Source organism: Rousettus aegyptiacus, unplaced genomic scaffold (genome assembly GCF_014176215.1).
Source record: "Rousettus aegyptiacus isolate mRouAeg1 unplaced genomic scaffold, mRouAeg1.p scaffold_m13_p_7, whole genome shotgun sequence".
Taxonomy (NCBI): Eukaryota; Metazoa; Chordata; class Mammalia; order Chiroptera; family Pteropodidae; genus Rousettus; species Rousettus aegyptiacus.
In genome coordinates this window covers 97,082,772-97,226,950 of record NW_023416310.1, presented here as the reverse complement: position 1 = coordinate 97,226,950, position 144,179 = coordinate 97,082,772, and the positions used below count along the sequence as shown (strand labels likewise).

The 144,179-nt window shown below is 41.9% G+C and overlaps 2 protein-coding genes and 2 pseudogenes across 2 annotated transcripts; 2 read left to right on the top strand and 2 right to left on the bottom strand.

Annotated features, from left to right (window-relative positions):
* Positions 1-18,526: 18,526 nt before the first annotated feature.
* On the top strand, positions 18,527-72,350 carry CYSTM1 (cysteine rich transmembrane module containing 1). The gene is made up of 3 exons (XM_016166338.2): positions 18,527-18,679; positions 35,599-35,820; positions 71,877-72,350. The coding sequence occupies exons 2-3, from the start codon at positions 35,619-35,621 to the stop codon at positions 71,981-71,983; spliced, it is 309 nt and encodes a 102-aa protein (XP_016021824.1). The 5' UTR covers positions 18,527-18,679; positions 35,599-35,618; the 3' UTR covers positions 71,984-72,350.
* Positions 72,351-73,692: 1,342 nt separating this feature from the next.
* Positions 73,693-123,956, bottom strand: PFDN1 (prefoldin subunit 1). Its single transcript, XM_016166337.2, has 4 exons — positions 123,848-123,956; positions 121,203-121,369; positions 101,262-101,346; positions 73,693-74,092 (listed from the first exon to the last, which is right to left on the bottom strand). The coding sequence occupies exons 1-4, from the start codon at positions 123,878-123,880 to the stop codon at positions 74,009-74,011; spliced, it is 369 nt and encodes a 122-aa protein (XP_016021823.1). The 5' UTR covers positions 123,881-123,956; the 3' UTR covers positions 73,693-74,008.
* Positions 123,957-126,172: 2,216 nt separating this feature from the next.
* LOC118605620 lies at positions 126,173-126,290 on the top strand (annotated as a pseudogene).
* Positions 126,291-143,297: 17,007 nt separating this feature from the next.
* LOC118606126 lies at positions 143,298-143,416 on the bottom strand (annotated as a pseudogene).
* Positions 143,417-144,179: the final 763 nt, after the last annotated feature.

Here is a 144,179-nt window from a genome sequence, read left to right as displayed (position 1 = left end):
CCCCAGGTGCCTAAGCTGGGGAGGCAGGGGTACAGCAGAGAAGGGGTGGATGCCATGCTGACCTTGGCCCTTGGTCAAGTTCATTCTGCCTCCACAAGATTGTCTTCCTGGTCTTGAGGACAGTGGCCTAAGGATAGTCAGTGAGGCCTCCAGATGTCAGGGCAGGGAGGTAACAGCTGGCCTGCTCAAAGTTCTCATGTTTCTGATGCTTAAATTCCCCAGATGCCTGGGCTGACTCTGCTCCCCACCTTGGCCTAGGTAGTGACTTTCCAGACCCCGGCACCTTGCAGGCAGGCAGTCATAAGACTGAGGATGTGTCCATAAAGCTAGAGGTGCCCCCTGAGCCCACAGCCAAACGAACATGGAAGCAGAGAACCTGCCACTGTCCCATGTGCCCAGAAGTTTCCCCTAAACACCGCTGCGCTTGTGCCAGAGCTGTCCCTACTTTTGCATTGTGGAAAGGTGTGGCCATAGGGAGGCAAAGGGGTGGGGGTGAGGGGTGCAGAACAGCTGCAAATAGGATGCCAAGCCAGAACCCAGCGCTGCACACACCTTTGGGAAAGACAGCCTCCCTTTGTCCAGAGTAGCCAGGGTGAGGGAAGGGGCTCATTATGGGGATCATTACATTCAGTCCTTAAAGTTACCCTAAGAAGGTGCTATAATTGTCCATTTACAGAAGAGGAAACTTGGGTCAAGGTCCCTCAGCTGTCAGGTGGCCACATATTAATTCCTCTGTTACACCACCTCCACCGCCCTTATCAGATTGAGACAAGGCAGATGGGGTTCAGTGGAAGAGAAAGGAGGCCTAAAATCCAGGACGCGGAGAGAGGAGAGGCGGCCTCAGGTGTGGAAAAAACATTTTAAAACAGGAGTCACTCCCCTCCCTCCCCCACGTCTACCATAAACTGTGGACTCAAAGCCACAAGGTTGACCACCTCTCACTGGTCAGTTCCAGTTGAGCCTCTTCCACATGCAGGTCCTGTGTGTGCACCAGGCCCCAGTGGTGGCCCTGTCCCTGTCCTTGCACAGGTTACAGTGGTGAAAGGGGACAGAAGCTATACAAGACAAGTACTCTGGAGACCGCATGAGTGCTGCATGACATGGAGGGACAACCAGCCGGGCCTGAGTTGGGGAGGGGCCAAGAAGGCTTCTTGGAAGAAAGCCCTAAAGAATAGAAGGTAAATTAGTGAGTCAAAAGGGATGGCAAATGGTAGGGGCAAAACAGACCCTATGAGCAAGGCCCACGGAAACCTAAACCCTTTGAGGGATGCTGGGAAATGGGTGGGGAGGGTGAGGTGGGTAGAGGCAAGAGGAGGGAGCTGTGGGGGCCAGAAATCACAGGCCCTAAAGGCAGGGCCTGTGGGTTTCCGAGCCTAAGGAACCTGGGGCAGCCAGACACCCTCCCACCATCTCCCTGTGGACATCACTAGGAACCGGCTCAGAGCATTCCAGCCTCATCAAAGCACACAGATCGGGAGCGCCAAGGCGCCACACACCAGCTGACCTCCACCCAGAGCTTGTCTGCGAATAGAATCATGCTTTTGAGGGCAGCTCTTTTTCTAAGGGGGTAGCAAGGGGTGGGGACAGATGTCTTAAATACACTACCTAATGTCGCCAGTTGCAGCGTGAGACTAAAAGACAGAGATAGATGGCCCCATTCCTCTCTCAACACCGGAGAACCTCTGCCATATCCTCACTCCACCCCCAGGTGCCTCCTTCTCTTGGCTCTCTCCCTGGCTCAGGGAAGCAGATCTCTGGAATTGTAAAAGTTAAAGACAGAGAAGCAGTGAGAGAGAGTAAAGGAAGAGAAAGAAAGCAGGCTGCCTCAAGCTAAGGAATTCCCATTCTACCTCCCAGGCTGCCCAGGACACCTGCATTCTGGTAAGTAGGGGTGGGATAGGGGAGGAGGACTTTACCTTCCAGGACCTCTGAGCTTCCTGTATCAGACCCAAGGACCTGGTGCTGTTATCAGTAGGACTAGGCAAGGAGGAAACTTCCCCAGCTGACCTGGCTGGCCTCCTTCTAGAGGCTGGCCAAACTCTATGCAACTCTGCGTGTGGCTTCTTCTCCCATACCAGTGCCACAGCAGCCACAGCAGCAAAGGGGATCAGTGGGTGTCTGCACTGTGCTCGTGCATTTTTCATTCATTATCTTTTTAAATCCTCACAAAACTAGTGAGAGTTTAATTAACCCCATTTTACAGATGGGACAACTGAGGCTCAAAGAAGTTAAGTGATTTCCCAGAGTCACACAGTTATAATAAGTGACAGTGTCAGGACTCAAACTTGGTCTGACAGACTCCAGAGACTGCGGAGAATGGAGGAAGCTGGGCTGACATTGCTTCTCACCCACCATGCCAGCTCACCCCCAAAACCAAGGCCTACAAGGCAGTGTCTTCTACACTCTGCAGGCCAGCTGACCTCTTTCTCCTTGGGCCCAGTTCTGCCCCAGCTCTTGGCCCACACTTCCAAAGCTGGAGAGGGAGCAGGATGGGCTCAGGAAGGTTCTACTGCTTTTCCACCCTCACCCCTATCCACCCAGTGGCTGTTAATTCCATTGTCTTGAAAATGAGGGTTGCTTGGGTATTTCATGGGGAGAGGAGTGGATGGCAGGGCCAATGTACCCTGCCACATGGGAAAGGGCCTGAGCTCAGCTTGGCACACTGCCAGCATAATTGGAGAGCGCTTGTGCGCGCGCTCTCTCTCTCTCTCTCTCTCTCTCTCTCTCTCTCTCTCTCTCTCTCTCTCTCTCTCTCTCGTCAGAAGACATGCCAGTGCTCTGTAGGTGGCCTTAGCACCCACCTGTCCCAAGGGCTTCTTATCCAGCCTCCTCACTGCTCCCCAGAGCACCTCTCTCACCTCCCAGGAGCACAGGCTCTGGAGTCAAAGGAACCCAGGCGTGAACCCTGGGCCCCCGAAACAAGTTACTTAACCTCTCTGGGTCTCAGGTTCCTTATCTCTGACAGGGCAAAGCTTGGTGACAAAGGAGCTAATGAAAGAATGTATGCTAATAATAATAATGCTAATGTTTATTAAGTGCCCACTGTGTGCCAGGATGTTTCATGTGTTATCTCATTAAATCCTCAAAACCACCCTATGAGGTTAGTGCTATTACTATTGCCCCTACCTTATAAGGCAAGAAGACTGAGGCTTAGGTTAAGTAATTTGCCAAAGCTGCACCCCCCTCCCTGCCAGACTCCAGAGTCCATGTTCTCAGCTACCCCAGTGTGCTGATGGCTAGTGTGTGTGTGGGCCCTCAGAACCACTGGCTCACTTCCAAGCCAGAACTGGAAGTCTTTTAACCCCTAAGTTCTTCTCCCCCCCAGGTGTGCCTTTCTAACTTGCTGGTCTGGGGTAGGTGGTGTCTGGGCACCACATGTCTGCACACATATTGAACTGTCAAAAGCCTGAAGCCCTGCTCCTACTCCCATTACTCAATAGGGCACTAGTTCATTTGTTATGTGGACAAATATTTGTTGAACATCTACTATGTGCCAGATCCTGTACTAGGCACTAAATGTGCATTGGCGAACAAAAACGGACCCAGCCCCTGCTCTCATGGAGCATATATTCCAGTGGAAAATAATCAAATAAATATGTGTCCAATTACAAACTGCAATACATGCCAAGAAGGAAAACCACAGCGGGTTCTGGGGAAGAACAACAAGGAGGACATAATTTAGATTGGGGGGTGGGAAGACAGGGCAGGAAGGCCTTTCAGAAATGACATTTATACACGAAGGTAACCAATTAATCAGTCAATAGATTAATCCAGACGAGAGGCGGTCAGGTTCCCACTGCTGTGACTTGCGGAGTTAAGAGGTTCCCCATGGATTTTCCTCTCCTTCAAAGAAAAGTGCTGTAGTCCACGGCCATTTTGCCGTTTGCTGAGGGAAGCCCCTGAGATTCCAGATCCCGGTGACCTCAGAGTAAAGGGTGAAGGAAAATGTAATCTAACTTGGTTTTTTGGATAAAACAGGAAGGGCAGGGTAACCCCACGCCCTGATCAGTGATTGAGCGGTCGCCCGGTCGCCCGTTGCCTCCCTCGCCCTCAGAAGTGTAGTGCTCTGTCGCCACCTGGTGGGCATAATAGGCCATGCATGGGGCGGCCCGGCCTCCCCCGTTTGGGGTAGGATCCGGAATGCGGTTTCCTTCGGGCGGAGGCAGAAAAGGAGGCAGTAGGTTCGGGTAACTTCCTGGCAGTGGGGCGGGGATGTGGAGCAGGAGTGAGGGTGGATGAGGAACTGCTGCTTGAAAGTCAACTGACTGGAGACCGACAATTGCCCCATTGTGTCCGGGGCCTTGACCTTGATTTCCTGCCACTCTCATCTCCCGGCGTGGCATCGCCCGGGTCTGATTGGCCCCGCGACAGTGGGCGGGCCCCGAGGCTGGACCCGGAGCAGTGTGGGCCAAGCACCGAGACGTGCGACCGGCCCAGTGCCCCCGAGGAAACCCAGGAAAGGCTGATAGAGCAAGGGGCCGACGCCTCTGAGAAGTCATTTTCTGCTATCTTCGAAAGGCGATGCTGTGTAGTAGTTAAAGATTGGGATCTGGAGTCCGAAACTTGGCTCCAACTTAGTTATGGGATCCTTAGACAGTCTTTTGCCCTACTTTTTTTTTTTTTTTTAAGTACATATACATGGATGCACATTTCCATTATAAAAAATATGAACACAAAGCAATAAAAAAGCTAAAGCTCCCTGCCTTTGTCACACATACGCTCCCGCCTCAGTTAACTACTCTTGTTAGTTTCATGTATTTATATATGAGTCTGTGCATAAGGAAATACGTGATTTGGTGTATGTGTTCTCTGGGCCTCGGTTTCCTGATCTAAAGTGGGAATGAGAATAATAGTAGTTAAGTCTGAAGACTTACTAAGTTACCTGAGATATTTCATGTGGAGTACTTAGCTCAGCACCTGCCACACAGTGTCTGTGACTTTTGTTGTCATCGCCATCTTTTTGTCTTTGTCATAGAACCCTAGACCTAATTCTGAGGTTTGGATAGAAACCCTTTCTTCCTCCCGGCCTGCTCTTCCCCATCCCTCCTCTCCCTACTAACAGACTGGGATGAAAATCTGTGTTCCCTAATGCCTGTGTTTTTTTTTTTTAAGCTAGAAAGAGCATCTGGTGTTTCTGCATGTCCTCCCTTCCCCTTTCTTCCTTCACCCCCACTCCTCCCCTTCTCTTCTATATTTGACCTATATGGGATCCTTCACCCCACTACAGAGAGACATCCATTCTATGACAGAGGAAGAGACTTCCATGGCCCACATGATGCTGCTAGACTCACAGTGACTCTACATAAAGGCTGTCCCCAAGAAGGGGTAGTGTCTGAAAGCGGGGCAGGGAGGCTCTGTGAAAGGGTTTTATTGGAGAAAAAAACTTACTGCACATACTTGCTAATACTTATTAGATGCCAAGTGTGTTAAGGTACAATGAACAAGTCTAAGATAAGATCTTTGTCCTTGTGTAGCTTGTTTTAATGGTTCTGCACATGATACTTTCCTCTGCTTTTGTTTAGATATAATTTACACACATTAAAATTCACCCTTTTTAGTGTACAGTTCTATGAGTTTTGACAAACACTTACATTATGTAACACCATCATGAGCAAAATATAGAATACGTTCACCACCCAAAATTTTCTTCTTGCTATTTAGTGATCGATGTCCCTGTGCCTTCAGCCACTGTCAACCACTGATATGATTTCTGTTCTTACAGTTTCACCTTTCCTAAAATGAAATATTACAGTACGTGACCTGTTGAGTCTGGCTTCTTTCACTTACTGTACTGTTTTTGAGATTCATCCATAGTTAGACATACCAGTGGTTAATTTCTTTTTTCTTTCAAATTTTTATTATGAAAAATTGCAAATATAAAGTTTAAAAAAATAAGACAGTGAACACCTATAAACCCACCACCTAGATTCAATAATTGTTTGCATTTTGCCACATTTTAAAATAACGTAGATACATAGGCATATATGTGCTGAATCACTTGAAAGTACATTGGACACTGACAACTCACCTCTAAAACTTCAACATATATCATCTAAAAATGAGGACATGTTATCACACCTAAGAAAGTTGACAATAATTCCCAAATGCTGTCTATTACCCATCTATTTGCAAATGTCTCCAATTAAAAAAAAAAAAGTCTCGTATAGCTTTTTACCCATCTGCTATAGATTTATTTCTAAACTTTTAGTTTTGAAAAAATTATAGACTCACAGGAAGTTGCAAAAACAATAGTCTCATGTACCCTTTAATTAACTTCCTACAGGGGTGACATCTTATATAGAGCTTATATTCAGAGTGTCGTATGGAGCTTATACAGAGCTATATTAAAATGTCAGGACATAGACGTTGGTACATTATTGTTAATCAGGCTATAGGTCTTCAGTTTTCACCATTTTTGATTTTGCATTCACTTGTGTGTGAGGGTGTAGGTAGAGTTCTATGCATTTCATTCCCAAGGCTAAATTTGTGTGACTACAACCACAATCTAGACAGAAAACCATTGCATCACCATAGAAGAACTCTCTAGTGCTACATCTTTGTATATGCACCCTCTCTCACTTCATGCCTCCCTGTGCCTAGCAACCATTAACCTGTTCGCCAGCTCTATAGTTTTGTCATTTTGTCATTATACAAATGAAATCATATAGTACATAACCATTTGAGGTTGAATTTTTTCACTAAGCACAAAGCCCTTGAGGTCCTTCCAGGTTGTTGCATGTATTTTCAGTAATTCATCCCTTTTTACTGCTGAGTAGTATTCTTATGTGGATATACTACAGTTTAGCTATGTACCAGTTAAAAGATATTTGAATTCTTCCAGCTTGGGGCAATTATTTAAAAGGATACTGTAAACATTTGTTACAGGTTTGTGTGTGAATATAAGCTTCCTTTACTTGGGTAAATACTTAGGAGTGGGATCACTGGGTTGCATGGCAAGTGTCAGTTTATCTTTATGTGAAATGACCAAACTCATTTGCAAACTGGCTCTACTGTTTTTGCTTTCCACCAGCAGTGTATGAGAGTTACAGTTGCTCTGCATCCCTGCCAGCACTGGGTATTATCACTTTAAAATTTTTTTAGCCATTCTAATACATGTGTAACGGTACCCCACATAAATAAAACCAAGGCATAACTCTTTTTTTAAAACCCTATGGTAGCTTCCTGTCACACTCAAGATGAAATTCAGACTCATTTCTGAGGGCTCTCTCGACTGCCTTTCACTCTGCTCCAGCCACAGCGACCTCCTTGTTTCTCTAATACCCCAATACCCTGAGCTCGATACCCTGAGCTTGTTCCTCCCTCAAGGCTTTTCACTTGTGGTCCCCTACCCCCCACCGGGAACATTCCTGCCCTAGATATCCGCCTGGCTCAGTTTCTCATTCCATTAGCTTTTTGGCTAATGTCAGTTTCTCTGAGGCCTTCCTGATGGTCAGAATGAGCCCCATCCCTCCGCCCAATGTCATGATTCTCTTACTCTGTTTTATTTTTCTCCATAGCACTTATCTCTGCTTGATAAAATATATATCAATTACTGAATTGTTGATTGTCCATCTCCCTATAAAGACAGGGATTGGCTTTTTGATGACTATCTCCAGTGCTTAACATGGTGCTTGGCACACAGAAGACACTCAATAAATATTCATTGAATGACTGTGTATTGGAAACTTCTTGTGACTCTCCTCTCATCCTTCTGGTCCACCTTTCGCTCAGCCACTGCCGTGGCGACCAGCTTGGAGCAGGTGGAAGCCCCTTGGCTTAGCTGCTCCCCAGAGCTCTTGCCTCTACCCAGGATTTCAGTCTGGACTCAAGCACTGTGGCCTGAAATCTGGGGATGTTAACCGTGCTGGGGCAACCCCTGACCAGTGGGGCTGGAAGTGACAGGTATACGCCCCTTCTCTGATACCAGTGGATGGTTCTGAAGTGCACTCTACCCTGCTCCTCAGCAGGTCCCAGCCAGGTCCAGCCGCAGTTGCCCCCAGTGGTGACCGGTCCCAAAGCACACCTTTGTCCTGGTTCACTCCCTGCCTTCCACTCATGTTTCCTGGGGTCATGCCTAAAAGGGACTTGCAAGCAAGCCTTTTCTTTGCTTTCTCTACCTGCAAGAAGGTAGCAATGATAGAGAGTCCAGATTAAATTAAAACAAATGTATGAAGCTTACAGTGTAGTGGGAGAGACAAATGAATTAAATAAAAGGAAACAAAATTTAAATAACCTTGGTGAAAGGATAGACTTTTCAACAAATGGTGCTGGAATAACTGAATATTCACATGGAAAACAATGAATTTCAGTCCCTACTTCACAACATGCTTGACATGGATCAAACAACTAAATTTTTAAAAAAGAAAACTGCAAAATTTCTTAAAGAAAGCTCAGGAGAAAATGTATATGTCGTCAGGATAGGCAGAGATTTCTTAGATCACAGAAAGAACTAATCGAAAAAAGGGAGTTAAAAGGCAGCATTAAGAAGATGAAAAGTTCAGTCAGACTAAAAAAAAGTTTTGCAATACGTAATTTTGACAAATAATTTGTATCTACAACATATAAAGAAATGTTATAACTCTATAATAAGACAAACAACCAAATTAAAATATAGGCCATAGATTTTAACAAATACTTTTAAAAGAAGATATACAGACATCTATAAGCACATGAAACGTTGTTCAACATCATTAGCCATTGGAGAAATGTAAATTAAAACCACGATAACACCATACACATTACAGTGGCTAAAATTTTAAAAGACTGGTAATAAGTGTTGGCAAGGATGTGAAACAACTGGAACTCTCGTATACTGCTGGCAGGAGTGTGAAATGGAAAATCACTTTGGAAAAAAGTTTGGCAGTATCTTATAAAGTTCAGTATACCATATGCCCAGCAATCTCCATTACAAGAATTCATCTGAAGGAAATGAAAATGTATGTCCACACAAAGACTTGTACACGAATTGCCAAGGCAGCTTTACTCATAATAGCCCCAAACTGGACATGGCCCAACTGTCTGTCAGCAGGTACATAGATAAACTGTGGTAGATTCATACAATAGCTTACTACTTGTTTTAAAAAAAAAATGCTACAACATGAATAAACCTCCAAAACATGCTAAGTGAAAGAAGCCAGGAAGAAGAGTACATACTGTATGATTACATTTAAATGAAGTTCTAGAACAAGCAAAACAAAACTATGGCAACAGGAAGTAGAACAGTGATTGATTGAGGCTGGCTGTTGGGTGAGGCTAGAAAGAAAAATCAGGAAAATTGTACACGAGATGAAAATATTCTGTATCTCAAATAGAGTGGTGGATACAAAGGTATTTGTCAAAACTCATCTTACTGTATGCCCTAGAAGGATGCATTTTATTATATGTAGTTATGTCCCAATAAGGCTAATTTTAAAAGTGAACTATAGCTTGTGATAAGTTCTACACAGGGGAGAAAATATGGTATTATAAGAGACAATAATGGGGAAGGAAAACTACTTCCGATTGGTTGGCCAAGGAAGGAATCTTGAAGAGGTGAGATTTGAGCAGAGATCTGAATGTCAAGAGGAAGCCAGCCATAGAAAGATCTGAGTGTTGGGGGTGTTGCTGCAGAAACAAAGACCCAGAATCAGGAAGGAGTTCGATGATCTTTGGAACAGTCTGAAGGCCAGTGTGACTGCGTAAAGCGGGCGGGGCAGAGAATGGCAGGAGAAGGGGTGGAGAGGTGGCAGGAACCAGATCAGGCAGGACCTTATCAGCCCTGATAAAGGTTTGAAATTTGAAATGGATAAAATGCAAATCCCTCCTGCTCTAGTGGGGCAGAAATGCAAAAGCAAACAGAAACAATGCAGGGTCCTGGGTGGTGTATTTGGGTTCTGTGTAGGGATAGAGGAGGGAGTAGTCAGCCCTACCTGGGACCTTCTGGGAAGACTTTCCAGAGAAGGCAACATTTCGGCTGAGATTTGAAGCAAAGCTAGCAGAGGAGAAAGAGAATTTCAGTGGAGGGTGCTGTGTCTATAGAAGCCCAGAGGTATGTGGCCCCATGAAATATTCAGAAATCTTAGCATAATGTAAGTCTAATTGGAGTTTACCCTGTAGGAGGGGAAGCGGTAGGAGATCTGAGGCTGGAGAGAGGCTTTCTAATGACTCGATCCTGCAGAGAATGGGAAACCCCTAGAGAATTTTAGGTAAGGGAGTCTTAGAGCCAGGTTTATGTTTCAGATCAAGACCTCCAGACTGGACAGGTAGAGAGCAAGACCAGTGGTTCTGCTGTGTGACAATGGGGAAGGCCTGACAGGGGCAAGCAGGGCAGGGGAAGGGACAGACTGCTAAGAGGTGCTTGAGACTATCTCAAACTGGGGACTTCCGGGTTTCTTCTGGCTTGGAGGTCTGTCTCCCTGGGGGGTGATAGTCCAGTTAAGCAGGACACATGAGAGAAACAGGTTTTGGAAAAGATCTGCAATGTTTGAGGCCCCTGAGGACCATAAATGTTAACTTTTTCTTTTTCATTGACGCATAATTGACGTATAACATTGTATTACTTTCAGGTATACAGCATAATAATTTCATACTAGTATATATGTTTAAATAATAACCACAATAGAAAGTCTAGTTAACATTCATCATCATAAATCATTATAAAACTTTTTTCCTTGTGATGAGAACTTTTAAGATCTACTCTTTTAGCAACTTTCAAATATGCAACATAGCATTTACTATTGTCACCATGCTGGACATCACATGCGCAGGACTTACTCAGTGGAATTTTGTACCTTTTGACCTGCTCCACCCATTTTGCACATCCCCCCGCCTTCCACCTTCCATCTCTGGCAACCACACTAATCTATACTCTGTATCTATGAGTTTGGGTTTGTCTGTTTCTTTGTTTTTCTACATATAAGTGAGATTATATGGTATTTATCTTTTTCTGCCTGACTTATATTTCACTTAGCATAATGCCATAGCTGCATGTGGTCAGACTTATTATTATTATTTCCATTTCACAAATGAGGAAATCAAGGCCCAAAAAGGGCTGGCAAATTGTGTGACGAGGATATAGGGAAACCGGGGCTAGAACCCATGTGTCTAGACACTCCCAGTCACGGCCTTGCCCTGCTTCCCCTGAGTGGGAGAAGTCACTTCATCTCTCAATCTTAAATGGTCTTCCAAGGAAGGGATGGGGGTGAGTACAAGTTTTCTTTGTCCTATCCCTTTCAGAGGCATTTAAGTCCTTACTATGTGCATTTTCCAAAGAGAAGCCTCCCAGGGCCCAGGGGAGCTGAGATTCAGAACCTCATGGTGTAAACGGAGCTGTAGGGTCCCAGCCAGGAGCACTTGCCTGGTCTTCTAAGAATCTCCCAGCAGTGCCACATGCCTCAGCTTTATCCAAGCAACAGAAGGAGGTGGTGGAGGCGGCAGCAGCAGCAGCAGCAGCAAATCTGTCCCCAATGCACTACAGTACTGTTTTGCTGTGATGAAATACACATGGCATATGGCTGCAAAGTTACTATCTTGAGAGCAGATAGAAATGGGATTTTTCATGTGCCAGATTTCACTTCCCTTTCTGAAACAATTCTTGTAGTAAACAGAGGTTTTCTGATTTTGTTAAGATCCAAAGAATGGGAATTTCTTTACACTTTTTAAGTAAAATTATTGTTTTACAGTTTAAGTCTATTGATTGGTGCAAATGTTTTTTTGTTTGTTTGTTTTTTGTTTTTTGTTATTTTATAATCATGGAAGCTCTTCTGTACTCCTCTCTCTCCCTCCAAAGGCCAGGACAGGAAGAGGTGCTGCCACCACCTGGAGATCAACTCCATTCCAGTCACAGACCACCCCCAGTGATGAGACCTCCATATGTTCTGTGGCTGCCATCCCTTGGCAAACAGGGTGGGGAAGAGGAAAGGCTTGCTGAGCGTGGGAGGCCACCAGTGGAGGGGCCAGGAAGAGAGTAGAATGTGACTTTTAGGAGGAGAATTATTTTGAACCACTTCTTGCATGTTGACAGTGTAATGATCATTATTAGGACCTCAGAAGTAACACAAGAGCCCGCCCTGAAGTTAAATTTTCCCTTTCAGATAAGCATGGCCTGTCAACCCAGCATAGGATGGTTTTCTGCCAGCCTCCCCCACAGCAGGGGGGTTGGAATGCTCCAGATGCTCCCTGGCTGTTACCTTTCATTAACAGCTTTGCTTTTTTGGTAAATAAGGACACCATTTTTCTACCTTAGCCTTATAAAATGAACCTGAGATATAAATACTTTCGTGCAAGGACCACAGCTGTATTTGCAGTTTTCTACCCATATTTAGTTTCAGGATTGCTCTCTGGAACCCTACCTCCCCAGGGACCCTCCTGGTACAGTGTGACATCTAACAGAGGGACAGACTTGTGGCCTGAATTATGCCCAGATGGATTATTTTTGGCTTTTAAAGTGTTTTAAAAATTGAAATATAAATCTAAAAGCAACAAATGAGCAGGACAAACAAACAGAGATTCATGGACATGGACTATATACTAGCGGTTACTAGGTGGAGGAGGTGGGGGAGGTAAACGGGGTACAGGGGGTCAAATATAGGGTTTAGGAGGAAGGGGAAGTGGGTAAAAGGGGTCAAATATATGGTAGCTGAAGGAAACTGGACTTTGGGTAGTAATCACACAATAGAATATATAGATGTCAAATTATAATATACACCTGAAAATTACATAATTGTATTAACCAGTGTTACCTCAGTAAACTTAATTAAAAAAAAAATTGGTTTTCACATCAAAATCCTGTTTGATGGCTTCTCTCGAGAAATCAGAAAACCTGGCCACACTGAGCCGCATACCCCTGTGACGTGAGTAGCTGGAGCTGAATGATAGTGGCTCCCTGTGCAACGGAGTTTGTTTTCCAGTTTGCCATAGTCCCCACCCCTCCTTAATCCCCCATCCATACTCTAAGAGAGGGTACAAGTTAAAAGGCAGAAAAGGAGGTATGAGTTTCAATCTCCACCTCACCACTTACCTCCTGTGGCTCTTTGAGCAGATGTCTGCATCTCTCTGAAACCTGTTTTTAATCCCTAGGAAGACAAGAATAATGAGATAATGTAGGCAGAGCACTGGTAGAAAGCCTAGCCTAGAGGAAGCACTCACTGAGAATTTGCCCTGTATGTTATTGGTATATTGACTATTTCCTGTCAATGACACTGTTGAGACTCAAAGATAGTATACAGATAGACACACTTACTGGGATGTAAGCTTCATAAAAGGAAGGACTTTTGAAATCTGTTTGCTTATTCTTACATCCCCAGAGCTCTGGCACATGGTAGGCAGTTAGTAACTCTGTCCAATGAATATATGGATTTAATGTTTTCCTGGGTTTTTATTCTTCATATTTTATGTGCTATGTTATTTTTGGTCCATTTTATAGATATAAATGCAAGTGGACTTACAGACAGATTATTTCTAATTTACATGTTGATTTTTTCCCTTATTCTTTCAAAATATCAAGAAGCCAGGAAATTCTTTAGGGCTGATGGAACTTCCTTGCTGTTCTCACTTGAGTCACAGCCTGGGAGAAAAACATACTCTCCTCCAAGGCTGGGTATCTCAGATCATTTTCCGAATGCCAGGCCACTTCAGGAATTGGTGCTTCAAAAAGTCACAATTAAAAACACACCCTATGTGATGACTCTTAGAATTCAAGGTGCTGCACACACATATTTAAGGCATTAAGTGTTCTCCGAAGCACTTTCCTCAGAAGTAATACTCCCAAGAGAGGAGAATGCACTTGGGTAAAACCGATGGCACGTTGCATGCCATGATTTCAACAAGACTCACCCTCTGAGTGCTGGAGTTTGCTCCCCATTGGATGCAAGTGTCCTGGAAATACAGGAGACAGTGAGATGACTCCTAAGGGATTCAGGGTTAGCCTATTGGAATATCATATTACTTGTGTCTACAGGAAACTTCGATAGGCTCTGCTTTGGTATTGGTAGCCTGTAGGGGTCAGCTGTGTTTTATGTTTGCTCGGCATCCATCCCTCCTAATTCTAGTAAACTTAACATTCTTGGGAAAGTCATTCCTTCCATACTTTCAAATGTGGGATGTGAGAGAGGCTAACCTCACCCCTAGTTCCAAAGGAGAGCATGAAACTAGCCAAGGTGTCACATCCCCTGGCTGCAGCTACACATCCAGAGGAAAGAAAGTCACCCAAAGCCAATGTAAACACTAAAATGCCAGTCTGGAGCTTTTCTTAGTGCTCTTGGGAAAGAGAAAGTTTTTGTCAGCTAGGACTTTTCACTATAGAATATAATTCTGACACTATCAGAGGGACTGCCTGAGACTGGAGAAAAAAGAGAGCTGAGAGACAGAACAAGACTCTTAGTGACAGTGTTTGAGTGCCTGGATCCAGCTATGCCTGAACCTCAGATTTGCTTCTGGATTTTTGGTTCTGTGAGCCAATAAATTCTCTCTCCCTCTTTCTTAAACCAATTTGAATAGCATTTTAGTCACTTGCAATGGAGACATTCCTGACTAGCAAACTGGAATTTTAAAAAATGTAGCTTAGAAGAGGCAAAAAAAACCATGAGTCATTGCTCAAGTGAAAACCAAAGCTCGGACCATACCAGGAGCAAACTGGTGACTGCCATTTTGTCCTTCGCATGAACCTCAAATTCCATTAGAATCAGACAGAATCATGCCCTGACATGAAAAAATAATCTGGTTATTCTTTTCTGGGTTCTGTGCATGTGCTGGGATCATTCACATGTGTTCATTTGTCTGCTTCCATGAAGGGAAGACATCGAAATAAGCCAGAGACCAGGTCTTAGTGGACTTCTCCAGTGCTTTAAAATGCCCTCTACTTGATTTGGGGATTCTGCTAGTGTTCGTCGTTGAGCTTGTAAGCTCCAAAAAAGATGTTTAACTCATGCAGCAACTAGAAATGTTCATTGAATAGGGTTACCCGGCACCTCCTCATGCCAAGCTTCAACTTCTGCACACGCATGACTGAGTGGAGGCAGATTTGCTCTTCCTCGGGAGGGGTTGTTTCTAGTCCATGGTCAGCCCTTCTTCACCCTTTGTGGCTGTACTTTACCATAGCCCTGCTCTCCCTTCTGACCAGCCTGAATTCTGCTGTCAACGGATTCTTCACAAAATACTGCATCTCATTCTCACTTCTCACTTCGAGGAGCTTCAGTGGTTCCCTATAATTTTCATATTGATTCTACGACTCTTCTTCTTAGCTCTTAATAAAACTAATACTACTAATAAGAGCCAATAGTTTGGAGCAATTACTATGTGCCAGGCATCATGCTTGGGTTTCATATGCATGATCTCAGCTAATCCTCTAAATGACATTATAAAGTAGATATCAATGTTATACCAACTTTTTTCCAGATGAGGAAACTGATGCACAGAGGGTCTAAGTAACTTGCTCAAGATCACATCTCTAATAAGTGGTGGGGTCTGAATACAACCCTACCAGAAGATTCCACTATCTCAAAAGCTCTTCCATAATCTGCTCTGTCTCTACCTTATTTCTCACAACTTTCTAATTTCCATAGTCCAGTTAGGCTGGTCTTATGGCTATGCCCACCACTTTCTAATTAATTTATCATCTTTACTTACTGATTCATTCATTCAGCAAATATTTACTGAGTTCCTGCCCCAGGTGTACATGCCGTTCAGATGACATAACCAAGAGTGCTCTCTTCTCTCACCACTTCTCCAAATCCTACCTTTTGGGGCTCTGCTCCAGACCTTTCCCTTCATACATCCCTCCTTAGCCAATGCAGCTGGCATGGCCTCCCTTTCTGTGAATGCCAAGGGCACAGAAGGGCATGGCATAATTTAGAATTCAGTTTCACAGCGGCCTTGTGAGGTCTCATGCTATCTTACCTACCTATCAGGAGTTAGATGCCTGGAGGACCAAGTGCCTTATCCATCACAGTGCTGAGTGCACATTAAACATCAAAGAAACATTCTTTTATCCAGTTGTGAAGAAATGGGATCCGATGAAAATACAATGTTTTTTTAAATGGCTCTTTGAAAAATTGTGAATCTGGATTCTTCCTTTGACCTAGAATTCACCTCCAGTTTATGATAATCTTGTGAGGTAGGCATTATTATTCCCATTTTACAGATAAGACTGAGGCTCAAAGGAGGTGGATAGCTTGCCTGAGTTCATAAACAGAGCATGGGTCCCCAACATCATGCTGTCTCCACAATTCTCCGATAGTTCGCCTGAATTCACAAATGTTGAAAATTCATTATAGTTTCTGTGGCTAATGGACTGTCACAGAAAATACGCTTCATCAGGGCCTTCTACACAGACATTTTTCTTCATTTCCAGGAATGGAAACTCACCGCAGCTGTGAAGAAACTTGGGGAAGCTCTGGCAACTTCTACCTTTGGCCTACTGCTTGGTCCTGGAACTTAAGGTCAAATTCCAGAAAAGGAATTTGACCAGGGCTCTGGGTGCTGCCAGGAACATTACCTGAGTTTGAAGGTGGAGGTGAGGGTGAACACTGAGAATATTGTTAAGCTTTCTCATACCCAACTGATTTAGTAAAAAGGACCTTGCTGAAAACATGTCCTATCAATCTCTTCTCTCTTAACACAGCCAGCTTCCATATGTCCCAGCTGCCATATCCAGCTGCCATGAGAAGCTTTCCTCCCTTCTGAGGCAATCCCTGCCTTTCACCCGCACCCTTACCTTCTCCTGCTCAGATTAGAGCCTCAGGCATGTGCTTACCCTCAAGGGCCTCGAAAATTTCCCAGCCAAAAAGTCTTAGTGTCAGAGTATAGTTAAGAATGTAGTATCTCTACTCTTCCCTCTGTGTCAGTGTTCTGCAAAGGATGATGGTTTGGGGGTATGTGTAAATGACCTCCTCTCCTTAGAGGCTCACAGGCAATGCTGCATCCCCCTGCCAGCCTCTGAAGGACACTGCCTATTGCTTGGTCCTGAGGAGACAGAAATGTCAGCCTACACCAGATTCTCCCCATCTGCCCCTTCTTCCCCACAGTCCTCACTTCTGTAATCCCTCAGCCTCCCTTCCCTTAATGCTGTAAACACCCCTTCCTGGGTCTTGCCAAACCTATCCTTCCCTTTCAGTAACTCCGCACCCAAACCCAACCCCAGCTGTTCTCTTTTCTCTTTATCTCTTCCCCTTCTCCCTGCTCCCAGCACTTTCCCCTCAATTCTGGCCCAACTGTTCCCCTGCCTCTCCCTGACCTCCAGTTGGAGTTCCTCTCCTCAGATCTGCCAAACACTGCAGGTCTGGCTGCCCCGCCCCAATCATCTTCCTGCCCACTAATCTCTGCCTCTTGGGCCCTGGACTCTGTTTTCAATCTCTTCTCCTCTATTAGTATAACTCTGGCTGGAGCCAGGATTCATCTCTACCTTTTGCGACTGTCTTTTTTCCCCATTTATACACAAGTTTTTTTTAAAAATAAATGTATAAAAACAAAAGTCGCTTAAATAAAACTATTAAGTAAATAATAAACAAGACAAGTAGTACTCGAATATGAGACACACTACAAATAAACTTGCGACCTTCAGGTATCTTGTCAATCACGCTGGCATTGCCCATTGTCAGGCACCAAAAGGTGCTCATTAGAAGTTGATTGGTCTAAAATCCCATAGTCTGAGAAGGAAGAACAACATATATGAAACCTCCATATCAGAGCAGGGTATAGTAGAGTAAAACATAAGTGAAACTCAGCAAGAAGTGAAGGGGTGAAATAAGCAGAGGCTCTCAAACTGGGACCACTATGGGCTGTTAAATTTTTATTTTGAAGTTGATGTTCTATATCTGGAGATTGGAAAGCCACGGAAGTGTACATAAGATTATAGCAAACAAGGGAAGGGATCTAAAGGGAAAATCGATTTCTAAAAGGAAAAATAAATCTTTGCAAGTAGGACTTGCCATATGCTTTACTCTGGGAGTGTTTTAATGATTTCTCTCTCCGTTGGACTAGGAGATGGAGGAGGCCTTCAGGACAGGAGGGCTGTGGGATTCAGCCCCTCCTCTCCCCTCTCCTGAATGAATGAAGTCTTTACCTTCTCTAACAAGGGCTGCATTACTCGCTATGAGGTTTGAGGAGGGGGGGGGAGGAAAGTTGCCAGAGAACAATCCAGGTATGAGCCTCAGCCCCAGTCCTCTCAGGTATATCTGGGGAGTAAAGCACCCCCGAACCTAGTTGGGTCTAGGCCAAGAAGATACGAGGAGTAAACAGCCCACAGCGAACCCTGCGTGCCACGCACTGAGTTGGGTACCACAGGGATACAGGCCTTGCCTTCCAAGGCACGTGCACTAGCTGTGAAACGGAGACCGTTGGCAGTCTTGGAGAATTAATCCAACCTGAGGGGAGTGTCTGCTGGCGTCTCAGTACATCCACCCCAGCTCCGAGGCCAGAGCCAGAACTCCAGCGCCCTCGGTGCGTGCAGTTGGGTAGCATTCCCCACCGCTGCGGGCCCGGAGGCTGGGGGCGGAGCCCATGCTGCGACTCCGCCTCTAGCTCCGGCCCGCGCGCGTTGCCAAGGTGATCAGGTGATTCCGCGCTCCCGGCGCTTCGGCCGGCTGTGACGTCAGGCGCGCCGCGGCTCTTCACTCACTCTGAGGCAGGTGCGGCGCGTCTTGAGCGATCTCGCCTCGTCCGGTCAGCTCCCGACCTAGTTAGTCCCCAGCCAGTCGTTGGAGAGGTGAGGAGCAGCGGCCCCGGGCCGGGCCAAGCTGGGACGGCGGGGGTTGGGGGGTGCGGGCAGGGCCTTTGTCGGGTCGTGAGCTTCTACGAGCTCCCCAGAGAGAGCGCCTGGAGAGCCGGCGGGTACTGGAGCGGGATGGGCCGGCTCCGGCGGGGGCGAGTGCAGACCCCCGTGAGGGCTGGGGACCCCGGGGGAGCGGCAGCAGCTGGCTTGATGCTCACCCGGGTGTCTCCCCTCACCCCTACACCCCAGCTGTTCCTCTGGCTCGCGGTCGCTGCGCAGCCAGCGGGGGCTTGTGGGGGCGGGGGGAGGAGGAGGCGTCCGGCGCCGCGGGTCCGGCCTCTGGGCGTTAGACTGAGGGGCTCTGCGGTTTAGCGGGTCTCGCAGTTCGAGGAGTCGCGGGCTCGCAGCGGGACTCACCACACCCGGTCTCCCGGGACGTCTCTGGGAGGTTTCTACATCTCTTCGCCTTGGGCTGCGATTTCTGAGGCCCTGCCGGGGACCTATTCGGTGCTTTGAGCCGGGCCTGCGGGGGGCAGGAGGCCTCTCGGGAGCGCTGCGGATGGGATCAGGAGTCGGGGTTATTCAGAGAAGGTGCTGCGGCGGACCAGGAATCCTGACAGTTGAGACAAGTGGATTGAGATCTGAGTAGATCTGTTGGGGGAGGTGAAGTCTAAGCGGAGACCCGAGGGCTGGGGACTGTTCTCCCGGCTGCAGTGTAGGGGTAGGAGGGAAAGGAGATCTTCGGGGAAGGAGAACTCCAGGGAAGGAGAACTCCAGGGAAGGAGACCGTGCTCCTTGCGCTCTTCGGGTGAAGGAAAGATGATTTTGTGACCGTCTGCACCGAGTGCTAGGGCTGCTTTTTGGGGAAAAGTTTGGAGAATTAGGTTACGACCGGTTAGGAAAAACTCTTGAGAACCTAGCTAAGGGTTTGTGTGCTGTGAGGAGCCATTGAAACGTCGGCTAGATTGGGATAGAGGGAACATGGGGATGGCGAGACACTGAAGAGGCTGTTGTGACAGCCTGGGATAGAGGCGACAACCCCTAGAACTGGTGTGATGGGATTCTGGGAACCCTACTTATGAAATTTCTAACGAACGTGGGGATGCAGGCACCAGGTGCCCTACACCCCAGCCATTGTTAATAAATTAAAACAAATTCCTTGTGAGAGAAAGGAATCACCAACTGCGGCTCATTTACTTGTTGTCTCCTTTGGCTGGATTTAATGACTCCTGTTTTAATGACTAGCTTTGCCCCTCTCTGTTCACACGGAGGCTGGAGTGACCATAGCACTTGCCCTTAAGAGGTTTCAGCGTGTCTTGCAAACACCTCTTATCCCCAGGGTGAAACCCAAACCCCAAGTGACTGGTAGGAGATTTAATCCGGGGAAGTTATTACAGAGATAATCGGTTTCCAAAGAATATGGGCATTGAAGAAGCTGAAAGGAGTCCCATGCTCTTTGTGCATTGTAGAACAAAGAGTTCCCCTTTTCTACCCCATCCCCTCAACTGGTGGTGGGCTTCCCAGCATCAAACTGAATAAGTGTTAATTGGCCATTTTGTCTTAACTTCCTGAGAAACAGGAAGAAAATATTTTAATTACTGAAGATTTCTGGTTTTTCCCAGCTCAAATTTACTGATTCTGGGAACCACCCCCTCTAACTCCCCCAAAAGGCACCAATGTCCATTTTATATTGAACCTTAGGAACTTTTGTTTTTCTGGGAGGAGATGAAATGGCTGAACCTTACCATCAATTTGGTTTTTTTTTTTTTTTTCGACTCCAGAAAACATAATTGGACCTCCAGGGATTCTATACAGTAGAAGGCAGTTTAGGGAATTGCTGAGAACTTGGGGAGGTGGCCGTAGCTGGTTTGTGCATAAATGTAGAATCCTGCCCAGCTCCAGAACTCCGGGAGGGCAAATCCAGAGTGATGGCACCTGGGAGAGCGAAATTCCAGCCAGATCAGTTATATCATTCTCTGTAAAGGAAATCTTAAGATAGGTTCCCTGAACAGTGTGTTTACTGCATTACTACTTACCGAAAAGTTTCTCCCCCTGTGTTGTGTTCCTGTTCAGAGGTAGGGCTTGTTATGATAGTGATTTTTAAGGGATTTTACAGAAGCCCCATAATATTAAGAATTGCTGGATATTAGATTTCTTGGCCACATTTAAAAAAAAAATTGTTAACCATTCTCTAAATCTCTGGGAATATTTGAACCGGCCAATTAACCCTGCTTTCTTTGGAAAGAAACAGCCCGCCTCCCCACTTCCCCAAACACCATAAAAGTATGTTGTGAGGGCGGTTAAGTAGGCCAAGAGTTTTGGGAAATTTTCTGCTTTCATTCACCTCTGCCACCCCCATAAGTTTTCCTTGGCAATCGTAGAGAATTTAAGACTTCATTGTCAGGAAAATAAAAGTATGTTTTCCTATACACAGCTCTGATAAACACCAGGCTGTCTGCCCTGTTGAGAAACTTAGAGGGAACTGGGCCCAGGTGAGAAGGAGAACTGGGGTAAGGGCCCACCATGAGCAATCTGAGCCTGCACCTTTGTCACCCAAGGCCCTGGGCAGGGCCCTTCTTTCTTGGCACTGAAACATTCCTCAACCTTGGAATAGGATAATGGTTAGTACACCCTACCCAGAGGTAACAAGGAGAACCGAGAGGCTTATATGAAGTTCGAGCTCCTTCAAAGCAGAATCTTTAAATTCCTGGATGAATGATATATCTTGAGATGTAGTCAAATAAAAAAGAGATGGACTTTCTAAATTTTTATAAAAGCCTTCTTCAAACCCTAGGCTATTTTTGTTATTTTTTTTCCCTGGAGTATAGGGCTTGGTTACCAGTTACTCTGTAATTCTGATCTGTAGGCCTGAGGGTAAGTGCATGTTTGTATTTACATGTAAATCAGTTCAGACCCCCCACCCCCACCCCAGTGCCTAGAGTAAACCAGTACCAGTAGGAATTTAGACCCAACATCCTTTCAACCCTAAAGGAGTTTATTAAGCTCATCAGAGACAGAAGTAAGTAATAATGCTCACTAAATTAAATAAGAAGTGAAATAGTATCTTTTAAAATTCCCCTATCCTATGTCAGTCCACCAGTTCTCCTACTCAATCAAATAAAGATTCAAGTGTTTACTGGTGTTCCTAGGGACTCTACAGATCTGTAATATCCACCTCTTAGATTTCTGACATTTGTTGGTTGGGAATCTTCACTCAAGCGAAATTCTGACGGGAGAGGCTTCCTGTTTTTCTCAGACTGAGCTGAGTGCTGTGTTCCAGGACTTTGAGCTTCCCATGCTTGGCCAAGGCTACTGATTGGCTCGGCTTGGCTATAAAATGGGAGTCAGCAATTAAAAACAGTATAGAAGCGAGGGATTTGAATATGAGATGACCCTTCAGCCTCTAGCCAAAAAGGTTCAAACCACCTTGTGCACTATATACTAAGTGATCCTCAAAAGGACGTGAGCTTGAAATGACTTCTTTTTTTGTAGTTTTTAGGAGACATGTGTGGAATATCAGTACTGATTTAGGCCTCAAAACCAGAGGTAGGAAACTGGATGGGCCCTCATTTTTAAAACAAGGGAGGCAAATGGTTTGAATCCAGTCTCTATGGGCAGCAAGCCTGTGACATGACTTTGCTGAAAACAAGGCATAATATATATTTTTCTGAACGCTTTCAATGAAATGGTTTAAGGGAATATTGGTAGTCATGGTGGGAAGTTTTGATTGACCTGAATTTACTCATTGAGGAGTGATGCCTAGTTTATAGGTGCCTATCATTAGTTCTCTGATGATTCATGCTAAAGAATCCTTAGTCCCAAGAGAATCGGCCCAGAAAATACATCATAACTGAAAATTATCTGACCGTGTGGTTAGTGTTCAAAGAAAGGTAGGAGTGGGGCACGACTGAACTGCAAAGGTATTTGGGGAGAAAAATTCCTGAGAGGTGGTGCTCGACTTTTGCCATGTTAAATTTCTAATGCTGCCTGCAGTTCTTTACCAGTCAGCTTTCAGTGTCAAGACCTTGGTCAGGATGTTTGGGGAAAATATATGTGAAGAGGGGAATTTTTTTAGGAATGCACCTGTATCATGAGTCCTTATTGTTAAGCCTAATACTTATTGCTTTCCCGCTGCTGCTAGCTTCCTAGAGACACCAGACTCCCCTTCTCTTCCTCCACCCCCAGCCTTTCTTCAACAACACTGTCTCTAAGGCCATTGTGATTCTTCTGTCTTTGATTCAGTTTCTGCATCCTTCTGGCTCTGCTGACTGCTAAACAAAACCTTGGTGATCCTTGATATCTGGTGGCAGTCATAGAAACTCCAGTGAGGGGTAGTTGCATTCTGAAGCAGGAGGCTTGGAAGTGATTGCTTTACCTGTATTTCTCATACTTATGTGCCATTTGTGATTTTTGTCTTCTCTCCATGCCATCTGTACTATATTTAACACTTTTCTTTAAATTGACCCTTAAAAAAATAACATTTATTTAAAAAGGAAACTGTATTATTGCCTTAAATTGAAACTACTATCACCTACCACAAATAGAAGGCACAACTATTAAAATTAAGTTGTTTGAAGTTAGAGGTGTCACACTACCTGATATCAAACTACACTACAAAGCTGCAGTAATCAAAACTGCATGGTACTGGCATAAAAATATACATTGATCAATGGAACAGAATAGAGAGCCTAGATATAAATCCACACCTATATGCTTACTTAATATATGAGGTAAGAATATATAATAGGGTAAAGACAGTCTCTTCAATAAATGGTATTGGGAAAATTGGATGGATACATGCAAAAAAAAGAAACTGGACCTCTTTCTTATACCATATACAAGAATAGATTCAAATGGATTAAAGATTTAAATGTAAGACCCCAAACTATAAAACTTTTAGAAGAAAACATGGGCAGTAAACTCTCTGATATTGCTAACAGTAATTTCAGATATATCTCCCTAGGCAAGGGAACAAAAGAGAAAATGAACAAATGGGACTACATCAAACTAAAAAGTTTTTGTACAGCAAAGGAAACCAATAAAACAGACAACAGACTGACTGGGAGAAGATATTCATTTATGATGCATCTCATAAGAGGTTAATATCCAAAATATATAAAGAACTTATACAACTTAATAGCAACAACAACAACAACAATAAAACTCAAGCAATCCAATTAAAAAATGGGCAGAAGACCTGAACAAATAACTTCTCCAAAGAGGAAATACAGATGGCCAATAGACATATGAAAAGTTCCTCAAGGCCACTAATCATCAGAAAAATGCAAATTAAAACCACAATGAGATATCACCTGACACTTGTCAGCATGGCTATCATCAATAATCAAAGATCAGCAAGTGTTGGTGAGGATGTGGAGAAAAGGGAACCATCATACATTGTTGGAGGGATTGCAAATCGATATAGCCACTATGGAAAATAGTCTGGAGGTTTCTCAAAAAATTAAAAATGGATATACCTTTTGACCCAGCAATTGCACTTCTGGGTACTTACCCAAAGAAAACCAAACAATAATTCATAAAGATCTATGTACCTCAGTATTCATGGCAGCACAATTTGCATTAGCTAAAATATAGAAGCAACCTAAATGCCCATTAACAGATGATTCGATAAAGAAGTTGTGGTTCATATATACAATGGAATATTACTCAGCCATTAAAAAAATGAAATCCTACCATTTGCAATGACATTGATGGACCCAGAGGTTATTATGCTGAGTGAAATAAGTCACAAAGATAAATACCATACGATTTCAGTTATATGTGGTACAAAAAGGACTAATCAAAAAACAGACTCACAAATATAGAGGACAATTTGGTGACAGAGGGGAGGAGGGGTTGTGGGGCTGGGAGAATGGGGTGAAGGGTTAAATAAGTACAAATTAGTAGTTGATAGATGGTCCCAGGGATGGGGAGCTCGGCATAGGAAATGTAGTTAGCATTAATATTTCGGCTAGGTGGAAAACCAGAGGAGAGAAGGAACAATTAGGGGGATCATTTTATAAGCTATATAAATGTCTAACCAATGTACTATATACTTGAAACTAATTTAAAAAAAGAAAAAAAATAAGGTAGTTTGTCCATGCCTACTTGGGAAACCCTGCCTTCTAATAGAGAATTTTTTCGAGTAGTAGTAGGTGGTAGTGGATGATTTGGGATAGGCAGGCCTTCGGAGATGGCCCCTTAAATTCCATCTTCTGAAAGTTCGTGTGGCTCTGCAATACCAGGAAGATGACAGAGTGAAGAATCTAGGAACCAAAAAGAAAAAAGTGCAGTCAGTGTGTAACCAGTGGTATTTTGATGTGAATTTGCCAAAAAGAGGCCCAAGTGGTGGTGAGACTGTATGCTATATTAAATTCTAGATCATTGATGTTATAGTGTATTGTTCTTTCTGTGCAAGTGTGCTCTTGGAGAACTCAGGTTTTAGTTCAGGGTGGATGCATTTTTATTTTTTTTTTTTTAGCTCATCAATACCCCATGCTACTTTGAGCCCCTTGTCTTCTACATATAGCGGCTCTTTGTGGATATTACTAATGACAAATCTAAAGTTATCTAGCATTGTTTTTTTCCTAACTTTTATTGTCCATTAATGCCTATTTCTTTTAAAATCCCATGAACATGAAGAGAAGAAAGTTGAGTAGAGCAAGCTGGGTTTGGAGATGGTCTCTTAGGGTGCCACACATGGTAGGCGTGAGTGGTACTTCTGGTGTATAGTGAAAATCAGTCTTGTCCATTAAGAGCCGCCCCGCAGTGCTGACTGAGCTACTGCTCCCTCCCAAGGTCAGGAGGGCGCCCTTTAATGGTGGAGCAAAGCCGGGCTGGTTTGGTATCTGGCAGGAGCCAGGAGTGCTTAGTTAAATTGCCGGCACATTAAGCTGTAGGGGCCTCTTTCTAAGCCATCAAGATTTTAACTTTCCCACAAAGCCTAATCTGATGCTTGTGTTGGGGGTATCAGGCAGAGCCAGCCTTTGAGGAGCTGTGCTGGTGGGGGGACTTGGCCTGGGAAGTGGCCTAGTCAGGCTTGTTGGGAGGGACAGACCAGTCCCCTTTCTAGTGTGTCGTCTCAACTTGGCAGGGGGCAGAATTGTCCCTTTTCTCTCTCTCCATGCTCTATCTTATCCTTACATTTCCCCAACTCGCTTTCTGTGTTATCAGCTTTCTTTCCTTTTCCTTTCCCTTCTGTTCTCTGCTGCTTTCTCTTTCAGTCCTCCCTCTTGCTGGGCCTCATTTTCTTTCCATTGTCACTTTGAGGGATGGCTATTTGAAGTTCCAGAGTTACAATGCTGTCCTGTATGTCCTAGTGACTAAATTCAGAGGTCCCTAGCCTTTTTTTCTGAGGAGGAGTCAACTTTCACTTCCTCGCTGGCTTTCAGATAGCAGTGTTGGTGGGGTACTGACCAGAGTTCCTGAGTTGAATTGTTGGATGAGGCTGGAGATGCCTCCCCCCCCTGGGGGTGCCTCTCCCTCAACTGGGGGCCCCAGCAGTGTAGGGAGGGGGCTGCAGTTTGTTGTTTATCAGGAGCTGTCAGACAGGGCTGAGGTCCACTCTTGGCAAAGTCCTTCTAGAAGCTGAAGGCAGAAGCAGGAGAGAATCCTGCACCCAGGCCATCCTCTGGTTTCTGCAGAGACGGTCATGACTAATGAAGGCTGGAGAAGGGGTCCTTGGTGGGGCTAGCCTGGGACCCACGGGACTGTTTGCAACCATGGATCCAGCCCTGCAGCTGGCTTTTTCCAGGTGGCAACTGGAACAGACTGCTCTCAGTAGTAGTTAGGTGGTTGTTGGAACCATCTAGAAGTATAGCTTTCCTGCATAATGAGTTAAGAGATGGACTTTTTCTCCTAAATGCCATGTAGCAGACTTTACCCAAAAATGATAAGCAGGGCTTTTAACTTTCATTGTTAAATATGTATAGAAAAAAAATATATAACAAAGGTACAGTTTAATGAATAATTACATTCATTAATTTAAATGTAACCTATACAGGTCTGGAAATAGAACTTTTAAATCCAAATGGGATAGTAGTATGCACTCTATTGCAATTTGCTTTTTTCACTGTGTTGGCACTTTTCCATATCAGCACATGTAATTCTACCTCATTCTTCTTAAGGGTCTAGTAATAGTTCCATGGTTTGGAAATTCCATGGTTTATTTAATCATTCCCATATTTATGGGCCTTTGGGATGTTATTATATAAATATGTATGTATGTATATTTTATATGTATAATATATATGTTATATAGCTATTATAAAGAAATGCTGCAGTAAACATGTATGTGGTGTAACTTTTTCTTTATTCAAGTGGTAGTATATATCTGTAGGATAAATTTCTAAAAATGGAATTGCTATTTCAAAGAATAGAGTGTTTTTATTTATTTATTTGAGGTTTCACTTACAAATGTATCTTTAAGAATTTGTAAGAAAAAAAAAGGAATTTCTAAGAAAAAAGGATATTTCCTCAAAGCATGAGGGAGGAATGTGATCCCAGTGCCCAGCAACTAAGGGTAGGCTATTGTAGTCATTGATAGATATTTTCAAGTAACAAAAATTTTTCTGAGGGCTGTTGTTTAATAAATATTATAGATCTTATATTTTCTAGAGCAGCAGGCCCTGGATCCAGCCAGAGGTCCTATATACAAAGGCTTCATGCAAAAAGATTTTAGCAGATGACTTGTTGAAGAGAACTTTTCTGGATTCCCTCAAAGTCTTTATGACCAGAAAAAAGCTAAAATGTACATTATCGAGTTTAATATTGGAGGGAGGCAAGAGCGATTGGCTAGAGCCATATTTTCAGGTAATGTTGAACTACTGTGCATAATTAATGTATGACTTTTCAGACTTTACTACTTGTAATCTAATGTATCGGGACAAATAGAGAATGCTTACATTTTTGTGCTCTTTTAATGTTGGGCATAGCGGCTGAAGGTCATTAGCAAACCATGTTACTAAATAGTTTGTAGACTTTTTAGTTTTATGTGAAACTCGATTATAAAAGCAATGTGTATTTTTTATATCAAATATTCTTTGTGAGGAAAATAAGACATCCCTGAGCCTCCTCATTACTTTAGTACCGGGCCTCCAGAGGTAGATGATCCACTACTATATTTTCATGTTCCATATGCATTTTGATGCCCTCATTCAGGAAGAATCCCATTTCTGAGCTGCGTGTCGTATACTCTACAGAGAGGATATTCTAAAGCCACAAGGCAAAATGTTGATACAAACGACATGCTCTAATATTTAGTCATTTGTTGGTTTTATAGGGACAGCTCCAGGCCTGATAGAACTCTCTAGCAAACAAAAGATTATGAATGAAATAGAAGATGGCTAATATTTGGTTAATAATCTGGTTGACACTCGGATCAGTATTTGGGCACTACGGGTTGTCTCCTTCCAGTCTGTTCCCAAAAGAAAAGCGACCTAGGAAATAATAACACAGCAAACGTGTTAGAAGTGGTGAGCAAATCATAAAAACAAAGATCTGTCCATGCTACAATAACAACGAGGCTTCCTGGTGTCGTTCTGTTGTTGGGTAGCATCACTACCATATTTAAAAAGTCAGTCCTGTCTATGGCCATGCTACCCTGAACAAGCTGGCTCCCAGCTGATCTTGGAAGCTAAGCAGGGTTGCCCTGATTAATACTTGGATGGGAAACCCATAGGAAGACCAGGTGCTGTAGGCATAAAAGAAAAAAAAAAAAAGGATTGTAAACTGACAAGGTCCTTGTAATCTATGAGGTCAACCAAGGGTTGCCTCACCTGAAAATAAATAAATAAAAAATAAATCCTGCTGTTGCACGGGACTCCCATGGAAAGCTGTCCATGTCATGGGCAAGTTCTTCCTTGACGAATGCCTGCAGTTCTGGAATGCTACAGGCTTTGGGGTTCGGATTTGAAGCTGTTGCTTGTCTCTGCTTCCTCACATGTATGTGTGGCACAACTTCCTCTATTGGCAGAATCATATGGTCTGCTTGTACCTCAGTTTCAGTCAACTTGAATAACTCTTTGAGGTGGCCACCCTCTGGACCATCCAAAGTAAATTTAGTCTGTATAGCCAAATTATTCTCACCATACCCCTCACTATACCCCTGAAATTGGAGAATTTCCAGCATTTTCTGTTATTTCTGATGTAATAACAGACAAATGGAAAAGATAATTTTATTTTTATTATTAGCAATACTGAAAGAGAGGAGCAAGCCAGCTAGAGTTCTTTCTCTCATATCCCCAGTATTTGGCCTATTATGTGGTGGGTACTTGATATTGATGAATAAATAATATTTTGCCAATAGTATTGATAAATAAACATAAATAAAGTTATGTGAATTTTTTCAAAGACTATAAAGAGTAACTATAGAAAAGGAAGCTGCAGTGATCCTGAAATGACCCTACTCTTACCAAGGCTGTGAGCTCACCCTTTGCCTTCCTTGTCCCATGCTGTCTGCTTAATGAACCCATTCAATTCTTCAAATGCATTCAGCTCTTTCTTACAGATTGTTTGTTACCTCTGCCCAGAATATGAAGGTCGAGTAGCCTGAATTTCTGTTTATGTTTAACTCGCAATTGTTCATCACTTCCTCTCAGAAGCTTTCTCTGACTTCCCTGACCTGTAGTTTCTACTTTGAGCTCATAGTACCAACTGTTTTCATCTCTCTTTTTCTGTCTTTCTCACAAGCCCGAGAAGAAATTTCCTCTTGCTTAACCATTGTCTGTCTCAGTAGTGCCTGGAAACCACTAGTGCTGGGTCATGATGGGTATTTCTGGAAATAGTTATGGGATAAACAAATGACCGTGTGAATGGAATAAACTAACAAGTCAATGTTAAAATTTAACAAAAACTGTAAACCTGAGATAATAGAGCAGCACAAACCAGTAATTCTAAAGCTTTTCTTAGCCCAACAAATCATACCTAAAATTATGGGTCTGAGAATCAAGAAAAATTGAGAGGCCTTGAAAATAAAGTAACCTACTTACAAAGATCCTATTAAAAAGCTGGATAATAAGGGAATTTAAAAAACACACAGAGGTCTTTAGAGTAAAATCTACTCTGTTTTCAAAATTTAAAGACAATTTATAAATTCTCAAGAAGGATATGTGAGGATGGAAGGAAAAACATGACTTGTGGCTTTGACTATAAGATCATTTACAAGGTGGGGGAAGTCTTCACGTAACCGAGAAAATTTTGTTTTTTATCCCACGTTTGGTACTTAACCAAGTGACCTCTCAGTTTGAAGCAGGAAGAAAACATTTTAAGAACTTAGAGAGCTGAATTGTCATGTGAAAAAAGAATCACAATAATTACCGTAAAATGCAGTGAAGAGCAGATGTAAAATAGTTTATCACCAAGGAGAAGATTAGAAATAGGGAGGGAAATCGGGGTAGTGGAAGTGGATAAAAGACATTCTAGCCATTTAAAAAAAAAAAAGTGGATGGCATGAAAAGCACTAATAAATTAATTTTTTTCTGACTCTATAGGTTCTCTTACTCAAATTTTCAGAAATACAAAAGAGTATAAGTAACAATTGCCCATAATTCCAGCATCCAGGGAAAACTACTAATAAATATTTTTTTCCTTCTAGCCCAATTGTGTCAGTCTGCTGTTACTGTACAACTTAAAGTGTGAAAATCTTAATGTACAGCTCAATGAGTTTATAGTATCCATGTATATATAACTCAGCTCAAGATGTAGAACATTTCCATTATCCCAGAAGGCTCCCCTTGTGCCTCTTCCAGTCAATATACATAAACTCATTGACTGTTCTCAAACCTCATATTAATGGAATCTTACAATGTGAAGTCTGTTGAGTCTGGCTGCTTTTGCTCATCATTGTAGGATTCATCTACATTGTTGCATGTAGTAGTAATCGTTCTTTTTTTTATTGCTGGGCAGTTTTCTGTTGTATAACTATACCATAACCTGTTCTGTTGATGAACATTTGTGTAGTTTATAGTTTGAGGCTACTATAAATAAAGCTGATTTGGACATCATTATATATGTCTTTGGTGGACTTCGGCACCCACTTTACCTCAGTATATATCTAAAAGTAGAGTTTCTGAGTCATAAAGTAAACACTGCCAAAGTCATGAGTTTGTTATATACTACTAAAAGCTTGATTGTTTTAGCTTTTAAATATAGGTCCGTGATATAGTGCGAATTATTTTTGTTTCTAAGGATGAGTGAGGATCAAGATTCATTCCCCCACCCCCACAAGAATATTGTCAAATGAACTTAAAAAGAGTCTGGAGACCGTGTTAGAAATACTCAAGATTTATTCAAAGGTCAGGGTTTACAAAACTGGAAACACAAAATACCCAGACTGTTCTGAAGAAGAAAGAAAAGCTGAGTTCTTATAGTAAAAACTACATTATTGAGATCAGTCTTTCCTTCTTAACATCTGGATTGGTCCAAGATGGTAATCTTCTAGCATCTAGATAACTGTTAATCTGGATAATGGAAGTCAGGCTGCTGGAATAAAGGATGTCAGGTGATCTGGACCTTGCAGACATTCTTAGTCCTCCAGGCAGGTATCAGATGGTTGTCTGGAGGTTCTGTATACATCCAGCCATTGATGTAGGTCTAGAAAGTTAATGAGTTTAAGTTCCCAGGCTAGTTAAAACAATAGAATCATTTCCTCAGGCCTCAACCTACTTGATTTTAATAATTTAGCAGCTTGACTATAGTGACTCCATTTTATTTCTTCACTCTATTCTTCAATATCCAGCACTATTTATTGAAAAGACTAATTTTTTACTTTCTGAATTGCAGTAATACCTTTCTGTTAAATTAGGTGTGAGTAATGTATGGGTCTGTTGGACTCTGTTTTGTTACATTGATCTGTTTATCAGTATTTAAAGAAAATTGGAATCATACCAAATATGTAACTTTAAAATTTTGCTTACACTTAATATTATATAATGTTTCAAAAACAGACTGACTACAAAAGAACTATGTAGATATACTATAATTTATTCTTTCTCTTGGAATGTTTAGGTTGTGTTTTTTTCTTTTTCCTGTTTTTTATGTTGCAGGCTCTCCTCAAATGTCTGCTCATCTTTGTCCATTCATTTATGTATGAGGTAATAAAAAGTCGATTAGAAGTTCTATGTGTGTGGGGTTTACTGTGGAGTGACTGGGTGAATCATTTCTTGGAACCTTCTCAAGTATTAGTTCAACAACTTTTTTTCCATTGGGGCTGTTTAGTTTTTTCCAGGGGAAAATTCTCCACTGTGCTGCCTGCACTTTCAATGCCAGGCTACCAAGCATCTTGTAATTTAAAAAATAATGACAACTTTGAAAATGTTCTTTCCTGCATCTCTACTTTGAGGTGTGTGTTTTTTTTTTTTTTTTAATAGTGATCTTATCTCCATGGACCACCTTCTCAAAGAATAGTTTCTGCTTTTCTCATTGTGTGGTTGAATATCTGCTAATCCTTTGAGCATGTCTTGAATGGGCTCGTGGGATAGCAGTGTTCATTCAATTGCAATCTGTTAATGGATCTTGGCTGCTGCTCAGTTTGAGCTGTCTTTTGGAGCTCTGATTTGTCTTTAGTGCTACAATTTCCACTGTTTACATTTGATCCTCAGAGTAAGACTCTCCACTAAAGTAGGACTTACATTTCACTGACCAAATTTGTAAGAGAAAACATTCATGTCACAAAGTTCTGTATCATACCATAAATTTAAAACTCATTTGTGTTTTAGTTAAGTGGTTCATACTAGAATACTAGACTGCGTCATTGCTAGGTAAGCTTTATTTATTTATTTGTTTGTTTGTTCGTTTATATTTTGCTTTGCTTCTATACAAGCTTGGGAATAACAGATTCCCACTGGGAGAAGCCCTGCTTCTCAGAGGCCAGCTCTTGGATCTTTGATCTTAGCGCAGATGGTGTTTCTGTGGCTACTGCTGTTATCTTACTGGGATTTTTTCTTGTTTAGAGGAAACTGAAAATAGATCCAGATTTTTATTTCTCTAAGATAACTGTAATTGGGAACACAGGGACAATGTTGGGGGCGGGGGGCACATGGCACCTGGAGCACCTGTGTGGCTTAGGCTCTATAAATGCCTCTGTGAATAGCACATGGGGGTTTTCTCCCTAGACATTAAGTGATTCCTCAGGCAGAGGGAGAAAGTCACACACCAAAAACAAGGGGGAATCATGTGATTGAGGGAGAAGTGGGGAGGACACATATATTTGAGAGAGTTTTGAGGGTCCCAGGGAGAGAACCACACAGGATAATGAGGAACAGATGCCAACAGATGGATCAAGAAAACTCATGAAACACTGAGGTATGAAGTTATAATAGTTCTATACACTTTGTTCTTTTCTCCTTCTCACTGCTTATTGTGTTTAGAAGAACAGGGTCTTCAGAGAAATATAGGTCCAGAGTTTGCTAGAGGGAGAATAATCATTACTGCAGGGTCTCGTTGGACACTCAAGTCAAACTACAGTTTTGGTGGAATTAGCTCAGTCTGGAGGACGCCCTCCCTCAATACATACACCGAATTAAAGGAAACAGTAGCTGTGGTCTACTTTTGTGACTAAAAATTATGGAATGGCCATGAAGGGAGGGTTAATGAAACTGACTTCTGAGTTCACCAGGGCTCACTAGGTTTCCACAGTCTTCTCAGGAGGAGAGAGGAAATGCAAGTGGTCAGCAGTTACATATGCCCAGATTTGTGTGGTGGTTGTAATGTTAGTCACCATGAGCCTTTGCATTAGGGTAAGGAGAAAGGCCATTCCCAGGTCAGAGTGTGATGCCATGTTGGCACAGACCATAGAGCAGAGAAGGGAAAGAATTCTCATTCTTTTCTGGATCCTTGTCTGGCCCCTGGGAAAACAAGAGAGTCTCTTATTTTCCAGAATGTAATTGTGGGCCAGAATGTAACTGTGGTCAAAATAGGGGCCCTCAAGCCATTTGGATTCCATATTAAAAAGGTTCAATTTATAATCACCTCCCTCAAGTGACAATCCCCTAACTCCTTCTACTGAGTTTATTTAAGCCCCTCCCTACCTTTTCTAAAAATAACTGTCTTTATGTTTGTCTTTTTAACCAGTTATCCAAGAGAAGAGTTTGAACCATATTCATCTCTACACCCCACTAAGCACAGTGCCAGGCATAGTCAGCACTGCATAATATATGCTTGGTTGAATGTCACTCAGAAGAGTTCATTCGCTTACTTCACTATTGGTTCCTAGGACTGGTAGTTTAGATTAAGCTGGGTTTCACTCTGATTTATGAGCTGTTATAAAGTCACCTGACCCCCTTTCTTCTTTCGATGCTACCTTTCTGAAATGCCTACTTCACCTTAAGACTGGCTCCCTCAGGGCTGCACATTGGCCATCAGCAATTTTGTAGGCTATGACCTTGCTAGACTTTGTGTGTGCCTGTGTTGAAGAGAGAAGCAGGTTGGGAATGTGATCCCAGCACTTCAGAATCAATCCCAGTGGCCAAAGATACCATTTGTGATTGGCTTAGTTCTGGATTCCATGAATCTTGATGAAGGAGGGAAGGGTGACCTGGATTGGTTTAGGTTAGATTGGGCTCTCTCTAGAGCTGGAAAGGGATGAGCTTCTCCTGAAGAATATGAACTGCAGGAAGAATGGATGGATACCTAACTGAAAATCTGACTGCTATTACAGGGGAGATACATTTTTTGTGTGGGCAGCCAGTGAAGTCCACTATTTTTTTAATCCAGATTTTCTAGGGACGCTTACTTAATGGCTATTCTGCTCTTCATATAAGATCACTTATTAATTGTTTGATTGCATGTTATGAAAAAGAAGTGAAATTTAGTAAATAGTAACTATTTACTAAATTACCAAGTATCTAGTAATACTCAAAATTGCAAATTTTAGATATGAGATTCTTCTCTCTATTAACTTACTATTTAGGTCGGGATAGAATAGACTCAAATAGGTAAAAAGTTAAATATCAATACAAGAGATGGGTAACAGTACAAGGCAGCAAGGCGACATTTCATGTCGTTCATCCAGTATACATACTTTGCATTCCCCAGTAATGCTTTTAATCTGGAAGTCATTGTGTCAGGCACTGTGAGTTATAGAGACCATGGAAAGGAGATGCTCACCCTCGAGACTTCAAACTCAGTCAAGAGTATGGTTAACAGGCTTGGGGGCTGGGAAGCAATGGCCTCCCTCACAGAAGCAAACCATCAAGAGCAGGCACCTATAAACACAAATGGGGGTTCCTGGTAAGCCTTCCAGGGTCTTGGGAGCCCAGATGGTCAGAGGAGATGCTCAGCATCCTCTGTAGACAGCTCTGCCCTCTCTCCAGTGATAACTGAGCACACAGCTCAACCGCACAGAGCTGTGGGTCTTGGGGAGCAAACAGATCATCCCAGTGCCCTGGGCAGTGGTGGCCATTACACTCTGGTGGGTCGCTGCTGTCAGTGCTGCTTGTTAGAAGACCTCAGTGCAGCTCAACACCAATTATTGGAGGGTTGCTAGTATTGGATCAATGTCTGCTGATCTGACCCCTAATTAGTTCTTTTAGACTTTCTGCTTTCGTGGAGCTATCCAGTCATATCTGTGGACATTTCGGAGGATTGAAAACCAAAATATCCTGTTCTTCATTCAACACATTATTGAGGAGCCTGCTTTGTGCCAGGCGCTATGCTAAACTCTAGGGTAATGGTGATGATCCAGAACTGACTTGATCCCTGCTGTCACAGCCTAGAGGGGAAGGCAGACAAAGGCAGATAAACATATATTTGCCAATTGTGATGGTGAGTGGGAAACAAAATGGGCAGAGCTGAAGATTTGTAAGAGGAATGAGATACCTTTAAGGCATTTTGTAAATGATCTCATGGTTTGCAGGTTATTTTCCTAATGATTTTCACTGATTAAATGCAAATAATTTTCATCATTTGTCTCATAGGTACACTCTTCAGGTCCTCAATGAACCAAGGGAACCCTCCACCGTATCCGGGCCCCGGTCCGACAGCCCCATACCCACCTTATCCACAACCACCAATGGGGCCTGAGGCCTACCCTCCAGGACCTATGGGAGGACCCTACCCACCTCCTCAAGGGTACCCCTACCAAGGATACCCACAGTATGGCTGGCAAGGTGGACCTCCGGAGCCTCCTAAAACCACAGGTACTGTGAGCAGGGTGTGTGTATGTAGGTATGTGGGTGTGCGTGTGCACAGCCCCATGCCACCAAAGGAAATGTTTACATGTTTTCTTGGGCAGAGAAGAAACTTTTTTGTGTGCTGTGGTTGATGTTCCCAAAGCTTGGTGACTGCTTCTAACTCCTGAGTAGAACTTCTTTCTCAGGAAGCCTGACTCAGTTCTGCCTGCCTCCTTTATGTCTCTTGTCCCCTCTGGGGCCGATGACTTCCTGGCCGACATGTTTTCTGAGAGGACCTCCTAGAGCACTGGTGGGGGAAGTTCCAGTCGGGTTCTTGCTCTGGCAGCCAGATTTGTTTTCCAGGTTTAGCTCTTTGGGATTATTGTATCTCAGCTTGTTGACCCTCAAGTCATCCTCTTGCCCCTGCTATTGCGGTTGGTTTTCTTTACTAATATGTTTTTGTGATTCTGTTTAACCTGCCAGCTGGGTTTTCAGCAGGCTTATGAGTCCTCCTTGTGTGCTAGAACAGTGCTACTCAAAGTTTACTCTGCAGACTAGTGCCAGTCCATGAATGGCTATCGGGCTGTGAGGAGATAAGTACGGAAAGTGAGAGTAAACATTTAAAAACTTTTAGAGCAATTTGACATTGCCGTGACCTTCAAGCATGAGATCTTGCATTTTACAAAAAGTATCAGTCTGGGAAGGATTAGGAAGGAAACATCTTGAGAAGCACTGCACTAGACTTTCCTGACTGCTATGACTGTTTTATAACCCTTTGGGTTACAGAATGGTTGCTCTCTTACAGCACTTTCAGCTTTTTAAAATAGCGAATTCTTACCTCGTGCTCATTATGTGCCGAGTGGTCTCCTAAGAGCTTTATATATATTAACATTTAATCCTTGCAACAATCCTATGAGGTTATTCCCATTTTACAGTGAAGTAATTTGAGGAACAGACTGGAGTAATAGTTCACCCATGGTCACCAGCTGGAAGTGGCAGATCCCAGAATTGAATTCTGTTAGTTTGGCTTAAGAATCTGTACCTATAACTTACTGCTGTACTCTTGTCCTGCTCCTGTCTTTTCTGATCCACATTCATCTGAATTTAGGGCCTCAGGCTGCCTCAGAGATTTTCCTTTGGCCCCTTATCATCAAAACTAGTAACAGAATTGATGGCTCATTTTGTTCCAGGATTTGAGGATCTTTAGAAAGAGTGGATGCCATGGAAGAAAAATATGTTTAAGAGGAATTTTGCACTCAATATGGGAAAGATTATACTTTCATAGTGTAAAATGAGAGGCTGTGTTAAGATTGGATAGATTTGAATACCTTTACAAGGTTTAGTTTATCTCGAAGGAAAACTTTCACCATCAACGATTCTGTTTTGCTGGAAGTGTTTATAACCCATGCTTGGAAGAGTGCAGGAAGGATAACCAGTGTTTTCAGAGTAGTTGGCGTCCAGGTCTATGACATCAAAGGGGGGTGTCCTGAAAATCTTAGTTTCTGGATTTTTCTGCTTCTAAACAAGGTAACCAGATTGAAAAGACCACATAATATATGATTTCATTTATGTGAAATTCAAGACTAAGCCAAACTAATTGATGATTATGGAGAACAGAATAGCAGTTACTCCTAGTTGTGGAGTTGGGGGCAAGGGTGGGGTTGGTTAGTGATTGGGAAGGGCACAGGGGACCTTGTGGGGGTAATAGGAGTATTCTTTACCTTAATCTGGGCATAAATGTTCTTCAAGCTGTACACTTACTATTTTTGCACTTTACCAAATGTTATATGTTAATGAAAAGAAATATGTCAGCCCAGCATTTTGGTTATCCAATAGACTCAGCCCAGTGCCTGCCTGGTGTTATATCTTTCACCCATAGCCCTCATGGTCCATTGTGTGTGGGCCACTTCCGGGCCTATAGTGTTTATAGTATCTAACTAGCATTCAACGGATTGGAACTTTATAGAGCTTATCTAGAATAAGTGCTTCCTGGGCTTGGTGGACTTTGTCCCCTCACACAGAAAATACAGATTTGATCTTCTTTCTTTACCTTTAGTATAATTTAAGTATTACATCAGCCTTTTGAGGAAAAAATAATATTCCAATTCTTAAGATTAAAAGGCTTTATTTATCACAATTTCATAAATGCAATTGAAGCTATTTAATGTTTTTTCTTATGAGATTTCTTTCTCTGTCATCACCTTGTGAATCGTTAACTGGCCAGACCCATTCTGCACCCAGACATGACAGGTGATGCCAGATGGTCAAGTTCATCTCTCACCTAAAGTCCAGGTTCTGGGAATGGGACCCTTTGATCCTCTCACTGGACCGTTTAGGGACACATTTCATTCCTTGCTCTCTGTATTTCTTCTGGGGCTCTCAATCGGCCTCATTCTAGAGGCCTGCATGTATCACTGAGCTCTGCGGAAATTTTAGCTTTTTTTCCTGCAACTGGATGAATTTAGATTTACCTGCTACTGCAAGTGTGTAGTCATTTCTGTTAACATTTACCTCGGTGGGAATCGCTTCTTTTTTGAAGGAAGGGTCATCTTAGCTATTCTTAATTGGTGTGTGGTAATTAGTAGTAAGGAATTAATAAAGGTGTGTTGAATGGATAAGTAGGTGGCTAATCTAAGCAGAGCCTTTGGCAGTCTGTATATGGTTCAAAGTTAATTTTTCAGAAATTGTAGTTAAGAAAGACCTTTGTTTTTCCTTAGGAAACCAGCTTTTTAGAAACTGTGTAATGGGAGGCAACAAGTACTTGTGGGAATGAGCTTTCCAGAGAGCAGTATATCTCCTGGAGTGATTTTAAATTATAATAATAATAATAATAATTATTAAACTAGTATCTTAAGCATGGTGCCTGGTAATCTTCACAACAGCCCTGTAGCATAGTCCCATTTTATGGAGGTGGAGTCTGAGGCTCAGAGAAGTTGTGTTTCAGTTAGCTATTATAAAGGATATCGCCCCAAAACTCAGTGGCTTAAAACAACTATTTATTTCTCATGATTCTGTGAGTTGGCTTCATATGCTCTCTCCTGGGGTCACTTGTGTGACTTAATTCAGCTGTCAACTTGGCTGGGGCTGGAATATCCAAGGTGGCCTCACTCACATGACTAGGGTCTTGGTTTGCGTCCAGGAGGCATCTCTCTACACATACTCTCTTCTAGCCTGAGCTTCTTTACATGGCAGCCAAGAGGGTGAAAGTAGAAGCTGCCAGGCTTTTAATAGCTAGGCCCGGAACTGGCACAGCACTACTTACCCAGTATTCTGTTGTTCACTGCAGGTCACAGGCTGGCCAGGTTCAACAGGATGGGAAATAGATGTCACCTCCCCGCTCCTTTGTTTTTAGTAACAGTTTTATTGAGATATAATTCACATACCATACAATTCACCCACTTAAGGTATATAATTCAGTGGCTTTTAGTGGCTTATTCACAGAGTGGTGCCACCACTGTCTAATTCCCGAACATTTTTATCACCACAAAAAGAAACCTGGAACCCTTTATCGGTCACTCCCCATTTTCTTAACCCTCCCACACCATTATCCACTTTCTGTCTTTATGGAGCTGCCTAATCTGGACTTTTCTCATGAATGGAATCATATAATATGTGGTCTTTTATGACTGGCTTCCTTCTCTTAGTGCAGTGTTTCCAAGGTTCACCCCTGTTGTAGTCAGTGTCACTACATTCCTTCATATTGCTAAATGGTATTCAGTAATATGGATATACCACACTTTATTCATCCATTAGTTGATAGACATTTGAGTTTCTACTTTTTGGCTATTACGAATAATAAATAATAGCTATTACAAACATTTCTGTAAAATAAACTCCATCTCGCTGAGGAATGGCATGCGAATACAGGGTGAGAGGAGTTGTTGTGACCATCTTGGCAGACAGTCCACAACACTCCAATTTTTGCTCTCAACAATTGACATTTTCCCCAGGCACAAAATATTTCCATCCCTTCCAAGACCACCAGATGTCTCATTCAGTAACTTGGATGAAGTCCAGGGTGTCATCTAAGGAGTCTATACATAGGCAAAGCCTCTAACTTGCCATGATGCTCCCTTCACTCCCCACTCCTCATTCCCGTTCTGCCCTACCCTACACATTCCTGGAGAGCAAACGGAATAGCTCCTCTTTCATGAAGCTTTGTCTTACATGTCCCACACCTCTGGGAGAATTTACCTCTCCCATGCACTTCAGTTGCACCCTATTCAGACTTCTTTGAAATCACCTCCTCTCTCTAAATTCCGTTAGTTTTCATGTTCGGTCTGATTTACCTCCTTATTGTCTGAGTTCAGTCAGACTTGCTCTTGCAGTCTTAGGCTTTCACCATTTGCTTTAGTAAAGGCTCTTTAAGCTGTAACTGACAGAACCTCAGCCTTAAATATTAAGCAACCACAGAGGATCACCAGAGATCTGAGTAGTCTCCAGAATGACAGAAAGTAACCAGAACAAAAAGAAGGAATTCTGAAGGAACAGAGACCATGAAAGTAGCAAAAACTCTGCTATAAATAAAGGGCGGGGGGGGGAGAGACCTCTAACATTCTTTGATATCCAGGAAGATAAATCTTACAATCTTTGATACCCAGGAAGGTAAAGCAGGCAGGGATGCTATATAAAAAGGAATTCAGGAAACAAAAGCACTTAATCAAGAAGAATGTGAAACTGACCTCAGCCCAACGATTAGGTCCAAAAGACCCATCTGGAGAGCCAGATCCTGCTAAACCAGAATTTAAGTCTTTTTGCCACAGGCGGAAGTTTGGCATGTTTTAGTTATCTATTGCTGCATAACAAACCACCCCAAACCTTAGAGTTAGAAATTCTGTAATGTGGGCAGGGCTTGGTGGTAAAGCTTCCTCTCTATTCCCCATGGGGCTAGAACATAGATGATAAACAGTGTACTGGGTTGAGTATATATACTTCCTACCTTCATATAAACTTTTCTCTTAGCTTTATATTTATAGCATGTCCAAAGGGGTACTGTTGGGTTGGCTTACACCTGCAATACAGAGGGAGAAGCCATTTGATTTAGCAGATGCTTCAGAAGGGAGAGAGGGAAGGTAGCATGATGGCACTGTGACTGCTGGGAGGGGTCAGAAGATACCCATGCTGAGATGCTATTATCCTTACGTGTGTCACAACCAGACTTGGGTTTCTCTACTCTTACTATTGGCTTTGTTTGACTGTCTTACTTCTCTTGAATGTGTAAGTTTAACCACGTTCTGTCAGCTGCTTCGTTTTGGTGAAATCTTGTACTTCTGGTTCATTTTAACAAGAAAAAGAAATCACAAATCCGACATCTCTTTCCCCTTCCCTAGCTCGGGCACCCTCACAGTGCAGTAGCCTCAGGTAGTTGGGATCTTTCCATGTAAGAATGCAAAAGTGAAAGCTGTCAGGCCTTTCTTTAAAAAAATGAAAAACTTTTTATTTAACTTCTAATCTTGAAACAATTTCAGACTTACAACAGCACTGCAGAAATAATATGACTCTGCATACCGTCACCCTGATTTCCCCAAACCTTACGGAACCACAGTGTAATTGTCTGCCAGGTTTTTTGACTGCCCAGGCTCAGAAGTCTCAGAACATCACTTCCATCACTGTCATATTGGTCAAAGCAGCCACAGGGCGGTCTGTCTAGCTTGGATCCAAGGGGAGGGAAATAGAGTTACTCCCTGATGGGGGGAGTGGCAGAGCTACACTGCCAACCGGAACTGGAACCGGCTTTGAGGTCGGGAGAGCTTTGGAAACACTGCCACAGTGGTGACGGTTGAATTCCAGTTCAATGAAGCATTCCAAGGAACAAAACTATTTCTAGGTTCTTGTGAAAACACCATAGTAACAGAACTATTTAAAGTTAAAAATTAAACATAACAATATCTCCAGTCTCATATCAGAAAATAGGTGGTCTGTCTTTTTAAGGAATGCTCTGTAAATTGATTAGAAAGTCATCAAAAAAAGAGGTTTTTAAAATTTTGTCACCAAAGTTGAAATGACTCCCACTCAGATGCCTCAGTTAGAAGCAGAAAAGCCCACAGGTGATCATCCCTGTTGATCACCTTTCCAAGCTCAAGGAGGCAGACATCCCTAATCAGCTCAGCCCAAGTGTGGCTCCAGCCACTATGAATAGGTTTGAATTGTTAGGTAAGATGAAACTATTTACCATTCCCTGCTAGGCTAATCTCCTTTCCCCCTCTTTTTAGAGATATTCAAACTGAAATTCAGAAAAGTTTAGTGAATTTGATTCCAAACTAAATGCATCTCCTCATGATGCCTTGCTGCTTTGACCCAGCACAGCTTCCACAGCAATTCTCCAAGCCCAGAGGAGGAAAGCGCCTCCTTTTCAGCCTGCTCCCTCCGGTTTCTCCCCGCCCTGCAAACACAGAAACCGGGTAGTTACAGCAGGGCACCAGCTTCCTAGTAAAGAGGCAAAGTGGAGTATGATCAAGCAGAATTCAAACCCTCTTATTAACACCAGGACCTGGCAGGTCACTTAACCTCTCTGATCATTCAGTGTGTCAGCCTCTTCTTGTAAGCTTCACGAAGGCAATTTTTTCTCTCCATCTCTGCTTTCATGGCATCTAGACCAGTGCTGACACGTGGTATATGCTTAGTAAATATGTGTTGGATGAATAGAAACGTCACCATTTCACAAGGTGGTCGTGAATGCACGTTAGGTGTCAGTTCCCCTTTCCCTTTGAGACTCTTCCCTTACTTTTTAACTCTTTTGAGTCCAGATATTGAGGTTTTACGCATATTCTCCTGGGTTAGGACTGTGATCTGGCATCATATGGATTTAAAATAAATTCTACTTCAACAGAGTCCTCGGGATGCCCGCATGGGATTCAGACGCCCAGTTGGCCTTCATCTGGGTTTCTAAGCACGTAGATCAAGGACTAAAAGTGACCTTATTATGGTTCTTTGTAATTTGAAAGAGCAAAAGCAGAGTGCCTGTTCCAAGAGTGCCCTGCTGGGTCACTGGTCAACCAGCCAGAAGGCAGGAGCCACCTCTGCTTAGTCCACAGTCAGAGGTGGGGGTGGGGAAAGGCAGTAACAGAATGGTATTTTTCTCCTGCACACGCTTCTTGGTGTCCAACACTGCTCTCATCAGTCAGTATGAGGACAGAAGAGGAAGGAATTTAAACGGTTTGGCATTTCTGGCTAATTGGCTTGAGGTCTTGAGAGTATGGAATTACAGCTTGGCTTGTATGAGCCTTTTATATATATTTTTTTCCATCAGAAACTCTGATCAGGCATTTTCGTTGCCCTGGGAAGCCTTTCCCACATAAAGGCCAGCTCAGTACCTTCTTTCTTTGCCAGGTATCAGATGACAGAATGTCCCAGCAAGGACGCTGCCACCAAACACCACATTGGCTTAGGAATCTAGGTAGGGTTTCTCCAGTTCCCTGGGCTTCTGTTTCCCTGCCTGTGAAATTGGGATTGCAGCACTGTGGTGAAAAACAAACAGGGTAATGTGCCTATACGGGCATGTGCAGGTAGTGTGCCTTCCTCAGCATGCACGAATTTTCTGAATTTTTGCTTGTGTGTGGATGGAGGTGGTGAAGACAGGAAAGGGGAAAGTCAGGGAAGTCAGTGGCTGAGGGTCATTCCTGACCTATCCTGAGTCCCCAGAAGCCTGAGGCAGCTGGGGACAGAACCAGGCTCCTCTCAACTATGGTCATAGCCACATAACTGGTCTTCCTTCTCCTGCTCCGGTTGTTTTCTGCCCAGACCCCTTATAGCTTCCCATGTCACTCAATAAAAGCCAGAGTAACAGTTGCTGTAAAGGCAGTGACTAGCATGGTCCTCTAAGGGCCCGGGCCAGCATCTTTAGGACTTTAACCCCACTTGTCAGAATGGAGAAACTTGTGTTTTCTGACCCAGCAAGTGGGTCTGGTCACATAAACTCTGCTGTGAGAAAAGAGAGACAGATCCAGTGGCCACAAGGAAGGGATCTTAGATGGAGACGATACGGTTCCCAGACCTAGCACAGTGGATGGTAGTTGGTAGGGCTTCCAGAAAGATCTACCAAAGGGATGAATCCTCAGGGCCTGTGCAGATGAAAGCATAGAACCTGGGACAATTGGGACAGTAGGTTGCAGTCTGATCCAACCTGAACTGGGCCCCTCAAGTAGAAGATGGGCTGCTTAAAGGGTCCTCCTGAGGTGCTCTTGACAAGGGCTCCGACGTCAGCTATTTCTCTCAGCCTTCCCTGCCCCCGAGGACATAGACCGTCATGGTCTATTAGGCTTAGAACTCGCTGATTTTGCTTTGGAGAGGAAACTGCTCCTCCTCACTTTTTTCAGCTTCCATTTAGTTTGGAGGCTTTGCTACTGGCTTGGCTTTTTCTGTGATAGGTTTTGATTTACCTGAGGTTACAGAAGTTTTGTTGGGAGCAGATTCTCAGCTAACTAACCTTTGGGCATGCCAGAGTAGGAACTCTATATGTTAAGGGTTTCAACATGTCTTTTGAATAGAAAACATAAGTTTTCTATTATTAGAATAAAGACCAACATTCCAAAAGGCCTTGAGGTCCCTCACGGTTTGCCCTGCCACCAGATTCCATTTAGTTCCTAAGCCTCACCAGGCCTCTCCTCCCACACGACTTTTGCAAATGATATTTCCTCTGTATGACTTGGAAGTTTTTTCATACCTCTCTTGGCTCAGTACAAGTAACCCCTATGAATCCTTCCCATCTCACTCATGTGTTGCTGAAGTGACATTGAGTGGTACTCCCCAGTCTGGGTCAGCTTTCCTGTCCATCAGAGTACTATCTTGGTTTGTATTTTTATAGTCCTGGCTCTTGTTATAGAATTAAGGTCTCCCCTTCTATCTGAAATCTCCTTGATAGCAGAGACCTTGTCCAAGTTGACGGACCACTTGATTCCCTGGTAGCTACTTGCTGAGTGATTAAAGATGAAGAAGAGCTTAGAGATATGCAGGAGAGAGATTCTGGAATAAGCCTTTTCAAGTTGTTAAACTCTGCACTTGAATTTGTGGAAAAGACTACGACTTTTCCCTCCCTCGTGTTATTCATTTGTCTGAGGTCTGAGCAGAATATTTGTTGTATAGCAGCGGTTGGAGCACTATTAGAATACTGGCAGTCACAGGTACATGAATTATCAGAAGAACTGAGAGATGGAGCCTTGGGCCATTCTTGCCTCCACTGAGTACTAGCCCTCGCTCTTTCTCTGGTCCCTAAACATAGTAGTAGCTCTCACGGGGGTGGGGGGGGGGGGTGGTGAATTTAATTTTGCTCCTAGTCCAGATACCCTGTCGTCTCAAATCATTTTTGTGTTCATATTTCCTAGGCAAGTCTTGCTTCCATGCACATGTCATTTGTACCTGGCTGCCACTGCAGCATGGGTGCCATTGTGTGTTGTTTTTCCACCACTTACTTTATTATAAGTAACTTTCCTATAGGGCAGGATTTCTCAGCCTTGGCACTGTTGATATTTAGGCTAGATGATTCTTTTTGTTGCAGGGAGGAGCCATCCTGAGCACTGTAAGATGTTTAACCGCATCTCTAGCCTCTACCAGCTAAATGCCAGCAGTATCCGCTCAGTTATGACAATCAAAAATGTCTCCAGACATTACCAGATGTCCCCTAGGAGCCTAAATCACCTTCCTTTGAGAACCAATACTGTAGAATCTAAATAATGCAAAATTTGAGCTGGCCATTGCTTTTAAGTCCAGTAGGGGAAAAGGCCTTCCTAATGAGCTTCATAAGCAGCTGAAAAATACATGACTTTTTCTGGTGGCCTGCCCAGGAAGAAGGCTCCAGGAACTTGAAACTATAACTTCCTCTTAGCTCTGACTGAACAGGCGTTTCTAAGCCTCTTAGCTGCCTGGCACTGGAGAATCTGGGTGTTTGATTCCAATGCCTAGATCAAAACCAGCAGAAGCAGCAGCATTTGAGGCCAGTGGTCCAAGTTTTTTAACATTTAAGATTAACTTTTAATTATTAAATAGTTAATAAATGCTAGCTAAATAATAGAGCTAATACTTATCAGTGGTTACTGTAATGTCAGGCACTTTTATATTAACTTTTATATTGTATATTAACTCATTTAGTCCTAAGAACCACCCTCTGAGGTAGGTCTTGTCTTATCCTTGTCCTAGAGATGAAGAAACTGAAACATAGAAAGGCTAACCTGTTTTTGGTCACACAGCTAGGAAGTGGCGGAGGTGAGATTAAGACCCAGCAGTTCAGCCCCAAAGCCCACACTCAGCAACTCACTGAACTAGTGAGGCGCCTGACACTGGTCTGAGAGCTCTGTGGGCCTGGCTTCCATCCTTGCAATCGTCCTTCAGGATAAGTGGAATTATCCCAGATTCTACAGATGTGGAACCAGAGTCTTAGAGAAGCTACAGTGTCCTGCCCATGGTCCCCCAGGTGCCTGACCCAGAGCCTAGCATGCTTGCATGTGTCCTCTCATGAATCAGTAAAAATATTTTGTAACTTTGTCTTCCTTTTTCCCTTGGAATCACTACTCACTCATTCAGCAATTGTTAAATGCCAGTTAAATGCCTTCTGTAATTTAGTGCCAGGCACTAAATAATTGTTACCATTTCTAATTAGATCTTATTCACGTGCTCTATCTGCATTATCTTATTTAATCCACACAGTGAACCTGGTGGTTTCTTGTTTTAGAGATGAGACTGAGGTTCAAATAGGTAAATTAACTTACCTAAAGTTAAATAGTAACTTGCTGAGCCATGAATTGAACCCAGGTCTGTCTGGTATCAAATTGCATTCTTAACTTTTATGCTCTTTTGCATTCCTTTAAAGGATATCCTTAAAATACTTCAAAATTAGCAACATGCAGTGTTGGTTAAATACTTTATGTAAAACACCCTCTTTCACTTTTTTAAAAGCCTTGGCCTGCCCAGCACTCAGGAGTAATGGGATATGAAAAGGCAGGTGCTCTTTGCAGACCCCAGTTTATTTAGCTGGCCAGTAGTAGGCTGTGGCCAGTGCCTGCTGACTGGGAGCAGGCTAGGCTGGCCAGACGTGACTGGCCTGGGGACACAGAAGGCATTGGCAGTCTTACCCTGCTCCCAGACTGGTTTGCTTCATGTTCTCCTTAGCCTCCTTCTACCCAGGTACGGCCTGGGTTTTCTGCTCTAATACACATTCCCTTCACCTCTCACAGAAGCATGGAATGAATGAATGGACCAATGAGTAAAGAAAGGAATAAATGAATGAATGAACAATCTATCTTGCACCTTTTACCTGTGAGTGTGGGGTCACCTAGGGTGGCAGGGATCTTTCCCTTGGACATAAAATAATGAGGCATTAGCCATGCTGGAGGGGCCGCTCCAGGGCCTGTGCTCAGGCGGTGTGGCATGGGGCCCACAGGCACCTGGCACCTGCCTCCCAATGGTGAGTGTGGTTAACCACTGGGGGGAAAAAATCTTTATTCTGCTTATATTGTGGCTCCCCAGACTTGAGATGCAAAAAAGCGGACCTGCATGACACAGATTGATTGTAACTCAAATGCTGACAATGAAGATAGCAAGGATTGGCATCTGTATCACTGGGTGAGGGCTTAGCCCAGCAGACACAGTGCAGGTCTGGTGACCAAGTCCAATACGGTTGGAGGGGCAGAGGAGTGCCTTCTCCAAACCCTGACTTAGTGCGGCTCTGCTCTACCCTGGGCTTCAGCTCCTCTTACACCCAGGTTCTCGCACAGAGAGATGGAGCCTCATATTTAAAATAACTTTAAATTACAGAAGTATCTTTATAGAAAGCAAGTAAAACCCATAATCTTGCTATCCAGAGATACTAGTCAGCATTTTAATATAAATTTTTTGGTCTGTGTTTAGTTTTTTATGATGCAGCCCTTTTTGAAATTCAACTAGTATGTTGATCTCTGTCTAGGAGTTATATTTACAGCTAATATAATGCTACATAAAAGTGTTGCTGGGTGCTTTTTGTTTTCTTCTTCATTTTAAATTCATCAAGTCTGGGAATCCTCAGCTGCATCCCAGCCCCATAGAAACTGCAAGTCCTTATTCAGGAGCTGTGATCATTTCACATGTCAGTCTCACGCTGCTGACTTCACGCTGGGTTTTCTTCCCTCCAATCTAAATTATTCTTGTTCTTAAAAAATCTCAGTACAGTGTAAAACTCTTCAAAATAGATTGCTTTTCCCTTTAGCCCTTTATGTAGTTTATAGAAAGCAGCAACAGTAATGGCCAGACTTTATTGTCCATTTACTTTGTGCCTGGCACTGAGCTAGCTGCTCTTTGGAGGAGTTAATCCTAATCATACCGATTCCACGTGGTCAGCACTGTTATTGTCTCCATTTTTCAGATGAGGAAACCAAGCCATAGAGACGTTAAGGAAATTGCAATTTACTTAACTGAACTACGACAGGTATAGCAGGCATAACTCCTGGATCCAGCAAACCTGTGTCTGCTGGAGCTGGACGGGTGGTGGGGCAGGGGTGGGTGGGTGGGTGGATTCACGGGTGGAGAGGACTTGGCTCCTGCTCTGAGAGCTGAGCTGAGCTGACAGGCTGGCGAGCGCTGAGAGGCCTTTGGGACAGACAAGTGAGTGGATCATGGCAATATTTTTGGCCTGCCCTGGTCTTCTGCTATTCCAGACTTGCTTTGGCTGCTTGAGGGAATGGCTCCCTTCTCCAGGGAGTACTGACTTTCCTGTCACTCATGGGAAGCCTATCAGCTCTCAGCCAGAAAGCTGACTGCTGTGTGCTGTCAGGGCTGCAACCCTTTTGGTGTGAGAAGCCAGTACCACTTCCCTCTTCCCACTGCTGGGCTCAGTGGCTTTTTCCTCATTTGGTAAAAGATATCTTGCATGTCCAGGCTGGGCTCCTGATTCGAAAGGTGCCACACTCCCTAGAGGTGCCCTTACTCATCCTCTGTCTGTTAGACTTTAGCAGTTTTGAAGCTGGAGAAGGGAATAGAGCCCTGCTCCCACCCTCCACATGTACCCCCCCCCCTGCACACACACACATACACACATTCTTCTTGGGGTTGTACCTGGGGTGTGTGTAGTGGCGTGGAGAGCTTTTTCTTTGGGATCCCAGGCATCAGACCCTTTCCTGTTTAAAGACCAAGATTCTGATGCAGTTTCCTTAGGGGAAAAAAAATCTCCATTACTTTTTTTTTTTTTTAAGTAGTGTCTCAGTTCCTTCTGAGCTTTTCCATTTACCCTTGAAATGAGTCCATGTGATAGTCTGGGAGACCTTGTCAGCCTGGAGGATTTTAGGAAGAGTATGCAAGGTTGTATTTGAGTTGTTCTTAATGGGTGAAAATAAATGTTTGCTTTTGGGAATATGTTTATCATGGTTAGTTTATGAAGAATCAATATTCTTTTCTTCCTACCCCCCAAAAAATGCCCTTGGGCAGCCACGGTAACCACGAACTCCTGAAGGCTGTGGGTGGGATGCCCTGGGCCCGCAGATCTGAAGGAAGGATTCCCAAGAGGCCCAGCTGGAGAAGGCGTCTTCTGTGGCTGCGCAGCCCCCTCTCCCTGGCCCAGCTGGGCTTGGGACCCTGTGCTCTCTTTGCTCACTTGCCACTTTGGTAAGACCTCCTCCTAGTCAGATTGATCCCTTCAGGGATAAAGTGGTTGCCCTGATATCAGGGAATGCCCTCAGCCATTCCAGGAAGGCTCACAATGAGCCGAGATCTCTTGAAGGATTTCAACTAACAAATGGAAATGACTCCCTTTAAGAACTGAAGGCTGACAGGGTCCTCATTTTTTTTTTCTTAGTAATGCTTCGCCATTGCCTCAGTGAATAGCCCATAACTGCAGCCTGCTTACAAGACAGGCTGGAAATAGCTTTTCCAACCAAGGTAAAAGGTGCAAGATAGATTGTTCATTCATTCATTTATTCCTTTCTTCACTCACTGGTCCATTCATTCATTCCATGTCTTCTGTGTGCCAGGCCTACTGACAGCAGGGCTGCAGGAGTGTGCTTGAGTGTGCTGGGCTTCCAGAGTTTGCTGAGGATCTTTCTGCTCTCCAAACTACTGGTGCTATAAATAAGCCCATCATTTTGGGCAGCTGAACCCTGCCGGATGGGGAGGAATCAGATGCCTTTGTCATTCCCGACACACTGGAGGCCCCTGCGTACCCGCTCCACCTCCGCAGCTAACCCCACTTAGTTACCCACTTTAGCGTTTTCATGAAGAGGTTTAGCCTATCTCTTCCTGTTTCAGTGGAAAGGTGGTTGTTGGTTATGATGCTTCCATCTGGCTTCAATGACAAGCCAACTAGAACTGGCGGAGCTGACCATGGAAGGAAGCTGTTTCTTGAAACTCTGGCCCTGTCTCCCAGGCTGGCAGAGTCTTTGTCACGGTCCTACAGGTCAGGCTACCCCTCTGTCTCCTGTTCTCCACTGGGAAGTCTCTGGCCTCTCATTTACCAAACAGCATGTCTCCATGGGCGAGGTAGTGGTTTTCAGGACCCTCTGTCATTGACTTTTGGATGGATGTCGGTTGTGGCAGTGTTACAGAACAGCAGGATTGTGGGTAACTTGGCAGAACCCAGGCCCCCCACACTACAGAACATTTAGGTCTTTCGAAATCTGTAAGGATGACCTTCGTTGCTCTGAAATGGTGGGCAGTGAATAGAGGATTGGGGTGGGGGACAGTCTTTGCAAGTGAGGTCTGCCTCAGATCACCTCTTCACCATGTTCACTGAGAGTGGTCACCATGTCCCATCCCCAATCTTAGAACTCACCATACACCAGGCCTCTAAACTGAGGTGCATCCATGTGAAAACAACTATTTTTCCTGTTGCAAAATTAAGCCTGACAGAGGAGGAAGAGAACAACCTGGGGTGTTTTGCATAAATGTATCTGGTAGAGCTGTTAATCAGTAACACAGAAACCTGGTACGTGTCAAAGCCAGTCGTGGTCTGTATGCCTAAGATAACAAAACGCTTTGTGTTCAGTAAAAATGATATGGCAGTATTTGCCTTGTTAAAAAACTCAGTGAGTACTATTTGAATGAGACACCTGAGGCCGGCACTCAGTGTGAGTCAGGCAAACGTTGTCGATAACAGAGCAGCCCGTGCCCATCTGTGCCTGGACATCAGTTGGTGGGACCCAGCAGCTACCTCCTTGGTAATCTCTGCCCATTTGGGCGAGTTCCAAAAGCCAGCTCCCCTCAAAGTAACCTCTCCATTTTTTTTTTTCCTGTAACCCAGTGCCTGACAACCAGGAAAATAATTTTCCTGATTTGTATTTACCTTGCAAAATCATGGCAGTCTCTACCTTATATTCAGAGGCCACTGACATTGGGAGTTTGTGGTTTCTGAGTCTGTTTCTGTTCTACTCTTACCTTTTCTCTCCTTGCTTCATTTCCTTGATTTGGTCAGTGGTTCTAAGCATCTTTCCTACTGCTCAGCAGAGTGTGAAATACCAGATTGTGTATTAATCACCATCACTACCGTCCCCTCCTCGGGGGAAGGGGAGTCAGGCCGTGACAGTTTTATCAGTCAGGAGAAGGCCATGGCTGGATGAGCTGGCTGTGGCAGCCAGCGCCAGTCCCAAATGATGCCCATTTCTGGGTGAGCCACTCACTAGCCATTGTTTCTTTGAATTTTCTTGTATGAACTTAAGGGAAGGAAAAGCAGGACAAGGCAGTAATAAGACTGCTGGCATTCTTCTCTCCTTCGCTCATTGAAAGGATTTGTCCTAATTTTGAATCTCTTCGTGTTTATTTGTCCCACCCAGTGTGGTGTGTCACTGTGCACTTTCTCAGATAGGTCATTGGCTCACCTTTCCAAGTGGTGTGTGAGCTGCCTGAGTCAGGGATGATGTCTTTTATTCCTGGACTTCCCTTCAGGGAATGCTGTGTCAGGAAGAACAGAAATGAGCCTGTGGGGTGGGAGGGAGACTGAGCAAAGTTCAACAGCAGCACCTTTCTCCACAGCCTCTGCTTGTGAGATATCGTTGAAGCGGTCGGCAAGAGTCTAAAGGCAGGAGGGCACGTGGGCACGCAGGCAGGCCAAGCGGACTTTCTGGGTGACCACAACACACCTCTACCTGGCTGGAGTCCAGGCTGACCTCAGGGGGCTGCAGGATTGATTCACACGACCAGACCAGGCCATCTGAAACTGCTGCTGGCACGGGGCGTCCCTGAGCCACCAGCACACACGGTTTTGCCTGCTGTGAGGCTCAGCTCTCGTGTCTCTTGTCCCTAGGGTGTTGAGTTCCCTGGAATCTTAAGAATAAGCAGAGGATTAAAGATTGTAGGGTTTTTGTGTGTGTGGTAAAATATCCGTAACATAAAAGTTATAATTTTAACCATTTTAAGTACACATTTCAGTGGTGTTAAGTATATTCATATTATTATGCAACCATCATTACCACCTGTCTCCAGAACTTTTTTCATCTTCCCAAATTAAAACTCCATACCCCTTAAACAATAACCCCCCTCCCTAACCCCTGTTCTACTTTTTGTCTTTGAATTTGACTGCTCGAGGCACCATGTGTAAGTGTAATTGCTACCGAACCGCTTGGGGTGTTTTATTCAGGAATGAGACCAGGGTTGCCATTAGGTAGTTTTATTTACTTGCAGCAAGTAAAGGAGAAGGGGGATCTACAACCAAAGCTCTTTCCCCACTAAGGGAGGCGTGGCCATTGCTTATATACACTATGTGGTTAATTATACATTGATTTCTTTGTAGTTGGCTTTACGTACTGGGTTGAGTTCCTGTGAAGCTCATCCTGTTTATAGCTGCATCTGCAAAATATTATGCTACATTTTAACATTAAGCAAGAATAACATTTAGTAAGAACCACCCAGACATTGAGACCCTGGCCCTATCTAACAGAATCACATAGTATTTGTCCTGTGTCTGCCTTATTTCACTTAGCATAATGTCTTTATTTCCTTTTTATCTCCATCATGTGTATAGGCCACGTTTTGTTCATCCATTGATGGACACTGGTTTGTTTTCACCTTTTGGCTGTTGTGACTACGTGGCTATGAACATGGGTGTACAAGTACCTGTTCAAGTCCTTGCTTTGAATTCTTTTGGGTAAGAGTTTTAAAAGTTTCAAGGTGTCTTAGAAGGTCAGTTGCTGGTGAATCACGCTTCTTCACCGAGGGATAGACTTGCAGACCAAAAGTCAGCTTTACTCACCATCTAATTTTAGATTCCAACGTAACCAACCACAACTGGTCACTTGTAATATCATACTTCATTTTGATATTTGATAGGTTTTCACAACATGTCACAATTCCAGTTCTACATATTACCTGTCATTGACTACACTTAGCTGTGATTGTGGGGGCACCCTTGTCACTCAGTGGTGGGCATGGCAGTAGGCAGTGCACCTTATTACGGCTGGCTTGCTCTAGGGGTGCAGGTTCTTGCTGACTTTGCCCCTCCTGACCCAGTTGGGCTGATAGTTTGGCCTTGTCCCCAGACCTGGCTCCATATTGGAACCCAAAACCTTGAACCCACTGACAACTGAGGCCGTTGAGGCCACTTCCATTCACAGCAGATTTGTGCGGACATGGTATTATCCTCCATGTCTGTTGGTTCTTGTAATCTGTTTTCATTGCATCCAGTTCTTACACAACACTTAGAATGATCAAATTATATGTAATTTTTTTCTAGAGAAAGTGAAATCTTTTTCTGAAATCTCTTGGCATTTGAAATTGCCACCAGGTCTGGTTTTCCCTGAACCAGCTTAGAACCAGTCCTAGGGCCCTTGTTAATTGGCGAGGTATACGCAGCAGGGGAATAATGGGCTTTCGATGGATTCAGCTGCCCTGTCATGTGTGTCTCTGCCTCTAGACAAGACTTCCTTAGGCCGACGTCCTTTTGTATTTGCCAAGCCAGTCAGGAAGTGGAGATGGCTGGTTGTGAAATTCTTATCTTGATGGGCAATTTCTGTGTAATTTCTTATTAGAAATTCTCCAAATCCACAAATGAGGCAACTCAAACCTCTTCTGCAAAGTGAAGCACGCTAACAATCACCAGTGTTCATGACATTGTGAGGACCTATACTTTGGGCCATGTAGCCCTCGTGAGTGAGGCGGGGACCTGTCCCTGCCCACTGTCGCCACCTGTCCCTAGCTGGAAGGCTTTGATGTTGCATGTGGACTGACACTGAGTGCTCCCAGTTCCTGTCCACCCCGTGCTGCCCTCCCTGTGTCTCAGGCCTTGTGAGGCAGCTTGTGGAGAAGACCCGAGCCTTGTACATGAGAATCTGAGTCTAGTCAGGGCATTTAGAAACTCTGACCACATCCCAGCCATTCCTGAGACAATCCTATTTTCTTGTTCTGTTCCAATGACATAAAAAAGAATGAAAACCTTGGTGGCATACAAAGGGAAAGCCTGTCCTTCCTCCCAAGCTGTTCTGGGCGCTCTACAACATATACTGTCCTGTATAGCCGTTTCATCTGAGGACTTCTCGTGGCCCCACCTCTCTTGGTGCTGCGTTCTCCTTGGGAACTGCTTGATATTTCTAAGGTTGTTTGGAATGATTGTGATGATAGTGTGGTTGCACCAGTTTAGAGTCAGAAAGATCTTGATGGACTGGGCTCAGTCAGGAAGGGCTTTCAGAGGAGATGTCTGGAGTCCCCGGGTGGTGGGCACTACCCAGCGTGGTGGGGAGGAGTGGGGAGGACATCCTCTGCTACTTTTTTTCTTCTGCTCCTCTCAGGGCTGACTCTTGCCTTCTACTGCTCTGGCGCATGGCTGCAGGGTGCAGGAGCGGGGAGGATCAAGCATAGCTTGTTGCCAATGCATTTTCATCACTTTGGGGCCTCACTACAGACACTGCTATCAACCCCACTTTTTACCAGTGAAGACACTGAGGCTGGGAGAGAAGGTGAGGGCCCAGGTCAGCGACAAGCTGAACTAGAGCCTGAACCAAGAGGGGAGGAAGGAGTCTGAGCTGGGAATGAGAGGAACGAAGGCAGAACATGCTTAATACTATGGCCCCCGTTTTAGTACCCTGATAGTTGCCTGATTTGGGTTCGTTTTAGATGCTGGAGAATGAAGGGAGGAGTTGCCAGACAGCAGATCAGATGCTTCTCAGTGGATTTCAGAAAGATATATGTGGGGTGTGGAAGAGCTTTTCACACAGTAACCCAACCTCAAGCAAGGTCTCTGACCTAAACCCTGGGAGGGGCCCACTGATGAGTCAGGCCGCTGTTCCTGGAGCTGAGATGGAAGAGGGGACACTTTTCTTCTCTGGTCAGGTGAGGCATTCCTCTGGCACGGAGAGAAGGAAGTGGTTGTTTGAGGGGTACACAGCCAAGATCCAGGAGGTGGCCTGGTGTCTCTGCTCACAGGTGTCACTGTCTGTATGGGAAGGTTAAGGACTGGCAGATAGTCTAGGAAGGTACCTGTGAGACCTGCTGTGGGGTTTCCTGCTGGGATGCTCGGGCCTTCAGTGAATGGAGGGGTTGTCACTAGGCATGGGCCTGGTAGTCAGGATGCAAGCCCTTAGATCACAGTCCCTGTGCTGCTGTCCTGCTTGTTCCCATGCTAGCCAGGTGCCTCTTCTGTCCCAGGCTCAGTATATCAGCTCCCTGTTCCCCACCCCAAGAATCTGCTCTGCCTTGGGCCCTGCTCGAGTTTCCAGAGTCATACTTCTCAAAGATGTGACCATGTTTTGCCAACCCCGAACCTGGGTTCCAATACCATGTGGCTGGTTGAGGCCAAAAGAAAAGTGATAGGGACTGTCTATGTGTGTGCATGAGTTGGGGCGAGGGCTGGGCCTTGAGTTCCTGGCAGTTTCCCTCCAGCATTCTTATGTTCTCTAGCCATGAGTCTACTGGAGATGGGAGCCTGGCTTTGTTCACCTCCCCACCCTATCCCCACTTCGGCTGGCCCTCCTTCACCTCCTCCACACTGTGAAGGCCTGGTTGATCTTGCTGGCCCTTTGTTCCCTGAACAACTATGACTCTGCCTCCAGTCTCTTGTTATTTTTGAGGCTTCTCCTGAGAGTCCAGGTGAGCCCTCCTCTCTACCTGTCTGTCTACAGTAGCCCTTGCTCTTTGCTCAGGCAGGGGAGGGCCTGCCTGAAGGGTCATAGTCATGTGAATGACAGTAATAACATCCGTGGGCATAACTGTAACACTTTACCAGATGCTGGGCACCACTAAGTATTTCACAAGCCCGATTGCAGTTTTCTCAGCAACCCTGTGGAGTGTAGATTGCAAATGTTACTTTACTCCTATTTTACAACAGAGGAAACTGAGGCCGAGAGAGGTTACATGGCCAATGAGTAGGTGAGCCTATATTTAAATCCAATTTGATACGTCTTATTAAAATCTCTGTTCTGATATCCTAATTGTGGTTCCTCTGCTATATTGGAACCAAGCGTCTGGGAATTGTGACCTGGATTGGGATGACAGTATCAGGTAGAAAGGGATCTTTCCCTGCTTCTCTCCAGAATCTGATGAGAACCTATTGCCTACCCCCCCAAACACACACACACACACACACACACACACACACACACACACACACACATCACCCCACCCCACCCCACCCCACCCCACCCCACCCCACCCCACCCCACCCCCCTTTCCTGTAAGGAAGAGGGCTGGGGAGGTGGGACAGAGCTCTTTGAGATTTCCACTTAGTGCCTTCTCAGGCTTGTCTTTTTGTGTGTTGCCGGATTGGGCATAGAGTACTTTGAGTACTTTGTCTCAGCCTTGACCTCCTGCAGGTACTTGGGCTGGTCTGTGCTAGGTAGTATTCTGTCCCACCCCTCCCCCAGGGGTATGCTGATGCACACCTGACCCAGCTGTCAGGACTGCCTGGGGTCAGGTCAGCTCCCCTGCTCTGTGATTACAGCCTGAAGTGCTCCTCACAGCAAAGCAGTCCTCGCCCAGCTTCCCAGCTTCCCACAGAGATCAGAGTTCCACAGTCTCCAACTACAGGCCTCAGTGCTTGAAACCCAGAGGAATATCAGCACATAGAATTAACACCCTTCTTTGGATTATTGGTTAGCCAAGTACTAGCCTTCACACTGTGCATGTGCCTAGAATTGTGCTTCCTGACCCATGAAAAGGCAGCAAAGGCCTCACATCCCAAAGAGTACTCAAAGGTTTCCTGAAAGGAGCTGGGCCGTATGAGGCCAACTGAGTCAGGGCTGAGCCGTGCTGTGCTGAGAAGCAGCCTTCCTTGTGGGGGCAAGTAGGTCAATCCAGGTCTTGCAAAATCAAGGGAATTTGGCTGTGAAAGATCTGAGGCCCTTACGGGTGGGGAAGGTAGCGGAGTTGCTGAACACAGTCAGATACAGACCCATGGGATCCATGCAGTCTGATTGTGAACAGTCCAGGTGCCCAAGGAGGAAGTGCTGTAGGAAGAAGCCTGAATATTTTTTTGAGCAAAGGAGGGCCATGATGGGCAATTTAGACAGTGGGAGTGTGCTGCTTCAGGAGTCAGGAAACTGACATGTGAATGCCACCTTCTGGTTGATTCTGGACAGACCACATAGCTCTCATGCAGTTGCCTCCTCTGTAAAATGGGACCATAGTGCGTTCTCTGCCTGTGAATGTGCAAGGCTCTACAGACCTCAGTCGGATGATAATGACAACAATGATGAAGGCTGAGTCTAGGGGCAGCAGGCAGGTCCCTGGGCTGAGATGTCAGTGCCACATCGCAGCAATCCAGAGTGGTGTCAGAGAGCTCCAGAGGCAGAGCAGAAATGCGGATGGGGTATTTACAGGGCAAAGGAGACAATCAGCCCAGCGAGTGTTGCCCACGTCAAGAGAAGCCAAGGGGTGGGGAGGGCACTACTTTCAGGGTCAGATGAGTAGGCACTGACATTCCTGACACGGGTGCTGCTGAGGTGACAGGCTGGCAGGGGTGGATAGCAGCAGCGCAGGGAGTCACGAGTGGAGGGGCCCTGCCGAGGAAGAACGGGGAGCAGCACACGATGTTCGCCCTCCCAGGATGTTCGCCCTCCCAGGGGAGCAGAGAGAGAGGAGCCGGGGGCTGGTGAGGGAGCAGTGGTGGCCCCTGGAAGACCATGGAATCCTCAGGTGTGCAGAGGCTGACCGTACCTGCTGCCTTAGTGCCCTCTTCCTCTAGGACCGGACTGTCTGCCCAAATCTCGACCCAAAAGGAAGGAAGAAAAGAACTGGGCTGATTTGGTAAATTCCAAAATGCCACCAGCCGGTATTTCTGGAGAGGAAGGAAGTGCATAAAGGACCTTGGAAGTGGGCATTTTGGGACCTGGCATGGGGGGGTATGTGTTTTTGCTTCATGGCACCCGGCCTTAGGAACTGCACCAGTGCAGGGCGCCCTGGTCTGCGAGCTGGAAGGCGAAGTGTGATTTGATATAAATGCTGCTCGCCAGGTTCGCCCAGCAGGAACCCCAGTATTTGCCCAGGGCTGAAAGAGTCAGTAAGGTCCGAAGGAGTCAGAATTGCATTGAAGGCACATTGATACGTGTGACTAGGGTCACAGGGACCAGGCCAGGCCATGAGAAGAACAAGAATAATTAGGAGGTTAGGTGGAGTTGAGCCGAGGGCGTTGTCTAGGTAACAGTGACACGGGGAAGCCAGTCCAGGACTGAGGCCTGTGCCACTAGGAAGCCCAGGCCAGGCAATGTTAGCTGTCCCCAAAGTCCCTGGAGCTAATACTTGTGGCAGAGGCTAGAAGAGATACAAGGTGTGCTAGAACCCGACAGGTCCGCCCTCCTGCCAACGGGACCATGGCAATGACAGTAAAGGAGCAGCTTTGAGTATGATTTTAGAATCAGACAAGCTTGGATTTGAAAAAAATGTAAAATACAAAGTAAAAGCCTCTACACCTCCCCACACTCTGACCTCTAAGTGTCTCATATTCTTTCGGAAACTTGTATGTGTGTGTGTGTGTGTTTATATATGTCCTTTTCATTGTAAAAAGCACTGCCATGTACCTTGCTTTATATCTCTTGCTTAATTTATTGGCAACATGGAAGAGCCACCTAGTTCCTTTTCACGGCTGTTTAGTATTCAGTGATGTGGTATGCATTTAGCTAATTGGTCTCCAGTTGACAGACATGTGGTTATTGCTAGTTTGGGTTATTTTGATACAGCAGTAATCATAGTATACACATATCTTTGAACACAAAGAGAATTATTTCTGTAGAGAAATCCTAGCTACATCTGAGTCGAAGTTGTTCATACTCCCCACCACAGTTCTCTTTCAGAGGAGTTCTACCAGTTCCCACTCTTGCTAACAGTGTTTGAGAGTATTAACTGATGATAGTAACACAGAGCTGTTGTGAGGATTAAATGAGATAATGTATAAAGCTTCCAGCCTGTGCCCCATCAGGCTGCAGGGCGGGGCTCACTGCAAACTGGTTCACTGGAGGAGCAATTAAGGTGCAGACTTGGGTTTTCATGCTCAGCTTGGGGAAGGGGAGGTAGCAGGAAACTGGTCTGACAGCTGCTGAGCAAATGTCACCTTCATTCACACCTTCAAGAAACCCTGCCCCAGACACTGGGGCGGGGGCGGAGCAGTGAGCCAGGTGGGCGTGGCTCCCGCCCTGGTGGAGCCAACCATCGGGAGAGGCAGCGAGACAGCCAGCACTTCTCCCCGGAGAGTGTGCTCAGTGCTACCAGTGTGGGAAGCTGCTGCTGGTATCCCCCTGACTGAGTCTCTCTCTCCCCTGGCCCTGGACTGCCCCCAGTGTACGTGGTGGAACAGGAAAGGAAGAAGAACGACAGCGGGTGTCAGGCCGCCTTGGCTGCGTGCTGGGCTGCTCTCTGCTGCTGCTGCCTCCTGGACACCTTGGACTGAGCAGCTGAGACCCAAGTGCTCCTTCCAGGCATGCTGCCTCCTGTAACCGGGATGAACAACTAGTGCTGCATGATTTCCACTTTTTCTTTCTTTGCAAAATACCAAATCTACAGACTTTTAAATTTTAGCACCCTTGATAGGTGTGAAATAATATCTCACTGTTCTAATTTACCTTCCTTGAATACTAGTGACCTTGAACATAACAATATAAACTTCGGGTGATTTGCTTTTACAAATCTTGGAATTGTGTATTTTCTTAGCCCCTGCCCCCCGTTTTTTTTTTTCTATTGGTCTCTTTTCTGTGTTATTTTCTTACTGATTTGTAGGTAATCTTTAAATATTTCACACACTATTTGTCACTCGTATAGGCTTGCAAATATCTTCACCCTGTCTCTTAACCTTACAGAATATTTTCTAGTATGAAAAATTTTAAATGTCATGTTTATCAATCTTTCCTTCATGCTTTGTGTATTTTAGTCTTTGAAAAATCATTTTCTATTCCAAGTTCATAAAGATAAGTCTATATTTTCTTCTAAAATTTTTTCACATAGAATCTTTAGATTCATTTTGATAGCCCTAACACCATTTATTGATTAGGTCATCCTTTCTCCTTTGATTTGAAATGAGATTTGTCATATATACCAGGTTCCCATATACTGGGCTAGAAGCAGGAGTCTGGTAGGCTAAACACCTTCCCTAACCCCAGCACGTGCATGCACACATACCCATTGTTTGTCTTCAGAATTTTCTTGGCTGTTCTTGGCCTTTCACTCTTTAATCTGGATTTTAGGATGAGTGTGTCAGTTTCTATGGAAAACTACCATGTTTGGCTTTAACTGGAATGACATGTAATTTAGAGAGTAATTGGAGAAGAGTTGACATATTTACAAGATTGTCTTCCTATTTTGAACATGGTATCTATTTTTGTGTTCTTTTATATCTTTAAATAAAGTCACATAATTTTCTTCACATTGCTTTTGCATATCCTTTGTTTTAAAACTGTATTTCTTCTGAGGTACATTATAGTTTTAATGTACCTTTTATGAACAAATTATTTTTTAATATTACATTTTTGACAAAAATAATTTCTTCAGTGGGGTCACAATTAGAAGAATCTAACCCAGTTTTATCACAGCATTGCCTTTGGGGCACCTTTAAACTGTGGGGAGGGTAGTTCTTCAACTCACCCACGCATACTCCCAGAACCAGCCTCAGTCTACAAGGACCAACGTTCATTCAATAAATACCAAACAACTCCACTGTGGTAGGTGATGGACCACACAGAACAGACCCCATACCTGCCCTCATAGGGCTTACACTGTAGGGAGGGAACCAGACATTAAATAATTCCATGTCATAACTGAGTCTACTTTCCTGTGAAGAGAAGATATGTATTACTATGAAAACATAAAAGGGGGACCATCTTGCACAGTTTGGGAGAGATCTGAAAGATGAATAGGTGCTAATAGGCAAAATGGTTGTAGGAAGAGCAGGTGCAAAGGCCCAATGGCAGGAGAGACATGGCTCATTTGAGAAACTAGAAGAGAAAACTGGTGTGGCAGAGAGCAATGGGATGTTGAGAAATGGGTAGGAGCAAGACAGAGGCTCATAGCTCCTACCAGGGATTTTGATTTTTCTGTGAGTGGTGGAAAGCCACTGAAGGGATCTCAAACCAAGGTATGACCTGATCAGATTTGCATTTTTTAAGAGATCCCTTTGGCTTTTGCATAGAGAATGGTTTGGAAGGGGGCTCAAGTTCACATGGTGATGATGGAGAGACATGACTGCATCTGAGATATTTGGAAGTAAAATCAACAGAGCTTGGTGACGAGTTGGATGTAGGACTGAGAGAGTCAGGGATGACTCCTGGGCTTCTGACTAGAACTAAATGCCTAGTAGTGCTATTTGTGGATGCTGGAGACAAGGGAAAGGAACCATATTTGGTTGGGAAGAAGAAAATCAAGTTGAGCTCTGAACATATTAGAATGTGGTGTCAAGATGTCTATGAGGCATTCAAGTGGAGATGTCACATAAGCAGTTGTATATATACCTGGAACATGGAGGAGAGGCTGGGCTGGGGATATAAATATGGACAGCACTGGCATATTGGTGGTAATTGGAACTGTGGGAGTAAATGAGATCAAGTTGCATAGAAGTATGGAAGGAACAGAAAAGGTGGCATTGTTAGGGCTGATCTTTAAGGAGATGGTGAACCTGCAAAGGAGTCAAAGATGGAAAGTGGAGGCAATTTGTATTAAGGAGGGAGTAATCAGTAACATCAAATGTTGCAGGGAGGTCAGGTAAGAACTCAGAGATGTCTACTGGACTGAGCCACACTATTGTCATGGAGCGGTAGACTTCTCTCTAGTTTCTGTTCTGTGAAGGTCATCAATTGAGGAAAAGACAAGACTGCAGGACCAGAAGACAGGGCTCCTCTGGCCTGGAGGAAGGCAGACATTTGTGTAGGCACAGAAGGGATAAGCTCAGAGGGGCAAAGAACCCACTGGGTATGAAGGCTCAGAACCCCTGCTAAACTGGAGAGAAGCGTGCAACACAACATCAGGTCTAGAAAGGCCAGACAGGTAAAGAAAGGAGTCTGGCTAATGGCACTCAGCTTCAAACCCAATTAGAGAAGATATCGCTCCACAAGCAGAATGTGTCTGCTGGGGTGGTGGTTGGAGGGTCCAGCACATAGATAAGCAAGCATGTGACCATCCATGCTCTGGGGAGGCTCTTCTTAACAGCAGCCACAATGTAGGTCTTCCAGGACCACCACTGCAGACTTACTGATAGTTTTCAGATTTTTCTAATATAAATCTTTTCAAACAATACTTTACATACAACTCCAGTAAGAGAAATAGATAATATGGAATTGTGGTTGAGGCAAAGAAGGACCACCCCTTACTCTTTTTATGGAACCTGGGGACCCTAGGAATATATCTGATAGCCTTTGGTCGTTCCGGATTTTCCAGCACATTTGGCCAAGGGAGATTCGGGCTGGACAGGATTTGCCTGGAACGTCCTTCTGGGACACTCACTGCCTTGCAAGCTAAATCATCAGTGTGTAACTGCTGGTGTATTTTGTGAAGATCCTGTGGGTACTTTATTGCTGTTTTTTTTTTTCCCTACTTTTTGGTGATTATAAATTTATGTGCAGAGTTTTTGTATGAACATACGTTTTCATTTCTCTGAGGGAAATGGAATACCCAGGAGTGAAATTTCTGGACATGATTGAGTGTACATTTAAGAAACTGCTGCTGTTTTTCAGAGTGGGGGTGCCATTTAGCATTCCCATCAGTAACGAAGTTCTAGTTACTCTGTATCTGTTGATACTGTCAGTACTTTTTCATTTTAACCATTCCGATAAGTGTAATAGTAGTATCTCATTGTGGTTTTAATTTGCATTTTTTAAATAGCTAATGATGTCGTCATATCCTTGTTTGCCATCCTTATACCCTTTTGGTGAAGTGCTTTTCAAGTTTGCTCACTTTTAAATTGAGTTTTCTTACTGTGAAGTTTTGAGTCTTTATATATTCTACATACAAGTCCTTTGTTGGCAGTTATCCCCTTAACAGTGTCTTCCATGGAGCAAAAGTTTTGAATTTTGATTAAGTTCAATCTTTTTTTTTTTTTTCCTTTTCTTTTCTAGAGCATGCTTTTGATGTCAGGTCTGAGAACTCTTTGCCTAACCCCAGGTCATGAAAATTCTCTTCTGTGTTTTCTTCTAAAAGTTTTATAGTTTTATGTTTTACATCCTAATCTATGGCCCATTTTGGCTATTTTTTTATATATATAAAATAGATGGTTTAAAATGATTGAGATTTTTAGGTTTTTACATGCTTCCAACTTTATTCTTTTTCGTAATTGTTTTATTCTAGTTTTCTTGCCTTTCCATAAATTTTAGAATTATTTTATCAACAAAAGATACTGCTAGGATTTTGATTAAATCTATAGCTCATTATGGGGCCTGATGGGTATTTCAGTGGGATTGCTTGCTCGCTCTTATGTGCCATAGCCTTTAATAACACAAGGCAGCCTGTTCCTTCCTTTGCTGCGCTGTGATTATTCCAGAGTTAAAAGCCAAGCATATGGCTGATTACATTGGTGTCTTCTGAAGTTTGGCAGTAAATGAGGTGTGGTCTATATCACATTGGATAGGACTTGTGGGCTAGTCCATGTTCTGGGTTAGGTGAGCCACTGCCATTCACAGCCTTGCTCTCCTCAAGTCTCATTCTGAGCAGGTTGTGAGCAAGACTGTGTGCCACTTACCAGCCATTAGAGGATTCTCCTTGCCTTGGGGTGTTTACACCCCTGCCACATGGTCACAGAACTGTTATGTGTTCGGCATGATCAGATTTTTTTCTCTAGATTTTCCTTAGTTTCTTCTGCCTGACATTGCAACCCCGCTCATACTTATTTCTCCAAAAATTACATTAGAAATACATTCATGACAGTGAATTCCTTCCTCCCTTCTGCTATAGCAATGTTACCCATGACATCAGGGCTTCTCAAACTTGTTGACCCCTCTCCCCTACATTCTACAGTGACATCTTCCCCAGGTCTGGCCTGTCTGAGGCAGTAGTACAACCTTCCAGCTTTTGCACAGGCTGCTGAGGAATCACCTGTTGGTTGTGTTCTCATCCTGTGTGCTCCTGCCCATTACTGCCCTTCCATCCTTCCCCCAACTTCGGGATAAAAGAAAAACTGCTTTCTACTCTCCAAACTAGGCAGGAAACATGGGCTATTCTAAGATGTCTCGTCCCCTCTGGGTATATGAGATCACTCACTAAAGTCTTATGCAGAAGTGGAGCTGTCACCCTAGTAAACCAATTGAGGCTGCCTTTTTGGCGGCATGAAAGGCTCTCGGTTATCTCTTCAGATTTACAAAAACAAACAAACAAACCCTAAAATTATCTGTCAGTCTCATAAACTCATCTGGATAGAGCCCCTTTCCCAAGTCTGTGGATGTGCAAGGTCCCTGTGCTCTCTGAGCCTGGGGGGATGGCTGCCAGGCCAGCAACTGTAACATAAATGCTCGCCCAGAATGGCTGGCCCCTCAGTTCTTTGGTTCTATAGACTAAATAGTGCAGTGTCTATCAAATAATGAAGGATAACGTTTGAAATGTACTATATGATCGCACCATTTAAGAATCCCCATGATGGAACTTTCCTGCTTGTAAATTGAGATCTTTCTCTTCTTGACCTTAGTGATACCTTTGTCCTTCTCACAATTTCTCATGTTATTTAAGGCAACAGCTTCCACAGCTGCCTTTCCTTCCTGCAGAGGAGGAAGCAGCAGCTCTAAGAGGTCAAGGGGCTTCCCCAGAGTCTCCCAGTAATGGCAGATGAGAGCCAGGACTGCAGCTCGGGGCTGCCCTACTCCCGACTTGGTAACAGGGATGCAGGCCCTGGTTCTGACCTCTTTTCTTGTTGGTACTAGTGGGGGCAGGGGGCTTATTTTCTCTATGTAATTTTAGTGGCGTGAGTTCCATCTTCCCACTTGTAGCACAGCATGGTCTTTACTCGAAAGTATCTTTGGTCAGCTTCCAGCACTGCAGTGCTGCATGAAGAAACTGACGTGCACTTGTGCGTTCCCTGCTCAGGCTCCTCAGCAGCCCTCTTGCTTTTGCAGCATCTCCATTTGGGAGGTGGGGGATCAGGCAGGAGGGTGCTGTTTTCACTCTGATGTTCTGTGACTACGGACAAAAAATGCTGTCAGCTCCCTTACCCCATTTCTGCATTTTTCCTAGACTGAAAAGCAGACTGGAGAGAGCTACCTTGTCCCCAGAGAATTTAGTCCCGTCTCTGAGACTGAATGTACAAGGCCACTAGTCTAACTGGAATTTTTGAGATTCGGTTGTGGGCTGATCACATTTGATTGTTTGCCCGCCCCGCCCCCCAGGTATGAGAACACTCTTCAGTTTTTAGCTTTTTAAATGTGTACATCCCTTCTAACGTGGCGTTTTTCATAGCTTCATATCCTGTTCCTCCTACAGACCTTGATGTCTGTGTTGTTTTAATGACAGCCAGGCTCATCACATCTAGGCAAATGCTCACTTACTATGTGTGCTGGTTTCCTTACTCCTTTTATATAAGGAAATGGGATGTTTCTGAATATCTCACCCTCTCCAGTCTGAGGGGTCACAGCAGCTGAAGGTGTGTGCATTCTGCCTCCCAGCCCCCAGCACACACAGCCTCTCCCCCAGATTGTTTCTTTCCCTTTCACCTGTGAGCAGCTGTGCTAAGTGTGGCCTGCTAGTTCCACCATTTTTGTCACCCTGTGATGATTTGGGGCCACACATACAATACCAATTTGAGTATGGGTTGGTTGGAGGAGCCCCTCCGCACACAGACCCAAAATAAGCAAACAAATTTTGGGTGGTTTCTTTTGTAGTTTGTCATCACATTGTGGCTCATATATGAAGTCCTCCCTCCTTCAATTTACACCAGGCCCTGGCCAACCACTTTACATGGTCTTATGTTTCTGTCACAAAACATAGGTTTATAGGCACTACTTTTGCCTCCCCCCTGCCCCACTAGTGCCCCGCCTCGTTTTGCAAGTGAGAAGACTGGGACACAAGCTGTGACGTGTTCAGGGTCATAGCCTGTTCAGGGTCATAGCCTGTTGGTGGCAGTGTCAGGTTTGGAACTTGGGCAAGATCTCACCAGAGCCCATGTACATAGATACTGTCCTTAGACAATGAAGCAACCCAAAGGGTCAGTGGCCAAGGAAAGTCTGAAGTAGATCTGAGGGGGAGGGTCCCGGCACCCCTCTCCCCAGGCCCCAGGAGGTGCCTCGTTCGGGGCCAGCACACTCACTCGCCTGCCTGGAGACTGCCGAGTGGCTGTCGGGAGGGCCCCTGAAATTCATGGTCTCCCAGTTTACTGCTAGACCAGGTCATTCTGAGGTAATGGGCCCTGACTCTTTTGGGGACACATTGGATCAGGCCAAGAACTCTATCTTGCCCTCTTGCAGAGAGAGAAGAGAGGCCTTTCTCCCTCCACACGGCCACATTCCCAGGCACTGCAGCCAGGCTGCTGTCTGATTAGAAGCGAGCCTAATCTTGTGCAGAGAGCACACTGGGCCAGGAGGCAGGAGGGCTGGGTAACAACACAGGACCTGCCTTTGCTTCACTACACGATTTTAATCAAGTTACTTCCCTTCTTTAAGCTCAGCATCCTCTTCTTTATACTAAAGTGACAGGCCACCATGATCCCCAAGGCAGTTTCATCTGTAGTTCTACTAAGATGATCTCAGTTGTTCCAGGGTGTACATCCAACCCTGTCCTAGTGGTCCCAGCAGCTCTAATCTAAGAGTAGAGCCACAGGAGGTGATGGCAGTGTGGTCCTCCTTATCAGACTGGCACAACATCCAAGTGTACTTAACTGGTTTTGTTACTTATGAAAAATTTTGCTATCAGATCTACCCTTTATGGGACTGACTGGTGTGGACAGGGCTAAAGTGCAAGGCGGCCTGTGACTGAGCCCAAGGGTGGGGAGACTGGGTCCCACCCCTCCTCTGGACACTCTAGGTGAGATGGGCCTGGGGTTCCCTAGACTCATCAGCCTCTCGATGTCTGGCCTTGGTTGAGAGAGCAGCTTGGTTTTGTCTAGCGGCTGCATCCCGCACAAGGTGGTGGCAGCTGCACTTCTGTAGATCTCAGAACAGGGACCCACACACAGGTCAGCAAGCCTGCCCTTCCCAGTCCATGTAAACATCTGGCACTCACTGAGCGTGATGGCAGGCTGATCAGTTGGGTGGCAGTCAGTGATGTGTGAATGGGCAGGCGAACTGGCTGGCCAGCTCCCAGGCTGTTCTTGGAGTGGGTATTTTGGGACACTGAAGTAAGGGAGAGGAACAGAGACTTGAGAGACATGGCCTCACCTGACTCACAGCTTCACAGAAGAGACAGTGAGTCCAGAGCTGAGGCTACAGAGGGGGCATAAGGAATAGGGCGGGCGGAGGCCCAGGAGGCCTGAGGAAGAGCCCAGGCTGGGCCCTACCTATCCTGTCTCACTGTGGCAGAAGTGGAAAGTAGAAAACTTCCTAACCTTTCCTGCTCTTAACCTTCGGCCTCCTGTGAAAACCACACACCCTTGATCGCCTCTACTATTCCTAGCCACCCTTTTCCCCATTGCTCCCGGCCTCATATTTACCTGGTGCTCGGGGGCTTGAGAGCAGGTGACCCTGGGACACTGTCTTTAGGACATCTTTTCTCTCCAGTGCAGCCCCCTGTGCTGAGTAATAAATGATCACACTGCACTTGCAGATCCTAGGAAAGCTGAAGTGAACCCGCTTTGCCCGTGTGTGGAAGGGACAGGGTCCATCCTATGGCTATCCTGAGAGGTTATGTATTCCTAAAAGGCTTAGAGGTTTTCCCCTCCCCTCCTGCCTCTCAGTCTGAGCAGTATGAGGGCTATTCAGGCATCTTCTGATACCTCTGGAAAAGCTGGGCTGCTTCTGTTGGCCTAGACGCCCAAGGTGGGCTGAGGGCAGCTGAGCGAGCAGACTTCTTATTAGCCCTCCTGGGTTGTGACTGTGCATGGACGCATGTGCCATTAGGAGGGGCCTAATAAGTCTCCATTACCAGCACCTGATTAATCATTTAAAATGTCTGAGCTGAGCAAGTGAAGGTTTCAGATTCCAGAAAGGGGCTGACAGAGGAATTGGAGCCTTCAGCTAAGAAGGCCTTTCTCTGCTCACATTTCTTGCAAGTCATCTCTGCTCTGGCTCATTTGCTCATTGCCTGCCCAGAACCAGGTTTTGTGAATGGCCCCCCTGGGGATGCACGCAATGGTAGGATCCTAGAACTTTTGCCTGATGGTTGATGTGTCTGGCAGCCTAGGTTGTAGTGGGCTGGTGACCCTTGACAAGCAAGGGGTGATTCTAGAGAAGACCTCCAGGCTTAGTGGATGGGCAGTTGGGCACAGGGGACTGTATGTCTACATGCATCTTCCATCTGTCTTCTCTGCTTCCAGCACAGAGGCAAGAAGTAGGAGCCTTGGCCAGAAGCTGCTCAGCTCCTCCCAGAGTTGCTCAGCACCCAGGACTTGCCTGGGCTTTTCTGACCTAGTCTTGGTCAGACCTGTGTACTCAATTTCCCCCCCAACAGACACACACTTCCCAACCCTTTGCAACACCACCACACGGACTCTCACTGTTGAACTTGCATTCACGTGGCAAAGCTCTGAGTACCTGCTCTTCTGAAGGCCCCATCCTGGGCTAGGGCTGAGAACACTGGTGCCGAAGGGGTTTGGGGCAAAAGAGACAAGCCGGCGAAGGGTCCTCTGGACCTGATCTCCAACTCAACTGTAGTTTTCTGGGAACAGAGAGTCCCTTCTTGCCTGGGGCCAGGGCACAGGCTCCTGGCACTGGCTGAATAGGGTGATGTGGGCTAAGACAAGACAGCAATCTGTAAGGCCCTGCCGCTGTCCCCAGGCTGGCCACAGGGGGGCACTTGATCTCTGAAAAGCAGCTCAATCTGAGCAGCTCCTGCAGGGACAGGAGCTTCCTCCCACCCTCCCACTCCCCGCTGCTGAACTGACTGGAAGGGCAGTCCCTGCCCCCAGTCCCACCCCTTGCTCTTTGACCCTTCCCTCCTTTTCTAAACCTTTTATTTTGAAATGACTTACAGATGAATTGCAGAGATGGTAGTGTAATGTTTAACACCTTATATAACCATGGTTCTGCCCCCTTTTTATGCCCCATGTGGCCTGAGTAGGGAACACCTACCCTCGAATCTTCTCTGCCTCGGTTCCTGCTGGGTAACCAGCACTGCTAGTGAAACTTCAGTGCACATGGGTCCCCTGGCTTCAAGTACCCAGGGAGGGGGGTGTGGCCAAGGACCTGGGCGGCCAGGGCGGGAGCTCTTGGGCACATTCACCCATTGGGTGGCAAAGATGGGGACAGGTGGCAGAGCAGAAGGTAAGGAGCAGTGGCCCGCAGGGTGGGGCGGTAACCGGGGGCGGACTAGGCTATGCAGCTCAGTGCAGCAGACACCCCCTGGAGACGCAGTACCCGGCCCCTCCAGCTAGGTAAGGCGTCTAGGAAGACAGTTGTAAAATATGCCATTTCTGGGTCCCACCGTGGGTGCTATGAGAAACGGTGTGGCCTTCCTCAGAACTTTCTCTTGAGCCAGTTACCCCACTTTGGGTGACAGAAAAGCAAGAAAAATATAAGTCACTCTTCCTTCAGATACCCCCTACTTTACCACTCCACCGCTGCCCGCCCCACCTTCTCAACAGCTTGAGGGCAGAGGTTCTGTCCTCAGCTAATGGAAAGGAGAAAGTCATAAGGGCTTTGGAGGACTTGGTGTTCCAGGAAGTAGCTGACTCGGGTCCCTAAGATACATCCAGCACTAACCACCCATATCAAGGTTGACGCAGCCCTCTGGTCTAAAGTCCTCTGTTCTGTAGACTATTTCTACCCTCTGCAGGAACTGTCTGGGAGTAATGAGCTCGAAGTCCCTGGTTTCAGAGTATGTCATGTGAAATACACTCCGCCAAGGACAAACAACTAGAGGAGAAAGGTGACAGAGGAAGCAAGACTGGGAAATTTTTGTCTCCTAAGCTGCCTGAGTTCAGAGTTTCTGGGAGAAGAAGAGTGACAAGATGGGTGTCCCAATACCTGTGCCACAGGGCTGTGAAGACTGAGTGGTGCTGTGTATGGGAGGACTTCTCACACAGCAAGCCAACCTCGAGCTGGACCTCAGGCTGGATCAAGCAGGCTATTTCCGGAGCTGGTAGGGGAGGGGGGGCCCTTCTGTCCCAGGGACAGCAGAGCTAGTGGCCTGGCAGGGAGAATACAGGAAGGGATTACTCAAGAGGTCTGCAGCCAATTGTGTCCTTGGTTTCCCTATCCAGAGCTGCCCATGTGGATAGATGGCAGGTGACACCCTGCCTGGGGCTTTCCTGCTGTGGTGACCCCAGGGTCTGGAGTGCCCAGGCCTTCAGTGGGTGGGGTGGGCTGGGCTCTGGTGGTGTGAGGAAGGACTGTCATGGCGCCCATTCATTCCTGGTCCCTTTTCTATCCCAGTTAAACCTGGGCAAGACTGGCTTGCCAAAGGTCTTAGTTCAGAGCCTGCCTCTGGCTAGTCATAAGAGACCTAACGTCAGTGGACCTCGAGTTCCTTACCTATGAGTAGGAAAGCTGATAACACCTATCTCAAGGTGAGTGTTCGAACTAACCGGGTGATGTACCTTTTCAGGCCTCAGAACACAGAGCTGTCTCCTTTGACTAGGCTTCCCTGGTGGCGGGTCTTGTGTCCCAGACCCAGAACGACTTTGCCCATGTTGCTGAGTGGAACCAAATGAAAGCAGCTGAGATTAAACCTGTATCCAGAAAGAAGGGAAAGGGATGTCTGTGAAGGGCAACTGGAGGAACTGGGAAAGCTCCCTACTAACCCAGTGTATCCCAGCTACTACACCAGGCTCCGGAGAGGAGGCTGCTAGGAGAGGAGGTATAAAAATAGGTGCACAAAAACAGAACTGAAAGAAGACTGCCAAAGGACTGGTTTAATTTATGAGATTCACGTGTCCATGAATTTTCAAAAAGTTTAAAATCCTTACTGCATGTAACTGAGTTTGATGGTGGTGGTGGTTTTGAGATTTTCTTAAAAAGTGGCCACAGATTCTCTGAGGCAAGGCTGACCATCAGCCATTTTAAGTGTTTCCTTATGAGAAGAGGCTGATGTCAGCTACAAGTCAGCTCACAAGCAGAGAGTTGAGATCCTCTTGACCTGTGGATTTGCTGCATGCAGATCTCTTTAACAGAGTGCTAGGTTCTGACAGGGCTCAGATTTCTAACTCCATTCTGAGAAAAAGCAGGAGTGTCAGGCTCCAGCCATCCCTGGTTTTCATCCCTGCCTTCCACTGCTTTGTGTGAAAGTGTAGAGGTTGAGGCACATTCTACACTGTGCATTGCCCAGGTAAGAAAAACTAAGATTTCTGGTTACTCTTTTAGGTCCTAAAACCCATTTTTAGGAAATTATGGATACTCTTCTCAGGAGATGGCTGAGCTGTATCTGAAGGACCACCCCCGCGCCCCATGTCTCCTATAGGGTACAAGACATAGTGCTGCCTGGTTTATAAACCAAGTTGTGGGTTAGCCAGGTCTGGCCACCTTGGTGCGAGGTGGCTGTATAGGTCCCCTTGTGCTTGTCCCTGCAGGGATAAGTGTCCTGACAAGTTCAGCCACCCCTCCTCCATTCATCGTCTGCAACATAGGCACGAAGGCTGCAGCGGGCCTGCTAAGTGGCTTCGGTGCCGCAGCCCTCCCTCAGTCTGGGAGGGTTCGTGCCAGTTCATTCTCACCCTCTCTCCTCTCCAGTGTATGTGGTAGAAGACCAAAGAAGGGATGACCTGGGCCCGTCCACCTGCCTCACAGCCTGCTGGACTGCTCTCTGTTGCTGCTGTCTCTGGGATATGCTCACCTGACCAGCCCGGCCCTGCTGTCCTGCCAGCTCTGCTGCCACCTCCAACAGGTGTGCCCCATCTCTTCTGATTGCTGAAATAAATGACTAGCTCTGCACAGACACTTCTACCTTCAACACAGTGGGATTCTAGATTAGCAGGGGTTGCTGCTGTTTAATTCAGTGACTTGATCTTTCTAATGTTCAAAATCCTTTTCTTATTGGCCTTTCACAATGTGCTAAATGACTCATTTTTTTTGGCCAAAGGCTTGTGAAATATATATTTATAATTTTTAAATTATACAGTCAAGGTAGTGGCATAATGTAACATACCAATGAATGATTTCTCTGCTCATACCCTGTATGTTTCAATAAATTTGTCTAAACCTCAACTGTCTGAATTATTCCAGATAAAATCTAAGCCCTGGGCATCTCAGCTCGTGGCCGCTGCCCAACAGATGAGGGTTCAATTTACCTTTTCGCTCCAGTGGTTACACGAGCTGTGTGCGTTTACTGGAAGGTAGGTCCTGAGGCTGGGTGTCCTTCAGCCAGGTCATGGGGCCCTTGCTGAGCTAGTAGCCTCTCTCCTTAGTCCCACTCAGAGATGGGCTCACCAGGGAGCCATCCTCACTCTTAGTAATTGGGCCACCCAAGGCCTGCTCTGGAAGGAGAGCAGAAGCCCACAGGCAGGGCCAGATCCAAAGCTTTATTTTCCTGCTGTCCTCTAACACCCCCAACCCCTAGACACACAAGAGAAAGCTGTCATTAAAACAAGCTAGTCAGCTAGGCCACCCATCTCAGCTTTGGCCACAGGGTGGCGCTGAGGTGCCACAGCAGCAAGACATTTTCCTTCAGCTGGGCTGCCCTGCCCGCCCCAGAGGCTGCAGATGACAGCTCCCTGCCTGCCCACCTCCCTCCCAACAATGACGTGCTGATAAATATTTAACTATCAGCTCTCTCTTTTAAAAAAATAAAAGCCATGATTTTGTAGTATCACCTGATTTCTGTGGAGTAAATGGTCCCACCATAGCTGATTTCAAGCTACCATGATGTCCTGAACGTGGAGTTGGGAAGAGAAGCGTGGGAGTCACCATTATGTAGTATTTCCACCATCCAGACATAACAGACTGTTAATCTCAAAAACACAGATCATGGCCAAATTTAGTAATTAGGAAGAGGTTAAGTTTTGAATATTTATTATCCTTGTTTTTAATGTAATTGTAAAGTTACATAATTTTTTTTAATTATGTGTTTAACAACTAGCTTGCAACAAAATTCCTGAAAATAACTGGCTCCCCCGAGCCAGTCTGAGCCAGCCCCACACACCTCTACCCCAGCCTCTAGGGGACCTCAGGACTGTAGTGCCCACCTGCGAGATTGGCCAAAGGGAGCCAGTCTTGGAGGTGGTGATGGTTGACTACTGAATTTTCTTTGGGAATGTTTGGGAGAAAGCAGGAAAGGGATCTTAGGCAGACTGCCACTGAGGAATTGCTGTCTTGCTCACTTAAATTCAGCTACGCCCTGGTCTCCTTCCTTATTTGCACATTACAAGGAGCTTCCAAGCTTGAGGGGTTTACTCGAAGGAACAGAAAGGGGAACAAAGAGAGGGAAGGCTTCCATGTAGAAAGAGCAGGGCTGCAGCCCGAGGGGAACAGGGAGTTGCTGAGGTGGATGGCGACCGTCCCTGCCTCTCTGGCCTTCTGTTCTCATCCGTCGGCTCAAGAAAAGCAGGACTTAGCAGAGTGGCACAGGTGCCCTTTATTGGTCTGACCAGCATGACTAGTAGGGGGCTCGGGTGGAACACCCCTGTCTGTCCTGGCTCCCACCACCCCTAGGGGAGATGAGTGTCCTGGGCAGGGGTGGCAGAGCCAGGATACAAAATGCAGGTCTGGGATCGGAAAGGGGCTCAGAAGGATGTAGAATATGCAGGGTTACCGGACCATCCGGATAAAACGTCCATCGAGGCAGAGCAGAGGCCATTTCCCTGCAGACCCCTCGCCCTTGCCAGGAACGGGAGGTGTCAGGAGGAACAGCTTTCCCCAGAGGCCTCCTACTGTGCCCTTCGTGCCATCAGCATCTCCCGGATGTTGTCCTCGGCTTCCTTCACGCTGCGCTCCAGGTAGGATTTTTTCTGCTGCAGTATAGGAAAGAAACAAGGCTTTAGGGTGACTGGGCCAGATGGCAGATGTGGCTGTTGTACCCAATAGTCATGGCTTTTTCCTCTGTGACCAGTGACTTCCAGGAGCATATTGTTGTCTGGGAGCCAGGTACACACACCTGCCCAGAGCTCTCCCCGGATCCCTGACCCATAGGGGGAGGAGGTTGTTTGGTACAGGAAGCAGAAGTGCTTTAGAAGGCAGGAGCACCCTTCCCCTAGAAGGAAGCAGACTCTGAAAACAGGCGCCGGGTACATGAAGTTACACCAGACAGACAAAGGCCAGGAAATTCCAGGACAAAGCTCCGGCCCCATAGCTGACTGTCTCTCAAGGTTTTCCATGGCACGGGCCAGGTCCTCTAGCCACCACTATTGCAGAATGGACAGTGTACCCTCTGCTATGTCCAGTGAGATGACAGGGTTCGTGAGTACTGAGTTTATCACACGTCTCACCAAGGCAGATGAGTCAGTATGAAATCTGCTTTTCTAATGAAACTGCTGCCTGCCAGGAATCCAGGACAGTGACACACTGAGTAAAACAGACCTTTTGGAAGTTTACCTCCTACCCCATCTGGGTCCTTAATTAAAAATCTCAACTTAGACAAAGAACTTTACTTTCAGGAACCGCATCTGGACCAGGATTACAAAAGATTAGTCAAAGGAAATGATGTCTGTGCATTATTTGCCCTGTGGTCACCCCAAAAGTATGGTGGCTTCACCACTGGTCCCTGCCCTGAGGACATAGTTGTGGCTGCATTCCCACTTAACAGACATGAAATGAAGACTCCCTTTTTGAGGAATACTCAAAATAACCCCCCCAGGGGTGCGTGTGACGGAGCCACACTGGAGCCAGTAGCAGAGGGCCCTGGCTCGGGCAGCCCAGACGCAGCCAGCGCCCTCCTCTCACCCCTGCCCCTTCACCCAAGCAGCTGCGGCTTCACTCTGACCACCAAAGTTCCCAGAAAACCCGGGGAAGCCAGGGAAAGCTGGGGCAGAGGAGAGGTGAGCAGCCTGGCCTGACAGGCCTTGCCCGGGAACTGATTGATCCCCAACCACTGAGACAGGAAAATCAAAATGAATGCCCCTACTGCTCAAGACCTGCACCACTAAACCTCTCCACGTCTCTGCCTCTAACTTCTTTCACTGTCTGTATAGATACTTATTAAATGATACATTTAGAGACTTTTTCCTTTAGGTGCTAAATGCTGTGGCACCCACAAATCGTTATCGGTTCTTGTATGAAACTCTTGATTCCTGTTTACCTTCTCTTAACTTCAAATTTCCTGAAGGCTAGAAAGAGCCCATCTCCCATCTGTTCAACTTGCACACAACTCCTTATAAAACAAGAGCACCATAAAAAACAGTTTTCACAATTCGATGGCCACAAATGTATACTGTTGCTAAAGAATTTTGTTTAATCATGCAGGGAGTCCTAGCATTCTGATACAGTGGGAACTTAAACTTCCTTTGATAAACAACCCTTAGACTGCACTGTGTGAATTAGAAAGGGGAATACTAGTTACTCCTGACACACCACTGAAGAATGTACATGTGCTGGATGCTGCACAGGAGGGGAGCAGCAGCTAGATGGCAAGTACCATGAAGCATCCGGCCGCATGGGAACCTAAGGAAAAGGCTAGCGCAGCAAGCGGGGCTGTACCAAGCGGGGCTGTGCTGCTGCAGTGCCAGCCAGGGCTCAGGGACCCAGGAATGTTGCATTCTGCCAACATATGACCCCAGCAGGCAAAACCACAAACTTAGAACGCCAGCAAGAGCTTTTCTACCTACCTGCCCAGGCCTTTGGACTACCAAACTCAGTATCAATTCAAATAAAATTCAGTATCAAATTAAGATCAAAATCAAAGTAATTCTCTTTAAAATTCTTCATTCTATACTGTCTCTTCCTTCTACCTTCCACTTCCAGTTATATGATTTTTTCATGATCTTACCACTGCATATCCTAAAGTTTTCAAGTTTCAAAAAATAATGCAAAATGAACTTGTCTATATTTAAAACTTTAGTTAGTTTAAATAAACTTGCTGGGCATTTAAAAAAACTTTGCAGATGTAGCCAAGTTAAGATGAGGTCCAACAGATGGGGCATCCCTAGCACAGAGGGGCTTGTTTTCTAACCATTTCAAAAGGTCCTGTTTCATCCTCCAACACATCTAAGCCCAAAAGACCCTCATAATCAAACCCGTACCAAAGCATCTGCTGTAGGCAGAATTATGTCTCATAAAAAGATATCTTGAAGTCCTAACCCCTGGTACGAGTGAATGTGACCTAAACAGGAAATACGGTCTTTGCAGATGTAGCCAAGTTAAGATGAGGTCATACTGGATTAGCCTGGGCCCTAAATCTAATTATTAGTGTCCTTATAAGAAGGCCACATGAAGACAAAGGGACACACAGGAGAATGCCATGCATCAATGGAGACATCTATAAGGCAAGGATGGTCAGCAACCACCAGAGGCTCAAAAAAGGAAAGGAAGGGTCTTCCCTAGACCCTTTAGGGGAGCAGGACCCTGTGACACTTTGATTTTAGACTTCTGCTCTCCAAAACTGAGAGAATTGATTTCTGTTGTCTTAAAACACCTACTTTGTGGTAACTAGTTATGCAGCCACAGGACACCTGAAATGAGGGATATCCCAGAGACAGAATCTACCCCAAGGCTCTTCTGACACACAGCTTCTGAGCACACTGAACTGTCGAGGTCTGGGTAAGAACTGCTAGAAGTCAGTATGATGATGGGATCATAATTCTCTCCCCAAAACTGGTAAAATTGATCCAAATAAAAATTAGACTTTCAGGGAGGACAGAGAAAATTAAGGAACCAATGATTAAGTCAAATTTTTTCTACCTTGGCTCTCCACAGCTTCTTCCTAAAATTACTTAGTCAAACCAGAAATTCTGTGGACCCTAGTCTTCCCCATTTCTATAAATGACAACTCCATTCTGGTAACTGCTCAGCACAAAAACTTTGGTGTCATCCTTAACTCTCCTTTCACATCTGACATCCAACCAACCAACACATTCTATTAGCACTGTCTAAGAATGTATCCAGAATCTGACCTTAATGAATAGTCTCATAAGTGATCTCCTTCCTTCTTCCCTGGTCATCTTCAGTTTCTTCTCCACAGAATGCCCAGTGCCATCTTTTAACACTTAAAACCCTCCAATGGCTTCTCATCTCAAAGTCAAAGGTAAAGCCTTTTCAAAAAGCCACCTCGTCTTGCTCTCCAAGCTGTTCCTCTTGCCAGGCCTTTGCCCTTTGGCTCTCTCTGTATAGGAACTCTCTTCCCCAGATATCCACATTACCTGCTCTCTCGCTTTGGGCCTTTCTCAACAGTCACCTTATGGAAAAGGCCTTCTTGATTATATGCAGCTCCCTATTCTCCTCATCCTGATTTTCCTGCACAGCACCTATCACCAGTGGAAGCAGTACTGGTCTATCTGTCCTCCCTTACAAAAAGAAAAGGTCCATGAGGGCAGGACTTTGTTCTGTTCCCTAACAGAGGAACTCAATACTCATTGAATAAGAGTGCATTTGTTATGGGAAATGATGCCTTGCTGATTTACTTGTACACACTGCTCCTTCATAGTTCTCCCGCCCGACTTCAATGAATAAGGAAGCAAAGGCAGAAAGTGACCATTCTCCTTCAAGGTGTTTTGCAGCTTTTGTCACTGCCCTCTAACCTCTGCCCCTGGGAGGTTTAAAACATAGGTTTAAAACTCAATCCTCACTGAACCGGATAGGGACATCAAAGCCTTGCTCCCACAAACAGAACAGGCCCTAAGGGTCAAGCCTTTATGCCTTATCAGGCCAATTTGTAAAACTATAGAACAAACCATCCCAATTTCCCACATCCTGGAGTCGGAAATCCTTGAGAAACTGCTCAGCGTCAGGGCTGCTGTGAACTACATGGGGGCTATGCAGAATAAACTCCGGGAGGCATTTTAAACCCAAACCTTCCACCAGGAGTCCCAAGCAGGCATTTGCTGGCCTCACTGCAGCATTGTTCTGTCTTGCTGAGGCAATCTCCCTCAGAACCCTTTTCCTAGGAAATTCTCTAGTGGCATGAAACCACAGCGTTCTGGGTGCAGCGACATTCTTGTGGGGCCTTGTCCTGATGTGAAATCCTGAGATTTCCTGTGGGGCTCAGCATGGTCAGGGAAATGACATTGCTGGACTTATTGCTCATCGGCCTGAGGTTCTTCTTTCTGAGAGTCAGACTGAGGGGCTGGTGTTTCATTCTTATCCTCTCACGGAGGAAAGAGGCTCAAGCCCTAGAACTTTTCTGACATGACATAATCTCTCAAATAGACTCCTGAGGTAATTCGTCTTGTGACCCTATCTCTACAAACTTTTTTCTTAGGAACTTTGTTCTCTTTCTCTGAATTAGCATTTTTCCTGTTTGCCATCTCGTGGGGTACAGAAAAGCATTTTCCCCTCTCGCCCTCTATTTCTCCAATTGTAAAATGAGGATCTGGACAATACCAGTGTCCCCACTCCCCCATTACCTTTAGTAACAGAACTCTTTTTTCAGATGAACTCTTAAAGACAAAATAAAAAGACAGGTAAAATGGAGCTCAGAGAAGATAAAAGCAGGCCTTCTGGCTTGTCCCCTGCCTCTAATACTGTCTACAGGGGCAGCAGACGCAACAGTCTTGGTTCTCTGGGTTCCTGATGTTCTGTGAGATCTGTACTCAGAGACCCTCTGCTCGGAGTCCCATGTTTCTGACACTGGGTTTGACCTACGCTGGCCACACATTTCTTCCTGTGCTGAATCCCAAGCTTCTGCAGACCACTACCTGAGGCAAAGGCTACTTTCTCACTGTCTCTCCCATGACTTCCAAATTAAAAACCCAAGGGCCTCACTGATTCCAGTATTCTCCCAGTCTGCAGTACTGTGAAATGGCCAGAGGGTGCCAGCTACCCACCACAGGGAAATTTAGCAAGAGGCCAAGAATTCACTGAGGGCTGAGGAGGCAAGTCTTGGCAGTCAAGGGGTAAAATGTGAAGAAGACTGGAAAACAAGAGAAGGAAGAGGGGAAAAAGCAAGTCAAATAGTGGGCACAGTCAGAGAAATCAGAAAGGGAATGAGACAGAGGTGGGCAGGGCAGCAGCAAGCAGGAGCAGTGCGGAGCTTGGAAGGGCAAGCGCTGTGATGACCGGAACGGGCGAGAAGCCCCGGAGGCAGGGCAGGCGGACCAACCTGACCGGGAGTTTAAAGATAAGAGACAACTAACTGATCCAAGGACACACGTCCACCTATGAACTCATCCAGGTACATTCACTTCACCATTAAGGACACAACTAGCCTCCAGGTTAACTTCTGAACTATATGTGGCTGGCAGAGAAGCTCGAAAAAAAAAGAGAGAAAGCAATTTTAGACATGAAGTAGGAGAGTAGACAGAAATCTAAGAAGGGGTTACTGTTTCTGTGTCTTTTAGAAACGGCTTTCAAAACCTCTTTCTGAGCTTCCTCTGCTGAAAGTCAGGGATAAAAGACTTGGTGCAGCTGTCTAACCTTGTTTTTCTCCAAGGTGTTCTTTTACTTGCTAAGAGACTATGACACAGCTACTATATGGGGTCAGACTCCCAAACTCAACCTGTGATCTGATGCTCAACGTGCCCGAGAAACCACTTATACTACTTAAGCACCTTAAAGCAGAGACACACGGGGTGGGGAGGGGGGTGAGTGTGGGGGATTCTTATTTCCTACAAACGACAGTGTTTGGCCCCTTAGTCTCCCTATCTACTGTTGCTCTCCCTAACATATCAGCTTCATTTAAGTCCCAGAGACAGCCCAGTCCATCAGGCAACCTGGGAAAGAAAGCAGAAAGAAAGCTCATAAATAAGCGTAGAGCCAGAAGGGGCAAGTGTTTGATGCATACAGCACTGATCAGGCTTCAACCACAGCATCATTACATTGTGGGCACCAGGCTTAAAAGGGATCAAACAAGCCAGTAAATCATGTCAAGGGATAAGCAGCTGAAATAAGTAGGGACATGTGGCTCAGAGATTAAAAGGAGAAGGAACCTGACCACTATCTTAAATATCTAAAGATATGGCTCTTAAAAGTGAGGTCCTTGGAAATTTTTTGCAGCGTCAGCAACACCTGGGAACCTGTTAGAAATGTGCACCCTTGGGCCCCAGCCCAGACTCACTGAATCAGAAATTCAAGCAGTAGAGCCCAGCAACCTGCTTCCCCAGCCCTCCAGGTGACTCTGAGATACACTAAAGTTTGAGAAGCACTGTTAAAAGTGGGAGTCAATAAACTTTTTCTATAAAGGACCAGATAGTGAATAACTTAGGCTTTGGGAGGTTTGTCTCTGTCACAACTACTCAACTCTGCCACTGTAGGGCAGAAGCAGACACAGACCACATGTAAACAAATGGGTGCAGTGCAAGTGCGTGGAGATGGCTCTGTTCTAATAACACGAAAACAAGCAGCCAGCCAAATCTGGACCCCCGGCTATAGCCTGCCAACCTCCAACCTCCGTTCTTAAAAAAGAGGGACTCTTACAAGTTAGAACTGAGTCCAACAGTTAGAGATTTCGGAGAATTTTAATTTTCAATGAAAGCTACCTAATAAAGGCATAAATTTCCATCCATCCATCCTTCCATTCATTCATTCAGCCAACTGCCAAACCATTTCTCCTTTTTTCCTCCCCAAACCCTGGTTCTTGAAATTTGTGGCGCCATGCTTTACCATCCTCTTCCCTACTCCCTGCTGCTTCAATCAACCAGTGCTCTTGGGGACTGCCTCTGCGTCATCAGTGGCTCACTGTCTTCCTCTCCACCACTGCCAGACCACTCAAGGTGACTTCAACAAGAATCTAGATGCTCCGTCAGTCCCATGACCTTTCCCCTCATCATTTTTATTTTACCTCACCTCCGTGACTCGGCAATGGTCATGCCCTAGAGATCTTAACACCAGTAACTGCACCACCTCTGAAATTTCAATTGCACTGCCACTGGTGATTTCTTCAGGTCAGTTCTACCTGATAACTCTCTCTTCAGCACTTCTTTAATCTCATCGCTCACTAACAAGGTTTTCATTACCCATCATGCTTCCATGGTCTCTTCCCCCCTACCCAGCTTAGCTTCCACAGTCCATCACTCACACTTATCCCCCTTGTAAACACCCTTTTCTCCTTCACCCCTCTCCCTCTGTTGTACTTGCCTGACTAAACGCCAACCCAAGTTAAATCCAACCACTGATTTACTCCATGCTTGTACCTGAACAGCTGCATGTTGCTGAAGAAAAACACTTAACTGTGCTGAATGGTTTCACTTTAAATTCAGGACCATGAATCTGAAAAGGGTACTCGCCGCTGTCCAGAAATTCTATTAAACTTCCTTAATATGTTCACTTGTCTGCTCTCCAAAATAACTATTTCATACCTTGCTCTTCTCAAATCTCCTATACTCTCTCCTCTCCAATCGTGTGTCCATCTACTCTATTAAACTGACTGTGTCCACATCATCAATGATCTCTACTGTTAATCAAAGCAGTAGTCACTTCTCGACTCTCTTCTTAACCCATTCGTACTCATCATGACATTCAACACAATTCTTAAAATACTTTCTTCTTTTAGCGGTCATGATACCACACTCTGCTTTTCCTCCTACACCACTGGCTACACTCCTTCTAAGTTCTGTTTTGCCTACTACTCCTCCTCTGCTCAACTTCATGGCATTTTCCAAGAAGCTATTCTGGAACTTCTCTTTACTCCACTTACACTTTCTCTTAGAAACACTCATCTAGTCTCATAGCTTTAAACAATATTATGACTCCAAAATTTATATCTCCAACCCTGACCTCCCTTAATTCTCAATTCATTCATCCAAATGATTACAAAACGTATCCTCTTGGATGTCAAAACCACACTTAACATGTCTAAAACAAACACAAGTGATTTAGAGTCACTGCACCCCGCCCCCAAGTCTTCTCCATCTCAGTGATTGGCACCCATCCAATTGCTCAATTTTAAAACCACAGAAACAAAACAAAAAACAGAAGCCATTCCTAATTCTTTTCTTCTCTTCTAACCCCATGTATGTTACAGGCTGTTGAGTCAGCTCCACCTCCCGGCATCCCTATGAATGAGTGATGTTCACAGTGTCCTGTCCACAACAGCCCTCTCAGCTCCTGCAGATTCATGCCTAAGGCTTCTTTTACAGAGTCAATCCACCTCATATTAGCTCTTACTCTTTTCCTGCTGCTTTCTATTTTTCTCATCGCTATTGTGTTTTCCAACGAACCCTGGAACATCTCAAGATGTGCCGAAAGTAGAATACTTCCATTTTGTCATTTTTGCCTCCAGTGATGTGTTAGGCTTAATTTGCTCTGGGACCCACCTGTTAATCTTTCAGGTGGTTCACGGTATCAGCAGAACTCTCCTCCAACACTATATTTCAAATGAATCCATTTTTTTTTCCTATCAGCCTTCTTCACTATCCAACTTTCGCGTCCATACACAGTAACTGGGAATACAAGGGTGTGTGTGATCTTAGCCATCTTTGCTTTTGGTGATCTTCCCTAATTCTTCCATGGCTGCCTGAGTCTGTCTTTTCTCGACTTCTTAACTGCAATCTCCATTTGAATTGATGACTGAACCAAGGTTAGTAAAATCTTCAACTGTATCTTCATTGTCCATGTTAAAGTTGTATATTTCTTTTGTAGTCATGATATCTGTCTTCTTGACATCCAAATGCAGTCCTGCTTTGGTACTTTCTTCTTTCACTTTCATCAGTGGTCACTTCAAATCACAGCTACTCTCTGCTAGTAATATAGTATCATCTACATACCGTAAGTTATTGATATTTCCTCTATCGATTTTAACCCATCTTCCTGTGAGTCTATCCCAGTTTCGCATGTGTTCTGCATACAGTTTAAACAAATCTGTGTGTAGATTAAACAAATCTGTATAATTAAACAAAAAGGTATGATATGTTCTACATACAGAATTAATCAAACCAAATATCCCTCAGCCAATCCATTGGCGACAAGTCTTACTTCCAAATATATCACTAAACCATACTCTTCTTTCTATCCAGCTCCACTGCTACCATCCTAGTCCAAGCCTTCATCATCCTGGCCTGGACATTTGTCATGAATTTTTAACAGATAAATCAGGTAATAATTAAATCTGCTCAAAACTCTTTAATGTCTTCCCATAACACTTAGAATAAAATCCAAATTCCTTAACTGAGGCAATAACGCCAGGCATGGTCTGGGCCCTGCCAACCACTCCAAACTTATTATCACGCTTTCTCCCTTTTGCTGCCTAAACAACTCCACGCCAACCTTAAGACATTTGTACCATCTGTGCCCTCTACCTGGAATGGTCTTCCTCTAGTTACTTTCAAGTGTCTGGCTGCTTCTTTTCATTCAAATCTTAACTGAAATTTCACCTTTTAAGAGAAGACTTCTCTGCTCACTGGATTAAGAGGGGGTCCCCAGTAACTCTGAAACATCACCTTTGCTACATGCTATTTTCTTATTTCTTTATTGTATGTATCTGAATGTAAGCTCCGAGTAGGGATCTTGTTGAACACGATTAAGGCTTCATCCTCTGCACCAAGAACTGACACATAATTCATCTGACCAACATTTACTGAGCGCCCAATATATGTTAGGCCCTATGACCAGTGCGATTAGAGCAGTGAACAAGTCACACACGTACTCATATAGAGTACACTGTTGCAAGGCACACAGCCATTTAGCTACCAGTGTAATAAGGGACCTGAGGGGAAAGCAGAGTGTCTAATGGAGGAAACACCTGGTATAATCAAGGAAATCACTTTTGAACTACATCTGAAGGATGAGTAGAAATAAGTGGAGAGGTTAGAGTGGAGGAAGGAGCAATTGCAGGCAATGGAGCAGCATGTGCAAAGGTCAAAAGAAGCACAGTATGTCTGGGAACTGAATGGTAGCCAGTGAGGCTCGGTGGTGGGGGAATGAATGGATATATGAGGATGAATGAATATGAAGAATAAGGCTGGTGAGGCTGAGTTAGATCATGCAGGGTATGATTTACTATTTATCATGGAGATAATGGAAAACCACTAAGTTTAAAGCAGGAGTGACAAAAATCAAATTTCCATTGAAAACAAATTATCACTCTGGCTACAACAGAGAATAAGTAAGAGCGGAGCTTCCTAAAGAATGGCCAGTGAGTCATGACTAGGTAACAGATGTGCCCAAGATATTGATCCCCTCAGTTCCTAGAGTGGCTCAGTGAGTTCGGGGCAGCCAAAGCCCCCCTGAACAGTTCCCTCCAACCTTGAGCACCCTCTGTCCATTTACCCCAATGAATCATTCGAACACCATTTTCTGGGTGCTGTGATGTAAAAAAGGTTGGGAAGCACTGGCGAATAGAAGTGCTAATACTGAGAAACCCATTAGGAGGCCACTGCAATAGTCTTGGAAAGAGATAACAGTATCTTAGTGGTGGCAATAGAGATGGGGAAAAACAAACAGATATGAGAAATATTCAAAAGAAAAATCAACAAGAGGACTTCACCAAGTCCTTCACCATAACCTTCATTAGATATTAGAAATTGGGGATAGGGGGTGAGGTCAAGAATAACTCCCAAGAGGATCAGGTATGGAAGAGAACATTATGAGTTTCATTTTATAGACATTTTGAGTTTAAAGTGCCTGTAAGACATCCAAGTGAAATGTGAGAAGAAAACTAGATTGGGTCTGAAGTTCATAGAAGTCTGTGCTAGTTATAGAATTGTGCAAACAGGTAGTACATGAAGCTATCTTCAAGCCATGAGAAGACTGAAATTCCTAGAGAGAGAACACGGCATAAGAGAATTTACTTAGCAAAGCAGAAAATCAACATTTAGTAAGACTGAAAGAAGAAGAAGAACCAGCAAATGACACTAAAAAGGAGTGAAAATGTGTCATAGGAACCAAGAAAAGAGTAGTTCAGGAAAAAGAATGAGGTCATCAGAAATCATGAGCTGTGTTCACACAGGAACAGTGACGACAACACGGCAGAAATGGTCGGGGGCAAAGAGGAGTGCTACGTCAAGCGGCCGCGAGGATACAGTTCAACTTGGAAGTCTATGGCTCTTTGAGACCTGACCCTAAAACTCCATGAAGAAAAGTTACCTGATACATTAATTGTCACAGATGAGCCCCGAGAGTACACAAACTGCACTATCAGGACAAATAATTTTACCTCCTATCCTCAATTAGACACTGGGCTTTGCGCAGGTCCAACGAAAGGGTTGTAGAAGTGTCAGTATAATTATGCCCAAGAAAATAATTAAAAAGGCTGAAATGCTTCATTCAAGAAATAAAGGAGCAAAGAGGACGTACTTCAGAGACCACAAAATGCCACAGCTATGGATTGTGTGGAGTATACACATACTAAGGGTATATTAAACTTGACAAGGATTTGTCTGTTTCAGGAACTGAGTAAAAGAGATCAGGAAAAGGATGTGCAGAGTCCACTACCAGTATCACAACCCTGCGGTCTCAGATTCCTTTCTAAAACAAACCAAAAATACTAAAAATTACAGCCCAGATAGAATACTTTCCTAAGTTTCATCATATGTAAAATATTACAAATGTATGCAGTACATAACAAAGAAATCTTGTGAAAACAAAGTTTACAAAAGCAAGAAGTTTCCCAAAGTACATTTTGCTTCTCCAGGATCAGAAAGCCAAGTCAGGAAGGACTATTCTACAAGTCTTCCAAATAAGCAAATAAAACAGGTTTTACTATTTCAGTTTGTCTTTAGTTTGCCCTAGTCTTACAAGAGCAAGAGGACTGAATCGACAATGTTTATTGTGGAGTTTGGCCTGTAGGCATGGTAAAGGGGTAGGTGAAAAAGGGTGTGCCTTCTGAGAGAGGAAGTAAGGGCAACACCTTGCATTCTTGGAGTACAGGTGTAATTGACTCAACTGTGGGGCAAGGCTAGCACACAGGTACGTGAGCCAACAGCTTGAAGTCAGTCTGATCCTACTTTGCTCCAAGCAGGTCAAGAATTTCTGTTTTCTTACAACTAAACAACAAAAAGATAAACAACCCAATTTAAAAATGAGCGTAGGATTTGAATAGACACTTCTCCAAATAAAATACATTAATGGCCAATAGCATATGAGGAGATGTTCAACCTCAGTAGTCGTTAGGGAAATGCAAATAAAAACCACAATGAGATACTACTTTACACCCACTATGATGGCTATAATCAAAAACGGGAAATAAGTGTTAGTGAAGATGTATATAAATTAGAAGCCTAGTATATTGCTGGTGGGAATGTAAAAATGATGCAGCTGCTGTGGAGAACAGTTTGACAGTTACTCAAGAAGTTTAAAGATAAAATTACCATAAGACCCAGCAATTCTACTCCCAGATATATATCCAAGAGAAATGAAAACAAGTGTTCAAACAAAAATGTGTGAATGTTCACAGCAGAATTATAAGAGCCAAAAAGGAGAAACAACCCAAATGTCCATTGGCTGATGAGTAGAAAAACAAAATGTGGTATATCCATACAATGGAATATTATTCCACTATAAAAAAGAATGAAATACTGATACATGCTCTAGTATGACATAGATGAAAACATTAAGCTAAGCGAAAGAAGCCAGACACAAAAAGCCACAAACTGCATGATCCATATTTATAAACAGTCAGAATAAGCAAATCTACAGAGATATAAAACAGATTAACGGTTGCCAGGTGCTGGGGGTAAAGGGCAATGAGCAATGACTGCTTCATGGGTAAGGGGTTTCTTTGGGGAGCGATAAAAACATTCTACGATCAAAGACAGTGACGATGGTTGCTGATTTAATTGAATCTTACCTCAATTAAAAATAAAGAATTACTAGTCTTCTCCAAATGCTGGATCACAAGGAGAAAAGACAGGACACGAAATCCCTGTACTTTAAAAACAGCCATGGCAAGGCAAGTTCCTAATGAATTACTTTCACAAAAAATAAGTCTTTACTCCACCCAAACACGTTAAGACTAAACCACACGCAAAATGGCCAGAGTAAAATAAAATGACACATTAATTTCTGAAAATTAACTTTAATGTTATCAGCAGAAGCACTAAACATTCAGATTAATGAGTTAATGAGGTACTTTGGGAGAGCCAATGGACAAACAAGGGTAAGGAAATTTCTATGCGATCACAGTACTACTTTCCAATCGAGTAACATATTTACACAACTAAAAAAATAGAGATATGGCAACCGGAAACCCATAAAAGGACCTGGAGACAGTGAAAACAAGCAAGAGCTCAAAGCCACCACAGGCACAGATGCATGACTCATCGGCACCTCCTGTGCCGATTCATACAGGGCAGCAGAGGATAGAACTTGAGAATGACAGCTACACTCCAATATCAAAAGGCTATTTAGAAAGCTTTAAAAAGCCTCACTTTCTTTTCATTAAGAAAGAGAAAAGGAAAAATCATAGTTATACCTGTCAGTATCACCAAGAAATCTCTGTTCTCCAATTGTAAACTAAACCTCCAGGTCAGACAAGCAACCCAGGGGCTTTGCTCACATCACTCTGAGTGTCTGAAGGGGCACTGAGAGGTCAAGTCACATCACCCAGTGGCATTTCTCCATCCTCGGTGATGCAGGGCTCATATCATGATGGAATCACTCTATAGACCAGACGTCACAGCTGCCACTTGTCCCAACTCCACATCCACCCAAGTTACCATGGAACTAGTACAAACAGAATGGAGTTTAATGTGCTGTTGGCCCTGATCTAAGTAGCTGACATAACACCAATTAAGTTTATAATGATACTCGAGTAATAAAAGAGCACTTGGCGCACTTCTCTTTGCAAACATGATTCAAGGCGTGGTTTTCATTTTGCCCTGTCTTCAATCTCCAGATGCTAGGCCACTTAGAAGCCACTTATAATCTCTTTACTCAAAGAGTTGGTGTTTAGGGAGCTTATTATTTTAAAAGAAAAAGACCATTAATATTAGAAGACCCCTTACTGTGAGTATCCAACTGTGGCCTAGGAATCCCCGTTTCTTTCAGAGTACAAGTGAATGACATAGTGGTTGAAAGCTGGAATCCTGGGTTCCCACTCCGGTCTCCCTCTTCTTCCCTGATTATGATTCTGATTTTGTGAAGTACACGTGATTTGTTTCTAAAACATGGGGAGAAGCCACCAAGTTTATAAGATAGCTTCACCACAGAATCCACAACTCTTAGGAAACAAGAGCAACGACTACCACTAACCTGCCTGCAATTGCACCCTTGGGCCCATCGACTAGCCCTACCAATAGGTACATTTATGCTACACATAGGAATCGTTGGGCCCTTTGGTCACAATTACATGGCATATACTGAAGCTATCAAAAATGGGTCCTTTGAATAAAGTCTAGAAAGTTATATGTTCTTACAGAATACCTTACAGTAATTAAATGAGTGAACTATATGTATTTATTAGTGTGGGTAGAGTTAAAAAAAAAAAAAAGAGAGAGAAGCAAGTTACTGAAAGACATGAACAATATGATGTCATTTGTTGAATGTTAGATACTATGAAACACAGACCGGAAAGCTATACACCAAAATACCTGTTAGTAGTTGCTTCTGGTGAACAGGAATGAGACTGAGGTGGGTTTGGGAGGGATGTTACAAAGGAGATTTTAATTTCATTAGTACTATTTTATTTTTGTAAAAAAAAAAACAACAACAAGAATAAATATTATAAAGTGCTAACATTTATTATCTGCATGGTGAGTACACAGGTGTTTGTTAAATAAGCTTTGTACATTTGTGTATCTTCAGTTTTTTCCAAATTAAAAAAAATAATAAAAAACTATCTTACAAGCATTTAGTGGCAGTATGCTCAATTGGTAAATAGGTACTAAGGATCCACCGTAAGCCAATAACAAAACCTCGCACTTACCAAGTATTTCCTGTGTGCCAGGTACAGTATCAAGTGATTTACACATATTATGTTACAAGGTATGTATGTAGGCGCTTTTAGTAAGGGAGAAATGCTTATCCACCTGAGTTTTAAGAGCTATAGTCCTGGCCTCATCAACTGACTCTCAGAAAGACTAGTGGCCTTCCTGATTGGCTCAGCTTCTTCCGCTCTACCAGAATCTGCCTGCTTACAGAAGGCCAACGTTTTCCTCGTGAGTTCGACAGAGAGGCTCTACCTGTTTCTGTAGAGAGACCTGTGTTGTCTCACACTTCCAGAGATTTGCTGGGTAAATTCATCTGATTTGTATGCCTAACTCTGCACACCTAAGCCACATCCTTTGACATAAACAGTAATAAAGGTAACATATATAAAAATGTACATATTAATCTGCCTGACTTACCATTGGTTCCATACTTAGGCAAGAAATAATTGCATATCTGTTTCCAGAAAAATCTAGAAGCTCTATGGAGCCCAGTAAACATGGAATGCTGTGTGGAAACCACACTGATGGATAGCATTGGCCTGGGAATAACTCCTTGCCCAGAACAAATAGTACTTACACAAAGTGAGTAGAAACAATGCTGATTTCATTCATTTTAGCCTCAACTCCTTTCCCTTAGACTTTTCCAGCCTAATTTCTCACTCCATTCCACCTCTTCCAGCCTTTTTGTCCACGCTATTTTGATTTGAAATGCTCTCTCCTCTGTCCCACGCCTATCCAGCAAAATTCTAATTGACCTTGAAGTCCCAGGTGAAATGCTTCCTTACCCAAGAACTCACTCTAGATATCCCTAACAGAAGAATGAAGGAGGTATGATTCCTTAAGTACAGGTCCAAAATTTTGAGTCCTCTCTTTCATCACGACACCCAATTGTCTTGGCTCTACCTTAAAATATATGCGGAGTCCGACCACCTCCACTGTCACCACCTTGGTCACCATCAATTTCTCACCTGGATAACGCAGCAGCCTCCTAACAGGTCTTCTTGCTTCCACCCTTGCCCCCTATAAACTATTCTCAACGCAGCAACGAGACTAGTCCTTTTAAAATGTAAATCAGATCACATCATTCCTCTGTGCAAAACCCTCCCCATATTCCCAATTTTAGAGCATAATCTAAAATCCTTAATATGGCCTACAAGGCCCGATATAATCTATTCCCTGATATCTCTGATTTCATCTCCTACTATTCTCTCCCTTGCTTACTCAACTCCGGCTGAATTGGCCTTCTTGCTGTTCTCCCAACTCACAATTATGCTCTCATCTCTGGGTTTTATATTTGAAGTTCCCTCTGCTTGGAACCTTCTTCTCACCGACATATACATAGCTTGCTCCTGCACTTCTTTTAGGCCTCTGCTCAAATATCACCTTATCAGAGAAACCTTCCCTGTCGACACTATATAAAAGACCTTATACACTCTCATTATTCTCTGTCTCCTTACCCTGTGTTGTTTTTCTTTATAGCATGCATCAATTGTATTTTTTATTTATTATCTGTCTCTTATCCCATTCTCCAGAAAATAAGCTCCAGGCCATCAGGGCCTTTGCTAATTTTGTCTTCATTGCTTATAATAGTGCATGGCACAGACTAAGTACAATAGACTGTAGGTTTTTTAAAGTATAAGATTGAAAGAACAAAAAGCCTTCATGGTTAGACGTAACCCAAAGTAATCTGTATAATCAAGACACCAACAAACAATAATGCTTTTTAAAATATGCATACACTGCTTCTGGCCTAACAATTATTATTGGCCTAATCCTTGTCATGAATCTTGAAACTGTTTCGTCCTCCCAAAGGAAAGAAAAATCAGTTGTAAGTAAAAAAGTTCAGCCTCTGATATTAAAGCATCGAAACTTAAAAATTTAGGCAATCAATATTCTACAATTCAGTTCAAACTCAATCCAGTTTAAGGCCTCAACTGTAGTACCAGAAATTCCCTCTACCTCTTATGCTTTAGGACACCGACCACCTACCCTCGGTTTCCCTTTCATGCCTTCTCTAAAGAGAGAAGCAGAGTCTGCATTAATGAAGACTTTGAATTTGAACTCCAAAGACACTACAGGCTCTGAATGGAAACTGATGTTTTCTTTACAAATTTCTAGAGATGATTAAACTTGACCACAAATGATATATCTACCTTGTGAAGATTTAAAGAGCTGCTATATATATGTTATTTCACATGACTCATAAGACTCTCATCAATAGGGCATAGATCGTCTTGAACACTGTGTTCTAAATAATATATCTGAGACCCTTTAGTTCAGTTAGAATGATTATTTCTTGAAAGTAAGGCATGTTGGAAACTTAAGAAATGTCTAAAAGTAAACATTCTCAAAGCCCGCAGTGTCCACGTGCTCAGATTGCAAAGCTTTAGGTAAATACCAGGATCGCCATTAACATAGGCTTCCCCAAGACATTCCACCCCCAATAATCTCTAATAAAAGCAATCCGTTTTTTTCTTTTGGAGCTAAAGTAGTCAGGTTTAGACTTTTTTAAAAAAATGCACAAAAGAAAGGATTTTGGATAGGACGTCAGATACAAAAAATCAGTAAGCAACTTCAGAACATAAAAATCACCAGAAATACAATAGAAAATATGTCCCTAGTTTTCATGCACTCCACCACTGGTAGGTGATAGGAAAGGCATTTAAATCGCTCCTCCAGTGATCTTCCACAGCTTTACAAACAAGTACCAGATTCCTATCTCTACTTTACAGAAAGTTATTTCTATTATTAGGAAGAAGTAAAGGCACAGAGAGGTCAAGAACCAAGTCCGAATAGAGCGTTATGCTGGCAATGCGAGCTAAAATTACATGCAGGTATAGTAGAGTCGCATGTATGGTTAATTTTATCAAACAACCTGACTCTCTGAACACTTGCGTTAGGGAGAGGACTAAAGAGAAAGATTTCTTTAGTCTCACACTAACTCCCCCATTTCTAACCACCACTCTTCCTCTCACTCTCTCTCATAGGCTAAGTACACATTTCCGCTTGTCAAAAGCCACATAAAAAGGTGAGCAAAAGACCACAATCACTGGTTAATCTCTAGCAGAACCACTGGTGAGAGCATGCGCCCTGAACCCCACCTCTGGCTCTACAGTGTATGTGGATGTGGGTACGTGAGCCCTATGGGGTTTGGGGAAAGAGAGAGCTCAAACAATGTTCTTGTCAGCACTTTAAACAAAAAACACATTCAATGAAAATGGCACCATGTTCCTTTTGCCCTTTCTCCCTAGAACTAAATTAAACAGATTACAGACAGTGGCAAGAGCTGGCCTTAGAACAGCCTCCCCCTTATTTGTTATTTTTAGCAATTTAGTCCGACAACGCCTGACAACTAAACATGCTTAGAATAGCTAAAGGGAGGGGGGATTATCAGATACTACCAGTAAAAAAACACTAGTCATCACTTCCTCCAACCCTAAGAAAGAATCATTTTCCATGTCTTTATAGCATCACACTGAGTTTGAGCTTTTAGAGTCACATATAAAAACAATACACATAAAACATCAGTGGAAACCGATAATGCTTCCTGACCTGGAGTACTGCTCCACCCTCATGTGTGTTTTCTTAAAAACAAAAGCCGAATAAAATGAACTAAACTGGTTTACACAAAAGTTAGGAGTACAATGTATCTGTGCTCACTTTGGAAAAATTTCTCACGAGATAATTATGTACCCAAAAGAATGGCTTCATAAATAGTGATGAAATTCAAATATTTTTATTATCATGCTGATGGCAGGTAAGAGATCTGTTTGAAAGCAAGACAAAGCGAGGTGGGAAAAACTTCTCTAATTAATCATAATTAGCAAGACAGCATCACTCATAGATGCTCTACTTATAAATGAAATAATGTAGTGGAAATTCTTTGAGAAATAAATAATATGGTAAAATAAAAAAAAAGTCCTAAGTAGTATAACTGCACCAACATATTAAAATTCATAAAAATATTTTATAAAATTTAATAAGATACCACTTAAAAAAATGTCTATGTACACTTAAGGAATTTAATAATTTATCAAAATTTTCTGAACATTTTTTGTCACTATTCTAAGTATCATATATTTTAAGAGAGTATAGGATAAAACACTACAAATGAATAAAATGATGTCTTGCTGGGTATGTTATTTTAATTTACAGAGGTGGAGTTAATATAAGCTATGGCACAGCTCTACCCAAAGTTATCTCTACAACAGGTGATGCCTAAAATGAACTACATTTAGGCCATCACATGCACACTTCTGAGATTTCAGTAATTTAAGCAACCACTACAAAAGTATCAAAGGAGATACTGTCACCTTGTATTATGTGCTAGCTGGCAAAGCTGCATGCAAACTAGTTTTATTTTAGCTTCAAAAATAGGATTCTGATTAACTTTTTGAATTAATGATCTGGACATGAAAGAAAACTGGTTTTTTGTTTTGTTTTGCTTTGCCTCTTTTCATTTGAAGGGGGCATTTTTGCTCCTAAAGTGGCAATTCAGAAAAAGACTATGGTTATAACGATAAATTTAACATAAGTGACCCTAGATATCTTCTAATTCAACCATCTTGTTTTATAAATAAGGACACTGAGGCTGAGAGTATAGTAAGAGCTAAAATCCAGAACTCCTAACTCAATACAAAGTATTTAAATTAGGAATTTAGGGTAATGAACACTCTTGTAAATTTAGCAGACTTGGGTATCTCTACTTATGATTCGAACATCAGTTTGGATCTTGTTCTTTTGAGCTGACATGTACAACATGCTTATTAATTCAGGTAAGGCCTTGTCCACACTGAGTAATGAACAACTCACTTCTTCTAGCCAGTTATCTATTACTTCAGGTTAGAGGAGACCTGTGATTTACTGATGAGAGTAAGAATCTAGGGTAAAGAAAGTGTACTGATTGACTTTACCTTACCATCATCTAGTTACAAAAGCGGGAGGCATGCAATAATATGAAAGAAAATTCAAAATTTAACTAATCAAAAGAAATCATTCTCTAGACAGGCTGAAAATGGCTGGAGGAACTCTCAAGCATGGAATGGAGAGGGCAATAGACAAAAGTTAGTTGTTAGACACAGAGAAAAGTACAAACTATATAATAGTGAAGACTGAGGTCATCAACCCTCTGAAGTATTCAAAGGGATACTCTGGTGTGGGTACAGACAAGTATTTGAAGGAGGGAAATCAAGGCACTCTGGGAATATATCCTGGAAGAAAAGAATAACTAAATTGAGATACAAAACGCTGAACTCTGGGCTGAGATGCAAATTCTTCTTTTATCTTAACCATAAAATGAAGATGCAAATCAGTGAAGAGATCTAAAGAGTGTGTGAAATATCATAATACATATTTTAACAGATAAATAAGAAAGGCTCTCTAGTTAGTAGGGCAAATCTATCTGAACTGTTTACATCTAAGTTCTCACCAAACCTGAAATATTTCTATTGAGGAAATGAAATGTGTCACAGATAGTTCACATTTGGGCAAATATTAGCACTTAGATCATAACCTACATACATTGATCATGGCACTGATAACACTGATAATATAACCAATAAAGAATATTAGATCAGAAAAAGAGCATATATGGGATTTTTCAGATTCATGACTATTCTTCTCTGAAAGAGGATTACACAGCTACATTAAAACCCTAAGACACCAGGGCATAGAGAATATATATAGTTCACTATAAACTCTATAGTTTCCAACTGACAGGCTCTTTTAGACTTAAGTCTTAAATAACCACACACTATTTTAAAACAAACATCCATTTCTATAAATGTTGAGAATGCAAATGAACTCTATAAAGAGATAAGTATTCATATCTAAAATCCCAATGTATGGGACAATAAAGGAAACTTCACCCAAGGCTCCCAAGTCAAAACAACAAAAGAAAGGTTAATTTACTAACTCGCAATTATAGTTTTAAATTAAAAAAAAAAAAAATGACAGAAGTGCCTAGCTATCTAGCTATTACTGAAGGTGGGAAATCATCAAACTAATTTTTAGAGTACAGAAACTTTATACTCCTCTCTAGGACTCAAACTTTCCTGGGTTGGGGCAGGAGGATATCTCCGAAAAATAGCTCCCTCCCCTCAGCATTGGGCTAAACCGTTAAACTCTGCAAACACTCTATGAGAACATCTTGACTTACTAAGGGTAAATGTGGACTGTCTGGAAAGATAAATCATGGTATATCTATACGATGGAGTACCATACAGCAACACAAATGAACAAATCGCAATCTCAAGTAACACGGATGTACTTCACAACACAATGTTGAGTGAAAAAAAGGAAAAAACGTATAGAGATTTTGTTCATATAAAGTTCAAAAACAGAGAAGTTACCTGGTTCGGGGGCAGGAGGGCAAGCAAAATGGCACTGTGATCAGAAAGGGAATAGGAGGAAGGGCTCTGGTGGCCTGCCAATTTTTATTTCTTGGCCTGAATGACAGTTACAGGTATTTGCTTTATAATTATTAAGCTGTACATATTTTAATATATATGTCTATATTTCTGTAAATGCTGTATGTATTCCACTAAAAATAAATGACTCATTTTTTAATGGATTCTAAACTTTGAGTTATGTAAGCAGATGAACCATTGGATGTAATTACTGTTTAATGTATAAAAACTGTTCTATCACTGGCTCTGCTCTCACTTCACTGAAAACACAGACAAGAATCGGTGCCTATCACAAAACAGAATGCACTTAACACCACCTCCAAGGAGGGGCTCCCATCATGTGCGCAATGGTACCAGTTTAAAATGAAGTACTTAGGGCGAAAACTGGACATCCATCCAAGTGCCTACCGGCCACCACCCATGCTATGGAAAAAATGATCCTCGACAGGCAAAGTAAAACCTCAATCATGAGAATTCCTCCAAAACATTTTCTCATCAGTCTCAGAACTCAGCCAACTGCAGCGTCACAGGCACCTCCTATCCAGTTCTCGTGCTACTATCCTTCTACTTGTTTCAGGAACCCACTTTCTGACCAAAATTGTCATTTCTGTGGTAGTCAGGACTTTCACAAGTTTCTTAGATTTTACTTATAGCATGGGCTGGAGAGCTATTTCACAATGCCGGGTTTGTAACATTCTGCGTCAGAAGCAGCATTATGCAGGCCAGAAGGTCTTGCGTTTCCTTATTCTTATTTTGTATTCTGTCATTGCTGAGCTAACTAGGGTGGTGAAAGGGGTAGTAACCATGTCAGAGATAAAGGGGAAGGAAAGTGGTCAACCAGTGTATGCATGTGCTTTGAATGCAAGAACTCTAGACCGAAGACAGATGGGCCTGAAGCAATCATTGTTTGGGTCTCACCAGGAACAAAGGAGAGAACATGGAGTATGGTAGTCAAAATTGTGTTCAAATACATCACTGAAAGCTTACAGTAATTTTAAGGATTTCAATTAGTCGAGAGTTATAAGGCAAGGGGACAGAAATTGAGCTCTATAGCTCATCTGCATGCTGAATCTAAGGTTTCCCAACTGCAAAAGAAGTCCACAAGTAATTATTTTCTTCTTACCTCCAAAAAACTGAGCAAAAACGTAGGATGTGTTTTTCACTCTATCTATCCTCAATCTATCAAAGGGTTTTTACTCAACTTTAAGTAAAACTGATTTTCTCGGAAAAAAAAACAAAAAACAAAAAAAAAACTTCTACCTTCTCTTTGTAGCAATACTGTACATTCCAAAAAAGAAAATTACTTTTACGAAGACTGATGAGACTCAGACACAATTCCAAATCTCAATTATATTCATAGCATTTTAAAAAATTATGCTTTTGTATTTTTTTAATAACATATACTGTATTATATATCATACATTTCATACCTTTGGCTATTGTCTTTAAAAAGTTCTGTTGTATTTTTTTAAAAATAGAGAATTCCCCCAATGACATAAATAACATGACTACTCTATCATACCAAAGCCACCACTTTATATTTCCTCTCCAACAGAATCAGCATCACTGGTCTACTAATCACCATTAGAATGAAATGGTGATATCCCCGCCCCAGAACCTGATCTATCATCTTTATAAAGGAAAAATTTACATAATATCATATTGTGAGGCTGTTATGAAAACATTTCCTAAATAATTCCAGTAAAGTGACTATAGTCTGAAGAATAACCCAACACAAGGGTATTAAAATGTAAATATGGAGTTTTAAAAAGAAAAGGACAGTAAAACTATCTTCCCAAGGTTAAGACAGTACTTGTCTTTACTTTCTAGTTAATTTAACTCTCTATGAAGAAAGGACCAGTAAGTGAGGCCACCAGGTTGGGTGACAACCAAGGCATAGCATAACAGAGTTATCAAAAGCTAAACAAATTCTAGGTAAGATTTGCACTCAGAAATAAAGACTAGGGGGAAATATCTGCAGAAGGCAAACATAAAGAAATAGTAAGAACACAGGCAGATAAAAAAGAGTCTAGGAAATACTAATAGAAATGGGCTCTCAGGTTAGAGAACCTGAATCAGACCAGTACCTAGGTCATGCATAGTGTAATTTATATAGACTCTCAATAAGGGGTGAAGCGGCGTACACACAGTAAGCCAGGTTAACTGCTTTGATCAAACTGGACCTATGGATCCAGACAATCTTACCCCTTCAGAGATGAAACCATGTTAAACAGAAACTCATGGCCTTTGTCTGCAGAGATACATATCTGTGTCTCCTCAACTTAACTGAAAGGCATCTGAAGGCAAAAATTAATACTGATTATTAATATTAAATAGAATTAAGATGAAACAGGTTAGACTGTCAAGAACTACTAATGTCTAGAAGAAGAGACTGAAGATGTGAAAGGAAGAACAACTTGGAGGCCTTGGAAAAAACTATTTAGAGTGCTGAATAACTAGAGTACTGAATCCCCAGTAACAAGAAACCATATTTGTAATTACTTCAACTTGTGTTCGTTCACTCATATGCCCAAATTCCCGAATTGTTCTATGGAACTAACAGAATATTAGGGATGACAAGGAAAAAACACCTAATCTAAGACTGAAGAATCAGAAAATGCTTCTCAAGAAAAGTAGTCCTAAACTAAGATCTTAAGGCTTAACAGATGGAGCTGGTTAACGGCAGTAGGAGGAAGTTCCCAAGCAGGGACCTAGCAGGAACAAAGAAAGCATGACCAAAGAAATATTCTTAAAACAGAATATTTCTGCATGGCTGGAACTAACAATGTAAGATAAAGCAGAGGAAATGAGGAGGATGAGAAAAATAAACAAGAGTCATCTCATAAAGAATCTTAATGGTATGTTAGCCAGTATGAAGTTTACCCTAAAAAGCTGGAGATGGAAAAACCAGTTAAAGATGCTACTGAAGATGGTGAGGCAGCTGGTCTAAAAGTGGGGAAAGTCTATGGCCATGTCACTCTGAACAACCTGGAACCCATCTGATCTCAGAAGCTAAGCAGGACCTGGTTAGTACTTGGATGGGAGACCACCTAGGAAGACCAAGTGCTGTAGGTGTAAAAAATAAATAATACAGGATTGTAGGCTGACAAGGTCCTTGTAATCTGTAAGGTCAACCAAGGGTTGCCTCACCTAAAAAATAAGAAAAATTAATTAATTAAAAAAATAAATGTAAAAGGTGAGGGAAAATTCCAGAAGGAAATACCATTTAATAAGGGAAAACAGGGAAGAAGTAATAGTCAGAGAAAATAAGAATTTTACAGAACCGATAAAAGACACTAACCCTCAGACTCAGGAAACCCAACTTAATCCAAGTAGAATTAAGAAAATAATGAAAAGACTACATTCATACCTAACCATATCCCAGAGAAACTACAACTATAAAAGAAAATTAGAAAATATTAAAAGTAGCCAGAGAAAAAACAAAAGATGATCAAACTGAAAGATGACTTCTCAAAAGCAACTATGGAAGCCAGAAGTCAGTGGAATATTATCTTTAAAAGAGCTGAGAAATTCCTAAACATATAAACCAAAATGAAACATATCCTCTGAACTATGTACATAGTAATAATGAGCACTTACAGTACCCAGATAACAGTCTCTAAATATCATTGCCCACTAAAGAGAAATTGACAAATACCATCACAGAGGAAGATTTGATACAATTTCCTCAATGACTAACTAAATAAACAGAGAAGAATCAGACACAGAAAACCTGAACACTGTAATTAACAATGTGTATATGTGCCTATCCATACATTTCAGCCTGAAGTAACAAAGCTATAAAGGTATGACAGTGGGAAAGTATAGGATTGCTTGAGGCAAGACAGAGTATGTAGTGGGCGAGGCTATTAAAAATACAAGTTAGGGCAGTATTGGAGAGTATACTAAATGTAAATGCAGTAAAAAGGAATCTACAATGGTAGTAAAAATAGAAAACAAAAAACCGAACATAAAGAAGTAAAAAGATAAATTAGTAAATGAGGAGAAATAGTAAATAAGAAATAAAAGAAGTGTGTATATACGTGTATGAATATGTTTACAAAATAAAGTTTGGAAATATACACAAAACTATTGACGTGACATTTAGGGGTGTGAAGAGAAGAGGAGAAAGTTATATTGTCGTTTAATCATTTGTTTTACTTTTGTTTAACTATTTTTCTTTTATAGTGCACTTATATTACTTTTATAACATGAATAACAGTAAAATGAAAGGTTAAAAAAAAAAGGCAAAATAACCTGCTAGGGTAGAGTCTAGAGTTTAACTCTGCTAGTTTTTTGTAGCTATAATTATCATTTCAAACAGGTACCAACAAACCAGCTAATCTACTTCTATTATCTGTCATATCAGATATTTTACCAGCATTTAAGAGACTCCATGAAAGGACACTTATGGAAAATGAATTTCCTAATACTCATCAGAACTGAGTAGTTTCCTAAAATCATCATCTGTGCAATTTTACCTTGATAATTTTTTAATTATAGAAGTTAACACATACCTTTTACAATTTATTCAACATGGAGATTATCAGAGAATTATATACACATTAATGTGCACCTTGCTATTTATTCATCAGGACGATTTTTAGATATATCGACTTACAGTTGCAAAAACACATTTTTTGTTAATTACACGAAACAATTTCAATTGAAAAGATATTTTTGTTTGAAAACACAAGAGGATATAAAATTCAATCTAGAACAGTTGGGCTGACAAAAATGATAAAATCAGACACAATAGCAACCTGATTACTGCAGGATAAGTTTTTTTCTTTTCTTTTTTTTTCTGTGTTGGCTTTTTTGTTTTATTTTTACATCTCTCTAAACAATAAATCTATTATCAAGTTTGTTTAAATTATCATCGGTAGTCAAACAAAAATACGCCTAAGTAACCTAAGACACTACATGCTCACCAGGTCATGCCAAATCGGCGCCCCTGAGAAATCCCCAGGAGGGTAAGGGGGTGTCTCACCAATTCAGCAGAGGGCTGAGTCAGACTCTGAACCACTGCCTCAAATAGTACTCACACAAATTAGATAAAGTGACCTATGAAGTCATCGTATCCACCCCCTACTCAGGAAATCTTGGTCCCAAAGAAGTAATAACAGTTTGTTGTCCAGTCCAACTTTTACTATTTACAGGATGCACCTTTCGCCACAGCCCAAGAAGAATATCTCATCAAAGTTCTTAACATGTGAGTACATTTTAATAAACAATTCCAATTTGCCAAAGATTTACTAAGCTACTCTTACCTATAATCTTTTCCCTACCTAAAAAAAAAAAAAATTGTTTTCCTCACTGGAACATCATCCTTCACATAGTTAATTAGTTACAGCTTACTACTCAGTCCTTGTCTAGAACCCAATCTATCTTAAAGGAAATACAATGTAAAAGAGACAGATATCAAGATTTTCTAACTACTATTATCATTACCCATACTCATGCCTTTCCACCACAATACGTGATGTTTACATACATGTGGCTTTTTTATTTTTGTTTTTTAAGAACGGGCATGTTCATCCAAAGGCAATGAAGAAAATACACTCAGATTAACAGCATCCTATCTTCTTTAAAATTCCCTACAGTTTCTAGAGGTTTTTCCTTTGTTTTTTTTTTTGTTTATTTGTTTGTTTGTTGTCTTACACACTGCCATGATTATGACTCCTTCATAGCTCTAGCACAGTCAGAAAAACAGCAATGTGACATGACCTTGGCGGGCATACACTTTAATATAACATGATACACTGAGATAATTATGCTTTTCCTAAAAGTTGACTCCTTACTGTCAGTGGTCACTCAAAACTTACCTCCAACTCTTTAATTTTTTCTTCTGCTATTTTCTGTTTCTCTAATAGCTGATTGTGAATTACCTCCTTGGACTGAAGAATAAACCTACAAAACACAAAAAAGTTGACAATTAAGGTGGCAAACTCAGGAAATTACCACAGGTTTAAGCCTTCTAGGTTGAAAAGGAACGAAAGCTGAAAAGTAAATTCTGCTTTCTTGTCTAAGAAAGGAATCAGGCTTCAAGTATATTCATACATAAACGAAAAAAAATAAAGGGACAAATATCTATTACGAGCTAAGAGAAAAGTAAACAAACAATAAAAATTCTCCATAATTTTTATTTTTCTAGTTATCTGAATCAACTTTTATCTAGATATTTTTTAAGCAATATTTGTAAATTAGAGCTCCTCCTCCAATCTTTTCTTATATTTTTTTGTAACAGCAGTAACTCATGACCTTTTAAAGTCACAATCAAGTACTGTGTTAGGATCAATGCATTAGTGTTTATATGAGTTCCTAACACAAAAAGCACTGTATAAGGCCTAGTATCTTTTATTATCATTTCCAGAGTGTATAATACCTCTGAAAAGCTCAAAATGCACAAGTGGAAAATTTCAACTTTTTCCATTTTACAGTCAGCCATATTATTTACAACTGATGAAGGATGGAAATCTGGGGAAGTTTAAAAATTAACACTGAATCTGTTTTGTGACTTTATGTTCATGATTCTTGCTGTGGGGAGAGGAAGAACAAATTATTTTATAGCCTCAAGTAAGTAAACTGAAATATTTCCTTCCCTTCCACTGGAACCAAGGAAAAACCTCAATTACTCAAATCTCTTTCAGGATTGTCCAACTGGGCCATAATAGATTTCGATGAAAGATTACAATCAATTAAGCACACTGTTTCTTCTCTCTATACATAACTTAAGAGTTTCTAACAAACAACTAAAACAACATCTCTTACTAAAAAGCCAAACAAGAAAATATCAAGGTCACATCATGCAGTTTCCTCTACCAACACCACAAAAACACTGTCTAGGTGGGTTCTTAGCAAGAGGGTCTGTTATAGATACAAGACAAGGTATAGGTACAATACAAAAAGAGCAACTCTAGCTTTGCCCAGATATCTGGGGAAAAACTGCTTTTTCCCCACTCTTCTTCATGAATACACCTTGGCACATATTAACATGGTCTGATGAACTTCTCTTTCAGTCCACTAATTATTAAGCCCATGTCCTTATGTAGACAGTCCAGATATTTAACTGATGATCCTAGTCTTCAACAGTAACTCGGTCCTTTGAAAAAATCTACTCATATATTTACTGCAAAGATAGCCTACATTCATGCAAAACATGAATTACTATAAAACCTTTGTATCCAAATGTTATTATTAGTCAGGGAGACAGGTGCTATTTCTGATAAGATTATGGTTTACAACTTATGATGGTCTGACTTACCATTTTTTGACTTTACGATGGCACGAAAGCAACATGCAAAATAAATTACATGAGATATTCAACACTTTATTATAAAATAGGCTTTGTGTTGGATGATTTTGCCCAACTGTAGATTAATGTGTTTTGAGTACATTTAAAATAGGCTACGCTAAACTCTGATATTTGGTGGGTCAGGTATATTATATGCATTTTCGACTTAACAATTTTTCAACTTACAATGCATTTATTGGAATATAACCTCATCTTAAGTTGAGGAACCACTGTATTTCATATAATATTTAAGGAGAAAAGTTGTTTTGAACTGTACTAAGTCTCAGAGTTATCTTGTAAAAATAAAATGTATTATAAATCTAGGCCCAAGAGTCACCAAATTATGTTACTACATGCACAATTTTACTTAGTCTTCTAATCATGAAAACCATTTTCAGAGTAAAATATACATTTTTAAATAGCACTGATCACTGGCCAGTGCGTAGTATTCTCAAATAATAGGTCATCAGACATTATCTTTGTTAGTGACTGGGAAATTTTCAAAGCTAAGATTAGAGGTCAAGTCATTACTTGTGTGGCCTTTAAAAATAAAGTATCTGAACAGATACTAAATCCCTTGAGCAGAAAATAAAATTACTAGAAAGCAAGAACACTCAACAACAAAAACATGTTTTCCCATGGCCACACACCCCTGAGGTAGCTATACTGGACTGTGCCAACTTCAAAGGCCAGAGAGATGTCACCAAAGCTGGCTCATTTACTCTAAGCCTAAGAACATCTGAGCCATTGAAAGTTATAAACAAGGATGAGTATGGAGTAAACTTGATGCCTACCTCAAAGAGTAGTTACATAGTCAAATTTTTTTTTTAAAGTTATGGGAAATTTGGTTTAGTCATCAATTTTAAAAATGCCAAAGATACATGGTACGGAGATTGAAAAGAGCCTCAAGAAACATTTGAATTTCTGAAGAGTCTTTAGAAAACACCTTATCTGCTGTTAAAAAGGCACTGAATTATTAGAGACTATTTTGAAGATAAAGGATATATCATGACAATGTAATTATGAGTCACATATCATAAATAAATATTATGTACAGAGTTTCTCAAAGCAGAGATGCTCACAGAGATCCTGCCTGATAGTTTATGGAAAGTGGTAAAGGATTCTGGAGTCCAGAATGTGCCACAAAAGAAAAAGAAACCATGAAGAAAGAAATTACTTTTATATGACAAATGACATACACAGATTGTGCTTACAATACTCAGGATTACATAATCCAGGCTAGAGTATCTGCTTTGTCTAAGGCTTCTACATTGAAAATCAATGCCATGTGGCCCTGCACTGTCAACTCCCAAGGCTTCCAATCTATTTCATTTCCACAATTATGCCATCTGAAAAACATAATTTTATGATGGCCTTTGGTTTTGTTTGAGAACTATCAGAAGCTGTTTTGAATTGGTACATGACTCCACTTTGTTCACATGCCCAAAACATAATCCAGGATCAGTGGCAATGATGTCTTTTGGATACTATTCTAAAGTATGGTCACCTGGACATAAACTATTCAGAGACAACAAAATGTTTATGATAATGCATTTTGTTTGGGTGAGAAATTTTTAAAGGATATCTAAAAACATATTCTAATGTCATTTAGGTTATCTACAAATTCAGTAGCACAAAAAAGGCTAAATAAAAATGAGCCTATCTTGCTTCTTTGCCACATTCCACTGGTGATGAAAACTACTTGCTTGTGTGTTCGAAGATATATGTGCAAAAAAATTTTTACATCAATTTTTAGGAAGGGAAGGAGGAAGAAAGGAAGGACAGAAGGAAGGACCTAGATCCCTTAGTAAAGAAGCAATTTAAAATTTATGGTATATCCATAGTGTGGCACATTGAATGAGGAGAGACTTCTGTTGATGGCATAATGCAAAACAGATACCCTGAACACTTGTCCTGATAAAAAATAAAGCAAAAAAAGAAAAAGAAAATGTTTTTTAAGTTCTGTTAAGTAACCATAGATGAAAGATTCCACAAAGGTCCAAAATCAGGAATTCTGGAAGGTAAGAAGCAATAAATAGTCTTTTCTGAGAAATCCCTGGGAGTTTCTGCTGAATTCTAGAAACCCTGAGCATAGAAGATAAATAGGAGATAAATAGAGGCCAAAGTAAGGATGCTATTAGAGAATCCTTGATGAAATTCAGGTTCCCAAAGGGACCCACATTCAAAGAGTAAAGAAATAAATCTGCTTCTCAGCAGAGTGAAATAAAAGAAACTTGTCTATCTATACCTTGGTAGTGAGTAGAATTAAAAAATAAAAATGTCTCCTAAGAATGTGTAACCATCAGCTGGCCTTCTGATGGGCTGTGGTCCAAATTCGACCTAATATATGGACCAGAAAATCTGAAGCACAGAATTTAAATTATAATGTTCCTAATTAAGTGGGTGGCAAAGTTCGAGTAAATTTAAAGACAGGTTAATAAAAATTAAACTAAAAGACAAAGAGGAAAAAAGCTGTCAAAAAACAATAAAACAAAAATAAATATATAAATAAGATAGGACGAACAAGACCTGAGACAATATTGAGCAATCAAACGTGTAAAGTTCACGAAGAAGAGAGAATGCAGCAGAAGAAACATTTGAAGAGATGAACGAGAATTTTCTAAAACAAATTTTTTAAAACCAAATCACAGTTCCAAGACACTCAGATAAACCCAAGCAATAAAAACAAAACAAAACAAAGACCTAGATGTAGAATAATCAAACTACTAAAAACCAAAAATAAAGAGAAAATCTTGAAGGTAGCCACAGAAATGACATATTTCCTTTATAGAAACAAAGATAGTTACAACAAACTTATCGTCACAAACTATGCAAGGCAGAAGACAACTGAATGACATTTTCAAAGTACTGAAAGAAAAAAGCTATTAACCCAGCATTACATAGTGAAAATAACAAAAATAAAGGATAAATTCAAGCAAACAGAAGCTGAGAGTGTTTATTATGGCAAACACCATAATAAATGTTAAAGGTAGTTCCAGTTGAACAAATATGACCACGTATGGCAGCTTACAAAGAAATGAAAAAGTATGGAAACAGTATGAATTAAGATGAATAAAATAGACATGTTTTTCTCATTGTTAAGTAGTTTAAAACATAATTGACTGTCTAAAGCAGGGATTGGTAAACCACGGCTTGTAGGCCAATCCAGCCACACTCATTTGTTTATATAATAATTTCTATGGCTGCTTTCTCACAATAATGGCAGAGTTAAAAGACAGATATGTGACAGAAATATGGCCCAAAAAGCCATTTTACTGGCTATAAAGTTAAAAATACTTACTATCTGGCCCATTACAAAACAAGCTTGCCAACTCCCAATCTAAAGCAAAATAATGTCAATATAAGCTGGGCTTCATAATATGTAAAATGTATAACAACAAAAAAGGAATGGTGGGAGGGATTTGACATAATAAGATGACATGGTATAAAATTATTTAAAGGCAGGTTGAGAAATTAATGACATACATTGTAAAAAAGTAAGACAATCACTAAATTATGAAATTGTTTACAGAGGACTAATAATCCATAAGTGAAGGTAAAACAGGATCACAAAAAATATTCAATCTCAGAAAGGCAGAAAAAGAGGGGAAAAAAGGAGTAAAGGAAAAAATGAAACCAATAGAAAACAAGTAGTAAGGTGATAGGTTTAAATTCAATCATAGCAATAATTACTTGAAATGTTAATGATCCAAACACCCCGAGGAAAAAGCAAAGGTCATCAGAATGGGCTAAAAGGCATGACGCGACTATATGTCATCATCAAGAAATCTGTTCTTAATAAAAAAGACATAGATGGGTTCAAAGTAAAAACACAATCACACCCACTAGCATGGCAATAATCAAAAAGATAATAACTGAAGCCTATACAGTCCCAGCCTGTCCATGGTTTGGGGTTGCTATCTGCCTCATAAAGCAGAGGGCTTGCCTTCTGGGAAAACAAAGTTATCTTCTCCTCTGAATTAGCCTCATACATAACTGGCTTTAGCATCTTCCAGGAAAGCGGGGGCAAGATTTGAGGCTGAATGAGTGGGTTTTCAGTTGAAGTAGAAAGTAGTTATAACCAGAAGGTCCAGAGTGGGGTATATTTACCTCCAGAACTAATCACTGTTAACCTAGCCTGGGCTTCATGACAGTCACAGAGGTAGATTCTTAAATAATAAAATAATACTAATACTAAGAAAAGGTAGTTGAGTGTTGAAGAGGATTTGGAGAAAGCTGGAAATCTCATATATTGCTGGTAATGCATCTGCTGAGGAAACGTTCTGGCAGTTCCTTAAAAGGGTAAACATAGCTAACATATGACCCAGCAATTCTACTCTCAGGAATATAGACAAGTGAAATGAACACAAATATATACACACAAAAACCTGTACATAAATGTTCAAAGCAGATTATTCATGACAGCCAAAAAGTGGAAACAATTCAAATGTCCATCAACTGATGAATGGATAAATAAAATGTGGTATATATCCATACAATGAAATACTATATACAGCAATAAAAAAGAATGAAGTACTGATACATGCCACGACATGGGTTAACCTTTAAAACATAATGCTAAGGGGATAAACACAATCATACATTGTATAATTCCATTTACATGAAATGTCCAGAATAGGCAAATCTATACAGACAGAATGATCAGTGGATGTCTATGGCCAGGGCAAGGAGAATATTAAATAACTGCTAACGTGTTTAGCAATTCTTTCTGTGGTGATAAATATGTCCTGGAATTAGCAGTGGTGATAATTGCACAATCTCATGAATATTCCAAAACCACTGAGTTGTACACTTTAAAATGGCTGAAAAATTAATATTATGTGAATTATATCTTTAAAAAAAAAAAAACAACCAAAAGATTTAAATGCATTTCATCAAAGAAGAGATCAGGATAACAAATAACTAATGCTCGACATCATTAGTTATTAAGAGAAATGCAAATTAAACCCACAAGGAGATACCATTACACACTTTTAGAATGGCTAGAATTAACAACAAATAAAAGCAATACCAAGGGTTGGTGAAGATGCAAAGTAACTGGAACTTTCATACAGAGCTGGTTAGCATGCAAAATGGTACAGACATCTTGTAAAAGAATTTGACAGTTCCTTATAAACTTAAGCAACCACTTACTGTTCAACACAGCAATCCCACTCCTAGGTTTCTACCCCAAAGAAATAAAAACATTATGTCTATGCAAAGAACTGTATACAAATCTTTATGGTTGTTATATTCATAATCGCCACATAAACTTTACAAAAGCAACAGAATAAACATTCTTCTCAAGTATACACAGAACATCTTCCAAGATATAGCATACATTAGACCACAAAACAAGTCTTGTTAACTTAGACTAAAGAAGACTGACATCATATCAACAAGCATCTTTCCAACAATGGTCTGAAACTAGAAATCCATAACACAAAGAAAACTGGAAAATTAACAAATATGTGGAGATTAAACAAGCTACTAAACAACCAATGAGTACAAGAAGAAATGAGTCAAACAGATGAGCCAAAGAAGAAATCAAAAGAGAAATAAAAAAATACCTGAGACACATGAAAATAGAAATGCAACACACCATAATTTATGGGATGTAGCAGAAGCGGTTCCAAGAGGAAAGTTGATAGCAAGAATGCCTACCTCAAGAAACAAGAAAAATCTCAAACAACCAAACTTTAAACCTCAAGAAACTGCAGTTAACAGAAGGAAATAACAAAGATTAGTGCAGAAATAAATTAAATAGACACTAAAAAGACAATGGAAAAGCTCAATGACCCTAGGAGCTGGTTTTCTGAAGAGATAAAATTGACACTCTTTTAGCTAGGCTCACCAAGAAAAAAAGGACTCAAATAAATAAAATCAGATATGAAAGGGAAATATTACAACTGATGTCACAGAGATATAAAGGATCTTAAGAGACTACTATGAATAATTATACACCAACAAATTAGACAACCTGGACAATCAGATAAACTCCTAGAAACATACAACCTACCAAGACAGAATCATGAAAAAAAAAAAAATCTGAAGGAGCCAATTACTAGCAAGGAGATTGAATCAGTAATCAAAAACCTCTCAAAAAAAAAAAAAAAAAAATCCAGGACCAGATGGCTTCACTAGTGAGCTGTACCAAACAATTAAAGAAGACTTAATACCAATCCTTCTCAACTCTTCCAAAAAAATAGATGAGAAAGGAATTCTTCTAAACTCATTTTACAAGGCCAGTATTACCCTAACAGCAAAACCAGACGAGGATGCCACAAGAAAAAAAAATCATAGGCCAATATCTCTAATGAACATAGATGGAAAAATCATCAACGAAATATTAGCAAACTAAATCCAACAATATGTTAAAAAGCTCATACACCATAATCAAGTGGGATTTATTCCAGGGGTACAAGGATGGTTCAACGTAACACAAATCAATGTCATATACCACATTAACAAAATGAAGGATAAAAATAATAGAATCATCTCAATAGATAGAGAAAAAGCATTTGACAAAATTCAACATCCATTTATAAAAAAAACTTTCAACAAAGCGGGTATAAAGGAAACTTATCTCAACATAATACAGGCCATATATGACAAGCCCACAACTAACGTCATACCCTATGTGAAAAGTTGAAAGCTTTGCCTAAAAGATCAGGAACAAGAATAGATGTCCACTCCTGCCATTTTTATTCAACATAATGTTGGAAGTCCCAGCTAGAGCAATTAGGCAAGAAAAAGAAAAGGCATCCAAATCAGAAAGGAACTGTCACTATTTATTGATGACATAACATAGAAAACCTTAAACACTCCATCAAAAAACTGTTGGAATAAATGAATTTGGTAAAGTTACAGGATACAAAATCAATACTCAAAAATCTTTTGCATTTCTATACATTAATAATGAACTTTCAGAAAGAGAAATTAAGAAAATAATCCCATTTAAAGTTGTATCAAAAAGGATAAAACACCTAGGAATAAATTCAACGAAGGAGGTGAAAGATCTATATACTGAAAATTAAGACACTGATGAAAGAAACTGAGAATGTACAAATAAAGGGAAAAATATTCTGTGCTCATGGACTGGAAGACTATTGTTAAAATGTCCATACCTACAGATTCAATGCAATCCGTATCAAAATTCTAATGGTATTTTTCACAGAAATACAACAAACAATTCTAAAATTTATATGGCATCACAGAAAACCTGTATTGTATATGAAAGTTGCTAAGAAAGTAAATCTTAAAAGTTCTTATCATGAGGAGTTTGGTCAAGATGGCAGCACAGAAAAACCTATCAGGTAAATGGAAATTATCCTTGAAAAACAAACAACAAAAAAAACTTTTTTAAACTTTCTCGTCACAAGAAAAAAATGTGTAACTATGTATGGTGATTGATTTTAACTAGACTTATTGTGGTGATCATTTTGCAATATATATAAACATCAAATCATTATGTTGTATACCTGAATCTAATAGTTATACATCAATTATATCTCAATTTACAAAGAAATACCAGCTTGAGCATTTACAAAAAATATATATAATCTCACCAGACACATAAACAGGAAAATGTGACCCACAGCCAGAAATTCAGTCAATAGACTCAGAAAGGAAAGAAACAATGCCATTAGCAGAGAAAAGCTTTAAAAATGCTATAAGAAATATAACTAAGAATTAAAAGAAGACATGAACTTAAGCAGAGAAATTAAAGATACAAAAAAGAGGCGAGTACTACTTCTGGTGATCAAAAATACAGTATTTAAAGAAATTCACTGGATAAGATTTATAGCAAATTAGACACTGAAGAAAATAATAAACTCGAAAAATAGAAGAGAAAATGAAGCAATGTGAGGGGGAAAAAGGGGGAAAAAATGAGCTATTAAGCCATAAAAAGAAGCGAAAGAAACCTAAATGCTTATTGCTAAGAAGCCAGTATGAAAAGGCTATATACTGTGATGATTCCAACTATGACAATCTGGAAAAGGCAGAACTATAGAGACAGCAAAAAGATAAGTAGCTGCCAGGAGTGTGAGGGGGGAGGGAAGGATGAACAGGGAGATTTGGGGGACAGTGAAACTATTCTATATGATACTGTAATGACAGATGCAAGACACCGTATACTTGCCAAAACCTACAGAACTTTACAAAACAAAAAAGGAATCATGGACTACACAAATGCAACATTTTAATATAGGAAACTGGGGGCTGGGGAGAGGTGTTATGTGTGAGTCCTCTATATTTTCTGCTCAATTTTTCTATAAACCTAAAACTGTTCTAAAAAATAAAGTCTATTAATTTAAAAAGACAAACAAAAAAAAAGGTCAGGGACATGTTATAAGGTTACAGGAGACAACCTGAAAGAGCCAATGGCCAAAGTGGAACTATGTGAGCAACAAAACAATGTATTAGATTGTAACCCAAAAATACAGTACCTAGATCTGTCATACCTTAGGCAAAAGAAATCTAGAGAACATAGTACATTCAAATCTAACTCTGAAGGATGCTGCTGCATCTTGGTACTATCCTATCCATGCTCCCCTCATCAACTACCATATTCATCAACCCCTCCTTTCTTTGCTCTTTCAGTGCTCACTGGACAAGCATTATGCAAGGTTTTCAGCTAAGGTCTGTCTACCCAAAGTCATTCCAAGAATTCATTTATCTTCAAGGCTTCAACTTGGCTGACTCTCAAAATGGTATCAACCCGTTACCTACACTATGTCTGCATCACCTAAAGATCATTTTTACTTATCTGTCCACATCTCCTCATTCGACATATCCCAAATTTAACTCATTTTATCCACCCATACCAACATTCCCTAAAAGCAGTTTCCCCATCTCAAATTCAGCTTCTATCAATGATCACCACCTGCCCACTCATCTAAGTCTCAAACTTGCAGTTATTTTCTTCGTCCTCCATATTCTTGATTTATCACTGACTCATCACTTTCTTTCATACTGACCCTCTTCTCCATTCCACCTTTGCCACCTTAATTTATGCCCTTTTACTATACTCCTCAATTACTTCAATAGCTTCATATCTGTAGTCCCTGATTAAACTCTCTCTAATTCACCCTAAATATATTACCAACAATTTCCAGGTAGCTAGCCCTCAACTGTCAGTCACTGTAAAAACTGTTGTTGATGATTTTAGCAGACAACATACATTCTTCTTTCTTTCTTGATAGACATCCAATTTTGTGTGGGTACCTTCCACTTTCCTGAGTAACTCAAAGAAGTGAATCCTGGGGTGAATTTTGACTGGTCTTTCCCAATCATGGCAGTCCCATCCCCCAAGATAATAAGCCCAAGCATGTGGCTCAGTTCCTGTCATGAAATGTGAGAGGTGGCCTGTGAGAGGTGGCTCCTTTGAAGACTTCTGGGAAACATTTCTTTGCTCCTATAAAGGTGACACAGAAAACATGGCACTTTCTAATTCTGGATGTTGTCACGTCTGAATGAAATCCTTGTAACTCCTTCAGCCAATCTGAAAATGTAGCTGGCAAACACAGGGAGGAGGTCAGAGGCAAGAGTACTGAAAGAAGTGGAAATGAAGCCCAACATACAGGCCCAAGGAAGCCTGATGTACAGAATGTGCATAAATCTCAGGAGCATTACACTTAATGAAAAGCCATACGAAGGAGTATATACTATAATGACTATTTATAATGACTTCTATATGAAGTTCCAAAATAGGCAAAATTCATCTACAGTGATAGAAATCATATTATCATTGCTTAGAGGACAATTTGGGGAAAAAGAGAATTGACTTGGAAGAAGCAAGAAGGAACTTTTCGGGGTGAAGAAAATGTTCTATGTTGTGATTGGAGTGGTGATTACATTTGTCAAAATACATCCAATTTTACTCTTAAAATGAGTGTATTTTACTGTATATAAGTTATGTCTCAATAAAGTTATTTAAGAAAGATAATTAGTACTACAACCTGCCAAATGGTTTAAGTGCCATGGAGGAAAAAAAAAGGCAAAAAAAGAGAGTACAAAGGCAAGTAGGTGGGGGTGGATGTATGTATAATGGAAGTACGACATTAAATAGGATGGTCAAGAAAGGCCTCAATGCTTTTTCAGTAAAGACCTATAAGCCATGTGGACATCTGGAAGAAGGTTTCAGGAAGAGAGACCAGCAACTGAAATACCCTGTCTTTTTCACTGATAAAATGGAAAGCCACCTGCAGGTTTTGACTACAGGGATCTGACTCATGTTTTAAAAGGATCACTATGGCTGCTCAGTTGAGAACAGCTATGAAGTGGTAAGGATGGAAGCAGGGAGACCAATTAAAAGAAAACTATGAAAATCCAGTTGTAGTTTAGACCAGGGTGGTGGTAAGCAGAAATGTTCAGATTCTGAACTAAATAAGATAGTTTTTGCTAATGGATTAAATTTGAAAGAAAGGAGTCAAGGATGACCTCAAGATTTGGAAAAACTGCAAGGATAGAGAAGCCATTTAGCGAAATTAAGACAACTGGGGAAAACAAAGGAAGACTGGGGATGGGGGTGACTGGTTTATATACAAACAGGGACGATTTTATTTTGGTCAGATTAATTGTACGATGCCTATTAGACCACCAAATGGAGAAGTAAAAGAGGCAGGTGGGTATACAAGTTTGGAGTTCAGGGAAGGAGCCTAAGGCTAAAGACAAAAATCTGGGAGTTGTCAATATATAAAAAGACATTTAAAGACATAAGCCTAGATGAGATCACTAACAGACTGAGTACAGACAAGAGAAGAGAAAAAATTTCAAACGCTGAGCCCAGGGTCATTCTAATATTTGGAAATAGGAAAGAAAAGGAACAAAAAAGGAAGACTGAGTAGGAATGGCCAGTGAAATAGGAGGAAAACCAAGGTGCAGTATCCTAGAAGCCAATGGAAAAAGTGCTTCAAGAAGAAAGAGCAACGGGACTAAATGCTACTGACAGGCCAAATATCATGAGGACTGAAAATTCATTGGAATCATTAGACAATCATGGTCCCTTCAGGAATCCAATCCCATGTAAACATTCTTTGCTCCAGATGAGTAACTCAGACACTGCTAGATTCAATTTGTACTAATTAAAAATCACTGGGTATTTTTAAATCAAACTGTTACTCCTGAAATGGAAGCAGTAGTATGTTAATCTATTTTAGACAAGATACTTATTTTTGGTCACTATTTGGTATTCTAAGTATTCTGAAAAATAATCACCTCTGATGTTTACCACTTTTACTCTGGCCTCATCAAACCTCAAACATTTCCCCATATAAGCATCAAGCTACCTATAACTTTTTCCAAGATTATTATCTTTATTTTACTGAGTCAAAAATGTAACACTGCATAAAATATAACCTTTCGATAGTGAAAAAAAAATTACCACCCAATGAGTATCAAAAGACAAACAGAAGACTCATGATTCCAAAGCAAAAAGTTACAGAGAAATATATTTTGGCACAAATGCAAAAGACTCAATCAGACACACACAATACAGAATGCAAACTGTGGTCCAAATCTTTTAACCCTGAGCCAAAGGATGTAAAAGGCTTGGCTTAGGGCAGTCATGCTCTTATCTATTTAAAGATACATTTTCAATTCTAAGCTCCTGCTGCGGTGTAAATTTTGATGTAAGAACAATTCGAGCCCTCCTCAAAGCCAAAGGAATAGTGTCTTCCAGGTGATCTGGTCCATTTCCAGGTAATTAATTGGTCTTCCTCAGGAGAGTTGGTAATGAGAGTTCCTGGCCAGGACAATGAGATAACATTCTCCCAGACATGTTCATTCAAACTTAAATTCGAAAAACAAATTGAGCACACATTCTTCACAAAGCCATAGGCACCAATGGTGCATGCAACACACTGAAATCCTAATATTTCCATCTGGGCAAAGGATATTTGCAGTCCACAGCACTTCCGGATATAATAAAAAAAGAATACTAATAAGTCATTATCAAGTGTGTTTCCATTATATATGGACTGACTTGCACCTTCTAGGTCAAAATATGTTCTCTGAGAGCCTTTTTGGCTGTTTCATTAAGCAGATTATATTCCTTGACATGAACTCTTCAGTCCTCTTTCAAACAGATTAGGTAGCAGGTTGTTCCTAAATTTGCCACTATGAGATAAGTGGCAGCTAAAATCAGAAAATTCTTGGTACAGCTTAAAATTGATTGTTTTTCATTTCAGAGAATTTAGCTTGAGTTGAGTCAGTTACGGCACACAATTCCCCAATGACAAAGTAACCAAGTTTAAGATTACTGCTACCTTTATTTTTATTTACATAGGAATAACAAAGTAATGGTACTTTTCACTCATCCCTCAGATAACTACACTGATTCATGCTTATCACCAACTGGAATACACTGTAGTATCCTCTTGTGTTGCTGAATAATTGCAACTTTCATAAAAAAAAAAAAAAAAGCAGATTTTGTTTAATCCTTTATCAGTTTAAAAAAAAAAAAGAGGTCAGGCCTTATGATGTCAGGAAATGCAGACGCAAAGTCCTTCACGTAACTAAATAAATCAATTACATTTACCTTTTTAAAACAAGTTCAGGCCTAAAATAAATAATCCTACAAGGACATATTAAATGAAAATTTTATTTTAGCACGTTTGTACATCCCAAGATAAGTATAAGGACCTTCTCTGTCCTTTTTTACAACAGACTTCTAATTTACACAACATTTTCTAAATTAATTTCCTGTGTTTCAGAAAGATTGTTTGGATCCTGGAGGACATGGGAGGGGACGAAGGAAAAGAATTATTAAAAGTACTCTTCTGCAGAAGAAATATGGCTATGTAATTCCTACACAAATGTTTGTTGACTTCCCTGGGTATAAAAACAGTGATGTCATGGTACACAGCAGTGCAGCTGAGTTATAATGAACACCAAGTTTTTAAATCACTGACAACTGAAGGAAATTAAGAACATTACTCAAAAATCTCCTCTCCCTAGAGTCCCACATCTGTGGAAGAGGAGAGTATGCCCATCTGGGGTTATATACATACACAACATGAACAAAACTGAAGTCATTTTTCCTTGCACAACAGGAAAAATTGTGTTTTTTCCCCTCAGCACTGTAAGCAATGAAAGCCATTACTTTAAAAGGCTCTGTATAAAAACACAAGTAGGCTGGGTCATAGCCTATTAGTAAAAGCAGCTCAACATCAAGAACAACTCTTCCTTTAAAATAAAATCTAAAAAAAATTACTAAGGAATTCTTCCTTACCTTTAAAAATTATTTTAACTTCACTTCTTTTTCTCTAAAATACAGATTAATACCTTCAAAGAGTATAAAAGCTTATAAATGTGAATTTGCAATGTACTCTCACACCAAAAGCAATCTGCACATTATTTTTTTCTCCAACAGTAAACATTAAATAAAACAACCAAACTTGATTCTAATGAGAACAATGTAAATTATTTTACTATAATAGCAACAATATTTATCAACAATATTTACCACACCACAATTTGTGGTTTATTTCCTAATCTCTTAGGAATAAAATATAGTACAACTATTTCTTCAGCTTTAAAATTACTTCAAATTGACCAGAATACAAACTCTACTAGTTACATGAAATTGTAAAATGGTTGCAAAACTTGAGCAGGATGACTACATTACTTTCCATTAATATTAAACTTAACTAAACTTAGAGAAACTGCAAAAATTTCTTCCTAGCTTTACCAAATGTCGCAATTCAAATTACAGGTTAATATCCAAACAATTAAAATCAAAACAAAACCAACATAACATTTTAAACAAAGGGCAGTTCAACCAAGCTGTCACAGACAGTTCAGATCTCTACATCTTAACTAGCTGAAAAACTGCTCAACTATTTGGTTTTTAAAATTTGTTATCTATCAAGAACAGACCTACTATTTTCACTTTCTACCTGAGCCACATTTATCTTAAGTCTTACACTTCTAGATCTTTTAACCATTAGAGATCAACCATCGAATTACTTCAACAAGTAGAAATAGCAACACCGCTCCCAAACAGCAATTTTTGCATTGCTAGACACTTATCTAGTTGGTAGATTTATACCATTGTTCATTCTTAGTTCCTTAAATGTAAAAAATACCCACAGAATGGTGGCATACCTCTAAATTAGTTTAAATATGGTACAAAGTTATTTTTAGTTAGGTTCAAGTTTTAAAAAGGCACTAATCATTCTTCTCAAAGGCTAATCTACTCAAGTTCCTCCTAAATTAAAAAAATTAAAGGCTTAATTTGTCTATTTTGGAAAGAAGAAATGTTATTTATGTGATGCTTAAGCAAAGGATATTAGAATAATAGACCTGATGTAAAATCAGGGTCAGGATCACATCTACTGTTATAAAAATAAGTTTGATATTTCTAAGGATGATCTTTTCAAACACCGGCATGGTTAAATGTCATTTATGTGCACTTTCAAATGTAATTCTTATTTTTTTAAAAAAATACTCCTCTATCATGCAAAGTAAAAAGGAAGAAAAACACCACATACCATTAGAAAACGGTTCTTATTCATGAAAAAAAAGATACAAAAAAACATGCAAGTAACACTTGAGATGTGTCTATTCCCTCCTTGCATGCTAGAAAGATGCAAAGACAAACACTTCCAACTATTCAGACAGATCATTCCACAGTTGTAACTTTCATCATAGTTCTCAAAGTAGTATGGTGAGGTCAGCTCACAAACAGCTTAAAGGAGTAAAACTAGAAATTGGTGGTAGTAGTATCAGGCTACATAACAGCCTCTTCAAAGAATATGAAGTAACAGAACTAAAATGTGCTGGCAACACACCAAGAGACTGGAGGGAATAGAGCTTTGAGCAACAAACATGCAGAGCTTACAGTATATAGCAATTCATTATCTCTTACCCTGAAGCATGATTTTCCTTGTTTTAAGCCAAAAATAGTCATGTGTAAGAGGTATTTAACACTACCAAATTTCTCCATACTTATGACTCAAAAGGCATCTGGGCTTGCAATGATTTGATAAAATATATAAACCAAAAATAAAAATCTGACTTTCATCCTTTGTGAAGGTGAGGAAGGTAAAATAGATACAATTATATTGATATTACTCTGCATAGAATACCTTTCATTTGCCAAGGATTATACAGCCCTCAGCCTAATTTTAAAGGCTTGGGTTTTCCTATATTGTCAGTTTTGACTGAATAGCTCTGTCACTGATTGGTATTTAGAATTAGTCAACCTTCTCAAAAGAATTCATAAAGAATTAATCCTGTCAGATCAAATGACATAATTTTTGTCAAAAACAATTTCTTTGATCTTAGTCAAAATACATGTTACTTTTAGAATTTCATTATCAAATCATAATATGAAAAAAGAATAATAAGTTCTAATTCTTAAGTCTCTGACACTTTTAAACATATTTTCTTTCTAAAGAACTGAAAGAAAATGTTATTTTAGGTAAGAGAAGGAATCATATTCAACTCAAATCAACACATATTTAACATCTATTTTGTGCCAGGCATTCTAAGAACTAAAAAAAAACAAAGATAAATATGTATATGGTTTCACGGAGCTGACAACCTAGTTGGGGAGACTGACCCATTTAAGAATCTCTTCCCCTCCACGCCCCCCAGCCCTCTTTCAATATGTTCTACTAGCTATAGGAACACAAGCCCTGGGATCGTCCATAAAAGAGACTAAGTCTGCCAGGAGGGATGAAAAATCTTGATGAGCTATATCTTGAAGGACGAGAATTTCACAAGGGAAAATGGATATTTGCAGGCCAAGAAGGACAGAATGAGCAGAAGCAAGAAAGCATAAAAACATGGCATGTGTGAGTGTAAGGGCAGGGCAGGAGTAATAAGTTCTGGTATATTTGCTAATATTCCTCTGCCCTCGCCCCATGACAGACATTATTAATCAATTAAAGCATGTTTAACATCCACATGAGACTCAAATTCCTTCTCAACAGATAACCCAAATGTGGAAGGAGGCAAGTCCACGAGATTTACATGCTATCCTAAGCCTGGGAATAGAAAGTGGTGGGACGTGAGGCTAGAAGGGTAAATTAAAGACAGATGATGAATGACCACGAATGCTAGGATAACAAGTTTAGATTTTATACTGTGAGTAAGAGAATGAACAAAGGATTTAATGAAGAATACTGTCGTGACCAATTCTGGCAGATGTGTGAAGAATGCATTTAGACAAAGAGTATAAAAGCAGAAAAAGTTAAGATGCTACTGTAATAGTCTACACAAGATAAAATGAGGCCTGAATTTCAGAGATGGCAAAAATCTGCTGCAGGTTCTAAAACAAAAATGGAGTGTTTTGGATTTTGTAACCTATGGTTTTCAATGACAGTTTGAGAAAAATTAGGATTCTAATTAGAATTCCTAAATACTCAAAAGGGAAAAGACAACTTAAGGTAAAAACTACAATTAAAGAAGTGAATGGCAATGATACTCAGGATTACCCAAGACTAAAAATTCAGAAATAGATATTTCAGGTTTAGCATCAAGAAAGAGAACGTCCTCATGACCAGACTAATACTCAGCAAGTCTTTTCTTCCAGAGGGCACTAATACTCTAGCCAAACAAACACTATTCACCTTACATGCCCCTACAATGCAGAGTCAAATGCATACTCTCAGTAAGATACAGAAAGCAGAAAAGTCAAATTTAAAACCAAAGGGTGAAACCATATAGGAGTTCCACTTTATCCAAACATTTAAAGCTACACATTCTTTTTTAAGAAACATAATTTATGTGAAATAAATCTTCTGGAAAGACTATTAATTCATATCCTAGCATTTAAATTCTAAAATTCTTTGTGTGGAATATAACCTATCTGTAGGACTTCAGGCAATATGCAAAAAAAAAAAAAAAGCAACACTCCTATCACTTCTGCAGAATGTTTAATAAATAAAATTATTCTAATTAAAAATAAAAAACTTCATTGTAGCTCAAAAAGCCAAAGATAGTCAGAGATTTTCTATTTTGGAAAAAGATTCTTTAGTTGTTGCAAACAAAAGCCAATGCAGTGATGTGAAATCCAAGTACAACATGTTAACAAGCATGCTAGAAAAGCTAGCATAACTGTTTTAAGATCTAAGGATATTCACATTAAGGATAAAATTATCCTCTAGGGAATGCCAACAATGCACACTTCATACTACATAGACACATATTCAAGAGTTCTACTTTGTTCTCATCCCAATTCTTTTGTGTCCCAGTAACAAACTCTCAAATTGGGATTCTCTTCCTCTTAACTAAGCTAAAAAGAAAAATATGAACTATGGAAATAAATTTGTGGTATATTGTTTATTCTGAGAAAGCAAATCAAATGATTTTCTTTCCAAAAATATATGGATTAGTTAGTAAGGAGCAGGGTGTATTTCTCATGATGTCATTCCAAAGCCATTACTAAATGTTAGACATGTTATGCTTCCTTCAAATCAATCACAAAACAAGTCACCCTAAGACTGAGGTCAAATTCCATTCCAACACAAAAGTTCTCCAAATTGAAAGTAATGGTCAACTAGCTAAGTAATAGTCAAAGACCAAATTCCAGAAAAACCCTCCTGCTGTACCTCCCCCACTTAAAAAAAATCAGTCTTCTCCTTTTAGCTCATTGTAATGGAATGTGACCTGTAGTTAAGGGCTTTTCCATTCCTTACTCACTGCTCAAAGAACAAAGTATATCTACTTTCTCATAAGTGCAAGATATTTTTTTAAAGAAAAAAGTGAAATGTAAGTGGTTAATCATATAATAACAATTAGAACAAACAAAAGGTAAATTGGTTTACTAGATTTCTCATGTATGACTGAATGAGTGTATTTAAATGACGACTGAATATTTTTATTTTACAATACCGGTCAGACACCTAAACAATTTATGATTTGTATGACTCCTAATAAATTAGGTAAGGAGGGGAGGTTAAAATTACAGTTACTTAAATAAATCTTGAGAGCGTGTTTGGAGGTTCTAGCAGGGGAGCGCAGCTACTCGTATACCCTTGACCGAAGAAGGGTCCTCTTCAATTGAACGCACAGTTTTGGGAGGGACGCACGTGGAGTGGTGAGAAAGGACACCTCCCAAGCCAGCCGGATCAGCCAAATCAACTATGGTAATCAATGGAGTGACAGATGTCGCAGCCAGATCGCCCTCACATCCACTTAAATAAATCTTAACACACAAAATTACTATAAACATCTTTTCGTGACAACTCATATTTTTATCACTGAAGTTACATACTTTTAAATATCTAGTCATAGAGAGAAGAGGGAAATATTTAAGAATTGTACTTCAAAGTCTAAAATAAAACGCATCTATCTGGGGTTCAGGTTCTCATTAAAAAAAAAAAAAAAAAAAGTATTTGACTAGATGACCTTTAAAGCTACTCTGATACTTCAACCTAAGTTTTAAAATGAACAAATTCTATGATTAAATTCAGACAAAATTCCTCCCAAGATAAACCCCTTAAAGGTATATTTTACTTACATTCTTCCTACACCTTCATACATGTTAGTCTCATCAACCAAAGTCATAATCTCAGTGTCTGTAAGATGTGCATGCTTTTTCGTTCTGTTTAGCTGTTCAATCTGTATGTCTGCAAGCTTCACCTTCTGTTGAGTGTCAATAACTTTGGCCTGAAGCTCTGTGAAGGCCTAATAAAAACAAGTCCTTAATTTAGTAGGTGAAAACATTTTACAGGAAACATTTAAGTCAAATCCAAACATATTAAAATAAAGCATGCTAACCAGAGACAAAGCTGTGAAGCAAACATCAATAAAAAGTCAGCACAATTGTAATCCATCAAGCCACTAGGCTAAATACTGAATTTACCCTGTCCTCAGATCATGGAATCTATCTGAAGAAGTAGAAACAAATGCACACTAAATAATAACCACATCAAGTAGCAGGTAACCAAGGAGTAATAAAAGAATTAATGCAATAGTCACAGAATGAAACCCAAAGATCCAAAACTAGAACCATAAACATAACAACTCTACATTTGTATTACTCCACTAGATTTCAAAGCACTTTCTCACATTTGTTTCAAATATTAACATTGGAACATTAAGATAACACTGAGAAATAAAATTAATATCTCATTTACTCCTCTCAATAATCCTGAGTTAGGGATGGCAGTTGCATCATCACAATTTACAAAGTAACTAAATATGTTAAAGAGATATAAATGGCTTGCACAGGGAAGGACAACCATCAGGTGAAAAGGCAGGTACTTAAATCCATTTCTTTGGACCCCTAGTTCGCAAACCTTTCTATTCTGCTGTATCCAGTAATATCCAGATATAAATATTTTTAAGAGAAAGATAAAAAAAAAGAGAGAGAGAGAAGAAATTTCAAAGTATTGGTAGAAGAATTGCATCATGATTTTCATAGTCACCTACCAAGCCAAATTTGACACTTGTGTACCCTTAACTCAAAGATAAACACAATTCTTGGATACTCTTGTTCAAGTACCTAGAATGAATGACTTTTACATGTTGTCAAATTTATGCCCTAAACATAACATTTGAGACTGCAATACACAGCAAAGGCTACTGCTTAACTTTTACTGTGACTTTGTCCTCATCTACTAGAGTAAGAATTCAAAAGATTTATTTTGGAAGAAGAGAGGTGCTTATGATTTCCTACGTCTCCAGCCAAAAAAACAACAAAACAAAGCTAAACCTTATAAAGGCAAACATTAGAAGATAAAAATCTTTAAACAAGTTTTTGTTGTTGTTGTTAACTAAACTGGTTGTCAAAACTATCCAATTTAAGTCTGTAATCATTTTCTTAGCCCACATTAACTGCCTATGGGTTTCTCAGCAACAAATTCAAATAGTACTGGGAGGTAAATTCATTCACAGCTGTACTCTATTGTTAGCTTTCACCAAACCTTGACTTAAATTTGAACTTTTACCAGGAAAAAAAAAAAACGGTAAACTTTTAGAATGCTTTAAGCATTCTTAAAATGAACTTTGTTTTGCATGTAAAATTACAGGTATTCCTTGATTGTTCTGTACACAGTTTGCTAAGGAAGCTAGTATATTGTTAAACCTGAGATACTACAACATTGGAGGACACCAAGTAAGGGCCAAATTTACAAGTTTCAAAACGAGAATGGCAAAAAGCAAGACACACATACACACAAATCCTTACAGCAATAACAAACATCTTCATTTATTAGGAGCACCATTTCAGCTGTCCTATTTCTTATGCAAAGGTTGACCAAAATTAGTAAAATTTGCTCTTCTGAAGAACCTAACAGTCAAAAGGTGTCGAGTAAAACGGAAAAACTGGATTATATTCCCAACCTTCGACAGTCTTTCCTGGAACTCAGTCTCCTTTTCTAGAAAAATGTAGGTTTAAAATAAATGAAGCCTAGGATCCTTTCTAATCCCTGTCCCCCTCCCCCACCAAAAAAATATGGTTTGGAGTCGGTAGTGGTGTTAGAATCCTGACAACTCTTAGGTGGCAAAAAACGCTTCTGAGTAACACATTTATAAGCAATTGTTTGAAAAGAAAACCCTAATTCCTTCTGCTATCAATTTTATTTGGAAAACTTTACTGGACTTGTGTCTAAAAAAATAGGTCCTTCAAAACCGGTGGCGCGGGGGAGAGGGAGTCAGAGCCCTAAGATGAACACTGCTATAAGAGTATCTGACTCTAAACAATACTGCCACTTTTCCAGGTATGGAATCGAGTAAGTGGCCTAAAAGCGCAGGTTGGACTTGGATTTTTTTCAAAGCAAGTGAAGATGTAGCATTACAGATGCCTCAACTCGGGCAATCCGGCCTAAGGGAATCCAATCCGCAAGGCTCACTTCAGGCCTTATTATCGAACAGAAGGCTGCACGCGCGACGAAACAGCTCTAGAGCTCGAACAAGGTTAAGAGGCCAGCTATCGACCCACTACACTTAACATAACCTAACCCAATAGGCTCTTATCCATCAAGAGCCGCTAGCCCCCCACTCCAACCTTAGGAAACGTGGTCCCGCCTTAGATTCTGGGAAATCATTCCCCAGTTCCCTAGGGCCTTTTTCCTTCCGCAAGACTAGAGCCTCCTCAATATTCTTGTCCACAGCCCTGTTAGAGACCAAAGAAAAGCCTCGGCCTACTCAAAACGCTTTTACCTTCTTCAACTCCAAATCCACGGGCGCCGCCATCTTGGCTCACTCTCTGCGCCTGCGCGCTGGGAGAAGGCCGGAAAGAGTGGGGTGGGGGGAAGGGCGTGCCTTGCCGATTCGATTTTCCCCCCTTCTTTCTGCGCCTGCGCATGAGTGGGGCTAGGCTGGTTTCTTCCCCTCATCCAGACTAGCAAGCTTTGAAACATTCTGAGATTCACGTTCAGTCAGTGTTCCCCCATGTGACCTGTCAGGTTTGTCCTACTTCTCCACATACTTCCAGACATAACACAACACTCAGGTTTCAGGTATGGTTTTAAGTATTATGACAAATAGCTAGCTTACTTTGTGCTGCTAAATTGAGATGTGTGTAGATCAGGCCAAAATCCCTTCAGTATTTCAGTCCTTCGGCTAGTCCTTGTGCTGTTAGGGATGAGAAAGAATCAACCTGAGCCTCAGTCATGCCAGTGGAGAAGACCAGAAGGATCACTGAAGTGTTCTTCCAAAGAATTTATTTCTGTGGAAAACTCCTGCAAGACTTTTTTGACAGTGGTTCTCAAGAGAGGCCAAATATCCAAATATCTTTGTTTTTAAAAAATACAGATTCTCTAGTCCTCATCCCAAACTTACTTAAAATCTTTGAGATGGGGGCTCGGAAATTTGCACTTTCATAAACAACCCTTATGACCTGATGCAAGCTGTCTACAGACCACATTTTACGAATTTGCTGTAAAAGACCTAGCATTTGAACCAGAAGGATGAATAGAAATTGGACTTTCAGAAATGGCAGAGATGGCTGTTTCACCTACACTAAAAGCTTGTGAGGGAAGAGAAAGGGCAGGAATTTGGAACTAGCCAGATCTGGATTGAAGGTTTGGTCTACCTTGAGCCTACATCTGTCTAATTCCACTTGCTAGCTGTATGGCAATAGAGTTTGTTTCCTTTTATTTTGTGAATAACAATATTAACCTACAGGGTTATTGTGATGAATAAATAAGATCAGGATGAAAAGCTCCAAGCATAGCAACATGCACATAGTGGGCACTCAATAAATAGTTGTAGTTGTTGTTGCTGTTAGCATTGTTGTGTTTGTCTTTCAAGGCCCAGCAAACAGGTCACCATTATGTCTTTTTTAATTTTTTATATCACTCATCACACAGACCAAAAATAATCTCTCCTCCAAACTCTCTTCAAGACTACATATGTTCCTCTCTCAAGGCACATGAAACTTTCTACCTTTAAAAAGTGTTTTTTATTGTTAGACTATAACCTACTTGAACTCAAAAACTATAGAAGAATGGCTCTCTTAGTACATATACCCAGAATACCTATCACATTGCCTCACAGGGAAGGAATACAAAACAAACACTTGATGAGAATGAATTCTTCAGAAGAAAATTTGTCATTATTCTCTACTTTGAGAAATAAAACAAACAAACAAACAGAAAGGCCTGATTCCACTCTGAGACCATCTTAGAACTTCAATATAGATGATCTTTAAAGAGTGACTGAATATTAAAATTTAAAGAAAGTCATAGGTACTTTCCTATACATTACCTCACGAGATTTTGAAACATTCCTCATAGAGATTTATGTAATACCACAAAATGCCACAGACTGGGTGGCTTATAAAAAACAAACATCTATTTTTCACAGTTCTGGAGACTGAAAATCCAAGGTCATGGTGCCAGCATGGTTTTATGAGGGCCCTCTTTTGAGTTGTAAATTGCCGACCTCTTGCTATGTCCTCATTTTGTGGAAAGGGCAAGGGATCTGTGTGGTCTCTTTTATAAGATCCAGTAATCCCAATCCTAGGTATATATCCAAAAGAATTGAAAGCAGGGACTCGAACAGATATTTGTACAGCCATGTTTATAGCAGCATATTTACAATATCCAAAATGCGGAAGGAATCTAAGTGTCCATCAATGGACGAATGGAAAGATAAACAAAATATGGTATATACAGACAGTGGAATAGTATTTAGCCTTTAAAATGAATGAAACTCTAACACATGCTATGACACTGGTTAACCTTGAGGACATAATGCTACGTGAAATAAGCCAGTCACAAGAAAACAAACACTATATGATCCCACTTATATGAGAAAGTATAGAGAAAGTAGAATGGTCGTTGCCAGGAGCTTAGGGAGAAGGGGAAGAATGTAGAGTTATTGTTGAATAGCTATAGAGTTTCAGTTTTACGAGATGAAGATGGAGGGTGATAATGGTAGCATGACATTATGAATGTATTCAATACCCATAACTGTACAATTAAAAATGTTTAAGATGATAAATTTTTTTATGTATATTTTACCACATTAAAAAAAAATGGAGTCTATGGCCATGTTGCCCTGGACAAGCCCGATCCCATCTGATCTCGCAAGCTAAGCAGGGTTGGCCCGGTTAATACTGGGATGGGAGACTACCTAGGAAGACCAGGTGCTGTAAAAACAGATTTTTTAAATAAGGGATTGTAAACTGACAAGTTTTTTGCAATCCATGAGGTCAACCAAGGGTCGCCTCACCAAATAAATAAATAAATCAAATGGAAAATTTTTATGTGTTCCTTTTTCAAATCCACTTGATCTTTTCTTTTCATGATATGTAATGATATATTATGTATATACACACATATATATATTCCTCCTAATAGTGATTATAATTAGAACGTAATGAACAAAATTTCTGCTTTTAAATTTCTTTACAATGTCTTATCATCTGAGGTTTTTCTAGTGTGAATAACAATATTCTTTCATTTTGTGAATAACAATATTAACCTACAGGGTTATTGTGATGAATAAATAAGGGGGCATTTAATGGTCTTTCTTATGACAGCTGATTTTCTCATGTGACTCCTAAGGTTTTGACTAAGAACTTATCTTCAGTGTCTAGCATGTCTTGAGCTGTAGAAACATTCCTAAAAATGGCTTCACATTCACTTTTACAAAAGCCTTATGAGATTCATGGGTTCCAAACTAGTTTTTGTGTTAATTCTTAACAATACATGAATGAAGCAAATTTGGGGAAAAATAAAATTTTCCCGGAGCATAAATTTGGCAGAATATGATATACATTTATGAACTGGAAACCACTGTAATATTTTTCCATATCTCCTTTTCATTTGGGGCTTCAGAACAGTTATTTCCTTTCTCTTTCTGGAGCTTCTAAAGTAGCAGGAAGAGATGATCTATAAAAGCCCTGAGGCGTTTGCAGTACTTAGACATTTTCCTAGAGAGTAACCATGATGTGCTCACTTCTATTATTTTCAGAGAAAAAAAACGGACTTCACACTGAAGGCTGGACTAGTACAGGGATGTACTACTTCTGAGGTTCAACAAGTCTACAGTTGTGAAACTTAGAAAGGTGATCTACTATCCCTCAGTTCTGCTTACCCATGCTCCGCTTATTTTTTTCATTCAACAAATATTTATTGAACATCTCTTAGGCAGTGATAGGCTCTTCAATCTAACAGTAACAAGAGACAAACTCCCTCACTTCATGGAGCATTTCACACATTTCCCCATATTCCAGTGGGGAAAGACAAACAATAAACATTCAAACAAGTAATTTCAAATATTAATAAGTATTATTAAGGAAGAAAACAATGGTGTAGTTAGAGATTGGCTGGGTGGAGGCCACTTAGGTGTGGGAAGCTTTATGGAAGGACATAATATATGAGATGAAACTTGAAAATTAGAATGAGCCAGCTATGCAAGGAGCTGGGGAAAGAGCATTCCAAACAGAAGGAATAGCAAGAGCAAAGGGTTTAGGATCGAAACAGGCATATTTGAAGACGAAAAGGAAGAAGCTAGATAGGGAAAATGGTAGAACGTGACATCAGAGAGTTGGGCAGGGGCCAGACCATGAAAGGCCTTATAAGCTACAGTCAGAGGTTAAGAATATTATTTTGAGTGTGATAGGAAGCCATCGAATGATTTCAAGCAGGAGACTGACACAATCTGAAGAGATTGATATGATCCCATTTTAAGGAGATCATTGTGGGTTTTAGGTTAGAGAACGGATTGGAGGGAGCAAGAGTAGAAATGAAGAGACCAGTTAGGAGAGTATTGCAGTAGTACAAGAGACAGATGATGGTGGTCTAGGCAACGATGATAGCAATGGAGATAGAGAGAAGTGGACAGATCCAGGCAGCAGTTACTGAACTCAATGAAGAAATGGATTGAGGACGGTGGAGATGGCAATAAAAGGAGAGATCAACAATGATTCCTAATCTACAAATAATTATACTGAGAGAAAGAAGCCAGAAAAAAAAAAAGTAACACACTATATGATTCTATGTATACAAAATTCTAGAAAATGCGAATAAATCTAAAGTGACAGAAAGATGATCAGCAGTTGCCAGATAGGGTTGGAGATGAGGGAAACTAGGGAAGAGGTTGAAGGAAGGGATTACAAAGGAGCATTAGATAATTTTCGCAGTGATGGATATGTTTACTACCTTAAGTGTGGATATGGTTGCCTGGGTGGGGACTTATCAAATTGCACAGTTTAATATAGTCAGCTGGTTGTATGCCAATTATACCTCAATAAAGCTATTTTAAAATAAAGACTTCTGTGTTTTTGAACTGAGCAAACTAGTTGAATGGTAATGTTGTCTACTGAGAAGAGAAAATTGATTCTTATGATATAGCCTGCATGTAGTCTCAAAGCCACTCTGTAGGAATCATAAGAATAACCCTTCTCACTGTGAATAAACTGCAAGAGAGGCCGGGAAATGTAATCATTATTAGGGCCAACTATATGTGTAGTTAAACACCAGGGATTCAATTATTATGAAAGGGAAATAGAAGACAGAATCTAGGGGGAAATGAGCAGTTTCTCACATCAGAGCTTTTCAGCTTACAAAGCCATTTCTACTCATCGAGTCATTTGATCGTCACAGCTTTATAAGACAGATAGACCCCGGACAGTTCATTCAGTTTTTGAGGAAGTTTAGCAGAATGGTTAAGAGTATAAGTTTTAGAGTCTGACATCCTAGTTTCAAGTCCTGTTTCTATCATTTACTAGCCATGAGATCTAAAGAAAATTACTTAGCCTCTCAGAGCTTCCATCTCTTCAACTGTAAAACAGATATAATAATAGTACCCATATCATAGGTCGTTATGCACATTAAATATGATAACGCATGTAAAGAGCCTGATATATAGTTGCACTTAATCAACATTAGTTATTACTATGTGTCGAGCTTACAAACCTATTAATAAATAAAAGAGCAGTTCACAGTACAGTGAGAGTCACAGATAAACAGTTATAAAAGACTATGAAAATTCTACTGTAGGAAGTAACCCCAGGAGCTGAAAGAACACAGAAGAGGGCCTCTAAAACCAGGAACCTTACTTAAAAATAAAAGTTTGTGGCAAAGAAAGGAGAAGGGATATTCCTAGAAGAGAGACAAAAAAACCAACGTGAGAGCCTGGTGTCTTCAGTGAAATACCAGTTGTTTGGTATGACTGGTGCATGGAAGGATGTTAACCACTAAGAGAAAAGGACAGAGAGGTAGATGAGGGCAAATGGTAAAGGGCCTTACAAGTCAAGCTCAAGAGCTTGGGTTCTATCCTATGGTCATCAAATGCACCGGAGTGTTACACTCCAGAAGATTACCATGCCTCGTTTATGAGGAGTGATTCCCAAGAGGCAGAAGAGAAATCAGAATTGGAGCAGCCATCGAGACAAACAGGGGCAGAAGAAGAAGAGAGCTCCAGTTTGTCTGCTCTTCACAATTCCTGTCCTGTCTTGAGTTCTCTCTTAACTCTGCCTTATCTCAGCTGCTTTTGCATCACCTAAATTACCAGAGAAACATCTCTGATAACATTTCTATATAAGGTTGACCATTATGGCTCACCCAAGACTATACCAGTTATTACACTGAAAAGTCCTGTGTTCCAGAAAACACCTCAATCCTGGGCAAGCTGGGTTAAAAGAAAATTCTGGAAGCAGATTGCCTGTTACTTTACTTCTTGAGCAAGTGACTTTATCTCTCTGTAACTCAGTTTCCCCACATGAAAAAATGGGGATAATACAGTGTAGTAACTACTTCACAGGGTCACTGTGAGGATTAAATGAATTAATATATACTGAACATTTAGAATGGTACCTGGAACACTGTATTTGCTAGGAGCTTTTTAAAATTATAGCCATTATAAACCTACTGCTCTCTGGTTTATTTCACTTCTGTCCCACACATCTCTTTGCTCTGTCATCTTTTCTTGGATGTCTTCATTTCAAGCTCTCAGTCATCCCACCCAAGGCAAAAAAAAAGTAGTTCCGTGACACAAGAAATATTCTGGCCTGTGGGTAGCCTCTGAGAGTATTAAATTGAATTAAACAAAATTGAAGTCTTTTAAGTCTCTCTCCCAAGTGGGCTACCTCGAGAACGATATCCTCAAGAATGGGGAAGTCTGCACCTGTGTCCTTTGAAAACAAATTCTGTACAATGGTCTGCCTAGGAGAAGGATGAGATGGGGTGAGGCATTTGTAAGGCTTGCATGGCAGTTCTGTGAGGGCCTCAGGGACAGGAATGGGGACTGATCCTTCCCAAGTGACACATTTGCCAAGAAACTCTGAGGTAGCTCTTCTAACTGACAAAGTAAGGTTTGGGGCCGGGACCTTCCTGGGAGGGAAAGGGAGCCTCAGCTGTGCCTACTGAATGAAAGAGTCATTGGAAACTCTGCAAGGAGAGGAAGTGAGTCGTAGGCAGGAACTGGTGGTGGCTTTTCCCGGGCACCTTGCCACATCTGATTCAATCTGTTTATGAAAAGTCCAAAGAAAGTGAATATATTCAATCAATCTGATGATTTAAACCTTCGTAAGGGATGAAGCTGGGTAGCAAAGCAAAAACAAAGGCTGGGTTATTTATCCCATTGCTCATCAGAGAAAGTGAGGGTGTGGGGCCTGCCAGAGATGAAAGCCAAGAACAGGAGACTCTGACAAAGAATAGGAGAGAAATAAAATCTAGAAATCAAAAGCCTAAGGGAGAATCCATCTCTATCACCCCAGCTTACCCCAGGCGGAAAAAGTTCATGGTCCCTTTAGAACAGGAAGAAGAATACAATGGGGTTGGGTTGACATCTGAACAAAACTCACCATGAATTTTATAAATAGGAACCAAAGAGTACCAGGGCAAAAGTCAAGTGTTTTCACCTTCAGAGCTGTACTTATGACTAGGTGACCAAAGCTTTTCCTAAGAGCACCCACATTTAGCAGCACCAAAAGTTTTTAAATACTTTTTAATTGTGAGTAGCTAAACAATTTGATATTTTTTCTTTTATAAATTAGAAGAATATGTATGCCAACTGTAATCAAAAAACATTTTTTAATTACAAAAATAAATGTTTTAAAATACTAAATTAGAAGAACGTGAGTAATTGTAGCATCTGGTAAGCAAGAAGCTTAGTTAAAATAGAAAATCCCACATCGGCTACCTTGTTACTCTCATATGTAGCCATAAGCTACTCTAGGCTTACATTTGACAAGGTTAGCCTTCATGGTGGAAAAAGAAGATGCCTCTTTCTTTTATGGTTCCAGAAGGTGTCCCAGGAGTGGAGTTCCCTGCCCTACCTTGGATCATGTGTCCATCACTAAAACAATCACAATAACCAGAGGTATGATTGTTGTTGGCCAGGTGCAGGTCATCTAGCCATCCCTGGAAGGCTAGGGGCATCGGCTTCACCCAAAAAACACAGGAACTGAGCTCAGGTGAAGGAAAAGTGTCTTCTTTACAAAACAGTAAAGTATAACTATCAATGGAAGAGGTCATGGATGTGACAAAGAGAAAAAAATAGATGTCTGCTACACCTTATCTGCCAAAATTTCAACTTTTTCAATCCTCTCTCCTAATAAATAGGCCAATTTCATTTCACTGGTTACGTGAACTTCATGATGCTGAAGCCCTATTCTTCCCCAGATAGAGGTGGTCATGGACCTCAAGAAAACAGTCTTGTTTTGCAATGGAGTCCTCGGATCATTGGATATGGAGAGTCCCATCCAAGAGGACTAAATCTATGACTTAACGTTGTTTGGTTTTACTAGCTCAGAGACATTAAGTACTGTCTCTGTCTCATTAAGGACACACTGTAGTAGCCACTGTCGATAGGGATGTGGCAGTTACCACTTCCTTTTGTCTTCTCAGCTAAGGTCAAATGCCTCTCAGCCTTCATTTGGGAAGATGGCAAAGTGTGACTGGCTGTGGGAGAGTAGCCTCTGTGACCTCACAAGTCTTTCCTTCAAATCACAGTGATTAGATAAGAGGTCACTAGTAGGAATACTTATCCTAGAGCATCGGAATCTGAAAGGCAGAAAGCCATATGGAATCAGGGGGCAAACTCTCCAAGGGACCCTATTAGTGCACCCATTTGTCATATACTTTTTTCCATTCTGCCATCCGAAGTATAGGGTCCTGTATAAAAATTCCAGAAAAGAATCCTAGATTCAAAGAGCTGGAAGGAATCTTTTAGTTCTTCTAGTCTACCCCTCACTTTATAGTTGAAGAAAATGAGGCTCACGAGGAGAAGCAGTTAGCCAAAGACATAGCAAATTGATGTCCAAGCTAAGACTAGAGCCCAGGCATCTTGGGTTCCCTTCCAGGGTTCCTTCCATTCCACCCTGTGGCCTCTCAGTGGATTCCAGTAAGACTACCACTGAGTCTCGCACGGAAGAATTTGGAGTCAGAAAGCTCGATTTGTCTCACAAATATAGAACTCCTTTTTGTAGCTCCTTGCCTTCTACAGTACTTAAACATGTAGATCTCGAAAAGGGCCTTGATCCCAGAGCACCAAAGGAGGAGAGATAGAAAAAGTTCCAGGGCTCTATTTCCTAGAAGCAGGGTGAACCTGGTGTTCTTTCAGACTTGGAGTATGCATTAGGAATTCTGGGTGCTCTATAAATACACTAGGATGTCTAGGATACCCTTGGCAGTGAAGCTTTTTTATTTTTTCTGGATCAAGATGATCATAACCTCCTCAGCATCTCAAAGCGGCCGATACCCTCAAAAGGTTAAGAACCACCACTCTAAAGTGATCTTCCAAATGTGGATTGTCATCAGAATTACCAGAGAAGCTGACACCTAGGCCTCTCCCTCTGGAGAGGTGGATTCAGCGGATCTGTGCTGGGGCCCAAAAAATCTGCATCTTTTAGAAGCTCATCAGGCTTAAAAGCTACAGCTCTAGAAGAAAATATTAATGGAAATGCTTTCCTGTAAGGGAGAAGGAAACATTATCTCAGGGCTTGATACTTTAAAGCCTCTCTGATGTAGATACTTCAGGTATTGATGACAAAGAGAAAATTAGAATTCCTGGAAAGGAGAGGGAGCTGAAATCCAAGAAGCCATAGAGAAAACCTAGGAATTCAGAAGCTGGCGAAGGCTCTGTGATATTGCATTGTGACCACAGCTTAAACCCCTCCAAAGCAGCTCTTAGCCCATACTTTGTTTCCCTGACCTAACCTCTAACAACGGTCAGATTCTGTCAATCCCCAGTCTTCGGGGCAGTAGAACATTAGTGCAAATCCAACACATCTTCGCATTTTTATAGTTTCTGAACAAGAAAACTACTCCTATATTGACTTTGTTCATTTATGCATGAAACAAACCCTTATGTGCCTACTGGTTGCCAGGTACCACTCCAGCAGGGAACACCTTCCCACCCCTCATGATCCTTACAGTCTGGCGTGGGTGCTGGATTCGTCTCACAGACTGACTGAGAACTGCGGTTATAACAAGCTCTTTCCCTTGATCTCAGTGACTCCGTTAACTAGTTTCTCTTCTATTCCTAGAACACACCAAGCATTTCTTTTCTCCAGTCTTTAAACATGCCAGTTTTTCTCTATAACATTCTTACCTGCACTCTGCCCAGTCACCTGCAACTAAACCTGTGGGTGTCAGCCTCAATGGCCTTTTTCTAAAAGAGACTTTTTAACTGACTCCTCGATTTAATGTAGTCCCCCTCCCCATTATCCTCTCTCAGAGCAACTTATACCTTTTCTTTATGGCATTTATCACAGTTTTGAATAACAATATTTATTTTGTATAATTATTTTAAAACTTCACTTTAAAAAAAGTAATTTCATACAATAACTACATATTCCATGAAAACAGTATTCCATATACCAGAAAAAGAATTAGCTCTCCACTCCTGACCCCCTGATTCTCAGTTCTTCCTCACGTAGGCAAATGCTATTATCACTTACATTTTGTAGATATTCTATATAGTGTTGTGAGTCCATGCAATTATTAATAGGCTATCTCCCCTCTAGACCAAGAGTGGGTACTCTATCCATTCATTGTGTTATCCCCAGTACTTGTCACATACTCAGCACTTTATAGGTGTTGGTGGAATGAATGAACAGGTGTTAAAAGAACACAGGGATTGGGTCAACATCTAAACTGCTGGCTTTTGTACATCTTCCCTGCCCCCAGTCAGCACTGAGCACACAGTAAACTTTACTGATGCTTCTGTGTTCCCCTAACTCGGCTTACACCTCTGTGAGAGAAACTCCTCACACAGTACTGAAATTATAGTCTGCTAGTCTGTCTGTCTCTCTCAGTCAACTCAGAGCTCCTTGAGGGCAGGGACCACATTTGACTCTTCTGGAATGTTGTACTAAGCATCCCAGAAGTCAATGAACACTTTCTGACTGGCTGCTTTTCTAATCTGACTCATCAGACTGTTGGCTCCTTTGAAACTGTTCTCAAACTCTGCCAGTTTGCAGCCTGTCAGAGCAGTTCAGAGTTGTTATTTTTCCAATAAAGTGTTTCCTTCAAAATCTCTACAGAGAAGCACTTCACTTGAGCCTGACTGCAGATTCTCATTTCTTTTAGGACTCAGTTTCCTTACCTATAAAATGGGGATAATTGTGCCAACTTTCCAGGGTTGTTGGGATAGTTAAATGAGATCTTATGTTAAAGCACCAATCACATCATGGCAGTTGTTTTTTTTCCCCACCTCTTCAGCAAAAAGAAGAGTCCCAATGCCTGTTCTGCTTAGAAGGAGATGAGATCTCTGCATGGAAAGTGGGGTCAGGCAAACAGCAACTTTAATTCTGACCCCAGTTCAAAAACTATTGTGACAACGAGATGAGAATCATTAATAAGGTAAAAAATTGCCCTCTTCGAACAATGACTTGAAATATAATGGTTGCATGTCAAAGAAGCTGCTGAGTGATACATCCTCAGAACAAAATACAGAGCTTAGAAGGTCCCTCAAGGTCATGCGCAGTCTGGTCCTTGCCTGCTCCTTCTGTCTCAACTTGCAGCGCCCCTCCCTCCACTCCAGGCTCCAGCGAGACTGAACTTCCTTTGTCCTTCCTGCATTCTTTTGATGCCAGGCCTTTACATTTTATCTTTTATCTGCCTGTCATTTACTTATTCTATAATCCTAAACTTTAAACTGTCTTCCCTAGGAACACCTCTTGATCTCCTTAATTAGATTAGGCCACCCCCACCCCAGAACCCTCTTACTCCCCTTTCACAGCACTCATTACAGATATGAATTCCCAAGAAGCCTTCATTCGACCATCTATTTATTTGATAATTATTTCCAGAGTTTCTATTATGTACTAGGCATTGTTCTGGGAGCTGGGGATACAGTGGTAGGCAAGTTAAGCCATAGACCCTACTTATGATACTTATATTCTAGTGAGAGAGACAAACATTAAACAAATATTCAAATTAATATAGGGACATCTGCCTTGTTCACTGCTGAATTTATAGAACTGGACATTGTACTCAACACATAGCAGATACTTAGTAAATGCTTGTTGAGGTGAAGGAAAGTAAAGTGATGGGGAATGGCAACCAGCCTCAAAGAAGAGGCAGGGGTGACTAGTGTCAGAACCAACATGACTAATTAGTTCCTGGAAGGCCTGCCTAACTTATAGGAGAGACTGAAAATGGGTTGGAGCCTACATTCTCCTGTTGGTCTCCAAGAACATGAGTCTAGGGAGGGGAAAAGTGGCTTTCCTTCACTTCTGTTTGTTCTGTGCCTGTATCGACATGTAAAATGGAGATACATGAATGAGTGGAAGCCCCATGTTTGCCAAGTCATCTTATCCACTCTCGTGCCTTCTTGTGCCAGAGGCTGGCTAGCTGGTTGTTAATTTCATTTCCTCTTTCTCATGGACAGCCACCTAAACTACATTTTCACACTTCTCTTGCAGTTGGTGTGGCCATGTGATGAGCTTTTGTCAGTGGAATGTGAATGGCAGTGATAGAATCTCCCACTCATGATCCTTCATGCATTTTCCCCATCACAGTGACCTTGAAAGCCATGAATTAACAATGGCAGAGACAAAAGATGGATCCCCGAACTACCATTGGGGGAAGAGCGTCCCATTTATTAGGAGTACTCATTTTGGACTTAACCTGAGCAAGAAATCAACTGCTATGATAGGGCACTGAGGCTGTGAGTTTACCTGTTTGAGCAGTTAGCATTATCTTAACTGTACAGCTCTTTACTCTCTTCAGGCCAATGACACTTCTCCTGCCCAGAGCCATCCCCTGGGCTTCAGATTTGGCTCTATGACTGTACACTGGACATCCCTACGGACATAGTGGTGACCAAAAGTGGGCTTGCTATCTTCACCTGCAACCAGCCTTTCCTTTTCCAGTGTGGCACCACATTCCACCCAGGTCTTCCAGCTCAAAATTCAATGTCACCCTTGACTCCTTTTTCCTTTCTCTCTTCCTCCACATAGCTCCTGAATTCATGTACTTCTTTTCTTCTCCACTGTTACTGTCATCAGACACTACTGCCTAGATATTGTGACAGCTAGCAACTAACCAATCTCCCTACTCTACTGTAACTACACCTCTGGTCCATTCTCCACATTACAGCCTGAGTCACCTACCCACAGTTGTTCCCACCATGCTGCCCCCTATCCACACTCACTTTAAACCTCTCAGCTGGCTCCCCATCACCCTGAGGATCCAGTTCAAACTCCTTGGTGTGGTCTCAAAGGCTCTGCATGATCTGGCCTGGCCTCCCTCTGCAGCCTCTTCACCTCCTCTGCGAACCTCAACCCAGCAGTCTCCACTCCCATCACACCAAACTCATTTCACTTCTTCACTCACATCATCCTCCCTCTCTGCCTTGACTATTCCTTCGGCCCAGGTACTCTTTACCCTCTCTTCTCTTACACCATGTCTACTCATTATTTTGGCCTTAGCTTGAATTTAACTTCCTCAAGGAAGTGGCCTCTTGGACCCCAGGAGCAGGCTTAGTCCCTGACACCTCCTACTGCCCATCATAACCCTCTTGACTCTTGATTGTTGTGATTTGTTCAATTGTCTTATCTCTGCTGTTAGAGTCTAAGGTCCTACTGGGCAGGGCCTGGGTCCTGTTCCCCCTTACGTTCAAAATAGGAATCACAGTGTACCCGTTCAATGAATATGTGTGAGCACCAAACCAGTTCAATAATTGCCAACTTAAAGTTGCAAAATGGCATCTCTCTGCAGCCTCTTAGGAATATCAGTGCTCTTTCATGACAGCAAACAGTTAATTGCCAGAGTATGTCTGTGATCTGAGTCAAGGTGATTCGCCCCCACTTATTAATGAGGAAATAGCCCCAAGGGAGCAGGTGTCTGCCCCAGGGAGCCACCGAGGTGAGGCAGTTACAGGGCTCTGGCTATGACCACACTACCTCCACCTCCCTCTCCTACTTTTCTTGTTTCTGAGCACCAGACGGAAATGTAATGTCATGACACATTGGGGGATTTCTTTCTTCCCCTGCATTTTTCTGATGTGACTCCAGCCTTGGGGATTGGGGGAACATAGGCCACGGGAGGAGGGAGGCGGGTGTTGGGGAGGTTAGCTGTGGCATTCTTCAGCAGCCTCCTTTTGCATAGCTCTGAGAAAGAAGAAAGAAGTCAGCAAGCTTTGGCAGACGTACTGGGCATTCAGCTCCTGTTCTGGCAGCTGCAGAGGCAGGGCCCAAACACAGACTCTGCCAAGACGAGGGAGGCAGGCTCTCTCTCTCCCGGCCCAGGATGCCAAGATGAGGTAGAGGAGGTCAGGGCCTCTGCCTAAGATGAAGGAATCATAGAAAGAGTCCCCTTCTTTCTGCTCGGCCTGGTAGCCAGTTGGCCATGAGCCATTAGTGGGGTAGGGGTGGGGGAATAGGGTTACTACTGCCTCAGTGCAAATCCTTCCAGGTTGGAGGGCTGGTGTGGGCATCAGATATGCCAGGAGCTATCTCAGACCCTCCCCTACCCAGAAGATACTGAAGGGACAGACCCTGGGTGTGTGGAAGCAAATGTCTGCACCCAGCTGCTGGGGCCACTGCCATCACATTCCAGAGTGGGCTGTGAGCCACAGAGCGTGACTTGAGAAAGAACGTGAGGCCCCGCTCACCATGGAAACAAGGCTTCCTGGGAAAAGGTCACATATTTGATGTGGTTGTCATCCGGACACCTTAAAAGAAGCGCTGTTCTTGTTTTCCTGAGGACACCGGCCAGCAGAGAAGGCCTGAAACAATGGGGGTGGCAGCTGACCTGTTTGCCCAGCTCTAGGGCCCCGTCACAATTTCCCTGTCTCATCAATGCCTTGTGCCGTAACCATCTACACAGCCTGACCCCAACTTGTACCCACTGGAACAGTCCTGCAGGCTAAGATCTGAGTCTGGCAAAGAACTGGCTGTGCCAAGAATTGAGGTGCCCACAAGACCCATGAGAGTAAACTGTAACAGAGGGCTAGAAGTCAGATCTTATTAATAACTATCATGTCTTGAATCCTTATTCCATGCAAGGCACTGTTATAAAGGTTTTACATGCACTATTAACCTCACAAAAATCTTAATAAGAAAAATGAGGCTCTGAGAGATTAAATAACTTATCCATTATTATTATACAACCAGAAAAAGCATGGTCAAGATTCGAATCCAGGTTGCCTCATTCAGAGCCAGAGCTCTCTATTTTTACTCATTCACTTATTTATGCATGCATGCATTCATTCATTCATTTATTCAATTGTTCATTCATTCATGTATGCTCCAAACATCTGATGTGCCAGGAACTATATGGGGCGCAGGCATACAGAGTTGCAAAAGAACATACTCTATGACCTCCAAGAGTTCACAGTGAGAGAAACAGATGAGCAAATTATCATGACACACAGTGTGATGAAAGTCATGGGAAAGGAACACCAAAACTGCTATGGGAAGGAGACCAATTTTCCTTGCACTGTCCGAGAGTATTGTGGCAGCACAGAGGAGAAGTGACTAACCGAACCAGGACTGGGCGTGGGTGACAAACTAGTTCTAGGTGTCCAAACACGCACCTGGAAAAGGATGTCCGTACTTGCAGGGTTGAACTTGGGTCAGACTTCTCAGGCCTGGAGTCTCAGGGTCTGGAATTGCATCCACTGGGCAGGAGAGAACATCTAGTCCCAGATGGACCAGATCAGACCCACCTTACCATTCACAGGGCTGCCAAACCCACTCGGTACCACCAAAGAAATAGAAAAAAGTCAGGCTTTTCTAGAGAGCCTTGGGTGCAACATGGTTTGCATAGCCAGCCATGACCTGGACACCAGTGGTGTGAAGGACGTACAAACTGGTAGCTTCTCCCTCTTTCACAATCCCCTTGAAAGCCTGCCCGCTGTCAAAAGCAGGGGGAGAGCAGAAATAAAAATCTAGCCCTTCATTATAGGGAAACCAACCCAGTGACTTCTAGGTTAGGCAAGGAAATAAGGGTTGGGGAAAAGGGTGACTTAATTCCTCCCGTCTGTCTGGTTCCTACACCCACATCAGATGTCTTAGCACAAGCCTCCCACACAGGCTGTGATCCACTAACTCCAGCCCTGAAAGGAGCCCTTTTCCTTAGATGCCCTGTTGGTTAGTAATGGCCAAGATGCTGGGAGGGAAGAAGGGATGAAGGGAGGGAGGGATGTTCTCTGAAGAGCAAGAGGGCAGCTGGCTTCCTTCATAGCTGTGTGGGTGGCAGTGAGCTAAGAGGTCCCTGTTCTCTTCTCCATCAATCAAGAGGGCAATCAAGAAAAAATGTACAATTTTAAAAGTTCAAAAAGAAAATCCAAACCACAAGAACCTCCAAATTATATTCATTTGGTGGTGGCCTGATACTCCGGAAATCAATCACGGAAAGAGGCAATTCTAACTTCCTCCTCCTGCTCTTGGATGAGGTTAGGCTTTTTTCTCTTTCCGAGGTTGGCCTCCATGGAGGGACAATGCCTGGTGCCCTGTTCCCTTGATGCATGGCCTGGCTTGGGCACCTCACCACGGCAAGGAGAAAAATGCAGTCTTCTCCTCTCCTCTCTTTGGAGAATGATAACCAAGATAGGAGCTTATGGTCAGTGAGAAGCCTGAGCCCTCCTAGAAAAGGTCAGCATCAAGCCAAATTGCATTAGTTATAGCCTTCTTCAAAGTAAATTACTCATCTGAGTTTCAGGGCCCTCAGCCATTAAACTGGGGATAATAATACTACCCACCTCCCCGGGGCACCGTGAGAATCAAGTAAGATCCTGTAAGAGAAGTACACATTGCAGCTGTGAAACACCATATAAATGTCAGTTGTTCTTAGTTATTTCTGTCTTCAAGTACCCTTTATTTACCACTTTTGCCTCTTTTTTTCTCTGTCTTGAATCCCCGTTCTTCCCACTGTCCTCTCTGTAGTGCCTTCCTACACCCCATATGGACTTAATATGTCCACGAAAGAATTCTTGATTTCCATGGCCCTTGGGAACTCCTCCCTCCATTCCTTTTTTATCTTGATGAACAGTCCCATCATTTACCCAGTTTCTCAAGCTAAGATCTAAGAAGTTGTTCTTGACTCCTCTCTTTCCTATAATATCTACATTCGATCCATTGACATGTCTTAAATATGATTTCTCTAAAACATATCCCGATTCTGACCATTCCTCACCCACCACCTCCTCTGCTACCACCCTAATCCCAGCCACCACCATGTGTTGCCTGGATGACCACAAAGGCCTCCTAACTGGTCTTGCCCCTTCTACTTTTACCCCCTAGAACTCTTTCTCTGCATAACAGAGTCATATTTTTAAGAGATAAATCAGGTCATGTCACTCCCCTGCTCAAAACACTCCGCTGGCTTTCAGATTGTTTGTCATAGCCTACAAGATCTCACGTGATCTGGTCTCACTTACCTCTTCAACTTCCTATGACTGCTGCAGCTCACGGGTCCCTTTTTGTCACTCGTACATATTAAGCATATTTTTGTCTAGGGGCCTTCACATGCCTGATCCTGTCTTGTTCCAGTTCAAATGTCACTTCCTCAGAGTGATCTTCCTAGAACTGCCTATATAAATTAATTCTGTCCCCATTGACTCTTTAGCACATCACTCTTTTGTGTGTGTCTTACTTATTTCCGAAATTATCCTACTTATTTATACACATCTTGTTGTCCATGTGTCAGTCTTGTCCATTATTCTCCGGTAATGAGAATAGTACATGGTACACTATAAGCAGGCAGTCAATTTTTTGAATGAATGAATGCCCTTGTTCAAAATTACTTCTCCTTTTCTTCCCCCACCTACACTCCATCAAAATGCCCTCACTTTCAGAGCCTGGACCTCATTCGGAAGGTGACAGACAGGGAGATCTCCACAAATATTTGCTGAATGAATGAAGCTAAAATGAATTACATCAACAAAGAATGCTAGCCTCTTAACGCTTAGTTATTCCCAGGAGAATTAGCATTCTCAAACAGGAAGCTTGGATTTCAGGCATTGTTGACAAAGAAGAATTTCAGGCCAGGCAAAGTTGAAGTGATATATTTGGAAGAGTTGCTGTTCCATGGCTTTTTAAATCCACAGATATTTATTAAAACACTCTAGGGCTCTTTTAAAACCAAAGTTGACATTAAAATGTAAAACAGTAATTTAAATGCATTGTTTGTTTCTAAGGAAAGAATTGTGGACAGGGATGGATGGAGAATCAGAGGGCTGGGTTTTAATCCTAGATGTGTCACTAATCAGCTTCTTGGACAGGCTGCTGAAGACAACCAACATTTAATGAGTATCTAGCATGTGCCTAGTCCTGCTCACACATTGCACTTTTGCAGCTCTTCTAGATGAATATTTTTAATATCAGTATTTTATAAGTGGGAAGACAGGTTCAGAGAGGTCAAGTACTACTGTTTATTAGGTTCTCCCTAATAAACAGTAGAACCTGGACTCAGACCCAAGTTGTGTCAGCCTGCACGCCTATTCCTGCCCTTGCAGCCTGATAAGGCATCTGGAGCCTTCTTCAGTGAATCTGTAAACTGAGGGCAGGAGAAGAAACTATTGAACTCGAAGGGGTTGCTCTCTAAGATCCTTTTCACAGGATTTTTTTGCTGTATCATTTCTGCATGTGGGAAACGGAGAGAACAAGTCTGGCACTGAGAACTCGGGGATGGAGCTCAGTGGTTAGAGCAATGGTTTGGGAGGTAGGCTCCCCGAGTTCACATCCTTTACTGCTCACCTTTATCATCCACAATGTGGGTAGAGTTAGAGCACCTCCCTCCTTGAGCTGAGATGATACCCGCAGAGAGTACAGCCCAGCGGACCATGCTTAGTGAGTTTGCTCAACCCTGAGAAGTGGCTGCAGGTTCAGGGCCACTGAATCAGCCCAGTAAATGCCTAAGAGAGTTCCAACGATGCCAAGAAGAACTCTCATCAGCAGCTGAGGCAGGAGGAGAGAGTAGCTGAAAGGCAGGAAGCCCAGAACCCACAGGAAACATTAGCTGGAGAAACAAAGTGTGCTCAGAAAAGCCCAATCCTGTGTGAGGGCTTGAGGCTTAAAACTTGGAAGCAGGAAAGGGGACCCCAAGAAGAGTTCAAAGTAACTCACTGCTCCACAGTTACTTTTGACATCTGTACTATTTTCTCTGATTACCAAAATAATACCTTGGTACTTTACAGTGCTTTATATAATGCAAAGAGCAATAGTCCCCTATCCAAGTTTTTAAAAATCTTTTTATTGCAGTTTCAAACAGATAGAAAAACATTCAAGTCATCCTCAATGAATTTTCTCAAAGCAACTATATCTTGGTAGGCAGCATCCAGATTATGGAACACCAGAAGTCCCCTCATCTGCTCCCTCTGGGTATTACCTACCCATCCCAATAGGAATTCCTTTCCTGATTTCTTCCCCTTAGATTAGTTTTGCCTGTTTTCAAATTTCAAATAAGTGAAATGACACGGAATGTATCCTATTGTGTCTGGCTTCTTTCATTCAGCATTATGTGAGATTGATGTACATTGCTAATTGCTATTTAATATTTCATTATATAGATACATCACAATTCATTTATTCATTTCCTTGTCAAATACTGGCAGGTATCTGGATAGCTGTTTTTAGTTATTGTAAATAATGCTAAGATCACTCTTGTACATATATATATATTTTTAGGTTAGGCAACCCTTGGTTAACCTCACAGATTACAAGGAACTTGTAAGCTTACTATCCCTTATTTTTTAAGTTTTTTTATGCCTACAGCACCCGGTCTTCCTAGGTGGTCTCCCATCAAAGTACTAACCAGGCTTGACCCTGCTTAGCTTCCAAGATCAGACAGGATCAGGCTTCTTCAGGGTGGCATGGCCATAGACACTCTCGTACATATCTTTTGGTGAACTTATGTACTCATTTCTCGTGTGTGTATCCCTAGTAGTAGGATTGCTGGGTTATAGTGTGTGCATATGTTCAGCTTTAGTAGTTACTGCTGCCTAAAATTTTCAAAGGGTATTCAAAATACATACAAGATCTCTGTGTGGCCTCCCAGAGAAACTTCAGTGTCACAGCTAAGAGAAGAGGCTAAAGAGGGAGCAGTCCAGTGGCACTTGTCCAATGGCCTCTCAATGGGTCTCTCTGCCTCCAATCGGCCCAGGACACCATAGCCACATGATTTACCCCAAATTCTTTCATCACACAACATCCCCACCCACTCTCACCAAAAAAGGCCTTTCATAAACCTAACCACACTTCCAGGGTGGCTTTGGTTCACATACCTGTTTCGTTTGCCGGTCTTGGACTAAATTTTAGTTGTTTCTTCTATTTGTTCATCCATGGAACAAATATTGAAGGCCTACAACTCAATTACATTGTTTTAGAATCTGGGATTAGAGCAATGTATACCTACCCTCATGGAGCTAGCCTCCTAGTAGGAAGAGAAAGACAATAAACAAATAAGAATGTGTTAGTGGTGATAAGGGCTATGAAGAAAAATAAAGCAATATAAGGAGAATGAGAGTGGGGTAGGGGAGGAATGTGCTATTGTATAATTGAGTGGTCATGGAAGGTCTGCAAGGCAGACTTGTTTTAAATGATCACTCTGGCTTTTATGGTGGAAATGGGCTATACGGGAGCAAGGTG

Bases quoted from the DNA above. Each gene is read 5' to 3' on its own strand.
- PFDN1 (XM_016166337.2), bottom strand. From the start codon at position 123,880: ATGGCGGCGCCCGTGGATTTGGAGTTGAAGAAG. The intron at 121,370-123,847 runs GTAAAAGCGTTT...TGTTTTTATTAG, and splicing joins TGGATTTGGAGTTGAAGAAG to GCCTTCACAGAGCTTCAGGC. The intron at 74,093-101,261 runs GTAAGTTTTGAG...CCTATACTGCAG, and splicing joins AAAAAATTAAAGAGTTGGAG to CAGAAAAAATCCTACCTGGA.
- CYSTM1 (XM_016166338.2), top strand. From the start codon at position 35,619: ATGAACCAAGGGAACCCTCCACCGTATCCGGGCCCCGGTCCGACAGCC. The intron at 35,821-71,876 runs GTACTGTGAGCA...TCTCCTCTCCAG, and splicing joins GGAGCCTCCTAAAACCACAG to TGTATGTGGTAGAAGACCAA.